Source organism: Mus musculus, chromosome 14 (assembly GCF_000001635.26).
Source record: "Mus musculus strain C57BL/6J chromosome 14, GRCm38.p6 C57BL/6J".
In the NCBI taxonomy this organism is placed as follows: domain Eukaryota; kingdom Metazoa; phylum Chordata; class Mammalia; order Rodentia; family Muridae; genus Mus; species Mus musculus.
The window spans coordinates 44538222-44682400 of NC_000080.6; the positions used below are offsets into that span (position 1 = coordinate 44538222).

The 144179-nt window shown below is 40.8% G+C and overlaps 1 protein-coding gene, 1 long non-coding RNA gene and 3 pseudogenes across 2 annotated transcripts; 3 read left to right on the forward strand and 2 right to left on the reverse strand.

Annotated features, from left to right (window-relative positions):
- Window positions 1–18924: 18924 nt before the first annotated feature.
- Window positions 18925–89703, reverse strand: Gm5624 (annotated as a pseudogene).
- Window positions 45061–47337, forward strand: Gm8247. Its single transcript, XR_874573.2, has 3 exons — window positions 45061–45092; window positions 45883–46045; window positions 47301–47337. It is a non-coding gene; the product is annotated as a predicted gene 8247 (long non-coding RNA).
- Gm16439 (predicted pseudogene 16439) lies at window positions 58433–60049 on the forward strand (annotated as a pseudogene).
- Window positions 75347–80675, forward strand: Gm8256 (predicted gene 8256). Its single transcript, XM_011245285.1, has 5 exons — window positions 75347–75362; window positions 76488–76650; window positions 77929–78060; window positions 78715–78898; window positions 80040–80675. Exons 1-5 carry the CDS (start codon window positions 75347–75349, stop codon window positions 80043–80045), a joined length of 501 nt encoding a protein of 166 aa, XP_011243587.1. The 3' UTR covers window positions 80046–80675.
- Gm8257 (predicted pseudogene 8257) lies at window positions 111311–119136 on the reverse strand (annotated as a pseudogene).

The following is a 144179-nucleotide window of genomic DNA, read 5'->3' on the forward strand; positions in this document are numbered from 1 at the left end:
ATTCAGTACTTAGTGAAAGGCTTGGTCCTGGGTAACCCCCTAGGCTGCCCCTACCATTTCTCATTGCATGTCATCTGCTCCTCACTGTCATGGTGACTTTCTTCTACTCTGTACAGCATTAGTCCTGTTGTCTCCTCATACTTGGAAGACCTTCTGAGATTTGTTGAAAGTTTTGTCTTTTTTTTTTTTGTGTTAATAATCAAAGGGAAGTAGACTAGAATAAAACCTGTGTTGCTGTAAATCTCTCCAACCCAAATATATCCCGGTAAGTAACATTACAATATGATTACATGCAGTGCACCTATATTGGGCAGATATACCACTACATTACCATCTTTCTGAGCTTGTGAGAACATTTCGAACTTGCAGTTTTTCCAGACCATGTGCTTCTGCTCCACTTTTCTCCTTCTTCCTCTTGTGTGTCCTCTCCCTCTTCCATTTTCGCCTTCACCCCCCACCCCCTTCTGCTCCACCTTCCCTTTTACCAGCCCGGTCATCAGCTCTCCTTTATTTTACAAATTAAAATGGGAATCAGGTTTACAGGAAATCACCTGAGTGCTGACTCATTCCTCTTTCACAAACACTCCCAGGAGAACAGAATTAACATCTTACATAATTAGCCCCAGGGCTTCCACAGGAACCCTGTGATGGGATCATCTCCAGTTTCCTCTCTATTATTCCTGCTAGGAAAAACCAGGGGCAATGCCCTTGAGCTTCAGTGAATGTCAACCCTGGTGATGCATGCTGACCTCTTGAGGGGTCTTTCTACTAAAGGCTCACCCCTATACTCTACAGTGTTTGACTCTAAACAGCAGGAATGGGATCAGGCATAGGTGTTTTCCAGGAAGCTCTAAAGGTTATTCTTTTTTTTTTTTTTTAGGTATTTTCCTTGTTTACATTTTCAATGCTATCCCAAAGGTACCCCATACCTACCCCCCCAATCCCCTACCCACCCACTCCCCCTTTTTGGCCCTGGCATTCCCCTATACTGGGGCATATAAAGTTGGCAAGTCCATTGGGCCTCTCTTTGCAGTCATGGCCGACTAGGCCATCTTTTGATACACATGTAGCTAGAGTCAAGAGCTCCGGGGTACTGGTTAGTTCATATTGTTGTTCCACCTTTAGGGTTGCAGTTCCCTATAGCTGCTTGGGTAATTTCTCTAGCTCCTCCATTAGGGGCCGTGTGACCCATCCAATAGCTGACTGTGATCATCCACTTCTGTGTTTGCTAGGCCCCGGCATAGTCTCACAAGAGAGAGCTATAACTGGGTCCTTTCAGCGAAATCTTGCTAGTGTATGCAATGGTGTCAGCATTTGGAAGCTGATTATGGGATGGATCACTGCATATGGCAGTCACTAGATGTTCCATCCTTTCGTCACAGCTCCAAATTTTGTCTCTGTAACTCCTTCTATGAGTGTTTTGTTCCCATTTCTAAGAAAGGGTAAAGTGTCCACACTTTGGTCTTCGTTCTTCTTGAATTTCATGCGTTTGGCAAGTTGTATCTTATATCTTGGGTATCCTAAGTTTCTGGGCTAATATCCACTTATCAGTGAGTACATATTGTGTGAGTTCCTTTGTGATTGGGTTACCTAACTCAGGATGATACCCTCCAGGTCCATCCATTTGCCTAGGAATTTCATAAATTCATTTTTTTAATAGCTGAGTAGTATTCCATTGTGTAAATGTACCACATTTTCTGTATCCATTCCTCTGTTGAGGGGCATCTGTGTTCTTTCCAGCTTCTGGCTATTATAAACAAGGCTGCTATGAACATAGTGGAGCATGTGTTCTTCTTACCAGTTGGGACATCTTCTGGATATATGCCCAGGAGAGGTATTGTGGGATCCTCCGGTAGTACTATGTCCAATTTTCTGAGGAACCGCCAGACTGATTTCCAGAGTGGTTGTCTAATGGTTATTCTAATACTCAGGCACTGCCCTAAGCCACAATGTTACCTTCTCCCTTATTAGAGCAGGATTCTCTAATCCCAAGAAATAGAGATTTGGTGCAAACTAGTAAGAGGCCATCAGGACTTTGAGACAGTTGGTCTGGGGAGGAAAAGGGCAAGATTAGAAATTTTGCAACTGAGGCCCCTTCAGGAGGTTTTCATGTTTTTAAAATGCCCTTGCACAAACACCAAAGATGCAAGTCTGGTACATTCTACAGGAAACAAACAGATCCCATGTGAGTGGAGGCTGACATCATTTCCCCTGAAATAAACTTCAGCAAATGTTTGAAGAATAGCCATTTGAAAAGTCCCATGTTAGCTGTCCAACCGGCCTGAGAGGCTTCTGCCTCAGCTTCCTAGGGAGCCACCTTGGTTCCGGGAATCCGAGGAGGGCAGGCTGCACAGGTGAGGGTGTGGAATCCAGAGGCCAGCAGTTTCTGGGAAAGGTGAGAGCCACAGACCTTCTGAGGCGGCGCCATTTTCGGCTCCAGACAACCGGCCACCTTCCAGGTCAGAGCACAGTTGTCCGCCCGGCCTGAGAGGCTTCTGCCTCAGATTCCGAGGGTGCCACCTTGGTTCCGGGACTCCGTGGAAAGTAATCTTCACGGGTGAGAGTGTGGACTACTGAAACAACAGCTTCTGTGACAGGCCAAAGCAACACAGCTTCTGGGAAAGATCCTGTTTTGGGCCTTCATCTTCGGCCAGGAGGAGGTCCAAACTCCAGATAACTGTGCACCTTCCCTGAAAGAGGAAAGCTTGCCTGCAGAGACTGCTCTGACCACTGAAACTCAGAGGAGAGAGCTAGTCTCCCACGTCTGCTGATAGAGGGTAGCAAAATCACCAGAGGAACAATCTCTAAACAGAGACAACTATAACAACTAACTCCAGAGATTGCCAGATGGCGAAATGTAAACATAAGAATCCTACAAACAGAAACCAGGACCACTCACCATCATCAGAACCCAGCACACCCACTTCGCCCAGTACAGGTCACCCCAACACACCTGAAAAGATAGACCTAGATTTAAAAGCATATCTCATGATGATGGTAGAGGACATCAAGAAGGACTTTAATAACTCTCTTAAAGAAATACAGAAGAACACTGCTAAAGAGTTACAAGTCCTTATAGAAAAACAGGAAAACACATCCAAACAGGTGATGGAAATGAACAAAACCATACTAGACCTAAAAAGGGAAGTAGACACAATAAAGAAAACCCAAAGTGAGGCAATGCTGGAGATAGAAACCCTAGGAAAGAAATCTGGAACCATAGATGCCAGCATCAGCAACAGAATACAAGAGATGGAAGAGAGAATCTCAGGTGCAGAAGATTCCATAGAGAACATCGGCACAACAATCAAAGAAAATGGAAAATGCAAAAAGATCCTAACTCAAAACATCCAGGAAATCCAGGACACAATGAGAAGACCAAACCTACGGATAATAGGAGTGGATGAGAATGAAGATTTTCAACTCAAAGGATCAGCAAACATTTTCAACAAAATTATTGAAGAAAACTTCCCAAATCTAAAGAAAGAGATGCCCATGAACATACAAGAAGCCTACAGAACTCCAAATAGACTGGACCAGAAAAGAAATTCCTCCCGACACATAATAATCAGAACATCAAATGCACTAAATAAAGATAGAATACTAAAAGCAGTAAGGGAAAAAGGTCAAGTAACATATAAAGGCAAGCCTATCAGAATTACACCAGATTTTTTCACCAGAGACTATGAAAGCCAGAAGAGCCTGGACAGATGTTATACAGACACTAAGAGAACACAAATTCCAGCCCAGTCTACTATACTCAGCCAAACTCTCAATTACCATAGATGGAGAAACCAAAGTATTCCACGACAAAACTAAATTCACCCATTATCTCTCCACAAATCCAGCCCTTCAAAGGATAATAACAGAGAAAAACCAATACAAGGACGGGAACCACACCCTAGAAAAAACAAGAAGATAATCCCTCAACAAAACTAAAAGAAGACAGCCACAAGAACAGAATGCCAACTTTAACAACAAAAATAACAGGAAGCAACAATTACTTTTTCTTAATATCTCTTAATATCAATGGACTCAACTCCCCAATAAAAAGACATAGACTAACAAACTGGCTACACAAACAAGACCCAACATTTTGCTGCTTACAGGAAACTCATCTCAGAGAAAAAGATAGACACTACCTCAGAATGAAAGGCTGGAAAACAATTTTCCAAGCAAATGGTATGAAGAAACAAGCTGGAGCAGCCATTCTAATATCTAACAAAATCGACTTCCAACCCAAAATAATCAAAAAAGACAAGGAGGGGCACTTCATACTCGTCAAAGGTAAAATTCTCTAAGAGGAACTCTCAATACTGAATATCTATGCTCCAAATACAAGGGCAGCCACATTCATTAAAGAAACTTTAGTAAAACTCAAAGCACACATTGCACCTCACACAATAATAGTGGGAGACTTCAACACACCACTTTCACCAATGGATAGATCATGGAAACAGAACTAAACAGGGGCACAGTGAAACTAACAGAAGTGATGAAACAAATGGACTTAACAGATATCTACAGAACATTTTATCTGAAAACAAAGGATATACCTTCTTCTCAGAACCTCATGGTACCTTCTCCAAAATTGACCACATAATTGGTCACAATACAAGCCTCAGCAGATATAAAAATATTGAAATTATTCCATGCATCCTATCAGATCACCATGGACTAAAGCTGATCTTCAATAACAAAATAAATAATAGAAAGCCAAAATTCATGTGGAAATTGAACAACACTCTTCTCAAAGATACCTTGGTCAAGGAAGGAATAAAGAAAGAAATTAAGGACTTTTTGGAGTTTAATGAAAATGAAGCCACAACATACCCAAACTTATGGGACACAATGAAAGCATTTCTAAGAGGAAAACTCGTAGCTCTGAGTGCCCCCAAAAAGAAACTAGAGAGAGCACACATTAGCAGCTTGACAACACACCTAAAAGCTCTAGAACAAAAGGAAGCAAATTCACCCAAGAGGAGTAGAAGGCAGGAAATAATCAAACTCAGGGGTGAAATCAACCAAGTGGAAACAAGAAGAACTATTCAAAGAATCAACCAATCAATGGAGCTGGTTCTTTGAGAAAATCAACAAGATAGATAAACCCTTAGCCAGACTCACTAAAGGGCACAGGGAAAGCATCCTAATTAAAAAACTCAGAAATGAAAAGGGAAACATAACAACAGATCCTGAAGAAATCCAAAACACCATCAGATCCTTCTACAAAAGGCTATACTCAACAAAACTGGAAAATCTCCATGAAATGGACAAGTTTCTAGACAGATACCACGTACCAAAGCTAAATCAAGATCAGGTTAATGATCTAAACAGTTCTATATCCCCTAAAGAAATAGAAGCAGTCATTAATAGTCTCCCAACCAAAAACAGCTCAGGACCAGATGGGTTTAGTGCAGAGTTCTATCAGACCTTCAAAGAAGACCTAATTCCCATTCTTCACGAACTATTCCACAAAATAGAAACGGAAGGTAGAATGAAGCCACAATTACTCTGATAACTAAACCACAAAAAGACCCAACAAATATACAGAACTTCAGACCAATTTCCCTTATGAATATCGATGCAAAAATCCTCAATAAAGTTCTTGCTAACCGAATCCAAGAACACATCAAAACAATCATCCATCCTGACCAAGTAGGTTCCATCCCAGGGATGCACGGATGGTTCAATATACGGAAATCCATCAACGTAATCCACTATATAAACAAACTCAAAGACAAAAACCACATGATCATCTCGTTAGATGCTGATAAAGCATTTGACAAAATCCAACACCCATTCATGATAAAAGTCTTGGAAAGATCAGGAATTCTATGCCCATACCTGAACATGATAAAAACAATCTACAGCAAACCAGTAGCCAACATCAAAGTAAATGGTGAGAAGCTAGAAGCAATCCCATTAAAATCAGGGACTAGACAAGGCTGTCCACTCTCGCCCTACCTATTCAACATTGTACTTGAAGTCCTAGCCAGAGCAATTAGACAACAAAAGGAGATCAAGGGGATACAAATTGGAAAGGAAGAAGTCAAAATATCACTTTTTGCAAATGATATGATAGTATATATAAGTGACCCTAAAAATTCCACCAGAGAACTCCTAAGCCTGATAAACAGCGTCAATGAAGTAGCCGGATATAAAATTAACTCAAACAAGTCAATGGCCTTTCTGTACACAAAGGATAAACAGGCTGAGAAAGAAATTAGGGAAACAACACCCTTCTCAATAGTCACAAATAATATAAAATACCTTGGCGTGACTCTAACTAAATAAGTGAAAGATCTGTATGATAAGAACTTCAAGTCTCTAAAGAAAGAAATTAAAGAAGATCTCAGAAGATGGAAAGGTCTCCCATGCTCATCGATTGGCAGGATCAACATTGTAAAAATGGCTATCTTGCCAAAAGCAATCTACAGATTCAATGCAATCCCCATCAAAATTCCAACTCAATCCTTCAACGAATTAGAAAGGGCAATCGGCAGATTCATCTGGAATAACAAAAAACCGAGGATAGCAAAAACTCTTCTCAAGGATAAAAGAACCTCTGGTGGAATCACCATGCCAGACCTAAAACTGTACTACAGAGCAATTGTGATAAAAACTGCATGGTACTGGTACAGTGACAGACAAGTAGACCAATGGAAGAGAATTGAAGACCCAGAGATGAATCCACACACCTATGGTCACTTGATCTTTGACAAGGGAGCTAAAACCATCCAGTGGAAAAAAGACAGCATTTTCAACAAATGGTGCTGGCACAACTGGCGATTATCATGTAGAAGAATGCGAATTGATCCATTTCTATCTCCTTGTACTAAGGTTAAATCTAAGTGGATTAAGGAACTCCACATAAAACCAGAGACACTAAAACTTATAGAGGAGAAAGTAGGGAAAAGCCTCGAAGACATGGGTACAGGGGGAAAATTCCTGAATAGAACAGCAATGGCTTGTGCTGTAAGATTGAGAATCAATAAATGGGACCTCATAAAATTGCAAAGCTTCTGCAAAGCATAAGACACTGTCAATAAGACAAAAAGGCCACCAACAGATTGGGAAAGGATCTTACCTATCCCAAATCAGATAGGGGACTAATATCCAATATATATAAAGAACGCAAGAAGGTGGACTCCAGAAAATCAAATGACCCCATTAAAAAATGGGGCTCAGAGCTGAACAAAGAATTCTCACTTGAGGAATACCGAATGGCTGAGAAGCATCTGAAAAAATGTTCAACATCCTTAATCATCAGGGAAATGCAAATCAAAACAACCCTGAGATTCCACTTCACTCCAGTCAGAATGGCTAAGATCACAAACTCAGGTAACAGCAGATGCTGGCGAGGATGTGGAGAAAGGGGAACACTCCTCCATTGTTGGTGGGATTGCAAGCTTGTACAACCACTCTGGAAATCAGTCTGGCAGTTCCTCAGAAAATTGGACATAGTACTACCGGAGGATCCAGCAATACCTCTCCTGGGCATATATCCAGAAGATGTCCCAACCGGTATGAAGGACACATGCTCCACTATTTTCATAGCAGCCTTATTTATAATAGCCAGAAGCTGGAAAGAACCCAGATGCCCCTCAACAGAGGAATGGATACAGAAAATGTGGTGCATTTACAGAATGGAATACTACTCAGCTATTAAAAAATGAATTTATGAAATTCCTAGGCAAATATATGGACCTGGAGGGCATCATCCTGAGTGAGGTAACCCAATCACAAAGGAACTCACACAATATGTACTCACTGATAAGTGGATATTAGCCCAGAAACTTAGGAAACCCAAGATATAAGATACAACTTGCTAAACGCATGAAATTCAAGAAGAAGGAAGACCAAAGTGTGGACACTTTACCCCTTCCTAGTGTAAGACCCCCTTTCGTGGACCCCCACTCTAGTCTCGGGAGTGTTAGAGCACCCAAAGAAACACGAGGACCCATTCGCTGTAATTACATGAGGACGTTTAATTACGGAGCTCCGGGCCGACATGCATCCCACACAGGAGATAACAGATGTCGGCCACGAGGCTCGAAAGCCAGGGGCTTTTATGGGGTAAGGGGCTTAGGGGTGTGGAATTCAGCATAGCGACACACTATTGGCTTATTCAAACATTAACAGAAAGAACACAGTGCATCAGGACTTTGTTCCTGTGGGCTGGGTGCTTATCTTTGTTCACATAGCAACCAGTTGATGTATGACTTTACCTGGCTCCAAGGGGCAATAGACAGAGGGGAGATTCTGGCCAGATGGTGTTGACTTAGATAATATAACCCTGCTATGTCTTCACAGTCCCCTTTATCTTATGGTCAAGATGTTCCCAGGAATGTTTTAACTACAAGGCATACCCAGGTTTGTTTTTCTCTTTTCTCAGCCCCAGGCAGCCTCTAGGCTCACAAACAACCAGCAATTTCTGAGTACTTTATATGACTTACAGGTCTTGAAATTTCATCTTTCTTTCATTCCCCTCTTCTTCTACTAAGTAATTCTAATCTTAGAATTTCAGAAGTCTATATCTCTATGTGGAGAATACTGCATTTACTCTATCTTTAACATGGGAACAAAAACAGAATAAGACGGATTAGTAAACAGAACTAGGCAGGGACCCTTCTAGTGAGGCTTGAGGGTCTCAGCATGACACAGGTGTACGTAGATCAGATCTCTGGCTGGAACTGGTAAGATGTCCTTGGGGTACCCGGCTCATTCACTGTAGACAGTTGTGACCAAACTTCTTTCTGCACCACCTGCAAGCCTTTTAACTTAGCATACAGATCATTATTATAACAACATAGGTTTAAACACATCATTTAAGACAGTGATGGGCATAGGAGCCCCATAAAGGATCTCAAAAAGAGTAAAACTGAATCAAGAGGGAGTATTCTCAGTTCTAAATAGGGCAAGGGGAAGGAGCACCAAGTAAGTCTGTGCCAGTCTCTAGGATTAATTTTGTCAAGGTCTGTTTAGAGTTTTATTCATTATTTCTATCTGTCCTGAGTTCTGAGGTCTGTACACATAATACAATTTTCATTTGACCTCTAAATACTTGGCCACAACCTGACTTACCTGGGCAACAAAGGCAGGGCCATTATCTGACACTATTGCTTTTGGCACTCTGAACCTTGGAAAAAAATTTTTTTTAATAATCTTCTTGATGACTATCTGAGCAGTCTCAGTTTTACAAGGAAAAGCTTTTATCTATCTTGAGAATGTTCACAAAAACCAGAAGGTATTCATACACATATTTTTTCAGTAAAGTCTATTTTTCAGTAGATGTCAGGTCTGTCTTCTCATGAGAGGACTAGTTTTCTTACTTCAGTTTCTACTATTTTATACAGGGTTTCTTTTACCAGTCTTAATTTGTCTATAACTTGATAGTCTTCAGACTGTCAGGATCATTGCTCTTTAGGATGCCTGTTTGGTGGTTAGATTTGCCATCTGATTTCTTTTAGCCACAGCATCTTAGGTCTTTCTCTGCAGATGTCAACAGCTCTCTTTGTCTGTATATATAGAGCTTGTATTAAAGCCACAAGATTAGCTTTCTGGGCTGAAGTCCCTTTAGGGAGGCTGCTGGCCTAGATCACTTGCTTTCTGTCCACCACTGCACTGCTGTCCCCGCCTTCCGCTTACCTTCAACCTCGAGGCTACTGCCATCCGTGTACCAGCTCAAACTCTCAGGCCAAGGCTGATCTGATCCTTCAGATCATTTCGAGTATGAGTTCCTTCTGCCAGAATGTCAGCACAATGATGAGTAGGTGAAGTCTCAGGCAGTAGTGAGATTGAGGACAGCAGGGGGAGCGAAGGTCACTCGTTCAGTCAACAAAAAGCTCTGACAATGTGTCCATCGGTCAGGGGAACAGTTGGATAATGTTTTTAAGAGCATTAGTCAGCCATCAGTCGGGGGGGCTGAACCACACTTTTTAGGGCATGTGCCAAATTTTGTCTCAGAGTCAATTTATCTGCGTCCTTGACCAGAAGCCACTATGTGCAGACAAGCAGGCCATCCTACAGCCACCAAGTCTAATTTCTTACAAGTATGCCACAGGTCTTTTCCTGGGTCCCAATCTCTGAGTAAGAACCTCTTTGGCAAAACTTTTGTTCTCAGTCACATCTAGGAGTCCCAAAGTTGGGGACAACATTAGGGCAGTCTCAATAGCATCCAAGGCCATCCAAGATTGTTCTTTATTTTTTATATACGAAGGGCTGTTTATCTCTTTAATTTAGTAAAACCTGGAATCCACAATCTGCAAAAGCCCGCAGTGCCCAGGAACTTTTTTAGCTTGTTTTGCACTGGTCGGTGGAGGAGTATGAAACACAGTCTCTTTTCTAGCTGCTTCAACAGGTAGGCCACCGGCCTCTTCTAAGGACTCAGCTTCTGTATTAGCACCCCTTTTGCGATCTCTTAAACACATTGATCTTTAGCCAAAAGCTTTCTTTTGTTGCCAGGTACTTATCTAAGTTTTTTAGTTTCCCTGACTTTTGTGGCAAGCATTTCATTTCTCTTATCTTTTTTTAATTTTCTGGCTTCTTATTTCTTACAGATCATTTCTAAGTGCTAGCATGTGCCACTTTGCTAGGTTTTAGTCTTTGTCATTTACCTCTCTTTACTCCTGTTTCCTAACTGTAATGGAGATCTCATAATAATCTTCTCTCTATATATATATATATATATATCTTTTTGTCTCACAGCACAGCTCTGATTCTGACTCTGGTCTCTGTCTTTGTCAGCCTCATGTTTCCTTAACTCTTCTTCTTGTCTGACTCTTATTTACTGGTTCTTCCTCTAAATATTTCTCATTTAGAGTATCTCTCTCATCTCAGACCTCTCTAATCTCCTTCATCTCTATTTCTACCTCTCCTCACTGTTAACCTATCTCTCCTGAGTCTGCTGAAGCTTTGCTCTTAGCTCACTTCTTTGCAGACCTCTATCTTTCCTTTGTTTCTCTTCCTCTGCACTTTCTTACCGACTTACCCTGTCCTTCTCTTAACTTCTGTAACTTCCCATTACCTCGGTCAGATTGTTGGGGCACTTTCTAGTCCCACAGAGACGAGACACCCATCAGAGCCTGACAGTTAGACTCGCAGGTGCTCCTTACCTTGGACAGAAGCCCCAAGTGGGTGGATGCCTCCCTCACTGGAACTTGGAACAGACTCACTGCCAGCAACTCAGGGTGGTCCTGCCTTCTGAGAAGAGGGAACTTCAGAGCAGAAAAGGGAGCAGCTCTCACAGCTGGCTGTATCAGCACTTATCTTAAAGTGAAAGCAGTTTTTCTGTTAACAAGAGAGGGAATGCAAGGGACAGGGGAATGAGAAGCAATCAGGGAAACCTGTGGAGCTCTTGGCTGGCTACTCCCACAGCCTCCTCCTCTTTTTCTCTTTAGCAGCCACGACATCCATCCAGGGCCACTGACTTTTCAGGGACCACTCCTCATTTGCTCCGGATTTTCCGAGCTCATTTCCCCCTAGGCTCCAGGTCCATGGGCGGGACCACTGTGACCCTCTGGCTACTCCCTGGAGTTGGAGTGGGAGGCAGGGCAGCTGAGGACCTGAAAGGAAGTGGTCAGCATAGGGATCTGACAGGATTCTTAGGCTTATTCCAGAGGGCATAACTCAAAAACAGTCATCAGTCATTAGTCCAAGTCTGAACACAAAGAGACACAAAAGACACACACACAGAAACCGTTTTTCAGGCAACCACTATAGAATCACAGTACCACAGAAATGACAAACACAAGCAAGACCAATACAGGGAATCTTACACGCGATTTCCAGAGAAGCTTACTGTCACTATGACCAACCCAAATGGACCTCTCTCCATGGGAAGGACCCAGAACCTGAGACCGGCTACACATTTGATGCCTTTTTGGTTTTTGTTTATTTGTTTGAATTTTGATCATTGCTATTTTTTTTTATTTATATATATGTTTTGCCTGCTGCAACCCGTACATGGTACCAGCAAAACCTGCAAAAAGCAAGTCAGCCAGGTGCGAGGAGCAGGCCCCCATAGGCGCCCAAAGGGGGCTGTAGAAATCCCCCCAAGACCACATCTGTGCACTAAATGCATGCAATTTCTCCAGAGGCCAGAAGAGGGCATGGTGTTCAACCCAGAGACTCATTAATAGGATTGTTAGATGCACTCTGGGTCCTCTGGTGGGTAGAGAAATGTTCTTAATGGAAGAGCCTTCTTTCCTGTCCCTACTCTACATTTCCTCTATGTCCTTCCAGATTGTGTGGTTTTTAATTGAACAAGATCATCCACATCAAATATAGAAGTTTCTCGAGACCTATAGGTTCAGATGCTTGAAATTGGAATTCTAATTTTCGTAGGTTACCTGGCACCCATGCAGAGCTCTTGTGGGTTCAAGATAATGCAATAGAATTGTCAAGGCTGAAGCAAATCTGTTACCTCTCATGTAGGATAACCATGCAGACTAGGCATGAAATGCCTAATTGATGAAATGCAGAATTGAGAAGTTCCTCAGTAGGTAGGGTTAGAGGAAGGAATAACCATTTAAGGCCAGCTAACCAGTGTTGGGATGAAACTTCAAACTCTCCTGCAGGGATGGATCCTGAAATAGAGGTCACATGCCTATGGTGGGGAGCATGTCTGTGCAAGGCTAGGAAGGGAGAGCGATGGATGATATTGATCTTAACCATACTAGATCTCAGAGTTTAATGAAGAAGTACTACTTCCAGTGGATGCTTCATTCTTGTGAAGGTCTCCTGGAACAGATCTAATTTCTGAGACTAAATGTGAGTCTGAGACTTAATGTGTGAAAGAATTAATCCCCTGAATCCCAAAACTGGTGCTGTCAAACCATGACTTTTAAGAAGAAGCCTGAGAAGGATTGGGGAAAGAGTTAAGTTGCCTACTGTCTTTTGTCTCCTCTTTCTTTTTTCACAGAAAGGGAGAGTTTTAAACACATAGGAAAACAATCATCATCAAGTGATATGGGTCTTCTTGTCCATCTTTCAATTCTCTGGTGGATCCTGAGCCTTATTTACTTGTAGGTCTTCAGAGTAGTGCTTGGCTGTTTTGGTAAATGCTACCTGTTGGGTAGCTTAACCTGATATTTAGTAATGCTATTTGAGCAGGTAGATAACAGCTTGATATCAGTCTTTAAACAACTAAACTGTCCTGACTATGCAGTGTGGACTGAGACACTTCCTTTACTCTTTCAGATAGATATTCCTAGGCTTGAAAGCATTCTGTCAGCCACTCTCAAGGACCAATCTTGTAGCAGCCAAACTGACTATGGAGTCCCAAATTGCCACTTGCCTTGTAGTTGTTGTAGCAGATGACTGAAGTTAAAGGCCTGGAATATAACTCAGGGAGCATGGCCTTTTATTAGGTTCAATCATAGCACTGGGAGGTCAATGAGAAGGAAAAATTATCCCATCTCATCCAGACTGGTTGGAGAAAAAAACTGAGGCTCCATGGAGGCTTTTAAAGTCTGCCACCCTCCTCATAGATTCCTCCCAGACTCCATTTATTGCCCTTAATTGAGTAGATATATTCTCAGGGGAAAGTTTTCAGAGTTGGGGTATAACCCAGAATATAAATACTAATACATAGATCATTAAATTCTGTGTCTGTGTTGACTGGCTGATGAGATGGCTCAGTGGAAAAGGTAATTCGACCAAGCATAGAGACCTGAGTTCCTTCCCTGTGACCCACATCATAGGCAAGAAAAAATTCCATCAGTTGTCCTCAGACTTTCATGTAGGTGGGGGTGCCAGGTCTTAACAGCTCAAGTTTCCCACTGCTCACTTACACTGAGAACTCTCAATCTGATACACACATGTAATTATATGACTCTGTGCACCATTTGAGAGGTTCAGTACTTTTTATTTTCACTTTTGTTGCCCAGAAGCTAGAGAAACCAAGGAGGCCAGCATCAGACCAAAACCTGAAAGATTGGTTAGGGATTTTGGATATAGGGAACTTGTAACTGAGGTGTGAATATCATGCGTTCCAAACTGCTCTAAATGGTTTTCAATACATGCATGGTCAACTGTAGTAGATGCTGTTATTTCATTGCTGTTTCTTTGTTGCTATAGTTTTGTTTTACTGTCTACCTCTGATTACATCAAAGAGATACAAAAACTGTGATGAAATTTGTACTAATCCCTGTGGCCTGTTGAAGCCTCATCAGCTGTCAGAGTCTGCTTTAGTGAGGATGCTGGCCTGGATGATGTACAGCTGCTTTGGGTCACCTGTACTGCCATATGCTAATATCTTCCTCTGACAAAATAGCAGTTATCAGTGACACAGAGTGAAACGATTTACAGTGCTAGCACTCCTAGGTTTAAGCAGACACCAGTTGCAAAGTACAAAGGACCCTAAGAGGGAGGCATATGCCCAGGCTGACAACAGTAGGCTATGAAACGATTAAATTGACCTGGGAGTTGACAGTGGAATGTGAGGTGAAGGCAGAGGCCTAGCACAGAGTGTCTGACAGTTTTCCAGGTAGAAGGTATTCCCACCACTAGAAGGTCTTTGGATCTGTGCTCTAGGCAGCATAAGGAGAGTAATGAAAGTCACTGTCTTGTGAAATTGCTGCTGAGACAATTGCTTCCTCTTCTCAATATACACAGTGGAGTTGGCTCAAGGTCAAGAAGAAACAGCCATAGCTGTAGTTCATTCCTCTGTAGAACATTCTCCTTCTCTTTTCAGCCCACATGGATTAATCATGTACCACCTTGTCTGGACACTCACATGACAGGGATATGGTCCTACTTTCCTGTTATGTGTACCAGAAGATCACTTTAAAATGGCCCAGATGATCTAGTTCATTCTTGCAAGACACAATGATCTAGCCTAGTATGATGGCACTTGCCTTTAATACCAGGAGAGGCACAGGCATAGAGAATGCTATGAAATAAATGCAGTCTAAACAGTGGGTGGAGATTATGTTTTTGTTTGTTTGTTTGTTTTTTTGTTTATTTTTTATTCAGGATGAAGTCAAATAAGGTCCTGAGGTTGGGAGGTTTTAGGTTTACCTGTTAAGGGGACTTTGTACTTGTAGGAAGGGATAATGCAAATATTCACAGATAAATTGTGGAACCCAGGCCTTCATTCAGCTCCAAGGCAAGTGCATCCAGGGGACTAATGAATAATCTGCTTTGGGGATTCTGACCAGCCTAACAGAAGAGTATTAAACATAGTAATTATAAGGAAATAGTCCCACTAGTTCATATACAGTAAGATGCATACCCCACATTTGGAAGGGTTTTTGGCACCATGTATTTCCATGCATGATGTGGGTACATGGTGTCAGGAGACACAGAAGAAGGCCTCATATCCCTTGAAACTGGAGTTACTGACATCTCACACCATTGCTTGAAATCCCAGCACTTGGGAGAGGAGGTCCCAATCAGGAGTTCAGGAGCATCCTTGACTACATAAGGAATTTTAAGTCACCTTCATTACTCTAAGAACTTCATTGAGTTAACATCTGTTGCTATGTATTGTAATGCTAAATTCTGTTCCTAGGAAGGTCTGGAACTAGGAGAGAATTCTATCAAAAGATTTTGTTGTGCAAATATTGTTGCTTAATTTAAAACCATTAGTAAAATAAAATTGGCTACTGGTGTGTACTGGAAGGATTAGACATATGTGAGTTTTTAGTTATCTGGTTGTGGGTGGAGAAGTGAAAGAAAAGAGGAGAAACTAGAAAAAAGGGAGAATGCACCATGGAGAAGCTGCACCATGAGGGCATATGGAGGAGAAACAGCAAGCATTTGGGGTGCACCACTGGAAAGGTACCCAGGTGAGTTGTTAGAAAAGCAGATTAGGGGTCACCCCACCCACAGTAATTGTCTCTATTTTTGATTTTTTAAGACAGGGTTCCCTGTATATCCCTGGCTGTCCTGGAACTCACTTTGTAGATCAGGCTGGCCTCAAACTCAGAAATCCTCCTGCCTCTGCCTCACAAGTGCTGGGAGTAAAAGTGTGCACCACCTCACAGTAATCATCAAAGCCAAATGATATAAGCATAGTCAGAGTCATTTGTTTGGAAGCAAGTCAGGATGAGTTTACATTGGTTCTACTAAAACTTTGTCTTAAACCTGAAGGTGATGGGGAAGGAGAAGAAGAGCATTGCCTGGAGGGGAGGGGAGGGGGAGGGAAGACCATGGAGAAAATGGTCAAAGACATACTTGAACAGAAAGTCTTCAAGAAACAAAGGATGTGCATATTTTTTCATTGAATTATTTATTTATTTCCACCTGATCACAGCCCCTCCCTCTCTTCCCAGTCAGACTCAATGTCCCACTCCCCCCCAATTCCCTATCCCCTTCTCCCCAGAGAAAGGGACCCTCTTTTTTCTTCTAGTACCAACCCATCCTGGCATATCAAGTTGCATCAGGAATAAGTGCATCCTCTCTCACTGAGCCCAGACAGGGCAGCCCAGCTAGGGAAAAGATATCTAAAGGCAGGTAACAGAGTCTAAATCCGAGGCAGCACCCACTCCAATTCATAGTCACCCACATGAAGACCAAGATGCACATCTATTTCATTTATGTAAGGGTCCTAGTTCAAGCCCCTACATGGTGTTGGCTCATTGTTCAGTCTCTGTGAACCCCAAGAGCCCAGATTAGTTGACTGTAGGTCCTCTTGTGGCTTCCTAACCCTTCTGGCTAATACAACCCTTCCACCAATACTTCCACAAGACTCTGACCACAGCCTACTGTTTGGCAGTGGGTCTCTGCATTTTTACACTTAAAGGCTGATGGAAAGAGCATGCAATTAGAGGGACTGCCCACTACAGGTCACAATGGAAACCTCTCAGCAGCCTGCAGCAGCTCCTTGTAAAAAAGTTTGGTGTCTGTGGTCTTGAGAAGCAGGAGACACATTCCTCCTGGGTACTTGCCATTTGAAATTAGGGATTGCCTGATGTAGGCTGTGATAGAAACATCTCAATAGCCTGTGGAAGCTCTTCATACTAAAATGTAATTCCCCTTTATCTTACCCTTAGCCCTGTACAATCACTCTATAGAATTCATTGTGCATGACAGCTTTTCAGCTGGCCTTGATATGTATAATTATTCTATTATATCTGAATTTCCTATTTCTTTCTTCTTCTGCTCTGGTGGAGTCTGTGAACCTCAATGTTTCTTGATGTAATGATTCTTAAACTACGAAAAATTGAGATATAAGGGCTCAGTACAGCACAGCTTAAAATGTTCCAGGTGTATGCTGTGTGTTCTCATCTTGGAAACAATGTAATGATAACTGTGTAATTGTAGTCCCAGATTAATGCATAACTTTCAAGGAAAGTTTGAAGAAATTATTAGAAAATGAAAGAGAGATAACATTGGGAACCGAGAAATGTAAAAGTTATTGAAGTTCTAAAATTAGTTTCACACAACATTTGAGAATAGTCCTGAATAGTAAAGTCTAGAATATGTCATACCGTATGCCATTCAAACTAAGTCAAAACGCTGGGTCTCTTACAAGGGTTATTGTGTGCAATGTACAGAATCAGAAAGCTAGCAGAAGTACTGAGTTAAGGGTTAAGTACCTCTGACCCATTCAGTGCTTTTGTAGAGGTTTTCCCAACAGAGCCCTACCCTGCAAAGGAGGGGGTTGCATCTCTAGTACACACCAGCTACTCAAATGGATACCATGTTTCCTTTTGTAAAGAAATGGAAGAGTCCATTCAGCCACCATCTGGGAAGGCTCTATCTCATTTTCAGAGCCACTTCAATTGCAGGATTTTAACTTAGCACCAGCTCCATTGTCTTATGCCAGGATTCTCTGCATTGCCCACTTTCCTGTGGTAGTGTCAGTGCTGAGCTCTGCACTATGATTTGTCCCTGTTACCTGGTGTTGCTTCTCCCAAAACATGCTTCTCTGATCCAAAGAGAAACTTCAAATCACATTCTTAACTGCTTTGGCTCTGAAAGGAAATGGGTGCTTCTACTTTTTTACAACAAACTAAAAATACCTCAAGAAACACTTCCTATAGGTATGATCCATTCCACTAATATAGCACACAAAGAAGGACAAAAGTCCATATTAGGGGATGGAGAAATAGCTCTTCATTTGAGAATATTTTTCTCAAAGATCCACATGGCATCTAACAGTCCTCTGTCATTTTAGTTCCAGGTGAAACCCAATAACTTCTTCTGGCCTTTGGGGAATGGCATGCAAGTGTTGCACAGACCTACAGAAGGCAAATCATGCATAAATATAAAATAAATCCAAATAACAAACAGAATCGCCACTGGGTGGGGGGGAAATGAGGGCGAAAACTCATAGAACATAATGGGCCTGGATTTTGTCTCTGCTTTTAAAATCATCTGGATACTGAATACTGAACTACACACTGTGCTTGTGTTCAAACCCCAAAAAGGAACCAAATGTATTGTCAAGCACAAAATTCACTCTCAGAATAAAGAAAAACAACAAAACAACAAAAAAAATAATACATCCCTATCTCAAAAGGTCCTAAAATTGAATATCTGTAGTAGTATTTACCACTGATAGAACATTTGAAGGAAAGCAATAGCATACATGTCTGTGTTTTCTACCAGCTTTTATATTCCTTTAGAATTTGTTTTTATTTCCTGAAAGACATTTCAGAAATACTGATATATTTCCCATTAATTTGTTCAACACTATAATTCACAGTATTTTAGCAGCAGCTAAATATTTGACGTGCAAGGATACAGCATGGATAACTTTTCCATCATGAAGTCGTTATCCACATAGTTGGACACACTATCCACACTGAATGTACAATCAATTGCTTTCGAAGCTCAGGCTGGCTGGGAAGTAATTATGGAACCCAAGCCCCATACAGAGATCCATCTTTCTCTGATAGGTTTGGGATTTCAATAGAGTGATACCACAGCTGAATAAAGAAGTTTCTTAGAGTGAAGAGTTGGAGATCACTGTTTTATTCTTAGAATACATCCAGTTTACTCAATAGTTACTAAAAGTGGGCAGTCCATATGTACAGTGTATAGCCTTATCAAAACATTAAATCAATTACAAAACCAAACAACAGCAAAGAAACAAACAAAAAACTTCTAATGAAACTAAAGAAAACCAAATAACAAAAGTAATCCAAGTTCAAACCAAAATCTAAAAGCAAGAATTGTGCTAAAGAGCCTTCTTTGGCTGTCATTTAGCAGCACAGACTTACAGCCCATTACTGTCCTTAGCAACACAGTAGAAAATAAGTTACTTCTGGTAACAATCTTTACAAGAGAAATTAAAGTAGGTCTCCTTTTTTAGAGTATGGGTTTGAAGAATATGGACACCCAAGACTAAGCAGAAAACATGTTACAGACTTTGGCTCAAAGCCTTTGCAATTTTGTAGAATGATTTTGTAATTTTCCTTGATGACCTATCAGGACAAGAAAAATTTACTCTCAGAATCTTCCTGTTTCCCCAGTAGCTCTTGATGTGCCTCAGCCCATGTCTGAATTCCTCTACATGTTCACTCTTGCTGAGCCAGAGCACAGATGAAATTAAGGGCTATTCATTGCAAGAAAAAAAAAAGTAAAGGAAGAAAATGCAACAGATGATAGCCATGAGTACTGGGGATGAGATGAAATATTTGCTTTGCACATGCAGGGATCCCACTATAGAAGTTCTCTTCAAAGGAGACCTTGTCCTGGTCTCTTCCATGTTCCAGTTTCTGCTGGAGTATTTCATACCTAGGGAAGGAAAGAAGAAAGGCCTGATTAGGATTTGTCAATTCAGCTCTCCGTCCCACATGAGATTTATTCAGCTGGATAATCTATTATGACCTATCATAGCCTGAGGTCATTCCCTGCATACCCAAGTGTCATAGAGCACCTGGGCTTGGAATTTTTTTCTCAGCTTTTAAAAAGTGCTAGAAACTTAACTGTGAACTACACACTGTACTAGAGTTTAAAAGAAAAACACTATATTACTCCAATAGTCCAGGTATAATATATTGAATAATAACATTGTAGCGATGTCTGAATCTGAGTTCAAGAGAGATGTGAACAACCTAGAAAACCATGTGGATGCCTTATGGGGAACCTGCCTAGAATTGAAGTGAAGGCTATGATTATTTCTCTAGTGCATGAACCTGACAGGGTTCCACTCTTCAACCCCTATATCTTGAAATAATCAGAGAAAACATATCACATGAAATCCACAGGCTTCTGCATGGTTCCTAAAATCAGAAAAAAATGTGCTAACTGAAAATATTCCCAAGGCTAGGAACTGAATTTTAAAAGCGATGGTCATGAAGGAACATAACAACACACCTGTAAATCTAAGACTGTTGTATAGCACTCTGTCATTTATGCAAATTACTTGTGTTCACACAACAGAAGGACAGTATACCTCAGTAACATGTTTAGTTTAGTATCCTAGTTAATGCTATTATAAAAATTTCCCAGGATATTTTGGAGTAATAAAAATCAAATCTTGAATGTGATAGGTAGGTAATGGGCTAAGCATGTACACAGCTCACTCAGTGATAAGCTTTCCTCTCATAAACCAGACTCAGAATCAGGGTTCTTGGCATATTATCCAATCCGTCATAGCAAGTTCCAAAAGCTGTTTAGAGTAGGCTTTTCTGCCAGCAAAGGATCACATGGTGGTGGTGGACTAGCCTCACCTTCACTGTTTCAGTTTTGTTCCAAAGTAAACAGTTCTTCCATTAGAGGCTCCTTTTGCCTGACTTACTTGGTGTCCAAAGGTATAATCCCAGAAAAATAGGAAGTCACTATAAATAAGATCCAATGGAACAATTTTGTCCCAATAATGTGACTTTGTTAGGAATATTTTGAGTAAGATGAAGCTAACTAGTTGAAGGTCAAATGCTTGCATGGACTATCTAACACTGAGCAATATTTCATGAAAGGGCTGTATCACACAGTATATTTTCACTCTTTAGCAGATGGACATCAGGATATCATCATCTTCTGGACTACTCTGAGGACCACTACAGCCCTCATGTTCCCTAGAGATTCTGTAGATATCTACTCATTGTTCTGGAATCTCTGGATCAAAGGGGATTTCTTTTCTACTTTCTGAACCTTGCTTCTCAAACACCTACCTGATTTTATACTACCAGACCTGTCTGAAAGTCCTCATTTCTCCCAACCCCCATTTAGGCCAATCTAACTCTGAGAAAATGATTTTGAATAACAGCAATTGCAGAATGCTACACAGATAACATAGTGTGAGTTCTTTAGTTTATCATGACCCTCAAGGGGCTCCTGAAACAGCCCTCTTTTGCACCACAGCTACCGAAATTTTGCTGGATGCAGGTACAGCTACATGCAACTCAATCTCTCAATAATTAGAATCCAAGACAAACTATAAGGCAAAATTTTCCCGAGTAGAGGTAGGTGGAAAATCAATGGTAGCAGGCAATGAGGAAAAGAATCTGGGATGCTGAGAAGACACAGTAAGCCACCTGATATGCAGTTTCTTGTAAAAGGCTACCTCCACAGAAACCCTTGTAGATGATCACCTAAATAAACACTTGGAGGAGACAGAGGTGAGTGCCTGCATAAGTTGGTGGACTGTTACATTGGATTGTCTATGTTTATGGTTAGGCATGAGGGCAATCTGCCTCTGATACACATCATCCTACCTGCTACTGCTTAGCACTTGGGATGTATGTTCTTGCTGGTCTCATCACAGAACCTCTTTTCTTCACCAAAGGATGCTTCCTGGTCAGCCTGCTCTACCAGCAGCTTTCTGTTCTCATTCAGCAACATCCTTACTTTTTCCTTCAATTGATTGCATTCTTTCAGGAGGTGGGTGTGCCTGATGCTGAACCACAAACATACAAAACATAAATGTTGATCCCCAGCTAGCTTTGATTTGCCTGCCACTCTTCCAAATATTATGATGCCTGCAAGGGCTCTGATCCCCAGACAGCCTGAGACTAGAGACCACTGTATGTCCATCAGTACCAAATAGAGGCAGGTCAAATCCAGAGACCAGCCACATGCAATAAGACTCAAAATATTTCTGAAAACCGTGACACCAAGAGTGTTCCATATACATCACAGAAGAGGAAAACTTCCTCATGGTTGCTTATATGTGTGTAGTACCAGAAAACCATTAGTAGGGAGAGGGCAATGCCCTCTTAGGGAGGAGAGAAGACCCAAAAGGTATGAACTCTTTCCATTTTATTGTCATGGATCCCAGATCTTGTAATCTGCTGTCAGAACCCTAGAAATTCAGGGTTGCTTGAGATTCCCAGCATGGTGGAAATGGTTTTGATGCAGAAGATCCTGAATTTGGAAGAATAAAGACTGAAGGGTCTTGGACAATATTCACACTTCGGTAACCTGAGTCTAAGAGGTACAAATCCAAGACCCATGCCTCAAGGGAGGGCTCCTATTAAGAAACAGAGAGTATAGAACTAGAGCTCTTACTTTTGTACAAAGTCCTAGAAGGCCACAAGCATTCCCTGCCTAGTGCTGGGTCTCAGCTGTGTCTGGGACTCACCTGTAGGAATCATTATCTTCTATGAATTCCTTGTACATGTCAATGGAATCACTTATTGACTGCTTCATTTTTTCCAGATCCAACATTGTCTTCTCATGTTGTGATTTAATGATGGAGAATTGAGTGTTCATCCTGTGGTAGAGCATGGCTCAAAGAGCAAACATCCTCTGAACTAAGCAATCAAGTATCATGCAAAAAGGCTGTATCTGGAATTCCCAAGAAAATTGTATGCCACATCCTTGCTCCTTCCAACTCGTCCTATTGGTACTGATTAAACTTATTATCTTGGGCAGAGAACAGAGAGCCAGGAGACCAAATGGAGATAGCTGACCCTCATGAACTCTTAGGTGAGCCTGAAGGAATACACTAGTTCTGTGAAATGTTTCTACTAGACTGTCCCACAGGCTTTGGTCCTTAGTTTTAAGGCTTTTTTCCCTCTTAGTTTTAAGGCAGGGATAATCCTTTGTTCTTATTGCTACATGAATTCTCAGAGGGCATAACTAGTATATAACGGAAAAGGCTTTATAACACTTCCTACTCCAGGAGAATCCTATGTGACACCAAGGAAAACACAGGGAATAAAGAACCCTGATGATCAATTTGGGCCTCTAAGGGCTCAGCACTATCATGCCCTACAAACTGTGCATCACACACATCCTAAGACCCCATCAAAGGTCCCACAACCCCAGATCCTGAACAAAACACACACAACTAACTTCACACACAGAAAAAAAATTAAAATGCCAAATAAATCCAGGTAGGCTCCATAGTCTCAGAGTACAATGAATAAAACAAGAGTAAAGCAGTAATGGCCTGCAGACATTGGATTCTTACACAGTAAGGCAGCTATTGTGACCAGGTCCTTCCAGCTGTTGACAAAACCAATCAGACTCTAAGCACCTCAAGGCCAAGTACAAAGGAGGATGACCATAGAACCCACAGCACTTATCTCATCCAACAATTTAACAACTGTCAAGACTTCTTATAATGAATGTGAGAGATGACACACTCCATTCATAGGAGAAAATGTGGGTCAACAGAGAGGGCACAATACAGTCAACAAGAAACTGGGCATAATTTTACCTGTAGTTCAAATCAGTATTCATGTCAATGTCCAAGATTCGAAAAAGTTCTTCCTTCTCAGCATTTATCTTCCTGATATAAAATTTCATATCGTCTAGTTTATTCATATTCTTCATATGATTAGTGATGTTGCAACTTTGGGATGATGTTCTCCCAGCAGACACTGAAGATAGATAAACACAAATGCATTTGCATAGTTGATGGCCCAGGGCAGGGGAGACCATTCTGAGTCCCAAAGAGAAGGTTGAGGAAGAGAAAAGCTAGAGACAGGATTAATCACTGAAAAAGCAGAAAGGCTATATTTGAGCTGGTCTGCTAATCTATATTCCTCTTCCCAACCACCACTGTTGGTCACAACTACCACTACACTCCTTATAGCATTCCCCCTTGCCCTGAAATCCAAAAGCTGCCTCAGACATAATGATTTGGGGAACATTTTCAGCTCATGTCATATGTTATGCCAAGAAAACCTGAAGTTCATAGTGCTTAGCACCATCAATACCTAATCATGTGTGTTCAAACTCAAAGTGTCTGAGACCTCAACACATGACCAGGTTAGAATCCTTCTCTGTTCTCTGCATCAGAGACTCATGTATCCTACAATAATCTAGAAGGTGAAGTGCTTCAACTCCCTACCAATAAGGGACACATTCTTATTCTCATAGTGCCTTCTCAGGGCATTCTTTGACACGCTAAATGAAATTAAATAGCTCCCAGAAAAGTAGCTGCAGGCTTGTCAATTCCTGGGTCTGTCAAATCAATTATCAGAAATTCTAGACTCTTGGTCTGTAATTAAGAAAGTCTAAGGCTCCAGCTTGTTAGATCTTATCAGCAAAGGCCCAGCTCAAGCCTACCTGTTCCAGAATTTCCCCAACTCTGCCAAGGACTCACTGTGTCTTCCCCAGAATGATTTCATTCTTCCTTTTTTACAAGAAAGGATGCCAGATTCCTTCTGCCTTGGTCTGGCCTCCCTTGATTGCCATTCTCCCTGTGAAATAGCCTGAGCAGCCGGGAAAACATGCCTGATAGAGAATAAAAAAGGCACTGAAGGAATATCCCACAAGCAGCTTTTGTAACCACAACACAGGTGAAGTCACAGAAGATTCTAGTTCTCTCATAGATACAACAGATGGTCCAAGGAAGGCATTACTTATGATGTCACTGGGAAAGGCTAAGGCCTATTTGATAACTAGTTCTCCCCAAATTGACCAGTTTCTGTTGTGCATTTCCTGGAGCCTCTCCTGTGACTTGGGAAATACCCTTTGGCCACCTCTCCTTCCAAATTTAAGAGATTTCTCATCTGCTTCATTAGAAGAGAAGTGCTTTCTATGAAAAACATTGATTAGGACACTGAAATGCATAAGAGGTTTTTGTTAGCACCCAAATCTCTAGGGACAGTGAATATAATAGCTATTTCTCAATAAGAAATATACCACCTGAGTAAATTCATTTGACATACAGTCTACTTCCCCTGGTTTTCCCTGTTTCACAAAGGTCAATATCTTTCTCCTATACCTTTAATTGTATAAAACCTGGATAATATTTTCTTACTGTGCTTATCTTGATAGTGGGCATTGTTCCCACATACATATCCATGTGTTTCACAAAATCTCATGTTTACAATCCCATCTTTTGCAAGGAAAACTCCCCTTTCTTTGGAACATAGGGGCTCAATGATAGGACAAATATAAAATGGTAATCGTTCTGTCCCATCTTCAAAATATTAACTTGCACATCCTCCCTTTCTCAAATACAACCAGACTATTAAAGTGGGCATCAGTGAGCAAAGGTCAACCTGGACTGTACAAATTACTGCATTGTAGCCTCCTAGCCATCACTTCTCTAATATCTGTCTTCCTGAATTCCCAAGTGCAGGCATGAGGATGCTGAGGGTTGTACCATAATACTTTACTCATAGCAAACATGAGTTACTCCCTACTCAGGAGGTAGGGCAGGGAAGGGAATGGCCTGAGATCAGGTTAAATCTCAATTTTAATGGGTCCATAAGTTCAGGCTCTGTCATCTGAGGCTTCTGTGTTCTTATGCTGGGTGTGCTGAATCTGTGCTATAATGCAACCTGTCCTCACAGATGTAAGATGAAAAACCATATATGTCTTTTACGGTAAGACATCTGCCTTTGACTACCATCTGTGGAGCCACACAATACCAATATGCAGAGCTCAAAATTGGGGGGGGGGAATTATTGATGCCTTAGAATTTGAGGGCATTTTCTTCCAAAATGGGGCCCATATTGTGCCAATGTGATTTTTCCTTTGGTTTTTCACTAACGGTGGCTTGGTTGTTTCCTGCCCTAAAGATTCTGGATCCACCAACAAGAGGCCTACTCCATACATGCTCTTTTTTATCAAGAAAAGGATTGTTACAGAATCATGCCAGGCAGAAGGAAGGTCAACTAGGCTGCTCTTAGGTCCAGCTCACCTGGTACAGGACTGAAGTCCTGAGGTATCTGGGGAAAGGAAGCAGCACACAGAATCACACAGCTCCCTCTACTGCAACTGCTAGAACTGTAATAGGGTATTTTGTTGTTTTTTTTATTATAAATACATATAAATCTAGCCAGAGTTGGTACATGCCTTTAATTCCAGCACTCATAAAGTATTTTTAAAAATGTTGTTGCTAGTATTACTATTGTTTCCTTTGGTTTTGTTGTTAACTGCCCCAGTTATTTTCACTGTACCAAGAACGTTAATCCCATGCTCTGTACAGTCCTTTCATTCATGTTAGTCAGGAGTGGTTACTCCTCAGATAATCTCATTACTCACTTTCAAATAAGGAAAACAGTCACAGAGACATTAGTTACCTTGTATGGTCTCATGTAACAAACTCATCATGAGAAGTGAATTGCATAATTTTGCACTGGTAATCATAAGTGAAATTCAGAAGTTCTTTCTTTGGTGGGTCTTTGTGTGGCTTTGGTATCAGTGTAACTGTGGCTACATAGAGCACATTGGGTATTATTCCTTTTGTTTCTATTCTGTGGAATTGTTTGAAGGGAATAGGTATTAGGTCTTCTTTGAAGGTTTGAAAGAATTCTGCACTAAACCCATCTGGTCCCGAGCTTTTGTTGGTTAGGAGATTTTACCCATTGCTTCTAATTCTTTAGGGGTTATGAGACAGTTCACATGGTTTATCTGATCCTGATTTTATTATTGTACCTGGAATCTGTCAAGAAAATTGTCTGTTGCATCCAGATTTTCCAGTTTTGAGTACAGTTTTGTAGTAGGATTTGAGGATCTTTCTTTCTTTCTTTCTTTCTTTCTTTCTTTCTTTCTTTCTTTCTTTCTTTCTTTCTTTCTTTCTTTCCTTTCTTTCTTCTTTCTTTCTTTCTTTCTTTCTTTCTTCCTTCCTTCATTTCTTCCTTTCTTTCTTCCTTTTTTTTTTATTAACTTGATTTCTGTCATTATGTCTCCCTTTTCATTTCTGATTTTGTTAATTTGGATACTGTCTCTGTGCCATTAGGTTAGTCTGGCTAAGGGATTTTCTATCTTGTAGATTTTCTCAAAGAATCATCTCTTGGTTTTGTTGATTCATTGTATAGTTCTTTTTTTTTCTTTGGTTGATTTCAGCCCCGAGTTTGATTACTTCCTGCCATCTACTCTTCTTGGGTATATTTGCTTCTTTTTGTTCTAGAATTTTCAGATGTTCTGTCAAGCTGCTAGTGTATACTCTCTCCAGTTTCTTTTAGGAGGTACTCAGAGCTATGAGTTTTCCACTTAACATGGTTTTCATTGTGTCCCATAAGTTTGGGTGTGTTGTAACTTTGTTTTCACTGAATTTTAAAAAGTCTTTAATTTCTTTCTTTAATTCTTCCTTGGCCTAGTTATAATTGAGGAGAGAATTGTTCAGCTTCCATGTGTATGTGGGCTTTCTGTTGTTTTGGTTGTTATTAAAGACCAGCCTTAGTCTGTGGTAACCTAATAGGTTGCATGAGATTACTTCAATTTTTTGTATCTGTTGTGGCCTGTTTTGTGAATGATTATATGGTCAATTTTGTAAAAGGTGCCATGAAGTGTTGAGAAGACGGTATATTCTTTGCATTTAGGATGAAATGTTCTATAGATATCTGTTAAATCGATTTTGATCATAACTTCTGCTAGTTTCACTGTGTCTCTGTTTAGATTCTGTATCCATGATCTGACCATTGATAAGAGTGGGGTACTTGAAGTCTCCCTCCAGTATTGTGTGAGTTACAATATATGATTAGAACTTTAGTTAAATTTCTTTTATGACTTTGATTTCCTTTGAAATTGGAGCATAGATGTTCAGAATTGAGAGTTTATCTTGGAAGATTTTTCCTTTGATGAATATGAGGTGTCCTTCCTTATTTTTTTGAAAACTTTAGGCTGAAAGTCGATTTTATCTGATATTAGAATGCCTACTTCAGCTTATTTCTTGGGAAATTTTGTTTGGAAAATTGTTTTCCAGATTTTAATTCTGAGGTAGTATCTGTCTTTGTCAGTGAGCTGCATATCCTGTATGCAGTAAAATGTTGGGTCCTGTTTATTTTTCCACTCTTTTACTCTATGTCACTTTATTTGGGAACTGAGTCCACTGATGATTGAAAAACACTCTGGAAATCAGTTTGGTGGTTCCTTAGAAGAGTGAACATAGTACTACCTGAGGACCCAGCAATACCACTCCTGGGCATGTACTGAGAAGCTGCTTCAACATATAATAATGACACATGCACCACTATGTTCATAGCAGCCTTATTATAATAGCCAGTAGCTGGAAAGAACCCAAATGTCCCTCAACTAAAGAATGGATGCAAAAAATGTGATGCAATTACACAATGGAGTACTGGTCAGCTATTAAAAACAATGGATTAAAAAACTTGTTAGGCAAATGGATAGAACTAGAAAATATCATCCTGAGTGAGGTAACTCAATCACAAAAGAACACACCTGGTATGCACTCACTTATAAGTGGATATTAGCCCTGAAGTTTGGAACACCTAAGATACAATTAGCAGATCACATGAAACTCAAAAACCAGGAAAACCAAAGTGGGGATACATTGGTCCTTCTTAGAAGGGGGAACAAAATACCCATGGGTGGAGTCTAAGAGACAAAGTGTGGAGCAGAGACTGAATGAAAGGTCATTGAGAGGCTGCCCCATCTGACTAACCATCCCCTATAGTGTCACTACACCCAGGTGCTATTGTGGATGCCAACAAGAGCTTGCTGACCAGAGCCTGGTACAGCTATCTCCTGAGACACTCTGTCAGTGCTTGTCAAATACTGAGGAGGATGCTCTCAGCCAACCATTGGACTGATCACAGGGACCACAATGGAGGAGATAGAGAAAGGACCCAAGGTACTGAAGGGTTTTGAAGCCCCATATGAGGAACAATATGAACCAACCAGTACCCCAGTGATCCTAGAGACTAAAGCACTAGCCCAAGAGTACACATGGAGGGAACCATTTCTCTAGCTGTATATTTAGCAGAGGATGGCTTTGTTGGTCATCAATGAGAGAAGATGACCTTAATCCTGTGAAGGCTCAATACCCTAATGTAGGGGAATGCCAGGACCAGGGAGCTGGAGTAGATTGGTCAGTGAGCAGGGGAAGTGGGTAGGGGATAGGGATTTTTCATATGAGAAACCAGGAAATGGGAAAACATTTGAAATGTAAATAAAGAAAATAATTTAATAAAAATATTTTAAAAATAATAAATAAACTGAACTTCTAAATTATCCAGAGATTATGAGACTTGAGAAGATCTTGGCTAATCTTCCTAACCTGTGTGTCATTGTATAAATCAAGATAGGTTTCTTTGTGTGCTGGGAAGGTAGTTGAAGGAAACAATTTTAATTTTCATCTAGAGGTGGCTTATTCCCTAAGGATGAGGATGAATTCTGACCTGGTCTGTCAGGAATGGCACCGAACCATACATTGTTGTCCCATTTCCAGACTGCAGAGCCCCACTGGTTTCTGAGCCTTATTGGCTATTTGCTGTTCTCTACAAACTCTGCTCTCTCTTTTGGAGTAAATTGTCCCCCATTATATGTACTTAATTTTGTGTTTTTTCTTCCTACAGGATGTTGAGCAACAACTTAAGTATATTTAGGACCACTAATCTTAGTGCTTTTATATAAGATTGAGTGGGATTATCATTTCAAAATCTGCACATGATTTCCAGAAAACAAAGAAACAGAGTCTATTTGATAATCCAGAAATAAAATAACATGGGAAAAGCTTAAAAACCAGTGAATGAATTCTTTGCAAACTTCTATGATAGTGAAAGACTGTGGAAATCCCTAGGAATTGGATTATGAAGTGAGACTTAGTACAAGGTCTATGGACACATAAATCAAATATTGAAAAAGCTTAGAAGACAGATAGGACAAAATATATTGAGTCCAACTGATGCTGGGGAGTCAATTAACAATTCAGAGAACATTGGCTCTGAACAATGGCCTCCCTGCTCCTTTCCTACTTGAAAGGAAAGGAGCAGGGAGGAGAGGTACTTGGACAGGTCTTGAAGTTAGACTTTGCTAAAAATGAGTAAAAAAATCAATTTTTCACAGTCGGTGCATTCATACAGGAAAGGAGATGACTCAGCCACTAAAGGTCCTGAGAGGCCACACTGAGCTGGCATTCATGAACTCTCCATTGTTCAGTAAGAACAACTGCACTTGATTAAGATGCTTACATGACCTTTACACCCAGCGCTTCCCTCTCTGCTACTATCTGTCATGGTGGAGGGTTTTCTCAGGGTTTTCTCTTCTGAGCTGTCAGGACACTGGCAGGCTTTTCCTCTCACCTGTTATGGTCTCAACAAAGTCTCCCCTCACCAGCCAGAAAATCTCTTCTTGAAATTTGAGCCTCATTGTGAGGTAGCAAGAGAGTGGAAACAATCTATGCCAGTACAGATGAGACCTTTGAAGGGAATGTGGGTTAGATAATGTCATCAGAGTAAATTCTTGCCTTTTGCAAAACCCTTCTAAACAAATGGTTCCCTAGGATAGTTTCCCAACCAGAGAGCAAGACAGCATGCTGCTTATGTAATTGCAATATGGTGTGGGAGACTGGCTGCTGATTTTAGATAGTCTTAAGTAGCCAGGGCTGGTCTTGTACAAAACCCACTAATGTGGTCAAGGTTGACTTTGGATCCCAAAAGCCACGCTAAATATTTGAGTATCAATATTTAAGAACCACTTCTTCATTTCTAAAATTAGAGTTTCAAGTCTAAAATAGTTTACCTTTACCTTCTCTTAATTTAGTATGTAAATAATGGTATCGTTGTGTAACAATGATTTAATTTTTCACACCAAGAAATATAATGTTGCTTTCTTTTTCTTGGACCTAAATGGTTAAATGGAACCAATGATGGAAATCTTCTGTCAAAGTTCCCTCTCTAAAGAAAATTCTTTTGATTCCTGACTAAGGAACAGAGTGTGGTGTGTGTTTCTGGTTGAGGCCTCTTATCAAGTTAAGGAACTAAACTAGACTTCCCTTTTAGAAACCCATAAATGGGTGCCATCTTGTATCAAAAGTTTCTTCTGAGTGTGAGGAGAACAACGTTTTTTTTTTCACAGTGATATAGTCAAGACTGAAGCTTCTGTGTGCAAAGCAGATATCTGCTGTGCCTTTCCCAACTCAGTCCATGACTCAGTTTATGTTCAAATAATTTATGATCTTATTAGTAATGCAAGGTAGGTGAATACCTCCTGTGTTCTCCTCATGGGAATAGTCTAGACCAGAGTGAGATTATGTCTCTCTTTTGTCTCTCTCTCTGTCCCTTAATTATGTTTCTGTTTGAGTCTGTCTCTCTGTTTCTGTCTATCTCTGTCTCTCTGTCTCTGTCACTCTCTCTCTCATGGTGGTTTTGAGACAGTGTTTCTGTGTTTATTCCTAGCTGTTATTTTTTTAATTAGGTATTTTCCTTGTTTACATTTACAATGCTATCCCAAAGGTCCCCCAAACCCCTCCCAATCCTCTCCCCCTTTTTGGCCCTGGTGTTCCCCTGTACTGGGGATATATAAAGTTTGCCAGTCAAATGGGCCTCTCTTTGCAGTGATGGCCGACTAGGCCATCTTTTGATACATATGCAGCTAGAGACAAGACATGTCTCTGTCTCTCTCTCATGGTGTTTTTGAGACAGTGTTTCTGTGTTTATTCCTAGCTGGTCTGTACCTCACTCCATACACCAGGCTGTCCTTGGGAGATTCAGGTAAAATCATGCACCACAAATGCCTACTGCCTGACTCTAAGAAATCATATATACCTTAAAGTATAGTGGAAGTTCATTGTAACAGTGACTGGAGCCTTTGTTCATTTAATCTAGATAGTGAGATTAGAATTTAAGCTCTTTGGAATCTCCAGAGTTAAAAGAGATTATCCTGTCCCTCCTCCTTTTCTGAGTTTCTTCTTTCTTTTAATTATCCCTCCCATGTTCCCTCTCTCCTGCCATACTTTCTTCCTTCTTTCGTACCTACCTTCCTTACATCCTTCCTTCCTTTCATCCACGTTTATTAATTTCCTTCTTCATTTGCTCTTGTTTCTTTTTATATCTCTGTTTATTTCATTATTTCCTCCTCTAATTAAATTTGTGAAAAATTTTGAGACTGCTTCTAACACTATGGCTCAAGTTGGCATAAATCTCATAATAAAATTATGCCTAAGATTTCCAATTGGTAGAATTATAGATAAGGGACAAAATGCCTCGTAAGATTTTTCTCTTTGGATCACTACTTGGCTTTCATTTTCATAGTATTAGTTTATGTATCCAGGCTTACAAATTATTGAAAAAAATTACTTTTCTTTGTCTGCTCCCCACTTCTGTCTAATTTGTGGTTGAAGTTATTTATTACTTTCTCAATCTTCTTCAAAAGTTAAGGTCAGAAAGATGAAGAAGTCTAGAGCATTCACAGATGGGAGGAAAACAGGAGGAAGCAACATGATGTAAGACAGGGCTTAGATGCAGACACAGGACAAAAGAGAAGGTGAGTGGAACAATGAATCGGGTGAGAAGAGGTTGACTAAAAGTGTCATGCCAGTCTGTACTTCCTGGCGTGGACCACTTTGCTATGACTGTAAGCAGTTGACCTCTGGAGAAAGTGAGTTGAAGCATGTACACATATATGTCTACTTTTATATTTTTCCTGCTTTTCTTTTACATCCATAATAATTTTGAAAGAAGAAAAAAGAAAATCCTGACAAGGGTGAACAAAATGAAAAAGCATTACTATAGAAATCATTCAAAGTCCTTAGTGATCAGAGAAGTGCAAATCAAAATGACCCTGAGATTCCAGATTACATCCATCTGACATGCTAAGATCTAAACCTAAACTGACAGTACATGTTGGCAAGGATGTGGAGAAAAAGGAACATTCCTCCATTGCTGGTGGGATTGGAAACTTGTAAAAACCACTCAGGAAATCAATTTGGAGATTCCTCAGAAAATTGAAAATATATCTGCCTGAAGATCCAGCTTTACCACTCTTGGGTATAAACCCAAAAGATGCCCCACCATACCAAGGGGCTACATATTCCACTATGTTCATAGAAGCCTTGTTTGTGATACCAAGATGCTGGAGAAAACCCAGATGTCCCACATATAGAATGGATATAGCAAATATGGTTCATTTACCCAATGGAATACTACTAATCTAAGAAGTAAAAGGATATCCTGAGATTTGCATGTACATGGGTGAAACTACTCGGGCCATGAGGTAACTCGGACCAAAAAGAACATGTATGCTGAGGGGCAGGGCTACCCTGTAGCAGGACCAGCAGACACAATTAACCTGGATCCCAGAGACCTCTCAGACCCTGAACCACCAACCAGGCAGCATACATGAGCGTTTATGAGGCCCAAAACACATATACAGCAAAGGACTACCAGGTCTAAGTTCAGTCAGAGAAGATGCACCTAACCCTTAAAAGACTGGAGGCCCAAGGGAGGGTAGGGCTAGTGTGGTGACAGTTGTGGATGGCGTGGGAACATCCAGGTGGAGACGGGGTCTGGATGCAGGTATGGGGTGGGGAAGAGTCAGATAGTAGACCTGGAGGAGGATAAAACCTGGAGTGTAAGAAGATGATTTAAAAAATAGAAATAATTCAATTTACTCTGCAGAAACCAACTTTTGGAGAGAAGACACCAAGCAGTGAAATGTCAAAAAGTTGTTTGAACAGAGTGGAAGCCAAAGACATAATGAAGCATACTAAGTTTACAAGGGATGACATCAATACATTAGTCAGTAGTGCTTCATGACAATGTTCTTTTAGGGGGGTTGGGATTGTGCATACAAGTTGAGGTCAGAGGTCGCTACTGGGAATCTGCCTCAAACACAGTAACATTGTAATTTTGAAGAATAGATCTCTCACTGATAAGGGACCTCAGCAATTGGCTACACTCCCCAGTGTACTCAGGGATTTGCCTAGGTGTCCCCCCACTGCTGTTATTACAGGTGCATGACTCCATGAGAAGCTTTAGATAGGGGTGATAGGAGTCTGAACTCAGGCCTCAAGCTTTTGTATAATATTATGTACTGCCATGTAATATTACATAGGCTGTTATAGCATCTATTATGTGCACATTGCAACATTGTCACAAATGCAAACAATACATTTCATAGAATTCTCTCTGTTCATCATCTCCTGTCACACTATATCCTTTATACTGACCATTTCTCAGAATATTCCCAGTAAACCTTTGATATCATCTTAATTTAAGTTTAGATTCAGCATGATGATAGAAAATGTGCGGCATTTGTCCTTTTGATTTTGGTTCATTTCATCTCTTTGACTGTCTTCCATTCCCTCCATCTTCACCAGATGACATACGTGCATTCTGAATAACATTTCCCATTTTCCAATATTTAGGTCTAGTAATGTGGTTCCAGGCAGAGTCTATAATGTGTTTTTTTATTAGGTATTTTCCTCATTTACATTTCCAATGCTATACCAATAGTCCCCCATACCAACCCACCCACAATCTCCTACCCACCTACTCCCCCTTTTAGGCCCAGGCGTTCCCCTGTACTGGGGCATATAAAGTTTGCAAGTCAAAGGGCCTCTCTTTCCAATGATGGCTGACTAGCCCATCTTTTGATACATATGCAGGTAGAGACAAGAGCTCTGGGATACTGGTTAGTTCATATTGTTGTTCCACATATAGGGTTGCAGTTCCCTTTAGCTCTTTGGGTACTTTCTCTAGCTCCTCCATTGGGGACTATGTGACCCATCCAATAGCTGACTGTGAGCATCCACTTCTGTGTTTTCTAGGCCCCGCCATAGTCTCACAAGAGACAGCTATATCTGGGTCCTTTCAGCAACATCTTGCTAGTGTATGCAATGGTGTCAGCGTTTGGAAGCTGATTATGGGATGGATCCCTGCATATGGCAATCACTAGATGGTCCATCCTTTTGTCACAGCTCCAAATTTTGTCTCTGTAACACCTTCCATGAGTGTTTTGTTCCCAATTCTGGAAGGGGCAAAGTGTCCACACTTTGGTCTTCATTCTTCTTGAGTTTCACGCTTTTAGCAAATTGTTTCTTATATCTGGTGTATCCTAAGTTTCTGGGCTAATATCCACTTATCAGTGAGTACATATTGAGTTAGTTCCTTTGTGATTGGGTTACCTCACTCAGGATGATGCCCTCCAGTTCCATCCATTTGCCTAGGAATTTCATAGATTCATTCTTTTTAATAGCTGAGTAGTACAGCATAGTATGGCAGTTCTATTTTAGGACTTTGAGCATCCTCTAAACCAAGGTTTTCTCCAGCGGCTTTGCTAGTTTCCAGTCTTAGTGAACAGTGCTCCTTTCCTCACATCCTCCACACCATTTGTTGTTTGGTCCCTTAATTGTGCACATGCTGTCTGGAATGAGATTGCATGTTGGTGTGGTTTTCTTTAAATTTTCATTCCATTTATGCCTGAAAATTTTTAATGGGGTTCATTATTTATTCACCATTTCACTCCTTTTTGGAATCATCTGTTTATCTCATTTACTGTGAACCCCTGTATTACTAGAATTCTACCCAGAAACCCCTGGTCCTTACCTACATCTTGGTGTGGCTTCTCTTAGGAATTTCTACCTATTATAATAAGATCTTTAATTAATAGTGATATGGCGTTAGTTCAGTGTCACATCTTGGAATCTGATTTCTGTTCACACATACGAGGACCCACATGGCCAGGCACCATTTGGTAAGGGTATCCTTTCTTCAATGTAAGTTTGACTTCCTTAATAGAACTCACATGCCTTTTCTCTGTCAGGACAACTCATTCTTGGTGAAAAGGTCATGGGTGCTTGGTTGAAGTCACATACTGTGAAGAGGAGTTCTAGCCTAGTCATGCCTAAAGTTTTCTTGTAGTACCTGTCAACAGGAAACATTTTCCAAAGTTTTACTGAGTTCAGATTTGTAAAAATTCATCCACTAGGCATCAAGCTCCAGAAGTTTGAACCAGCCTTGCTGACTAATTTGAACTGACCTTACTTTTCTTCTTACCTCACCAAGAGCACTTCCCTAATGAAAGTAGAGTTTGCAGGGATCCACACGTTTATTTTCTCTTTCCACCTTGTTTCTTTATACTTGCTCACTGCTTCAAAGTCTCGGGTATTATGTTGAATAAGGTAGAGAGAATGTATACCCTGGTCTTGTTTCTTATTTTATACAGACTTTTTCTCTCTCCCATTACTATAATGTTGATTATGTCTGTTGAATAGAAGATTTATTCGGGTGAGGCATGTTTCTCCTATTCCTAGTTTCTTCAGGAATTTTATCATGAGGTGATGATGGATATTTCCAATGTATTTTCTGTAGGTACTGAGATGACAATTCAACTATTAATTTTTGAGACTATTTTTGTGCTGAGATACATTTATTTGATTTACATCCTTTGTGTTATCCTTGCATAACTATATCACATTTTCATTGTGTGTATAGAATTTTATTTTTAAATTTATTCATTCTTTGAGATAGGGTCTCTCTATGAAGCCTGCCAGTTTTGGGACTCATGGGACCATAATGACCTCAAACTCACAGATATCTGCCCGTAAGTGCTGCCATTCAAGTGCAGAGATTAAAGTATTCTTATGCTACTACACCAGGCATTTCTTTGTTTGTTTGTTTTTTGAGATAGGGTTTCTCTGTATAGCTCTGGCTGTCCTGGAGGTCACTTTTTAGACCAGGATTACCTTGATCTGAATGCAGAAATCCACCTGCCTCTGCCTCCTGAGTGCTGAGATTTCAGGCATACACCACCATACCCAGCACAACATCATGCTTTTAAATTTGTTCTGGAATTCAATTTTCAACTGCTTGTTAAGCTTATATAACTTTCAGGTATATAGGTATTGCAGTTGTTGCGAACTGTGGTGATGGTGTTGTACTGTTATCCAGTTTATAAGAGGGGGAGGCAACCATGATTTTGTGGAATCTGATAGTGTTTCTTCCATTTCTGACTCATACAAACATTTGCTCTCCTTGAAAGATCTGTGGCAAAATATGATTGTGTAACTGTTTTGTTTTGGGCTTTTATTGCTCGGAAGACATCATCATGGCTTATCATTCTGTTTGTATCTGAGATTTGTGAGTATTAAATGGTATGGGAAGGACTTGAACTGATGTAGGGCAAAGGGACATTGCAAAGAATCTCCATAAATACTACCCAAAATTAGCACTTGCCAGCATGTCTCTCTTCAAGGAGCATCAGGTGGTCCAAAAATAGACTCAAAAATAGAACGGTAGAAGGCTGGGGATATTGTGAATTCTTTTTATAGTGAGTAATTGTTCTGTAATCTGAAGAGTCCCATTACCTTTTACAGAGAAGAAAGGTAACAGAAGTAATTGAAGCACGTGGGTATTTGAAATCTATACTCAATTAGGTTAGGGATGGGAGCTGGCAAACTGATGGGATAACAATCAATAAAGCTAGGGTCAGGAGGCCATTCAGGTGTGAATTTATATTTCAGAGTGACTTTTCTACTCTTAACAGAATACTGGCTGACACTTGACTAAATACTTCCACCAACTGATATTCCTCAACCACAGGGCATTTAAGCTGATTTCTCTGCAGAGTTGGATTTGAATTGTAGAGCATGCACCTATGTACCTGCTGCCCCTGGCAGCCGTGGTTCTTATAATGTGAGGGGGAGGTCACTTCATTAGACTGACAGCAAAATGAAGATCTTTGAGCTCTGGAGATATAAAAACCTATGGACCTTTAAATGACCTGAAAGAGCAGAATGGTAGCAATGGTAACCTAGGATGGTATTTGCAGAGGCACCTTTCATGAAGGTAAGCTTTCCAACTATTTACTGATAAATGGGCTTTAACATATCTTAAATCTGAAGATTTTTAGACAGTTTTAGGCAATATTTTTTACATGAAGCATCCGTTGCAATGTTAAATGTCATGTAATTCATTTTGGAAGATTTAACAAGTAAGCTGTGTTTATTGTAGTCAGCACAGTAATAACTAGTAAATTAAGTGTACTGGTTCATGTTTTTATAAATGATTTTAACAGGGTGAGGAGCCGAGCGCATACATAGATATTTAACTGAAAAATAGAAAGTGGTTGCTCCTGTTTCTTCATTCATACACTGTAATACATAAACACAGAGTTATTTTGACAACAAGCCCCCCCCCCTCCAAATAAAACATTCTACCTGCACATCTTCAGCAACTGTCTAAACAGCAAAACTAAACAGAAATACGACAGCAGGTCCCTACTCTTAGATCAACCTGCTGCCACGGCTTCGAAGGAGATTCAGCATGAGCCTAGTGAATCACAGTTGGTGCATCTTAAGGACATCATTGTAAAAGATTTCAAAGTAAAAGTTAAGTGCTTAAAACATGGAAATATTGTTTCCCCAAGGAAGAAAACCAACCTCATTTCTCTAAGGAAAAAACAAGATTAAAGGTAATTCTAATTTTAATAACAGTGTATGTCATTTGAGTGCAAAGATGCATCTCTGAACCCACATCTGCAGTGCTTAAGAATGTTTAGACAACAGGATCTCAGCTCTGTACATGTCCTGCATCTTCTTCACACCCTCAGTTCCTTCTATATCCTTCTCATTGATCATTAAAGCTCTAAGGTATATAAATTAGACTATGAATACAATAAACCAGAAATTAGCAAGCTGTTTACACAAATGACAATTCTTAAAGTAATAATAATAATAATAGGAATGATGTTAAAAGTTTTTTTAAAAGATACAGTGAAATGAAACAAACTAGTATGTGTAATATGCAAATAAGACATTTTAAATCAAAACTTAATTAGCTAGAAATGCTATATTACACGAGTGCCTCAGTCTAATAAACTGGAAGAGCAGTGGTTCCCATAATTCCAATAAGTAAATCATGTGATTATAAAACAGCATGTGGTTATATTGAAAAGCCTTACATTATGGGATAACTTGATCCACTGACTTTTCTTCTGCCTCTGGTGTTGTCAATGAAATATTTCATAATTCTGTGTAGGATTACATTTTAAAGTGTTCTTTATAAATGTTCACTTTCTTGAATCCATATACTTTTTCCAATTAGTCAACCTCAACTTATTCCATTAAGTTAGTTGTTTCTTCTGATACTACCTGGAGCCTCACATTCCACATGACAAGCTGAAGACAATTCCCTGATACTTATCTGGCTACTATTCTATTCTGTCAGCTGCTGTTTGCATCATAGTTAATATCAGCTGAAAAACCATATAGAAATACTGATGGGTAGTTGCATGTCAACATTTACTCTTCATAGCACAGTCATAAAACTCTGTGTTTGTACCCTGACTCTATTGATAGGGAGAACATATTTATTTTTAATTTATTTATTTTACTGTTTGAAAATATTACACACACACATATATGTTGATCAGATTTCTTCCCTAGGCCTGGGATTTATGGTTGATATATAGCCGTGTCATGGAGCTCTGAACACTCAACTCTCTCTTATTCCATGTACAATTACGAACTGGTGCTATGGGTCTCTAATAATCATTGTCTACTGTAAAGAGAATTTTCTCTGATGATGTGAAAGGTGTACTCCTCTTTATATCTAAAGGTAAAACTAAGAGGCAGTTTTATGCTATTTCCATATAGCAGGATATTACTAGTAAGAACTCCTTTAGGTCCTGTGCTCTGAGCATTCATGGGTATTTGGTTTAATCAATAGTGCCAGTCATGAGTCTTGTCAGACTTTATATCCAGTGAGAAAGTGGTTGGTTGTGCTCACACCATCATACCACTGTCTCAGCTGGGAGCATGTCTTGCCAGGCTGACAATCATTGTATATCTCAGGGTTCAGAGTTGGGTAAGAATGTTGATGACTTTCTCCCATGTTAGCATGTAAGCCATATTCTAATAACAGGAATACTAACAGGAAGGGATTACAGATTAGCACAAAATTGATTTCTCCATGTCCTAAGACACAAGCATACAATGTCTTGAGTGAAAGGAATTTACCATTAAGTTTTATGTGGTAACCAGCTCCAGAGCAATAAACTATTCTGGTGGTACGGAAAAAATATGTATAAATATATAAATATTGACTCAAAAGAAGGATAACATATGCCTAGCACTGCACTTTTTAGTAGACTGTTTTGTGTGGCATAGAACCTGCACTCTGTTATCGAGTAACAATATTGAAGTACACACACACGGACAGACACACACACACACATACATAGACACACACACATGTGTGTGTGTATATATATATATATGTATAATTAATTTTAAATATTACTTATACATTGTATTATAAATATATTTTAAGCATATAATTTATATTATATTACATAAATATTTAATTTATTATATGATGATTATAAATATATAAAATATATGTTTAATACATATAAATATACATAAATATGTTACCATTTACATACACCTGAGTGTGAACCATCTACTATAGTATGGTTCTGTTTTGAAGTAGAGGTATAGAATATAATCTGATGGTTCACAGACTTCTTGGTTAGGTAAGACTGTTGATCACCTTTTTCCCAGCAGATTTCATAGTATGTAGTCTGCAGGGTTTTGGTATTTCATTAACATGAATATAATATAAAAAAGAAAGCTAAGTAAAAGATACCAGCCTCTAAAGATTAAATAGAGCATGACATTAAGTAGGGCATGCACATAGTTATGCTAAAATATTTATGTACAAACCCTCTCCAATCTCTGACACAATTAGATATGATTCACTAATCAGTATAGTATGAGAACTCCCAGATCTCAGCTACTTCAGGCATCTCTAGAAAATGCCTCAAAATAGATGCCTCTCCAATTCTACATAATTCCCCCTTCATCTGCATTTTCTTTTCCACATTTATAAAGCTAACACACTATTATATTTCACTGATGTATGCTTAGAGTATAATACTACTTCCCTTATAAATATTGGTCATTGCTAATATGTATTGGTGTTGTTAAATTTTTTCTGTAGAATAAGATTCAGGACATGAACCAAATCCTTGCTCCAGTTTTTGTTTTCCTGCAATATCAAGCTGGGCTGCAATTCTCACGTAAAATCTTCCAGAACACCTGGCCAACATAACCATACTTTGGTCATTAGTGGAAACATTTTCCATTCTGTCCAGTTCAGTCGTCACAGCATAGAAACTGGCTGGACGTGTATTAACCTCTTCTGGATAGTTTCAGTACTGCAAGGGGATCTATCACACTTTATCTAGATGTGTTGTGTATTGCCTAGTGTCTTATTCTGGAGGCTGGGTATTTCATGTGTATTTGCATGGGGATCCAAAGGATCTCTTCTGGATACATTTGTCATTGGAAGGTGATTGATAGCCACCTTTTAATATTTTGAGTACCAAAAGGCAACCTATCCCACTCTCTGGAAAAGGCACTTTGACTTCAGGTCAATTTGGGTGAGGTACTGAGCAGGAAGGTAAGAGCTGTCCTGTGAGACATCAGAAGTCCCTTCCCTAGATGTTGTGTTGTAACCTGGAGAGCCCTGGCATTTTCTGTGATGTTACTAATGTTGTGGTGACTCCAACTGCTCTTGGAGCATCCATTAACTACCTTTATGGTTCACTCTTAGTCATGCTGACAAAACTGAGCAGGCCTCTTGGAGGAGAGAACAATGAACATACAGAGACCAGAAAGAGGCAGCCACAAGATGGCCTTTGGTCTTAGTGTTAAAGAGCAAGAATTAATGGTCCAGGGGAAGTCACTGTGAATCCTGGGCATGAAAGAGGGAGCTTCCTAGAGAAGGTGGGCTTGAACTTGGACTTCCAGTAATGGGAATCAGGAGCTTGGAGCTTCTGGGAAGCATTTGTGTGACAGAGAGCAGGAATTGTCAAGGCTGCAGCTGCTCTGCAAGACTTCCTCAATTTCATTCTGACTGTCAGAAGAAGGCATCAGGATGCAGACTCCTCCTCCTTGCTCCTAGGGCTACACCACAAGCTGACTTTGATCTTAAGATGCTCTCTGAATGACTTTGTACTGGATGGCAATCTGTCTTATCCCATCTTCTGGATACTTTGGGTACTGAGGATCTACCACCCTCTTCTTGATATATTTGATATTACATGGAGGACTTTCATCCTTTTCTGCCTGCTTTGAGTATAGGAAATAAATCTAACACATTCTTCTAGTCACTGAAGCTATTCCATGACACAGGCCTAAAGGATCATGTGAATTCAGACTATGTCCTGGACACCCACATGCAGTGGCTGCCACATTCTGCCTCCTATATACTGAGACCTTCTTGTGCTTATTAAACTCAGTATCCTGATGCCATGACAACACAGGTTGGGGTTCCTTAGTAAGGGATCAAGGGCTTCAAGACCTCCCTCATGGGCCTGGAGGAAACCCTTCTAAAAAGTTCCCAGGAAGTCTGTGCCACAGGGTCTGGCCCACCTCAACACTGTTACCACTTTTTTAAAAAATATATCTTCAGAACTCAGATTATCAGTTGTAGGTTCCTATTGCTACACAGCTACCCAGAGCAAAAAAATCAGTATGTGCTGGGAGAAGACTCAATATCAGGATGGCTATATATAATCCTCACGGGATTTCAATGTGCCACCAAGGTGAACATATAGACAAAGAGCAGTGCTGACTAAGGTGGGGCTCCCTGCGCATGGAGACAGCATCACCTTGCAACAGGCCCCACTGTAGACTCCAGATTCCAAGGATGCATAGACCCATGGGGGACACAAGCACATACACACACACACAGACATACACACACACACAGACATATACACACACACAGACACACACACTGCCACAAACACACAATTGGTCCTCTATGAGGAGTCCATGTCTATAGGCTTTTGCTACACTGCATCCTTGGTGTATTTCTTTAAGTTCCATGGATGTCTGATAGCAAAAATCAAGAAAAGAATATACCCCTGGATATATTTCAAGTTCTCAGACATTTACTACTTTCATCTTAGACACAGGCAATCACAGCTTGGTGGTGCTAAGCTCTAGGGAATCCAGGACCTACTTGCATCACATCAGATACTGGCTGACATTACCCTCCAAGCACAGCATGGCTGGCTAGCTTATGCCATCCAGAGCCAGTAGGACTGCAGTATGTGCTGAGGTACCTGATGAGTCACAGTGGTTGGGAACGATATCCTATCTTGAGAACAGCTGCCCTGATTTTAGGCCAAGAAGTAGGAGGGAGTGGGTAGGGGAGCAGGGCGGCGGGGGGGTGGGGGGTATAGGGAACTTTAGGGATAGAATTTTAAATGTAAATGAAGAAAATATCTAAAAAAACCAAAATGAAATAAAATAAAATAAAATAAAGAAGAGGAAACTTCTCAAAGAATAGCTAAAAAGCTCTTGAAGGTACTGGACCAACAGTTTTACCAGTCCCTTTGAATTGTGTCAAACCATAGCAAAGAATTCATAGCCAAACCTTGTCAATAAACAGTGAATGATTTATGAATAGATGGGACAGTTCATGGTGCATGCAGACTTCAGAGTTCTGGTCTCAGGAAGTAAAGAATTTTTCTTGAATGGAAACACTACAAAAACTCTCAGTAGAGTGCAGGGAAAGGTGGATGGGCCTCCTTCTTACTTTGGGCCTATTGTATCCAGGGAGGGATTCATGCCTATACTATTTGATTGGAATGCCTGCTACATTGCTTTCCAGGCTCAGAGATAATCAATTACCCAAACTATAACTATTAATTTTCATTACCTATTTTCTCCAGTTCTCCATAAAGGTTATTCATCTGACTACCTGAGAGACAGAGTGGGCTTCTGACTACCCCACCATTCCCCCAGACACCTTGGACCTTTGTCATAGTGATATTGCATAGCTCAAGATGGTAAACAAAGACAACACAATCAATTTGGAAAGGCTTTACATGATTTTTCCACTATTTTACTGGAGAGTTTAGGTAGCATTTTAGCATGCATTCAGCACACCCAGGTCAAGAAGGCAGAAGGAACAGATGTCAATGCCAGAGCCTCTCCTGAAATTATGGATCCATTAAAATTGAGGTTTCACTGGACCCGAGGCCTGTTCATCCTCTATCCATCCAATTGAGTCTTAGGTATCTTATGAATACAGGATCATATTCCAATCTCCAACAGACTCAGGCCTAGAACTGGGAACTCAAAAAGGTAGAAACTGGAGAAGTGAGAGCTAATGGGACTACGAAGAAGCAATCCAATGTCCCTGTTGGCCTTTGTTCACAGATGCCTATTTTGTCTGGTTGTTTTGGAGATAGAGAGAATGTGGGATTTTAGCTTTTGAAGAAGGGACATAAACTTTACAATTTGATGTTGCCCCTGTCCCTGACTTCTTCTATTGCCAAGTACAAGGGAGTTTTCATTGCAAAGAAATGGGGTTGTAAATCAGAGATTTCATGAAAACCCATTGCTCACTTTATTGAAACAATGTCTCCTCTCAAGGCAGTTGCACACTAACACATATACTCCAACTTGTGTAAAGGTAAAGGTGCAGGAGTAGGTTTCTGTCCTCTGGGAAACAGAGACACCTGGGTAAATCGACTGTTACATGAATGGGCCCCAGTAGTAGATTTATATTGGAGAAGAATCTCCCTCATATAAGGATCCTAATGAAGATGAGCTAGCCATGCCACGGCACTAACAAACTCTCCCCATTCAAAGCACTGGACTTGTAGTGAAGCAGAGAGAAATCTCTAGCTTAGGAAGGAGAAGTTGCCAAGAGGTATCCCCAGGGGCAAAAGAGAGACTCCAGGAAAGGGCATCTCAGAAACTGGTCAGATGGGGCAAGCTGGTAAGCCGGTAGGCCATGGAAGTTCCAGGTGACATCATCAGAAGTCACTTCCCTGGACAATCTCTTGTATCCAAGAGAACCCTAGAATCTGCTGTGATGTCGCCAGTGTTGTGGTAACCAGAGCGGCTTGTAGGGTATTCCTTCAGATCCTCATGGGTTCCCAAGCAGGCATGTTGTCCATGCTCCTCAGGGTATTTCGGAGAGAGAATAGAATACACACAGACACCAGACCAAGGCAGAAGGAGGTCGGCCGCCCATCATGGTGGGAAAGGGCAAGAAACAACTGGTCATGGAGAAGGCACAGTGAGTCCTGGGCAAGGTTTGGGGAGCTACCTGGAGGATGTGGGCTTCAGCTGGTCCTTCCAGGAATAGGGGTTATGATCCTAATCCTTCAGATTCCTCAATGGTAGAACCAGAGTCAAGAGTGTCTGATGATTAGTTTTACACAAAGCCTGGTATTGACAAGCCTGCAGGGGCTCTGTTGAGAGATCTTAATTTCCCCCTGAATGGCAAATTATGCAAAGACCAAGCTCTGTGAGAATAGAAAAGTGTTGTTCTCAGGATAGAGTGTTCATGCACTTCATCTTAATATAGTTTCCTCTAGGTTACATGAGCATGTGATGCCAAGAACAGAGAGGGCTATTCCCCTGCCTATGAATCAAGGTCTCAGACAGTTTGGTATTGAACGCACATGATGTGGACTGATACACAGTCTGGGTTCCTATAGCAGTGTATGAGCTCTCATTATGCATTTGAAGAAGACTAGAAAAGTGTTGCCTAGTATGCTGAGAGGTACGGATTTGGTTGTCACATATGAGCTGACAATGCCCTCCATTTACTCTTGCCTGACCCAGCTTATGCATTTCAGGGCTAGGGCAATTACAATAGGAAGTCAGGCATATGTTTAGTGATGGTGGTTGCAAACAGGGACCTAGCTGAGGAGCCCAGCTTGAAGACAGCTATGATGCACTATCAGGGATTCTCAGTGTCTCTAGATTTTCCTCTTCCTCAGGCTTCTGTGTGGAACAAAGCATGTTTTCCCTTTCCCTGCCCTATTATCTCTACAAGGTTACTAGTGTTTTTCTACCTACAGGGTCTGCTGGGGAGGCATCACCCCAAGCCCCCACCATCAATGAGCAGGAGAAGAGACACGAGAGGTTGGAGAAGCTCAAAAGAGAGCTCCAGAACATAAAAAATGCCAGAGACGAACTTCAGGGAATCCTGGCCAACTACACTAACAAGGATTTAAATGACAGGTAGTCATTATGCCCAGTTCTTTGCTGACTATCTTGGGCCATCCCTCTTAAGCCCAGATTCCCTCATACCACAGGTGGCTACAACTCCAGGCTGTCTGTATACCCAAATCAATTTTGCTGATTGGAATTTCAATGCAGAACTTCAAGTTCAGATACGAGTGAGATGGGGTCACAGGCACTTTTGATTCCTCCAAAAGTATTTCAGAGCCTGTGGCATGAATCACAGTCTGAGGATGAAGGTAGTAATGTGTGAACTCCCCTCCTGTCATTTAAGAAGTTTACACAGGTGTTGGCTGGTGGGAGTTGCTAGGTAATGTTTGTTTATAGCCAATCCTTTCCATAATTGACCAGGCGGTAATTTGGTTCCAATTGGTCCTGTCAACAGCTAGAGGGGCCTATCACACATACTGCCTCTCAGTATGACTGGATTGGCTGCAGTTCATAACGGCTTTTCTCAAATTTTTTTCATTATACTCTCAGATAAAGCCAAATCAATTTATTTATTTGGCATTCTGATTGAGTGTAAGTGTGTGTGTGTGTGTGTGTGTGTGTGTGTGTGTGTGTGTGTGTCTGTGTGTGTATAAAAGAGAGATAGACAGAGACAGACAATGGGAGAGATACTGGGTGCATTTGAGCTTGTGTGTGCATTTGTGGATATGTGTATTCCTGTGTGTTCCTGTGTGTGCAGCTTAAGATCTAGAGAGTCTGTGTCATGTGATATATTCTTAGGTTGTGCCTGACTCCATTTCCAGGCAATAACAGTGAGGAAGCCAGGGAGGTCATTTTGAGTAGCACAGGAATTGACCTCTCTGCTCACTGTGTATGCACATTGGAATCTCCTGGTGTGTTATAAAGGCTTTTCCCTGTAGATATGATTATGTCCTTTGGGAATTGATTTAGCAATAGAGCAAAGGATTGGCAATTACGTGTCTAAAACCAGGAGGAGAATCATACAGATTTAACGTGGACCCAGGCCTGTGACACAGATTACTGGAAAGTTCTGAGAGAACTAGTCTATTCTTTCAAACCCTTTCAGGGAGCTGAAGCAGATCAGCACCCTGCCTTTACTTCCCTGGGCTTACTGGCCCAAGCTGAAGAGTAATAAGTTTAATAAGCACCAAGTGGAACCAGTAACAAGGAGCTAGGTCGAGTGACATATATGGGGTGGGGTAGTGCATGATTCGGCTTGAATAGAAATGATCCTTGTATCCTTAGTTCACGGGACAATTTGTTCCTTGTCCATGGCCTCCCACAGGATCAACTTTGAGACATTCATGCTTGAGATGCAACATGACCAGGTGATGACTGACCTGAAGAGAATGCCCCAGGACATGAGTGAGGCCTTGTCCAAGTGCAAGCAGTTGACTAAAGAAAATCAGTTCTACTGGTGAGTGACTAACAGGGTCATGACCCAAGACCTAGGCACAGGATATGTCTGCCAATCCTTGCCTTTGAACGAAAGTGGGGACTCAGGTTCTATACTGTTAGTCTCTAAACAGGAAGCCTGCCTCCTTCAAACAAGGCACTAAGATTTTAACATCTTGGATCATTTTGACCAAGTGTGAAGAGACTGGGAGCCTCTCAAGCCACTGTCATTTCCAACTAAGTATCCTCAAGATCGAAAAGGTGTCCACCATGATGGAGATATCAATCAGCCTTGGGCCTCTTGGGCTCTGAAAGTAGATTTATAGATGGGGTTTGCAGGAGAAACATAGAAAGATTCTGTGATGCTTGGGTCTCTTGACTCCTAGAGAATTTTGCCCCAGGTGGGTTTTTTTTATACCACAGACTTATAAGCCCATATAGACCCCATGTTCTTTTCTGAGAGATACATGAGTCCCTGTTGGTGTCAGGGTTTTCAAAAGTACCTTGGGTTTTCTGGAAAGTGGCAGTCCTCTGGATGTGATCTCCCTCTTTGGCCAATCTGGATACTTGTTTGGGGCTGCCTGGGGATCAGGGCCAATGATGAAGGAATGGTCTTTGGAGGGATGGGAGGAAGATGGATGCTTCCTGGATTCACCATGTTTTGTTTGTGGCTCAGCTTCAGGAACTGCCACCACCTGATTGAATCTAACCTCATCCAGCACAAAGTCAGGATGTTGAGGAAGGAGAACAGACAGCTGCTAAGGGAGCAGATTGCATTGGAAGAATGCAACATAGATACAAAAATACTATGTAATGAAGGCAGCCAGAAGATCAAAGACCACTATACTAAGCAGCAGCAGGTAGGATGAATGAAGCATCAGGGGCAGAATGCCCTAATGTGTGATCATAAACACAGTCAAGCCTATGTAACCATCCTGCACCTTATCCAGGCTCTCTCCTATGTCTCATCCAGTTTTACACTTCTGTGATCATTTCCAAGACTTTCTGTGGACTTACCCTCTTTTGAAGAAATTGGATTTCTGCCATGCCCTCTCCTCCCCATCCTAGTCGGCCACCTCTAGCTTGCCACTCTAGGCAGAGGAGATACTGGACCCCTGAAGGCAATTCCTTGAGGCTCTATGGTATGAAGAGGTGCCTCAGGATGCCACTTCCTGAATTATCTAGGAACCAGGTCCTCTGTTCTGCTCTATGGCAACTCATCCTGAGGAGCTTGGGCCTGCCCCTCAGAAGGAGAGAAGGGCAGGCTCCAATTTTATTTTGTACGTGTAGGTGTGTGTGTGTGTGTGTGTGTGTGTGTGTGTGTGTGTGTCATGGCTTGGCTGAAAAGATGCAGTATCCTTTCACTGTCTCCAAGATGAGGTATTAGCACAGGATTGCAGTACCTAAGGAGCCATAAGCATAGCAGGGCTATTGGTTTTTGCTTTTATTTTTGTTTTTGTTTTCCTTCATGAATATCCACTTTAGAGTTCAATGCTTACCCTTGGGAAGATTTGCATGAAGCACACTCTTGCTGATTACAGTATCCTTTCAGTGTGCATGAATTTCCTCTGAGATGGTTTCTCTGAGGATTCCCAGATGTAGGGGTTCCCAAGGAGAGCCAAGGAAGGATTCAGCACTCCAGAAATAATAAGAGCCTTCACTTCAAAGTTTGCTAGGCTCCCTAGAAGGCCTCTGTTTAATGTTAGATTCAGACACTGATACACACTTATTTTTCAATATCAAGTATTTAGACTACTGGAGAAATGTGGTGTTTTACTATAAGTCCAGCACAGTGTGTAGTTCACAATCCATTGTCAAGCAATTTTTTACATTTGAGAAAAACATCCAGGCCCAGGTGCTCTCTTCCCCTTCTCCTATGGGGATACAGGAAAGATCTCAGATGAAAGGTCATACTGGATTGTCCTGTTGAGTAAAGCTGGTATTTGCTGGATCGCTGACATGGCAAGATCTCACCGGGCTTTTTTTCTCTTCCTCCCGTAGGTCTGAAATATTCTGCAGAAGCTAAAACAGATCAGAGACCAGGTCAAGATCTTGCTCAGACACAACTGTTCACCAGGACCACTGGGTGTGCAAAGCAAATTAACCACCATTGCATCTGATCCTTGTAACCATGGCAATCTTGGGCTGCATTTTCTTCTTTTTTTGGTTTGCTATGGGTAATGAGGCCTTTATTTTGTCTAGTCTCTGGTCCAGCAAGACTGCCTGTTTGGAAGGCTTCAGAGAAGTGCTGAGATACATCAAGATCTGCTCGGCATCCAGGAGGGCTCTGAGAATGCCAATTTTGGCTGGTCCTGTTGGGTCATCTAGAATTATATCATGGTGATCATTCAAGTGAATTTGAAAAACTTTGAGGTATCATCTGTAACATCTCTCATGCTTATACTTGGAAGACCTAGTCCATCAGCAGAACACCCACCCCAATGAGGCATGCCTATATTCATCCTGAACAGATTATTACCATCAGTGACTGCCTTTGCACTATTTCACCAAGGCCAGCAACAGGCTGTAGGTCTGTGCTGAACATCTGCAGCAAGAGAATGATGCTTAGCTTAATTATTTTGTTTGGTTTTGGTTAGAGTTTTGATTTCTTTGTGTCTTTGGTTTTCCTGTGTTTTCATTTGAAGTTTCATTATATATTCACTATCTTTTTGTTACTGTAATTAATTTGCTTTTTTTGCTAAGTCTATATACTGTATAAACTGACTCCCCACTTTAAGTTGTTATTGAATAAAATTAGTGTATTGTTATGGATAAAACATCATCTCTAATTATTTCTATCATAAGGACAATCTGCATTTATGTGTGGTTCATACATAGTCCTGTAACACTAGAAGTTTCAGGCAAGAATGGGACTCTTCAATTATCATGTTGTTTAGGCTTCATAAGTCGTACCCAGCCAGCCAGAGCTCCACAGAAAATTGAGATTTTGATGTGGATAATGTGTCAAACTATGTGGATCCCAAAGTCAGGATGAAAAAAGTATCCATGCTCTATCTCTATAGTCATAAATTTAGCTACAGTTATGATGTACTCTCCTGTGCATGACCACGTCGGACAAAACAAATAAGATACACAACAGTATTTCTCTAATACGTCCCAGGAAATAAAAATATTCACATTGAGTAATTAAAATCTTCTGAATTATAAAGTAATTTGTAAAAAAATGACCTTCAAAAGTCATTTCATAATTGAATGTTTGATACCTACCTCATAAAAATGTTTTAGGAAAAACTAGTAGATATGGCCTTGCTGGAGTAATTTTGGCACTGGAGGTTGGCATTGAGGTTTAAAAGTTCATGCCAGTCCCTGCCTCTGTCTTTGTCCCTGTCTTTGTTACTATCTCTCTGTCTCTGTTGATCTCACAATGTTTCACTCTCTTTCTCTATATCTCAGTCTACACTCTCACTGTCTCTGGCTCTGCTTCTGTCTGTTTGTCTGTCTTCTGTCTGTCTGTCTGTCTGTCTGTCTGTCTGTCTGTCTTTATCTATGTCTTTCCTCTGCCTCCTCTATATGTATCCAATGTAAGTTCACCTACTCCTCTAGTGCCATGATGTCTGTATGCATGCCTGCCTACATCCTGACATGTTCCCCACCTTGACAATCCTGGATCACTCTTTTATATTGTTGGCCAAGCCCAATTGAATATTTTCTTTACACGTTATCCTGGTCAAGGTGTGTCCTAGCAATAAAACAGTAAATAAGAAAGCAAAACAAACTCTTAATCAATGGAAAGATCAGCTACGAGACGGGAGAGGAACTTCACTAAGTGTACATATGACAGAGAGTTCATTTCTAGACAATCGGATGGTGTTAAAAACTAAACACCAGGAAACCTGCCTGTTAAACATTAAAACATTTTAAATTTAAACATTTCAAAACGTTCTATGGCTGTCCATGGTAGAGCACACCTGTAATCCCAGCAGTCAAATGGCAGAAGCAAGAAGAACTGCATGAGCCTCTGGACATCCTGGTCTATGTACTAGATTCTGGGACAGCAGGGATAAGTAGAGAGTCCCAGTCTCAAACACACTCCCTTCTTATGTTCAGTCAAACTGAACAGAATCTTCAAAAGAAGAGAAAGAAATGGATCATAGATATGTATTTAAATGTTTAATGTACTTCTTCATCAGAAAAATGCAAATTAAAATAGTTTTAACCCTGTATCTTACTGCAGTCAGAATGGCTATTACAAGTAGACTAAATGACCACAACACTTGGCGTGAGTGTGGGGTAAGAGAGTATATATTCACATGTACACTCATTATGAAAAACAGGAGAAATGTTCTGGAAAACATTGCTAGAGATAGATCTTCCATAAGAACCAGCTGTACTATTTGTGGTGGTTTGAATGAGAATATATTTGAATACTTGGTCAACAGGGTATAGAACTCTTTGATGGTATTCAGAGCTATGGCCTTGTTGTGGGGGTGGGCTCTAAAGTTTCAAAAGCCCAGCTCAGGGCCAGCATCCCTGCTTCCTGCAGATCCAGATCTAGAACTCTCAGCTACTTCTCCAACACCATGTCTGCCTCTGCATGATTCTGTCAAGATAAAAATGTACTAAAGTTCTGAAATGGTAAGCAGGCCCCCATTTAAATGCTCTCATTAAAAGGTCCATCATGGTCCTGATGTCTCTTTCTAGCAAGAGAACACAGACTCAGACACTATTCCAGGGCATATAGCCAAAGGCATTATCCTAAGACAGAGACCTGGGTGTGTTCATGTTCCCTCCTGCTTTATTCACAATAGTCAAGACATCAAAACAACCCAGACATAAATATAACTGATGAAAGGATAATGAGTACATGGTTCATATACACAATGGTAATGAACTATGACAATATAAATGAAATTTACAGGTTAATGGATGGACACATGAATAATCTTTCTGAGTGATATAACCCAGAACCAAAAAGACAAAACCACATGATGTGTCTTATGTGGATGGTAACATTGAATGTCTAGAGATGTGCATTTAAACTGCAGTATCCATAGAAGGTAATGCACTAGTGTTGGGTTATAGAAGGATATTTCAAGAAAATAATAGAACACAATTTGTGAAGAAGAAAAAGGAAAACAGTAGGACAGAGTGAGGTAAATGTCTTGGGAGATTGCAGAGGAGTGTGGTGGCTTGAATATGGGAGTGGTACTTTTAGGAGTTGTGGCCTTGTTAGAAACAGTGTGTCAGTGTGGAGGGTAGGCATTGAGACCCGCATACTAAACATATGTCCTGGTGTCTCCTCACATCAATAAATCTCAGACTAACACCTGGGACAGTAGACTACCATGTCCAGAATTTGGTAAAGTTGAGTGGGTTGGAAGTCCCAGACCCACAGTAGATGGCAAAAGTGTCACCTGCTTCCTACCAGGCCTCTTTCATAGGACCAAAATCTCTACATAGGAACATGGCCTGTGGTTATTTAGAAGAGAATAGGGTTCTCCCTGCTAATGAGGTAATAGAAGATGGTAGGGTTCAGTCAATAAGCTTCCCTTCCTGGACATTCCTTCCTCAGAAGTTACTTAACTTCTAGTCTAACCTTAAGACATGTTATGCTTTCATTTCTATGAAAAACAATCAATAAACAGTTTACAACCAAGGACTGTCTCTCTCATCAAACCAACTGTGGGTTACATGGAGAAAAAGCCTTTGCCTACAGAGCATTGCCATCTAAGTCTCCAACAGAAGGCCCCTCAATACTCCAGGGCTAGTCACCTCTGAGTTAATCCAGAATTCCCCATTCCCTGATTTCAGGGCTAGTTCTTAGCCTGCTGGCCTCCTCCATGCTCAGCTCCTCTGAGACTTCTAGCAGTGCCTACATGTCCAAGATTCTGAGAACCCCTTGCCCAGTTATCCTTGCAGGCCAGTAGGGTCAAACCTGCTGTGAACTCTCTGCAACCCAGCACTGTCTGGATGTCCAGGTTTTTGTGGGTCCCTGTCCCCAGATTCCTAAACATAGGTCCGTGGAGTTCAGAACAATATACTACCCAATGAAAAGCCCAGGGCCAAGTTTGGATTATCTTGTTTTCGGTTGCCCATCATTGAGTCTCAAACACTCTCCCCAATCATTAAAGACTACTGCCATTTCCTTCCTTCTTTTCTGGAAGATAATGATAAGAACATATTGCTGAAGAAGATGGTATCTGGCACAGGCATCAATTCAGGCATCTATCTCATTCTTTTCTGTGTGTTGAGAACATATTTATCACTCTTGTGCAGTTACTTGGAGATATTTGGCCCATTACAACCCACCAAATTTCTATAGACGTGGTAATCCCTTGGTAGCCGAGATTGCAACTCCCTGTCCCCCATCACCCTCCCAACATCTGTCTTAAGATCTGGCAACTGTTATTCTAATTTCAGCTTCTCTAAGTGGGCTAAACTGAAGAGGGAGCCCAGGGCCTCATGTATACCAAGCAGCAAACAGTACAGGAGAATACACTGTACTTCACCACAACACACTGCACCACACCACACTACAGTATACTACACTAGAGAAGCCCCAGTCCTCCTGTTTCTCTGAGATCAATTTTCTTTCTTAGCCATTTCTCAGCCTTCCTGCATGGATTATCTGCCCAAACAAGGTGAATGTAATAAAAGAAAGTGAACATTTTCTACTTTCATAATCCACATTGAAATTTACTGTGAACTCTGTGCAGAGTTCATGATGACCAGGAACACCTGGCCTCCCTTCTCCCCATTGTCACTTACTGGGTTCCCTCTCCATTTTTTCTGTTGTCTTTCTAATCTGAGGATACAGCCTTGGATACTCAGATTTTGGGTACTTTGTCCTTTCCTTCAGACCTCTGTATTTGCTGTGATTCCCCTTAGGACTCTGTGCATCAGGCTGAGTTCTTAGTAGACCTGCTTCTAACTCTGCATCAGCAGATACTCACAAGAGCTTCTGGCCCTCAGACAGGTGGTTCTTCGAAGCTTTAGATAAGAGATGTGACTCTGAAGAACACCCTAACTGCTGCAGATGGATGGATGCTGAACAAACTCCATGACTAGTTGTCCCAGGAGGGTTTTGGGACTCCTCCAAATCTGGCTGCACTGCAGCTTCTCCTACAATTCCATGTGGATGCCTTACAGGTTAAGAGGATCAGTCAAGTGCCAACAAGGTGGCCACATGGACGCATCCAGAAAGGCATGGTACAGGAGAAGCTGAGAGTCCTACATGTTCATGTGAAGGCTGCTAATAGAACTTTAATGTCCAGGCAGCTATGGCGTGGGTTTTGACCACACACACAGTGTCCCATATACTCTAACTTGGCCTCTCCTTCTTATCTTGCCACTCAGTGGGTTGAGCATATAAAAACCATAACAAATATTGATGCAAAAATACTCAATAACGTCTTGGAAACTGTTTCTAATAACACATGCAAATGATCACTCACCATGATCCAATATGCATCATGTATAGGATGTAAGAACGATTCAATGTTTTGGAATTCATCAAAGTAATATACTATGTAATAAATTTAAGAAATTATTATTTGATCATCTCATTAGATACTGTATCATCCCAGGGATGCAGGAATGATTCAATATATGAACATCCATCAATGTAATCCACTATATAAAATAACTTAAAATATATTGTATAATCTCATCAGATGCTGAAACAGTGTTTGACAAAATACAATATAACTTCAAGATAAATGCATTGGAGGAATCAGAAAGTCACGTTTCAGGAATCTTGAATGGCTGAGATGTACTTAAGAAATGTTCAACATCTTTAGTCATCAGGGAAATGCAAATCAAAATGACACTAAGTTTCCACTTCACAGCACTCAGATGGGCCAAGAACAAAACTCAGCTTACAGGTGATTCTGTCAAGAATGTGAAGAAAGAAGAACATTCCTCCATTCCTGCTGGGACTGCAAGTTGGAAAAACCACTTTGGAGATCAATCTGGCAATTCCTGAGTAAGTTGGAAATGGTTCTACCTCAAATACAGGTATACCACCATGGTTCATATACCCAAAAGATTCTCCAATATATTAAAAGGACACATGCACTTCTTTGTTCATAGAAGCCTTATTTTAATGACCAGACTCTGAAAACAACCCAGATGTCCCTCAACAGAAGAATGGATACAGAAAATATTATACAGTGTACAGAAGTACTACTCAGCTTTTAAAAACATTACTTCATGAAATTCAAAGGCCAATGTTTGGAAGTTGAAATATCATCCTGAGTGTGGTATCCTAGTCACAAAAGGATACACATGGTATGTAGTTATTGATAAGTGGAAATTGGTCAAAAAATGCATGGAATGCCCACAATACTGGAATCTGATTTCTGTTCACACATATGAGGACCCACATGGCCAGGCACCATTTGGTAAGGGTATCCTTTCTTCAATGTAAGTTTGACTTCCTTACTAGAACTCACATGCCTTTTCTCTGTCAGGACAACTCATTCTGGGTGAAAAGGTCATGGGTGCTTGGTTGAAGTCACATACTGTGAAGAGGAGTTCTGGCCTAGTCATGCCTAAAGTTTTCTTGTAGTACCTGTCAACAGGAAACATTTTCCAAAGTTTTACTGAGTTCAGATTTGTAAAAATTCATCCACTAGGCATCAAGCTCCAGAAGTTTGAACCAGCCTTGCTGACTAATTTGAACTGACCTTACTTTTCTTCTTACCTCACCAAGAGCACTTCCCTAATGAAAGTAGAGTTTGCAGGGATATACACGTTCATTTTCTCTTTCCATCTCGTTTCTTTATACTTGCTCATTGCTTCTAAGTCTCAGGTATTATATTGCATAAGGTAGAGAGAATGTATACCCTGGTCTTGTTTCTTATTTTATACAGACTTTTTCTCTCTCCCATTACTATAATGTTGACAATGTTTGTTGAATAGAAGATTTAATCGGGTGAGGCATGTTTCTCCTATTCCTAGTATTTTCAGGAATTTTAACATGAGGTGATGATGGACATGTCCAATGCATTTTCTGTAGGTACTGAGATGACAATTCAACTATTAATTTTTGAGACTATTTTTGTGCTGAGATACATTTATTTGATTTACATCCTTTGTGTTATCCTTGCATAACTATATCACATTTTCATTGTGTGTATAGAATTTTATTTTTAAATTTATTCATTCTTTGAGATAGGGTCTCTCTATGAAGCCCTGCCAGTTTTGGGACTCATGGGACCATAGTGGCCTCAAACTCACAGATATCTGCCAGCAAGTGCTGCCATTCAAGTGCAGAGATTAAAGTATTCTTATGCTACTACACCAGGCATTTCTTTGTTTGTTTTTTTTTGAGATAGGGTTTCTCTGTATAGTTCTGGCTGTCCTGGAGGTCACTTTGTAGACCAGGATTACCTTGAACTGAATGCAAAAATTCACCTGCCTCTGCCTCCTGAGTGCTGAGATCACAGGCATATACCACCATGCCCAGCACAACACCATGCATTTAAATTTGTTCTGGAATTCAATTTTCAACTGCTTGTTAAGCTTATATAACTTTCAGGGATATAGGTATTGCAGTTGTTGTGAACTGCGGTGATGGTGTCGTACTGTTATCCAGTTTATAAGAGTGGGAGGCAACTATGATTTTGTGGAGTCTGATAGTTTTTCTTCCATTTCTGACTCATACAAACATTTGCTCTCCTTGAAAGATCTGTGGCAAAATATGATTGTGTAACTGTTTTTTTTTTGGTTTTTTATTGCTTAGAAGACATTATCATGGGTTATCATTCTGTTTGTATCTGAGATTTGTGAGTATTAAATGGTATGGGAAGGACTTGAACTGGTGTAGCGCAAAGGGACATTGCAAAGAATCTCCATAAATACTACCCTAAATTAGCACTTGCCAGCATGTATCTCTTCAAGGGTCATCAGGTGGTCCAAAAATAGACTCAAAAATAGGAAGGTAGAAGGCTGGGGATATTGTGAATTCTTTTTATAGTGAGTAATTGTTCTGTAATCTGAAGAGTCCCATTACCTTTTACAGAGAAGAAAGGTAACAGAAGTAATTGAAGCACGTGGGTATTTGAAATCTATACTCAATTAGGTTAGGGAGGGGAGCTGGCAAACTGATGGGATAACAATCAATAAAGCTAGGTTCAGGAGGCCATTCAGGTGTGAATTTATATTTCTGAGTGACTTTTCTACTCTTAACAGAATACTGGCTGACACTTGCCTAAATACTTCCACAACCTGATATTCCTCAGCCACAGGGCATTTACGCTGATTTCTCTGCAGAGTTGGATTTGAATTGGAGATCATGCACCTATGTACCTGCTGCCCCTGGCAGCTGTGGTTCTAATAATGTGAGTGGGAGGTCACTTTCTTAGCCTGACAGCAAAATGAAGATCTTTGAGCTCCGGAGATATAAAAATTATGGACCTTTAAATTACCTGAAAGAGCAGAATGGTAGCACTTGTAATCTAGGATGGTGTTTGCAGAGGTGCCTTTTATGAAGGTAAGCTTTCCAACTATTTACTGATAAATGGGCTTTAACGTATCTTAAATCTGAAGATTTTTAGACAGGGTAAGGCAATATTTTTTACATGAAGCATCCGTTGCGATGTTAAATGTCATGTAATTCATTTTGGAAGATTTAACAAGTAAGCTGTGTTTATTGTAGTCAGCACAGTAATCAGTAGTAAATTAAGTGTACTGGTTCATGTTTTTATAAATGATTTTAACAGGGTGAGGAGCCGAGCACATACATAGATATTTAACTGAAAAATAGAAAGTGGTTGCTCCTGTTTCTTCATTTATACACTGTAATACATAAACACAGAGTTATTTTGACAACAAGCACCTCCCCCAAAATAAAACATTCTACCTGCACATCTTCAGCAACTGTCTAAACAGCAAAACTAAACAGGAATATGACAGCAGGTCCCTACTCTTAGATCAACCTGATGCCAAGGCTTCGAAGGAGATTCAGCATGAGCCTAGTGAATCACAGTTGGTGCATCTTAAGGACATCATTTTAAAAGATTTCAAAGTAAAAGTGAAGTGCTTAAAACATGGAAATAGGCCGAACCACCATGTCACAGAGCGGGGAGGAGAACCTGCAGGGCTCCTGGGTAGAACTGCACTTCAGCAATGGCAATGGGAGCAGCGTTCCAGCCTCCATCTTTATTTATAATGGTGACATGGAAAAAATACTGTTGGATGCCCAGCATGAATCTGGACGAAGTAGCTCCAAGAGTTCTCACTGTGACAGCCCACCTCGCTCCCAGACACCACAAGATACCAACAGAGCTGAAAGAGACAGCCACAGCTTTGGCGAGAAAAACAGCACTCTGTCTGAGGAAGATTATATTGAGAGAAGAAGAGAAGTTGAAAGTATCCTGAAGAAAAACTCAGATTGGATATGGGATTGGTCAAGTCGGCCAGAAAATATTCCCCCCAAGGAGTTCCTTTTTAAACACCCGAAGCGCACAGCTACTTTCAGCATGAGAAACACAAGCGTTATGAAGAAAGGGGGAATTTTCTCAGCAGACTTTCTGAAGGTTTTCCTTCCATCTCTGTTACTGTCTCATCTGCTGGCCATTGGCTTGGGGATCTACATTGGAAGGCGTCTGACAACTTCCACTAGCACCTTCTGATGAAGATTTGGATCTGACTTCTGTTCACACAGTGAGGATTCATGTCTGAGCTGTGACAGCTAATTGAAGAGCTAGCATGGTCCTTGGGCGTTTGCACTATGTGTGTTAATTTGTTCTGTAAATGCGGTGTTCCTGATTTAGTGAGACAGAATAGACTCTTGTCATGACCTATAATTTAACTATGGGATCAATTAATAAGCATGTCAGACTGATGCCTATTGTAGCATTTACTAGTAAATTTCTTTGAATATTAGATATAAATAGTATAAATAATTTTAATATAGTAGCAATGGTGTATTTAAAACTGATCTGTAATCATAATCCAGTTAAGACACTTTACACTTCAAAAGAACAAGTAAGTGATATTTAAATCATTAAAGGGTTTTCCCCAAAGGAATATTGTGGCCTTATAATCCTATTATATAGCAGAAAATTAAAGGGTGCGTGCGGGTTATCTGTAAAGGCCTCTAACTTTGTGAACTGAGTAGCAAGTAGAAGCTAAGGTTACCCACGAACCCCACTTTGCAGTTCCCCCTCGTCCTGCTTTGCAGGGTGAGGATTCTCGCCTTGCTGTCCACCATTACCTTGGGTGGTCAGTTTTGTTGCAGGCACCTTTATCACTCTGCTGAATTCTCCTGTTTGTATTTAAATCTTATGTGCTCTGAAAATCAGCTGTCTACTTTAAAAGACTGGAAATGAAAAACAAAATCTTTGCCAAATCCATTGGAGAATACTATATTTGCATATCCATTAATCACTATCCAAAGCTTCTTAAATCGGGTGTCCTCCCAGTCTTCTCTTTTCTATAGCATGGTTTTAAAGCCTGCCTCCTTGACATGCTGTATATATCCTGTTGTATTTGTTTCAGTCCCACACTTAACTCAGGTGTGCTAAAATAAAAGTGACATTTTAACAGTCTTTTGTTTATATTTACTTAATTACTAGACATAGCCTATATCCCTTTCATTTGGATCAAGATCCTACAGGATGTAATAGTCAATAGGTGTTTTCTTGCTTCAGTAAAGTATTTTTGTAAGAAATTAGATCGCTGTACTGGCTAGTTTTATGTTAACTTGACACAGGCTGGAGTTATCACAGAGAAAGGAGCTTCAGTTGAGAAAATGCCTCCATGAGATTCAGCTGAAAGGCATTTTCTCAATTAGTGATCAAGGGGGGACGCCCCCTTGTAGGTGGTACCATCTGTGGGCTGGAAGTCTTGGATTCTATAAGAGAGCAGGCTGAGGAAGCCAGGGGAAGCAAGCCAGTAAAGAACATCCCTCCATGGCCTCTGCATCAGCTCCTGCTTCCTGACCTGCTTGAGTTCCAGTCCTGACTTCCTTTAGTGATGAACAGCAGTATGGAAGTGTAAGCTGAATAAACCCTTTCCTCCCCAACTTGCTTCTTGGTTATGATGTTTGTGCAGGAATAGAAACCCTAAGACAATTGGTACGAGGAGTGGGGTATTCCTGTGACAGCCTGATCATGTTTTGGGGAGGACTGTGGAAGGACTTTGGAACTTTGGGCTAGAAGATCTATTCGGTGTTAAGAGCTCTGTGGGATGTTGTGAAGGAGCTTGGAAGATAATGATGAGAACAGTGCAGGAGATGGAGTCCTGGCTTGTGAAATTTTAGAGGGAAGATTAAAGACTCTTTTCAGGCCTGGCATGGTGGCACACGCTTTAATCCCAGCACTTGGGAGGCAGAGGCAGGCAGATTTCTGAGTCGAGGCCAGCCTGGTCTACAAAGTGAGTTCCAGGACAGCCAGGGCAACACAGAGAAACCCTTTCTCGAAAAACCAAAAAAAAAAAAAAAAAAAAAGAGAGAGAGACCAGCATCATTGAGGTGACATCTTCTGGGAAGTGTTTTCTGAGAGCACAGAGGCTGTGTTCCAGAGATAGCCAGGGTTGTACCTTGGGCTGTGGCTGGACTTGGTAATGTGTAAGTTACCCAGATGGTGCTGGTTTTGAAGGCATAAAGGGGTCACACAGAGCAGCTGAGGCTCGGCACTGTGAGAGGCCAGGGAAGGCCTCAGTTGCAATTGATGGCCCAGGACTGAAGGGGTCATGCAAAGGAGTTGAGGCTTGGCACTATGAAGAGAGCCTATGAGAGGCTATTGGTGAAGCCAAGTTACAGTGGAAGACAGCAGCTTTTTGGAGATGCCAGTACCATGAGATGACCACCAAGAACAGCAGGAGCAGTGGAGTACAGGCAGCTGAAGCCTAGAAGACAACCTGTGTGCCACAAAGGACAGGGCTGGAGAAGTGACCCAAGCCCTTGGAGGAGCCCAGAAGATCATGAGTTGGATCCCAGACAATGAATGGATAGAGATTGATTTTTGCTTTTGATTGTGACTGTGTCCTGATACTTTTCCCTCTTGAAGGAAGAAAGTTTTTAGTGGATCCCACAGTTAAGAGACTTTTAATTGTAAAGACTTTGGATTTTAAGAGAGATTGAAATTTTAAGAATTTGCAAGGACTCTGGGACTTTTAAAGTTATTAAGATCTTGGGGATGAATAAGAAACTAAGGGTTGAGGATTAATAAGTGATGTGTTTGTGTGTCAAGTTGACAAGGGGTCAATTGTACTGGCTAGTTTTGTGTCAACTTGACACAGGCTGAAGTTATCACAGAGAAAGGAGCTTCAAGTGAGGAAATGCCTCCATGAGATTCAGCTGCAAGGCATTTTCTTAATTAGTGATCAAGGGGGGAGGGCCCCTTGTGGGTGGTGCCATCTGTGGGCTGGAAGTCTTGGATTCTATAAGAGAGCAGGCTGAGCAAGCCAGGGGAAGCAAGCCAGTAAAGAACACTCCTCCATGGCCTCTGCTGCATCAGCTCCTGCTTCCTGACCTGCTTGAGTTCCAGTCCTGACTTCCTTTAGTGATGAACAGCAGTATGGAAGTATAAGCTGAATAAACCCTTTCCTCCCCCCCGCAAAAAAAAAACAACAAAAAAAAAAAACCAAAAAAAACATGGAAATATTGTTTCCCCAAGGAAGAAAACCAACGTCATTTCTCTAAGGAAAAAGCAAGATTAAAGGTAATTCTAATTTTAATAACAGTATATGTCATTTGAGTGCAAAGATGCATCTGTGAGCTCACATCTGCATTGCTTAAGAATGTCTAGACTACAGGATCTCGGCTCTGTACATGTCCTGCATCTTCTTCACACCCTCAGTTCCATCTATATCCTTCTCATTGATCATTAAAGCTCTAAGGTATATAAATTAGACTATGAATACAATAAACCAGAAATTAGCAAGCTGTTTACACAAATGACAATTCTTAAAGTAATACTACTACTACTAATAATAATGGGGATGATGTTAAGTTTTTTAAAAGATACATTGAAATGAAACAAACTACTATGTTTAATATGCAAATCAGACATTTTAAACCAAAACTAAATTAACCAGAAAAGCTATATTTCATGTGTACCTCAGTCTAATAAACTGGAAGAGCAGTGGTTCCCATAATTCAAATAAGTAAATCATGTGATTATAAAACAGCATGTGGTTATATTGAAAAGCCTTACATTATGGGATAACTTGATCCACTGACTCTTCTTCTGCCTCTGGTGTTGTCAATGAAATATTTCATAATTCTGTGTAGGATTACATTTTGAAGTGTTCTTTGTAAATGTTCACTTTCTTGAATCCATATATTTTTCCCAATTAGGCAACCTCAACTTATTCTGTTAAGTTAGTTGTTTCTTCTGATACTACCTGGAGCCTCACATTCCACATGACAAGCTGAAGATAATTCCCTGATACTTGTCTGGCTACTATTCTATTCTGTCAGCTGCTGTTTGCATCATAGTTAATATCAGCTGGTAAACTGTATAGAAATACTGATGGGTGGTTGCATGTCAACATTTACTCTTCATAGCCCAGTCATAAATCTCTGTATTTGTACCCTGTCTCTATTGATAGGGAGAACATATTTATTTTTAATTTATTTATTTTACTGTTTGAAAATATTACTCACACATATATGTTGATCAGATTGACACTTTACTCCCCTCCCAATCATCCATATCTGCCCACACCACTCTTTCTGACCAAATTCATGTGCTGTTGAAAAATAAAACAGAGCCTATTTGTTCATCCCTGAAGAAAACAGACTCTCCTCTCCTCAGCAGCAGTCAGTAACCACTAGCACCTCACTTAAGAATAGGACTTCATGAGTCCCTCTCTCATTAATGCCTGTGTTACTTGGAAAAAATCTTGTGTATGTCTTATGCATACAGTTACAGTTACTGTGCTTTCATGTGTGCAACATCCCTTTCATAGCCAGGAAAAAAAGTTTTATTATACCTACCCACTATGTGTAGATCTTACAATATTTTCTTCTTTTTCTTCTGATGCGTTTCCTAGGCCTGGGATTTATGGTTGATGCATAGCCGTGTCATGGAGAGCTGAGCACTCAACTGTCTCTTATTCCATGTACAATTACAAACTGGTGCTATGGGTCTCTAATAATCATTGTCTACTGTAAAGGGAATTTTCTCTGATGATGTGAAAGGTGTACTCCTCTTTATATCTAAAGGTAAAACTAAGAGACAGTTTTATGCCATTTCCATATAGCAGGATATTACTAGTAAGAACTCCTTTAGGTCCTGTGCTCTGAGCATTCATGGGTATTTGGTTCAATCAATAGTGCCAGTCATGAGTCTTGTCAGACTTTATATCCAGTGAGAAAGTGGTTGGTTGTGCTCACACCATCATACCACTGTTTCCCCTGGGAGCATGTCTTGCCAGGCTGACAATCATTGTATATCTCAGGGTTCAGAGTTGGGTAAGAATGTTGATTATTTTCTCCCATGTTAGCATGTAAGCCATATTCTAATAACAGGAATACTAACAGAAAGGGATTACAGATAAGCACGAAATTGATTTCACCATGTCCTAAGACTCAAGCATACAATGTCTTGAGTGAAAGGAATTTACCATTAAGTTTTATGTGGTAACCAGCTCCAGAGCAATAAACCATTCTGGTGGTATGGAAAAATATGTATAAATATATAAATATTGACTCAAAAGAAGGATAACATATGCCTAGCATTGCACTTTTTAGTAGACTGTTTTGTGTGGCATAGAACCTGCACTCTGTTATAGAGTAACAACATTGAAGTACACACACACAGACACACACAGACACACATAGACACACACACATGTATACATATATATACATATACACACACACACACACACACATATATATATATAATTTTAAATATTATGCTTGGTTCCGGGACTCTGCAGAACTTAGGAATTTAGTCTGCACAGGTGAGAAGGTGCGCCAGAAAACCGGACAGCTTCAGGGACCGGCGTTGGCACAGAGCCGCTGAGGCATCACCCTTTGCGGGCCGCAGACAGCCAGCCACCGTCCGGACCAGAGGACAGGTGTCCGCCTGGCTCAGGAGACAGCCTCAGCCTCAGCAGCAGCGGTCGCTATCTTGGTTCCGGGACTCTGCAGAACTTAGGAAATTAGTCTGAACAGGTGAGAGGGTGCGCCAGAGAACCGGACAGCTTCTGGGACAGGTGTTGGCACAGAGCCAATGAGGCAGCACCCTTTGCGGGCCACAGACAGCTGGCCACAGTCCGGACCAGAGGACAGGTGTCTGCCTGGCTCAAGAGGCGGCTTCAGCCTCAGCAGCAGCGGTCGCCATCTTGGTTCTGGGACTCCAAGGAACTTAGGAATTTAGTCTGCACAGGTGAGAGTCTGCACCACAGAAGCTGACAGCTTCTGGGAACTGCCAAAGCAACACAGCTTCTGAGAAAGGTCCTGTTTTGGGCCTTCTTCTTCGGCCAGGAGGAGGTCCAAATACAAGATATCTGTGCACCTTCCCTGTAAGAGAGCTTGCCAGCAGAGAGTGCTCTGAGCACTGAAACTCAGAGGAGAGAATCTGTCTCCCAGGTCTGCTGATAGACGGTAACAGAATCACCAGAAGAACAATCTCTAAACAGAGTCAACTATAACTACTAACTCCAGAGATTACCAGATGGCGAAAGGTAAACGTAGGAATCTTACTAACAGGAACCAAGACCACTCACCATCATCAGAACCCAGCACTCCTAGTTTGCCCAGTCCAGGGCACGCCAACACACCTGAAAACCTAGACCCAGATTTAAAAGCATATCTCATGATGATGGTAGAGGACATCAAGAAGGACTTTAATAACTCACTTAAAGAAATACAGGAGAACACTGCTAAAGAGTTACAAGTCCTTAAAGAAAAACAGGAAAACACAATCAAACAGGTAGAAGTCCTTATAGAAAAAGAGGAAAAAACATACAAACGGGTGATGGAAATGAACAAAACCATACTAGACCTAAAAAGGGAAGTAGACACAATAAAGAAAACTCAAAGTGTGGCAACACTGGAGATAGAAACCCTAGGAAAGAAATCTGGAACCATAGATTTGAGCATCAGCAACAGAATACAAGAGATGGAAGAGAGAATCTCAGGGGCAGAAGATTCTATAGAAAACATTGGCACAACAATCAAAGAAAATGGAAAATGCAAAAGATCCTAACTCAAAATATCCAGGAAATCCAGGACACAATAAGAAGACTAAACCTACCGATAATAGGAGTGGATGAGAATAAAGATTTTCAACTCAAAGGACCAGCAAACATCTTCAACAAAATTATTGAAGAAAACTTCCAAAGTCTAAAGAATGAGATGCCTATGAACATACAAGAAGCCTACAGAACTCCAAATAGACTGGACCAGAAAAGAAATTCCTCCCAACACATAATAATCAGAACAACAAATGCACTAAATAAAGATAGAATACTAAAAGCAGTAAGGGAAAAAGGTCAAGTAACATATAAAGGCAAGCCTATCAGAATTACACCAGATTTTTCACCAGAGACTATGAAAGCCAGAAGAGCCTGGAAAGATGTTATACAGACACTAAGAGAACACAAATTCCAGCACAGGCTACTATACCCAGCCAAACTCTCAATTACCATAGATGGAGAAACCAAAGTATTCCAGGACAAAACCAAATTCACCCATTATCTCTCCACAAATCCAGCCCTTCAAAGGATAACAGAAAAAAAAAACAATACAAGAATGGGAACAACGCCCTAGAAAAAATAAGAAGGTAATCCCTCAACAAACCTAAAAGAAGACAGCCACAAGAACAGAATGCCAACTTTAACAACAAAAATAACAGGAAGCATCAATTACTTTTCCTTAATATCTCTTAACATCAATGGTCACAACTCCCCAATAAAAAGACATAGACTAACAAACTGGCTACACAAACAAGACCCAACATTTTGCTGCTTACAGGAAACTCATCTCAGAGAAAAAGATAGACACTACCTCAGAATGAAAGGCTGGAAAACAATTTTCCAAGCAAATGGTATGAAGAAACAAGCTGGAGTAGCCATCCTAATATCTGATAAGATTGACTTCCAACACAAAGTCATCAAAAAAGACAAGGAGGGGCACTTCATTCTCATCAAAGGTAAAATCCTCCAAGAGGAACACTCAATTCTGAATATCTATGCTCCAAATACAAGGGCAGCCACATTCATTAAAGACACTTTAGTAAAGCTCAAAGCACATATTGCACCTCACACAATAATAGTGGGAGACTTCAACACACCACTTTCACCAATGGACAGATCATGGAAACAGAAACTAAACAGGGACACACTTAAACTAACAGAAGTGATGAAACAAATGGATCTGACAGATATCTACAGAACATTTTATCCTAAAACAAAAGGATATAACTTCTTCTCAGGACCTCATGGTACCTTCTCCAAAATTGACCACATAATTGGTCACAAAACAGGCCTCAACAGATTCAAAAATATTGAAATTGTCCCATGTATCCTATCAGATCACCATGCACTAAGGCTGATCTTCAATAACAAAATAAATAACAGAAAGCCAACATTCACGTGGAAACTGAACAACACTCTTCTCAATGATACCTTGGTCAAGGAATGAATAAAGAAAGAAATTAAGGACTTCTTAGAGTTCAATGAAAATGAAGCCACTTCATATCCAAACTTATGGGACACAATGAAAGCATTTATAAGAGGAACACTCTTAGCTCTGAGTGCCTCCAAAAAGAAACTAGAGAGAGCATACATTAGCAGCTTGACAACACACCTAAAAGCTCTAGAAGAAAAGGAAGCATATTCACCCAAGAGGAGTAGACGGCAGGAAATAATCAAACTCAGGGGCGAAATCAACCAAGTGGAAACAAGAAGAACTATTCAGAGAATCAACCAATTGAGGAGCTGGTTCTTTGAGAAAATCAACAAGATAGACAAACCATTAGCCAGACTCACTAGAGGGCACAGGGAAAGCATTCTAATTAACAAAATCAGAAATGAAAAGGGAGACATAACAACAGATCCTGAAGAAATCCAAAACACCATCAGATCCTTCTACAAAAGGCTATACTCAACAAAATTGGAGAACCTGGATTAAATGGAGAAGTTTCTAGACAGATACCAGGTACCAAAGTTGAATCAAGATCAGGGTAATGATCTAAATAGCCCGATATCCCCCAAAGAAATAGAAGCAGTCATTAATAGTCTCCCAACCAAAAAAAGCCCAGGACCAGATGGGTTTAGTGCAGAGTTCTATCAGACCTTCAAAGAAGATCTAATCCCAGTTCTTCAAAAACTATTCCACAAACTAGAAACAGAAGGTACTCTACCCAACTCATTCTATGAAGCCACAATTACTCTGATACCTAAACCAAAAAAAGACCCCACAAAGATAGAGAACTTCAGACCAATATCCCTTATGAATATTGATGCAAAAATCCTCAATAAATTTCTTGCTAACCGAATCCAAGAACACATCAAAACAATCATCCATCCTGACCAAGTAGTTTTCATCCCAGGGATGCAGGGATGGTTCAATGTATGGAAATCCATCAACGTAATCCAGTATATAAACAAACTCAAAGACAAAAACCACATGATCATCTGGTTAGATGCTGAGAAAGCATTTGACAAAATCCAACACCCATTCATGATAAAAGTCTTGGAAAGATCAGGAATTCAAGGCCAATACCTAAACATGATAAAAGCAATCTACAGCAAACCAGTAGCCAGCATCAAAGTAAATGGTGAGAAGCTTGAAGCAATCCCACTAAAATCAGGGACCAGACAAGGCTGTCCACTCTCTCCCTACCTATTCAACACTGTACTTGAAGTCCTAGCCAGAGCAATTAGACAACAAAAAGAGATCAAGGGGATACAAATTGGAAAGGAAGAAGTCAAATTATCACTTTTTGCAGATGATATGATAGTATATATAAGTGACCCTAAAAATTCCACCAGAGAACACCTAAGCCTGATAAACAGCTTCAGTGAAGTAGCTGGATATAAAATTAACTCAACCAAGTCAATGGCCTTTCTATACACAAAGGACAAACAGGCTGAGAAAGAAATTAGGGAAACAACACCCTTCTCAATAGAGACAAATAATATAAAATACCTAGGCGTGACTCTAACTAAGGAAGTGAAAGATCTCTATGATAAGAACTTCAAGTCTCTGAAGAAAGAAATTAAAGAAGATCTCAGAAGATGGAAAGATCTCCCATGCTCATGGATCGGCAGGATCAATATAGTAAAAATGGCTATCTTGCCAAAAGCAATCTACAAATTCAATGCAATCCCCATCAAAATTCCAACTCAATTCTTCAACGAATTAGAAAGGCCAATCGGCAGATTCATCTGGAATAACAAAAAACCTAGGATAGCAAAAACTCTTCTCAAGGATAAAAGAACCTCTGGTGGAATCACCATGCCCGACCTAAAGATGTACTACAGAGCAATTGTGATAAAAACTGCATGGTACTGGTATAATGACAGACAAGTAGACCAATGGAACAGAATTGAAGACCTAGAGATGAACCCACACACCTATGGTCACTTGATCTTTGACAAGGGAGCTAAAACCATCCAGTGGAAAAAAGACAGCATTTTCAACAAATGGTGCTGGCACAACTGGCTGTTATCATGTAGAAGATTTCAAATTGATCCAGTACTATCTCCTTGTACTAAGGTCAAATCTAAGTGGATTAAGGATCTCCACATAAAACCAGAGACACTGAAACTTATAGAGGAGAAAGTAGGGAAAAGCCTCGAAGATATGGGTACAGGGGAAAAATTCCTGAATAGAACAGCAATGGCTTGTGCTGTAAGATCGAGAATCCATAAGTGGGACCTCATAAAATTGCAAAGCTTCTGCAAGGCAAAAGACACCGTCAATAAGACAAAAAGACCACCAAAAGATTGGGAAAGGATCTTTACCTATCCCAAAACGGACAGGGGACTAATATCAAATATATATAAAGAACTCAAGAAGGTAGACTCCATAAAATCAAATAACCCCATTAAAAAATGGGGCTCAGAACTGAACAAAGATTTCTCACCCGAGGAATACCGAATGGCAGAGAAGCACCTTAAAAAATGTTCAACATCTTTAATCATCAGGGAAATGCAAATCAAAACAACCCTGAGATTCCACCTCACACCAGTCAGAATGGCTAAGATGAAAAATTCAGCTGACAGCAGATGCTGGTGAGGATGTGGAGAAAGGGGAACACTCCTCATTGTTGGTGGGATTGCAAGCTTGTAAAACCACTCTGGAAATCAGTCTGGCGGTTCCTCAGAAAATTGACATAGTCCTACCGGAAGATCCAGCAATACCTCTTCTGGGCATATATCCAGGAGATGCCCCACCTATAAGAAGAACACATGTTCCACTATGTTCATAGCAGCCTTATTTATAATAGCCAGAAGCTGGAAAGAACCCAGATGCCCCTCAACAGAGGAATGGATACAGAAAATGTGGTACATTTACACAATGGAGTACTACTCAGCTATTAAAAAGAATGAATTTTTGAAATTCCTAGCCAAATGGATGGACCTGGAGGGCATCATCCTGAGTGAGGTAACCCAATCACAAAGGAACTCTCACAATATGTACTCACTGATAAGTGGATATTAGCCCAGAAACTTAGGATACCCAAGATATAAGATATAATTTGCTAAAAACATTAAACTCAAGAGAACGAAGACGAAAGTGTGGACACTTTGCCCCTTCTTAGAATAGGAAACAAAACACCCATGGAAGGAATTACAGAGACAAAATCTGGAAGTGTGACGAAAGGATGGACCATCTAGTGATTGCCATATCCAGAGATCCATCCCATGATCAGCTTCCAAACGCTGACACCATTGTATACACTAGCAAGATTTTGCTGAAAGGACCCAGATATAGCTGTCTCTTGTGAGACTATGCCAGGGCCTAGCAAACACAGAAGTGGATGCTCACAGTCAGCTATTGAATGGACCACAGGGCCCAGAATGGAGGAACTAGAGAAAGCACCCAAGGAACTAAAGGGAACTGCAACCCTATAGGTGGAACAACAATATGAACTAAGCAGTACCCCGGAGCTCTTATCTCTAGCTGCATATGTATCAAAAGATGGCCTAGTCGGCCATCACTGCAAAGAGAGGCCTATTGGACTTGCAAAAATTATATGCCCCAGTACAGGGGAATGCCAGTGCCAAAAAGGGGGAGTAGGTGTGTAGGGGAGTGGGGGGGGATATGGGGGACTTTTGGTATAGCACTGGAAATGTAAATGAGCTAAATACCTAACAAAAAATTAAAAAATAAATAAATAAATACTACTTATACATTATATTATAAATATATTTAATTATATACTTTATATTATATTACATAAATATTTATTTCATTATATGATGATTATAAATATATAAAATTTCTGTTTAATACATATAAATATACATAAATATGTTACCATTTACATATACCTGAGTGTGAAATCCATCTACATCTACTATAGTATGGTTCTATTTTGAAGTAGAGGTACAGAATATAATCTGAGGGTTCACAGGCTTCTTGGTTAGGTAAGAGTGTTGATCACTTTTTCACAGCAGATTTCATACTACGTAGTCTGCAGGGTTTTGATATTTCACTAACATGAATATTATTTTAAAAATGAATGCTAAGTAAAAGATATCAGACTCGAAAGATTACATAGAGCATGACATTCAGTAGGGCATGTACAGAGTTATGTTAAAATATTTATGTAAAAAACCCTCTCCAATCTCTTTCACAATTAGATATGATGCACTAATCAGTGTAGTATGAGAACTCCCAATCTCAGCTACTTCAGGCTTCTCTAGAAAACGCCTCAAAATAGATGCCTTATTTTCATCTCTTCAATTCTACACAATTCCCCCTTCATCTGCATTTTCTTTTCCATATTTAAAAAGCTAACACCCTATTATATTTCACTGATGTATGCTTAGAGTATAATATTACATCCCTTTTAGCTATTGGTCATTGCTAATATGTATTAGTGTTGTTAATTTTTTTCTGTAGAATAAGATTCAGGACATGAACCAAATCCTTGCTCCAGTTTTTGTTTTCCTGCAATAACAAGCTGGGCTGCAATTCTCACATAAAATCTTCCAGAACACCTGGCCAACATAACCATACTTTGGACATTAGTGGTGACATTTTCCATTCTGTCCAGGTCAGTCCTCACAGCATAGAAACTGGATGGACGTGTATTAACCTCTTTTGGATAGTTTCAGTACTGCAAGGGGATCTATCACACTTTATCTAGATGTGTTGTGTATTGTCTAGTGTCTTATTCTGGAGTCTGGGTATTTCATGTGGATTTGCATGGGGATCCAAAGGATCTCTTCTGGATACGTTTGTCATTGGAAGGTGATTGATAGCCACCTTTTAATATTTTGAGTACCAAAAGGCAATCTATCCCACACTCTGGAAAAGGCACTTTGACTTCAGGTCAATTTGGGTGAGGTACTTAGGAGGAAGGTAAGAGCTGTCCTGTGAGACATCAGAAGTCCCTTCCCTAGATGTTGTGTTGTAACCTGGAGAGCCCTGGCATTTTCTGTGATGTTACTAATGTTGTGGTGACTCCAACTGCTCTTGGAGCATTCATTAACTACCTTTATGGTTCCCCCTTAGTCATGCTGACAAAACTGAGCAGGCCTCTTGGAGGAGAGAACAATGAACATACAGAGACCAGAAAGAGGCAGCCACAAGATGGCCATTGGTCTTAGTGTTAAAGAGCAAGAATTAATGGTCCAGGGGAAGTCACTGTGAATCCTGGGCATGAAAGAGGGAGCTTCCTAGAGAAGGTGGGCTTGAGCTTGGACTTCCAGTAATGGGAATCAGGAGCTTGGAGCTTCTGGGAAGCATTTGTGTGACAGAGAGCAGGACTTGGCAAGGCTGCAGCTGCTCTGCAAGAGTTCCTCAATTTAATTCTGACTGTCAGAAGAAGGCATCAGGAGGCAGATTCCTCCTCCTTGCTCCTAGGGCTACACCACAAGCTGACTTTGATCTTAAGATGCTCTCTGGATGACTTTGGTACTGGATGGCAATCTGTCTTATCCCATCTTCTGAATACTTTGGGTACTGAGGATCTACCACCCTTGTCTGGATATATTTGATATTACATGGAGGACTTTCATCCTTTTCTGCCTGCTTTGAGTATAGGAAATAAATCTAACACATTCTTCCAGTCACTGAAGCTACTCCATGACACAGGCCTCAAGGATCATGTGAATTCAGGCTATGTCCTGGACACCCTCATGCAGTGGCTGCCACAGTCTGCCTCCTATATACTGAGACATTCTGGTGCTTATTAAACTCAGTATCCTGATTCCAGGACAACACAGGTTGGGGTTCCTTAGTAAGTGATCAAGGACTTCAAGACCTCCCTCATGGGCCTGGAAGGAAACCCTTCTAAAAAGTTCCGAGGAAGTCTGTGCCACAGGATCTCGCCCACCTCAACCCTGTTACCACTTTTTAAAAAATATATATATCTTCAGAACACAGATTCTCAGTTGTAGGTTCTTATTTCTACACAGCTACCCAGAGCAAAAAAATCAGTATTTGCTGGGAGGAGACTCAATATCAGGATAGCTATATATAATCCTCACGGGATTTCAATGTGTCATCAAGGTGAACATATAGACAAAGAGCAGTGCTGACTGAGGTGGGGCTCCCTGCACATGGAGACAGCATCACCTTGCAACAGGCCCCACTGTAGTCGCCAGATTCCAAGGATGCATAGACCCATGGGGGTCACAAGTACATACACACACACAGACACAAACACACACAGACACACACACAGGCACACACACACAATTGGTCCTCTATGAGGAGTCCATGTCTGTAGGCTTTTGCTACACTGCATCCTTGGTGTATTTCTTTAAGTTCCATGGATGTCTGATAGCAAAAATCAAGAAAAGAATATACCCCTGGACATATTTCAAGTTCTGAGACATTTACTACTTTCATCTTAGACACAGGCAATCACAGCTTGGAGGTGCTAAGCACTAGGGAATCCAGGACCTACTTGCATCACATCAGATACTAGCTGACATTGCCCTCCAAGCACAGCATGGCTGGCTAGCTTATGCCATCCAGAGCCAGTAGGACTGCAGTATGTGCTGAGGTACCTGACTAGCCACAGGGGTTGGGAACAATATCCTATCTTGAGAACAGCTGCCCTGATTTAAGGCCAAGAAGTGGGAGGGAGTGGGTAGGGGTGCAGGGCAGACAGTGGGAGGGTATAGGGAACTTTAGGGATAGCATTTTAAATGTAAATGAAGAAAATATTTAATAAAATAAAATAATAAAATAAAATAAAGAAGAGGAAACTTCTCTAGGAGTAGCTAAAAAGCTCTTGAAGGTACTGGACCAACAGTTTTACCAGTCCCTTTGAATTGTGTCAAACCATAGCAAATATTTCATAGCCAAACCTTGTCAATAAACAGTGAATGATTTATGAATAGATCGGAAACTTCATGGTGTATGCAGAATTTAGAGTTCTGGTCTCAGGAAGTAAAGAATTTTTCTTGAATGGAAACACTACAAAACTCTCAGTAGAGGGCAGGAAAAGGTGGATGTGCCTCCTCCTTACTTTGGGCCTATTGTACCCAAATACAGGGAGGGATTCATGCCTATACTATTTGATTGGAATGCCTGATGCATTGCTTTCCCGGCTCAGAGATAATCAGCTACCCAAACTATAACTATTACTTTTTCATTACCTATTTTCTCCAGTTCTCCATAAAGGTTATTCATCTGACTACCTGAGAGACAGAGTGGGCTTCTGACTACCCCACCATCCCCCCAGACACCTTGGACCTTTGTCATAGTGATATTGCATAGCTCAAGATGGTAGACAAAGACAACACAATCAATTTGGTAAGGCTTTACATGATTTTTCCACTATTTTACTGGAGAGTTTAGGTAGCATTTTAGCATGCATTCAGCACACCCAGGTCAAGAAGGCAGAAGGAACAGATGTCAATGCCAGAGCCCCTCCTGAAATTATGGATCCATTATAATTGAGGTTTCACTGGACCCGAGGCCTGTTCATCCTCTATCCATCCAATTGAGTCTTAGGTATCTTATGAATACAGGATCATATTCCAATCTCCAACAGACTCAGGCCTAGAACTGGGAACTCAAAAATGTAGAAACTGGAGAAGTGAGAGCTAATGGGACTACGAAGAAGCAATCCAATGTCCCTGTTGGCCTTTGTTCACAGATGCCTATTTTGTCTGGTTGTTTTGGAGATAGAGAGAATGTGGGATTTTAGCTTTTGAAGAAGGGACATAAACTTTACAATTTGATGTTGCCCCTGTCCCTGACTTCTTCTATTGCCAAGTACAAGGCAGTTTTCATTGCAAAGAAAGGGGGTTGTAAATCAGAGATTTCATGAAAACCCATTGCTCACTTTATTGAAACAATGTCTCCTCTCAAGGCAGTTGCACACTAACACATATACTCCAACTTGTGTAAAGGTAAAGGTGCAGGAGTAGGTTTCTGTCCTCTGGGAAACAGAGACACATGGGTAAATCGACTGTTTGTTACATGAATGGACCCCAGTAGTAGATTTATATTGGAGAAGAATCTCCCTCATATAAGGATCCTAATGAAGATGAGCTAGCCATGCCATGGCACTAACAAACTCTCCCCATTCAAAGCACTGAACTTGTAGTGAAGCAGAGAGAAATCTCTAGCTTTGGAAGGAGAAGTTGCCAAGAGGTATCCCCAGGGGCAAAAGAGAGACTCCAGGAAAGGGCTCCTCAGAAACTGGTCAGATGGGGCAAGCTGGTAAGCTGGTAGGCCATGGAAGTTCCAGGTGACATCATCAGTAGTCACTTCCCTGGACAATCTCTTGTATCCAAGAGAACACTAGAATCTTCTGTGATGTCGCCAGTGTTGTGGTAACCAGTGCAGCTTGTGGGGTATTCCTTCAGATCCTCATGGGTTCCCAAGCAGGCATGTTGTCCATGCTCCTCAGGGTATTTCAGAGAGATAATAGAATACACACAGACACCAGACCAAGGCAGAAGGAGGCCGGCCGCCCATCATGGTGGGAAAGGGCAAGAAACAACTGGTCATGGAGAATGCACAGTGAGTCCTGGGCAAGGTTTGGGGAGCTACCTGGAGGATGTGGGCTTCAGCTGGTCCTTCCAGGAATAGGGATTATGATCTCGATCCTTCACATTCCTCAATGGTAGAACCAGAGTCAACAGTGTTTGATGATTAGTTTTACAAACAGCCTGGTATTGACAAGCCTGCAGGGGCTTTGCTGAGAGATCTTAATTTCCCACTGAATGGCAAATCATGCAGAGACCAAGCTCTGTGAGAATAGAAAAGTGTTGTCCTCAGGATAGAGTGTTCATGTACTTCATCTTTTTTTTTCAAGCTCTATTCATTTATTATATATAAGTACACTGTAGCTGTCTTCAGACACTCCAGAAGAGGGAGTCAGATCTTGTTCCAGATGGTTGTGAGCCACCATGTGGTTGCTGGGATTTGAACTCCGGACCTTCGGAAGAGCAGTCGGGTGCTCTTACCCACTGAGCCATCTCACCAGCCCCATGTACTTCATCTTAATATAGTTTCCTCTAGGTTACATGAGCATGTGATGCCAAGAACAGAGAGGGCTATTCCCCTGCCTATGAATCAAGGTCTCAGACAGTTTGGTATTGAACACACATGATGTGGACTGATACACAGTCTGGGTTCCTGTAGCAGTGTACGAGCTCTCATCATGCATTTGAAGAAGACTAGAAAAGTGTTGGCTAGTATGCTGAGAGGTACGGATTTGGTTGTCAGATATGAGCCGACACTGCCCTCCATTTATTCTTGCCTGGCCCAGCATATGCATTTCAGGGCTAGGGCGATTACAATAGGAAGTCAGGCATAGGTTTAGTGATGGTGGTTGTGAACAGGGACCTAGCTGAGGAGCCCAGCTTGAAGACAGCTATGATGCACTATCAGGGATTCTCAGTGTCTCTAGATTTTCCTCTTCCTCAGGCTTCTTTGTGGAACAAAGCATGTTTTCCCTTTCCCTGCCCTATTATCTCTACAAGGTTACTAGTGTTTTTCTACCTACAGGGTCTGCTGGGGAGGCATCACCCCAAGCCCCCACCATCAATGAGCAGGAGAAGAGACACGAGAGGTTGGAGAAGCTCAAAAGAGAGCTCCAGAACATAAAAAATGCCAGAGACGAACTTCAGGGAATCCTGGCCAACTACACTAACAAGGATTTAAATGACAGGTAGTCATTATGCCCAGTTCTTTGCTGACTATCTTGGGCCATCCCTCTTAAGCCCAGATTCCCTCATACCACAGGTGGCTACAACTCCAGGCTGTCTGTATACCCAAATCAATTTTGCTGATTGGAATTTCAATACAGAACTTCAAGTTCAGATAGGAGTGAGATGGGGTCACAGGCACTTTTGATTCCTCCAAAAGTAATTCAGAGCCTGTGGCATGAATCACAGTCTGAGGATGAAGGTAGTAATGTGTGAGCTCCCCTCCTGCCATTTAAGAAGCTTACACAGGTGTTGGTTGGTGGGAGTTGCTAGGTAATGTTTGTTTATAGCCAATCCTTTCCATAATTGACCAGGTGGTAATTTGGGTCCAAGTGGTCCTGTCAACAGCTGGAAGGGCCTGTCACACATACTGCCTTTCAGCATGACTGGATTGGCTGCAGTTCATAATTGCTTTTCTCAAATTTTGTTCATTATACTCTCAGATAAACCGAAATCAATGTATTTATTTGGCATTCTGATTGACTGTGTGTGTGTGTGTGTGTGTGTGTGTGTGTGTGTGTGTATCTGTGTCTCTGTGTGTGTTTGGTTGTGTGTGTATAAAAGAGAGAGCTAGACAGAGACAGAGAATGAGAGAGATACTAGGTGCATGTGAGCTTCTGTGGGCATTTGTGGATGTGTGTGTTCCTGTGTGTGTGTGTTCCTGTGTGTGCAGCTTACGATCTAGAGAGTCTGTGTCATGTGATATATCCTGAGGTTGTGCCTGACTCCATTTCCAGGCAATAATAGTGAAGAAGCCAGGGAGGTTCATTTTTAGTAGCACAGCACTTAACCTCTGTGCTCAGTGTGGATGCACATTGGAACCTCCTGGTAGGTTATAGAGGCTTTTCCCTGTGGATATGATTATGTCCTTTGGGAATTGATGTAGCAATAGAGCCAAGCATTGTCAATTCCGTGTCTAAAACCAGGAGGAGAATCATACAGATTTAACGTGGACCCAGGCCTGTGACACAGATTCCTGGAAAGTTCTGGGAGAACTAGTCTATTCTTTAAAACCCCTACAGGGAGCTGAGGAAGATCAGCACCCTGCCTTTACTTCCCTGGGCTTACTGGCCCAAGCTGAAGAGTAATAAGTTTAATAAGCACCAAGTGGAACCGGTAACAAGGAGCTAGGTCAAGTGGCATATATGGGGTGGGGTAGTGCATGATTCAGCTTGAATTGAAATGATCCTTGTATCCTTAGTTCACGGGACAATTTGTTCTTTGTCCATGCCCTCCCACAGGATCAACTTTGAGACATTCATGCTTGAGATGCAACATGACCAGGTGATGACTGACCTGAAGAGAATGCCCCAGGACATCAGTGAGGCCTTGTCCAAGTGCAAGCAGTTGACTAAAGAAAATCAGTTCTACTGGTGAGTGACTAACAGGGTCATGACCCAAGACCTAGGCACAGGATATTTCTGCCAATCCTTGTCTTTGAACTAAAGTGGGGACTCAGGTTCTATACTGTTAGTCTCTAAACAGGAAGCAAGACTCCTTCAAACAAGTCACTAAGATTTTAACATGTTGGATCATTCTGACCAAGTGTGAAGAGACTAGGAGCCCCTCAAGCCACTGTCCTTTCCAACTAAGTATCCTCAAGATCGAATAGGTTTCCACCATGATGGAGATATCAATCATCCTTGGGCCTCTTGGGCTCTGAAAGTTGATTTATAGATGTGGTTTCCAGGAGAAACATAGAAAGATTCTGTGATGCTTGGGTCTCTTGACTCCTAGAGAATTTTGCCCCAGGTGGGTTTTTTTTATACCACAGACTTATAAGCCCATATAGACCCCATGTTCTTTTCTGAGAGATACATGAGTCCCTGTTGGTGTCAGGGTTTTCAAAAGTACCTTGGGTTTTCTGGAAAGTGGCAGTCCTCTGGATGTGATCTCCCTCTTTGGCCAATCTGTATACTTGTTTGGGGCTGCCTGGGGATCAGGGCCAATGATGAAGGAATGGTCCTTGGAGGAATGGGAGGAAGATGGATGCTTCCTGGATTCACCATGTTTTGTTTGTGGCTCAGCTTCAGGAACTGCCACCTCCTGATTGAAACTAACCTCATCCAGCACAAAGTCAGGATGTTGAGGAAGGAGAACAGACAGCTGCTAAGGGAGCAGATTGCATTGGAAGAATGCAACATAGAAACAAAAATACTATGTAAGGAAGGCAGTCAGAAGATCAAAGACCACTATACTAAGCAGCAGCAGGTAGGATGAATGAAGCATCAGGGGCAGAATGCCCTAATGTGTGATCATAAACACAGTCAAGCCTATGTAACCATCCTGCACCTTATCCAGGCTCTCTCCTATGTCTCATCCAGTTTTACACTTCTGTGATCATTTCCAAGACTTTCTGTGGACTTACCCTCTTTTGAAGAAATTGGATTTCTGCCATGCCCTCTCCTCCCCATCCTAGTCGGCCACCTCTAGCTTGCCACTCTAGGCAGAGGAGATACTGGACCCCTGAAGGCAATTCCTTGAGGCTCTATGGTATGGAGAGGTGCCTCAGGATGCCACTTCCTGAATTATCTAGGAACCAGGTCCTCTGTTCTGCTCTATGGCAACTCATCCTGAGGAGCTTGGGCCTGCCCCTCAGAAGGAGAGAAGGGCAGGCTCCAATTTTATTTTGTACGTGTGTGTGTGTGTGTGTGTATGTGTGTGTGTGTGTGTGTGTGTGTCATGGCTTGGCTGAAAAGATGCAGCATCCTTTCACTGTCTCCAAGATGAGGTATTAGCACAGGATTGCAGTACCTAAGGAGCCATAAGCATAGCAGGGCTATTGGTTTTTGCTTTTATTTTTGTTTTTGTTTTCCTTCATGAATATCCACTTTAGAGTTCAATGCTTACCCTTGGGAAGATTTGCATGAAGCACACTCTTGCTGATTACAGTATCCTTTCAGTGTGCATGAATTTCCTCTGAGATGGTTTCTCTGAGGATTCCCAGATGTAGGGGTTCCCAAGGAGAGCCAAGGAAGGATTCAGCACTCCAGAAATAATAAGAGCCTTCACTTCAAAGTTTGCTAGGCTCCCTAGAAGGCCTCTGTTTAATGTTAGATTCAGACACTGATACACACTTATTTTTCAATATCAAGTATTTAGACTATTGGAGAAATGTGGTGTTTTACTATAAGTCCAGCACAGTGTGTAGTTCACAATCCATTGTCAAGCAATTTTTTACATTTGAGAAAAACATCCAGGCCCAGGTGCTCTCTTCCCCTTCTCCTATGGGGATACAGGAAAGATCTCAGATGAAAAGTGATACTGGATTGTCCTGCTGAGTAAAGCTGGTATTTGCTGGATCACTGACATGGCAAGATCTCACTGGGCTTTTTTTCACTTCCTCCTGTAGGTCTGAAATATTCTGCAGAAGCTCAAACTGATCAGAGACCAGGTCAAGATCTTGCTCAGACACAGCTGTTCACCAGGAGCACTGGGTGTGCAAAGCAAATTAACCACCATTGCATTTGACCCTTGTAACCATGGCAACCTTGGGCTGCATTTTCTTCTTTTTTGGTTTGCTATGGGTAATGAGGCCTTTATTTTGTCTAGCCTCTGGTCCAGCAAGACTGCCTGTTTGGAAGGCTTCAGAGAAGTGCTGAGATACATCAAGATCTGCTCGGCATCCAGGAGGGCTCTGAGAATGCCAATTTTGGCTGGTCCTGTTGGGTCATCTAGAATTATATCATGGTGATCAGTCAAGTGAATTTGAAAAACTTTGAGGTACCATCTGTAACATCTCTCATGTTAGCCTTCGAAGGACTAGTCCATCAACAAAACACCCACTCCAATGAAGCATGCCTATATTCATCTTGAACAGATTATTACCATCAGTGACTGCCTTTGCACTATTTCACCAAGGCCAGCAACAGGCTGTGGGTCTGTGCTGAACATCTGCAGCAAGAGAATGATGCTTAGCTTAATTATTTTGTTTGGTTTTGGTTAGAGTTTTGATTTCTTTGTGTTTTTGGTTTTCCTGTGTTTTCATTTGAAGTTTCATTATATATTCACTATCTTTTTGTTACTGTAATTAATTTGCTTTTTTTGCTAAGTCTATATACTGTATAAACTGACTCCCCACTTTAAGTTGTTATTGAATAAAATTAGTGTATTGTTATGGATAAAACATCATCTCTAATTATTTCTATCATAAGGACAATTTGCATTTATGTGTGGTTCATACATAGTCTTGTAACACTAGAAGTTTCAGGCAAGAATGGGACTCTTCAAGTATCATGTTGTTTAGGCTTCATAAGTAGTACCCAGCCAGCCATAGCTCCATAGAAAATTGAGATTTTCATGTGGATAATGTGTCAAACTATGTGGATCCCAAAGTCAGGATGAAAAAAGTATCCATGCTCTATCTCTATAGTCATGAATTTAGCTACAGTTATGATGTACTCTCCTGTGCATGACCACGTCGGACAAACAAATAAGATACACAACAGTATTTCTCTAATACATCCCAGGAAATAAAAATATTCACATTGAGTAATTAAAATCTTCTGAATTATAAATTTGGATAAAAATGACCTTCAAAAGTCATTTCATAATTGAATGTTTGATACCTACCTCATAAAAATGTGTTAGGAAGGACTAGTAGATATGGCCTTGCTGGAGGAATTTTGGCACTGGAGGTTGGCATTGCGGTTTTAAAAGCTCATGCCAGTCCCTACCTCTGTCTTTGTCCCTGTCTTTGTCACTATCTCTCTGTCTCTGTTGATCTCACAATGTTTCTCTCTTTTTCTCTATATCTCAGTCTACACTCTCAGTTGTCTGTCTCTGTTTCTGTCTGTCTGTCTGTCTGTCTGTCTGTATCTATCTCTTTCCTCTGCCTCCTCTATATGTATCCAATGTAAGTTCACATACTCCTCTAGTGCCATGATGTCTGTATGCATGCCTGCCTGCCTCCTGACATGTTCCCCACCTTGACAATCCTGGATCACCTTTTTATATTGTTGACCTAACCCAATTGAATATTTTCTTTATAAGTTATCCTGGTCAAGGTGTGTCCTAGCAATAAAACAGTGAATAAGAAAGCAAAACAAACTCTTAATCAATGGAAAGATCAGCTATGAGATGGGAGAGGAACTTAACTAAGTGTACATATGACAGAGAGTTCATTTCTAGACAATCGGATGGTGTGAAAAACTAAACACCAGGAAACCTGCCTGTTAAACATTAAAACATTTTAAATTTAAACATTTCAGAATGTTCTATGGCTGTCCATGGTAGAGCACACCTGTAATCCCAGCAGTCAGATGGCAGAGGCAAGAAGAACTGCATGAGCCTCCGGACAGCCTGGTCTATGTACTAGATTCTGGGACAGCAGGGATAAGTAGAGAGTCCCAGTCTCAAACACACTTCCTTCTTATGTTCTGTCAAACTGAACAGAATCTTCAAAAGAAGAGAAAGAAATGGATCATAGATATGTATTTAAATGTTTAATATCCTTCTTCATCAGAAAAATGCAAATTAAAATAGTTTTAACCTTGTATCTTACTGCAGTCAGAATGGCTATTACAAGTAGACTAAATGACCACAACTCTTGGCATGACTGTGGGGTAAGAGAGTTTATATTCACATGTACAGTCATTATGAAAAACAGGAGAAATGTTCTGGAAAACATTGCTAGAGATAGATCTTCCATAAGAACCAGCTGTACTATTTGTGGTGGTTTGAATGAGAATATATTTGAATACTTAGTCAACAGGATATAGCACTCTTTGATGGTATTCAGAGCTATGGCCTTGTTGTGGGGGTGGGCTTTAAAGTTTCAAAAGCCCAGCTCAGGGCCAGCATCCCTGCTTCCTGCAGATCCAGATCTAGAACTCTCAGCTACTTCTCCAACACCATGTCTGCCTCTGTATGATTCTGTCAAGACAAAAATGTACTAAAGTTCTGAAATGGTAAGCAGGCCCCCATTTAAATGCTCTCATTAAAAGGTCCATCATGGTCCTGATGTCTCTTTCTAGCAAGAGAACACAGACTCAGACACTATTCCAGGGCATATAGCCAAAGGCATTATCCTAAGACAGAGACCTGGGTGTGCTCATGTTCCCTCCTGCTTTATTCACAATAGTCAGGACATCAAAACAACCCAGACATAAATATAACTGATGAAAGGATAAATGAGTACATGGTTCATATACACAATGTTAATGAACTATGACAATATAAATGAAATTTACAGGTTAATGGATGGACACATGAATAATATTTTTGAATGATATAACCCAGACCCAAAAAGACAAATACCACATCATGTGTCTTATGTGGATGGTAACATTGAATGTCTAGAGATGTGCATTTAAACTGCAGTATCCATAGAAGGCAATGCACTAGTGTTGGGTTATAGGAGGATATTTCAAGAAAATAATAGAAAACATAATTTGTGAAGGAGAAAAAGAAAAACAGTAGGACAGAGTGAGGTAAATGTCTTGGGAGATTGCAGAGGAGTGTGGTGGCTTGAATATGGGAGTGGTACTTTTAGGAGTTGTAGCCTTGTTAGAAACAGTGTGTCAGTGTGGAGGGTAGGCATTGAGACCCGCATACTAAACATATGTCCTGGTGTCTCCTCACATCTATAAATCTCAGACTAACACCTGGGACAGTAGACTACCATGTCCAGAATTTGGTAAAGTTGAGTGGGTTGGAAGTCCCAGACCCACAGTAGATGGCAAAAGTGTCACCTGCTTCCTACCAGGCCTTTTCATGGGACCAAAATCTCTACATAGGAAAATGGCCTGTGGTTATTTAGAAGAGAATAGGGTTCTCCCTGCTAATGAGGTAATAGAAGATGGTAGGCTTCAGTCAATAAGCTTCCCTTCCTAGACATTCCTTCCTCACAAGGTACCTAACTTCTAGTCTAACCTTAAAACATGTTATGCTTTCATTTCCATGAAAAACAATCAATAAACATTTTAGAACCAAGGACTGTCTCTCTCGTCAAACCAACTGTGGGTTACATGGAGAAAAAGCCTTTGTCTACAGAGCCTTGCCATCTAAGTCTCCAACATGTAATTATTGCAATGCTACTTCATAAATGTAACTGTTGGTATTTGGTGTCTCTTGAAATGCTATGCATGCAGCCAAACATGAGACCGAACAAGTGGACCTAGATTGTGAAGTTAGGACAAGGACCGAAGGAACAGAGGTTCTTGCAACCCCATAAGGAGAACAACAAAATCAAATAAACAGAGCCTTGCAAAACTCACATGCACTAAACCACCAAGCACATAGTACATGATGGGGATATCCAGAGTTCCAGCTGGATACCTAGCAGAGGAATGCCTTATCTGGCATCAATAGGAGGGAGTGCCCTTGGTCCGGTACAGGCATGATGATCCAGGCTTGGGCAATGCTAGGGCACAGAGGCAGGAGGGTTTTGACGAGGGGGTATAGGAGCACCCTCATACATAGAGGCAACGCTAGAAGTAGAGGGGATGAGGTTTTTGGAGGGGGAACTGAGAAGGAGGATAACATTTGGGATGGAAATACATAAGAAAATCAATAAAGAAAAAGTAAAAATAAAGGTATAAAAATCACAAATGGGGCAACCGTGGAGAAGGACAACTTACAAAAAACATCAGGGTCTACAGATTCAAGCCTCACCAACAGAACATAGAAAAGAGAATCACAGGCAAAGGAAATACTATAGATGATATTAATAGATGATATTAAAAAGTCACTCAAAGAATATACACAGTAAAAAATTCCTAACTCAAATCATCTAGCAAATGCAGGAAACAATAAAAAGAACAAAACTAAGAATAATGGAAAAAGAAGTGGGTGAGGGATAACAGTTCAAAGACCCAGAAAACATCTTCAACAATATGATTTTTAAAAGTCCTTAACCTAAAGACAGAGATGGCCTTAAATTTACAAGAAACCTACAACACACCAAATCATTTGGACCAATACAGAAAATCATCCTATCACATATTAAACAAAAGTATAAATGTATAGAATAAAGAAAGAAAATATTACAAGCTCTAAGGAAAGAAAGTCAAGTAACATACAAAGAAAGACCTATGAGAATTTCATCAGACTTGTCACCAGAAATGGTAATATCTAAAAGATCTTGGACAAAGGTCTTTCAGACTCTAAGAGAACACAAAAGTTAGCCTTGGCTACTATACTCAGAAAACTCTTTATGACCATAGTTGGAGAAACTAAGATATTCTGCGACAAAAGCAAATTCAAACAATATCTTTCCACTAATTCAGCACTACAGAGGATACTAGAAGCAAAATTCCAACAGATTGAGTGTAATTATACCCAAGAAAACACAACAAATGAATAATCTCACAAGACCCCAAAGAAAGGGAAAAGCATGTTGTCTCCATTCCCTGCCCGATTACCTCTACGAGTTTACTAGTGTTGGTCAACCTACATGGTCTGTTGGAAAGGCATCACCCCAAGCCTCCACCACCAATAAGCAGGATCAGAGAAAGAAGAGCATGGAGACACTCAAAAGGGATCTCCAGAAGATCAAAAATGGGAGAGACAACTCCAGGGAATCCTAGCCAATTACACTAACAAGGATTTGAACAACTGGGAGTCATTATGCCCAGTTCTTTGCTGACTGTCTTGGGCCCTCTCTGTTAACCTCAGATTCCCTCATATCACAGGAGGCTACAACACCAGCCTGTCCACACATCCAAATTCATTTTGCTGAATGGATTTTCGACACAGAACTTCAAGTTCAGATAGTCGTGAAATGGGACTCAGGAAATTTGATTTCTCAAAAGGTAAATCAGAGCCTGTGGTACGAATTACACTCTGGGCATAAAGGTTGTAGTGTGTGAGCCCTAATCCTGCATTGTAAGAATCCTATACAGGTATAAGTTTTGGGGAGATGCAAAGTACACTGTGTTTATTGCCAATCATGTTTGCAGTTGACCTGGAAGTAACTTGGGTTCAACTGTTCCTGTCAACAGCTGGAGGGGCCTGGTCCCACATACTGTCTCTCAGTATAACTTGATTGGCCATAGTTCATCACTGCTTTTATCAAATCTTATTCACTATACTATCAGATAATGTGTGTTCATTTGGCATTCTCTTGTGTTTGATTATGAGGGGGGTGTCAGTGTGTGTGTGTGTATGTGTGTTCCACTTAAGAGCTGGAGTGTCTGTATAGTATGCTGGGGCCTGGGATTTTGCTTGACACAGTTTCCAGTCAAAAATAGTGAAGACAGAGGGAGCCTCACTTTGAGGAGCACAGCATATGAGCTCTGAGCTCACCTTAGGTGCACACTGGAAATGTAGTATCCTGTAGATACTGATTATGTCCTTTGGGAGTTTATGTAGCAACAAAAGCAAAGATTGACAATTCCTTGTCTACAAACAGATGTGTCATCACAGGCTTTAGGTGGATCCAGGACTACGGCACAGGTTCCTGGAAATTTCTTGGAGAGCTAGTCTATTTTTCATGCCCCTTTTGGGAGATAAAGTAGGTCAAATCCCTGCCTTTACTTCCCTGCCCCTACTGACCCCAGGCAAAGAGTAATAAGTTTGATAAGCTCCAAGTGGAACTGGTAACATGGAGCAATGTCGTGGCATCTATGTGTTGGGGTAGTCCACGATTCAGCTTGAATTAACATGATCCTTGTATCCTTAGTTCATGGGATTATTTGTTCCTTGGGGCATGTCCTCCCACAGAATCAAAATTAGGACATTCATGCTAAAGATGCAACATGACCAGGTGATGACTGACCTGAAAAGAATGCCTCAGGACATCAGTGAGGCCTTGTACAAGTACAAGGAGTTGACTAAAGAAAATCAATTCTACTGGTAAGTGACTAACAGGGTCGTGATCCAAACACTAGGCACAGGATATGTCTGCCCATCCTTGTCTTTGAACCAAAGTAGGGGCTAAGTTTATATACTGTTTGCCTCTAAACCAGAAGCCTGGCTCCTTCAAAGCAAGGCTCTAAGATTTTTACCTCTTAAAGTCATTCTGGCCAAGTGTGAAGAGTCTGTGAGCAACTCAAATCATTGTCCTTTCCAAGAAAGTATATTTGAATGTAGATACATAGATAAGGTTTCCATGGGACACCTAGAAAGACTGTATGTTGGTTGGGTCTCTTCTCTTCTCCTAGAGATGGTCTGCCTTCTACCTACAGGTGATTTTTAAATAACATGGACATAGAAGCACACGTGTGTTCCAGGTCCTCTTGAGAGATACTTAAGTCCCTGTTAGTGTCACAGTTTACAGATGTACCTCGACTTCTGAAATATGGCTGTCCTCTGGATTTGACCTCTCTCAATGTGATGTTCCGTTGCCAGTCTGGACAGTTGTCTGGGCTGACTGGGCACCAGGGCACATTGTGGCAGGGATGGTCCTTGGAGGAGTGGGAGGAAGATAGATGCTGACTTGTGTAATCATTTGTTTGTTTGTGACTCGGAATCCGGCACTGCCACCTCCAGAGCGAATCTAACCATCTCCAGCACAAAGTCAGGATGTTGTGGAAGGAGAACACAGTTGCTAGTGGAGCAGATTGCACTAGAAAATGCTCCAACGAATCAAAGAGGCTGTGTAAAGAAGGCAGCCTGAAAACCAATGACCTATGTACCAAGCAGCAGCAGGTAAGGTGCATAAATCATGAGGAGAAGGTTGCAGTCATGTCTAACCTGAAACACAGTCAAGCCTAAGCAACCATCCTGTACCTTATCCATGCTCTCTCCTATGTCTCATCCAGTTGTTCATTTCTGTGATCATTTCCAAGACTTTATGTGCAGTTATCCTCCTTCAAGAAACTACATATTTGGGAAGTAAACAAACCTGCTCAACTAAAAGTTGCATTTCCTTAGGATAGATAGGTTGAACACATAGTATACAAATACATGCCAGGATGCTAAATGAGTTCCATGTGCTTGCCTCCATTGTAGTAGCACTGAATGTTGATTGATGAAGTCAGAGCTTTAGCTCATTTGCTTCTGAGGGGTCATGTGAGATCACAGGCAGTACAAAATTTGCAATATTAGATCCCAGTGTAATTGCCATATGAGAGGAAATCATTGCCTTTTGTGTGTTTGTGTATTGGTGGTGCTTGTATGCTTTCTCTCCCCTTTCCCTGCATTGCAAGATGGTCTCATCACTCTGCCTAGATCCTAGCTCACACTGAAAGAGCCTGAGCACGTACTTGTCAGGACTTATTTCTGTCATTGTTGCTAGAGTTCTTTCCTAGAGCTTATATTCTGGAGCTGACTGGATCAACAGGGATGTGAGAAAGGCTTCTCTCAGCCTGAGTGTTGGTGTGAGAGATGTGAGGCTTCAAGAATGAAATTTCACTAACCCTCTCAACCTAGTCTAAGAAATGTGCCCCATAAGTAGTGTTAGTGCCCAAGGGATGGATAGCAGAGTCCAGTGTCTCACATTAAACAAAGCCTTCCATAGTCCCCATTCAACTGTTTGTCTACCATCCATTGTTATCTCCTCATAATTTTCTACTCACTTATGATTTTTGGACAGAGAGAGTGATAGGTACATATATATATACAGACAGACAGAGAGAGAGAGAGAAAGAGAGAGAGAGAGAGAGAGAGAGAGAGAGAGAGAGAGAGAGAGAGAGAGAGAGAATGTGTTTGTGTGGCATAAGCATGTGTGTACCAATATGTATATTGGTGGGTGTGTTGAAAGTCCAGTTATTTATGTAAGGTTTTGTTCAGTTTTTCTTTTTTTGTTTTATTTGTTTGTTTGTTTGTTTGTTTATTGGGACAGCATCATTTGTTTGTTTGTTTTTTATTCAGCCTTTCTGTAACATATTTCCTAGAAACCCGGTCTGTCACTGAACCTGAGACTTCCTGTTTTGTTTAAGCTGTCTGACCAGCATCTTTGAATCTTCTGTCACCTCCCAGGCAGAGATCTTTGTATGGTTTGGTCTCAATTAATTGTTATGAGGTTCAGTTGCTCATAGCTAGGAAGATCATGGTGTTATTTTCTATAATTTTATACAGGCATTTTAGTGTTTTGGGGTTTTTTTATTTGTTTGTTTTTTTTAATGCCAATTCATTAACAAGGAGGAAGACAATGCTGTCTGCTTCAGGTGCCAGACACACAACTTGACTCACTGTGCCTTCTCATGAGTTTTATCTCATCATGATGAAAACTTCAGAAAGTGGTAGTAGGGAGGGGGTAGACCAGAGGTGGTCTTACCCAAGAAACCTGGGCTACATGTTATTCACAGTGGAGTGTTTCAACAATTAATACCTTTCTAAACCAAGAGAAACCATGTTGCCAACACTTAAAAGTGAATGAAAACATAGATAGTCCAACCCACCTTTTCCAAATCTTACCATGTGACCTCAGATTTCCCTTTCCAGTCCTTCCCTCATTCATTACCACTTTCTGACCCTGGGTTTGGAGGCCCACACATGTGAGAAAAAATCGCAAAGAAGGCATGGTACCTTTAGAATCCGAGTATGATATTGGGGCACAAAAGGAGCGCTCAAAAACAGCTAGCTGAAGATATGAGAGAAAACGGGGCTCCAAGGATTTCGATGTTCTTATTGAAAGAACACTTAGGAACCTAAAACAACAGCCTATCCTTCTAAGATGGGAGTGTGGGGCTCTTGGAGGTCAGGGGGCAGGATTCCAGGCACCCCGGAGTCACAAAAGATGGTTCCCTGGCCTGGTGGGAAAGCATTGGTGTTGGTTGAGGGACCACAGAAGCCAACTTACCTGGAGTATCATGGCTCTCCATCCACTGGTCCTCAGACTCTAGTGGCCCTGGGATCAAGCTTCTTCTTGAAGTTCCACTTCTGTGTCTGTCTTCTGCTGCAGGGCCTTCACAAAGCACTCTTTCTCTTGCCTGTCTCTTGGATGCTGGAAGGGATCACAGGTGATACTCAGACCCCTGTGTCAGGAGGTGAGGACACCAAGCCAGATGTGACCTTCGTGGCCACTTCCAATCCAGCCACATGCTCTTGTCCCCCTCCCAGTTGGTCACTGCTAGCTTTGCTTTCGAGGCAGAGGAGTTCCTGGACCCTGACAGCAACTCCTTCCAGCTCTATGGTATGGAGAAGTGACTCAGGATGTCACTTCCGGAATTATCTAGGAACCAGGTCCTCCAATCTTCTCTATGGCAGCTATCTCCGAGCAGAGCTTCTCAGGCCCAATACACTCCTAGGACAGAAGGACAGTCTCCAGCTTTATTGTTTTCTAATTGAACTCTTTAGTAATAAAAAGTTAAATATGTTAAGCATTTTAAAAATAAAACTTAGACTCCTTTGCCTTCGTTGCACAAAGATAAACCCCTGGAATCTAATGAGTGTCTTACTGGCTTCACCGAGTGGATTCATGGAATCCTACAATGCATCCCTTTGCTGACGTTGTTTTGCTGAGTGTATCATAGACATGACTTTGCTTCTGTACAGATTCCCTCTCATTGTTTTGCAGAGTGCTTCATTTAAGAAAAATCAAGGCATGTTAAGTCACTAACCTCTTTTTGGCTAACATTATTAACTTGTGTGTGTGTGTGTGTGTGTGTGTGTGTGTGTATGTGTGTGTGTGTGTGTGTGTGTGTGTGTGTGTGTGTGTGTGTGTGTATGTGTTTTTACCCAGGTGTTTGTGTGCATGTTTATGTGTCATATTTGTGTAATGGTAGCTGCTTCCTTTAGGTGCAAGTATATAGTACTGTTCATTCATGTATTCTTTTCTTTTATGTATGTGTGTATGTATATGTGAAGGCACTTATTCATGTGTCTCTGTACACATATGTATGAATTTGTTTGTATATATTCATATAGTCACTTGGTGAGCAAACACCTTAAATGATATAATAGAGGACAACTTAAAAGAGAAAAGTACTCTGTCAGTTCATTTTGCATTGGGGAAACAGTTCTTCATCATGCCTGCCCACCAAGCTCACTAGAACAAATGGAGACAAACATGGTATAAAGTCAGATTTTGAAGGCTTTGTAGAGGGAAAGGTGCTTATCTGTATTGAAATCATTTGTAAGAAAAGAAAGGAAGGTGGAACCTGGAATTAGCAATGAGCCTGCTGTGTTAAACCCATTTGGCTGAGAGTCAAAAAGGCTGGCTAAGTCTTTGTGTTCCCTCTCTGCACATCATGAATAGTGACTGCACAGTGGAAGACCAGGGGGCTTCTTGCATCTTCTTGGCATCCTAGTTTGTTTTTCTGTTTGCCTGCTACCAGTTTCTTTCCAACTTTGCCTATGCTTCACTCAGTCTCCCTTCCTTGGAGTTTGTTCAGGGCGTTATGATTTGAAAGATTGAGTTCTTTGGAGTTGAGACTGTCCCAAGCCGAAGGGCCATAAGTATGGTGAAGTGTAAGAACAGGGCTGCTTCAGACAGCCCCTTAGGCTCATGATAGTCAGAAGAGCAAACACTCTGTTCTGTCTGTAGCCCTCTGTAATTCCTGTTATTTTAAACAGCTTTAAAGTTTCACCAGCTCAGGACAGGTATTCTTGCTTCCTGGAATTCCAGATACAGAACTCCCAGCACCATGTCTGCCCATATGATGCCATGCTTTGGCCAAGACACAAATGTAATAAAATTAAAATTAAATTAAATTAAAATTAAAATTACTTGAAAATATAAGCCCAGTTTCAACCTCCCACATCCAAGGCTACATTTTCCTACCATCTAAGTAGTGTAGCTGCATTTCCATCCAGGTCAATACCAGACAGTGGGCTTGTGGCAAATATAGTCTAACATCTCTACATTTGGTCTGCCCAGTGGCTTTTCCACACCTTTACTGCATGGCAAAAAAGCAAAACCACACTAAGACAAGGAGGTAGTATGGAGGTGGGATAACTGACTGAAGACTTTTGAAAGGCTACATGGAAACCAACAATTGTAGAACCATTAAAATATATAAATCTATATAAATGATGATTAAATAGAATTAATCTCTTATGCTCTGACAATGCCTCCCCTAAATCGCATAAACTATCAAATGAAAACCCCAGGGGCAGTTTTAGGTTATTTTGTTTTGGGTTGTTCATCATTGAAGTCTAATACCCACTCAGGAAACATTAAACATTAAGCATTACATTATACTACACTTCACTACACTACTCTAGCCAACCCCATATAATGTTTGTATCTCTCCATGTTAAAATGTTCATGTGTACTACATATATCAGACACACACACGCATTTTTATAAAAAATTTTTATCTAACTACCACTGAAGAATGTCATGCCTTGTCCCTGACTTTCCATTCTTCAGAGAATGATGATCTGTAAGCAGAGCCAAAAGTTAGAAATGCATAAGGCATTCAGTACTTAGTGAAAGAAATGCATAAGGCATTCAGTACTTAGTGAAAGGCTTGGTTCTGGGTAACCCTCTAGGCTGCCCCTACCATTTCTCATTGCATGTCATCTGCTCCTCACTGTCATGGTGACTTTCTTCTACTCTGTACAGCATTAGTCCTGTTGTCTCCTCATACTTGGAAGACCTTCTGAGATTTGTTGAAAGTTTTGTCTTTTTTTTTGTGTTAATAATCAAAGGGAAGTAGACTAGAATAAAACCTGTGTTGCTGTAAATCTCTCCAACCCAAATATATCCCGGTAAGCAACATTACAATATGATTACATGCAGTGCACCTATATTGGGCAGATATACCACTACATTACCATCTTTCTGAGCTTGTGAGAACCTTTCGAACTTGCAGTTTTTCCAGACCATGTGCTTCTGCTCCACTTTTCTCCTTCTTCCTCCTGTGTGTTCTCTCCCTCTTCAATTTTCGCCTTCACCCCCCACCCCCTTCTGCTCCACCTTCCCTTTTAACAGCCGGGACATCAGCTCTCCTTTATTTTACAAATTAAAATGGGAATCAGGTTTACAGGAAATCACCTGAGTGCTGATTCATTCCTCTTTCACAAACACTCCCAGGAGAACACAATTAACATCTTACATAATTAGCCCCAGGGCTTCCACAGGAACCCTGTGATGGGATCATCTCCAGTTTCCTCTCTATTATTCCTGCTAGGAAAAACCAGGGGCAATGCCCTTGAGCTTCAGTGAATGTCAACCCTGGTGATGCATGCTGACCTCTGGAGGTGTCTTTCTACTAATGGCTCACCCCTATACTCTACAGTCTTTGACTCTAAAAAGCAGGAATGGGATCAGGCATAGGTGTCTTCCAGGAAGCTCTAACAGTTATTCTTTTTTTTTTTTAATTAGGTATTTTCCTTGTTTACATTTTCAATGCTATCCCAAAGGTCCCCCATACCCACCCCCCCAATCCCCTACCCACCCACTCCCCCTTTTTGGCCCTGGCATTCCCCTGTACTGGGGCATATAAACTTGGCAAGTCCAATGGGCCTCTCTTTGCAGTGATGGCCGACTAGGCCATCTTTTGATACATATGCAGCTAAAGACAAGAGCTCCCGGGTACTGGTTACTTCATATTGTTGTTCCACCTATAGGGTTGCAGTTCCCTTTAGCTCCTTGGGTAATTTCTCTAGCTCCTCCATTACGGGCCGTGTGACCCATCCAATAGCTGACTGTGATCATCTACTTCTGTGTTTGCTAGGCCCCGGCATAGTCTCACAAGAGACAGCTATATCTGGGTCCTTTGAGCGAAATCTTGCTAGTGTATGCAATGGTGTCAGCATTTGGAAGCTGATTATGGGATGGATCCCTGCATATGGCAATCACTAGATGGTCCATCCTTTCGTCACAGCTCCAAATTTTGTCTCTGTAACTTTTTCTATGATTGTTTTGTTCCCATTTCTAAGAAAGGGTAAAGTGTCCACACTTTGGTCTTCCTTCTTCTTGAATTTCATGCGTTTGGCAAGTTGTATCTTATATCTTGGGTATCCTAAGTTTCTGGGCTAATATCCACTTATCAGTGAGTACATATTGTGCGAGTTCCTTTGTGATTGGGTTACTTCACTCAGGATGATACCCTCCAGGTCCATCCATTTGCCTAGGAATTTCATAAATTCATTCTTTTTAATAGCTGAGTAGTATTCCATTGTGTAAATGTACCACATTATCTGTATCCATTCCTCTGTTGAGGGGCATCTGGGTTCTTTCCAGCTTCTGGCTATTATAAACAAGGCTGCTATGAACATAGTGGAGCATGTGTTCTTCTTCCCTGTTGGGACATCTTCTGGAAATATGCCCAGGAGAGGTATTTCGGGATCCTCCAGTAGTACTATGTCCAATTTTTTAGGAACCGCCAGACTGATTTCCAGAGTGGTTGTCTAATGGTTATTCTAATACTCAGGCACTGCCCTAAGTCACAATGTTACCTTCTCCCTTATTAGAGCAGGATTCTCTAATCCCAAGAAATAGAGATTTGGAGCAAACTAGTAAGAGGCCATCAGGACTTTGAGACAGTTGGTCTGGGGAGGAAAAGGGCAAGATTAGAAATTTTGCATCTGAGGCCCCTTCAGGAGGTTTTCATGTTTTTAAAATGCCCTTGCACAAACACCAAAGATGGAAGTCTGGTACATTCTACAGGAAACAAACAGATCACATGTAAGTGGAGGCTGACATCATTTCCCCTGAAATAAACTTCAGCAAATGTTTGAAGAATAGCCATTTGAAAAGTCCAATGTTAGCTGTCCAACCGGCCGGAGAGGCTTCTGCCTCAGCTTCCGAGGGTGCCACCTTGGTTCCGGGACTCCGTGGAAAGTAATCTACACAGGTGAGAGTGTGGACTACTGAAACAACAGCTTCTGTGAGAGGCCAAAGCAACACAGCTTCTGGGAAAGATCCTATTTTGGGCCTTCATCTTCAGCCAGGAGGAGGTCCGAACACCAGATAACTGTTCACCTTCCCTGAAAGAGGAAAGCTTGCCTACAGAGACTGCTCTGACCACTGAAACTCAGAGGAGAGAGCTAGTCTCCCACGTCTGCTGATAGAGGGTAACAAAATCACCAGAGGAACAATCTCTAAACAGAGACAACTATAACAACTAACTCCAGAGATTGCCAGATGGCGAAATGTAAACATAAGAATCCTACTAACAGAAACCAGGACCACTCACCATCATCAGAACCCAGCACTCCCACTTTGCCCAGTCCAGGGCACCCCAAAACACTGAAAAGATAGACCTAGATTTAAAAGCATATCTCATGATGATGGTAGAGGACATCAAGAAGGACTTTAATAACTCTCTTAAAGAAATACAGGAGAACACTGCTAAAGAGTTACAAGTCCTTATAGAAAAACAGGAAAACACATCCAAACAGGTGATGGAAATGAACAAAACCATACTAGACCTAAAAAGGGAAGTAGACACAATAAAGAAAACCCAAAGTGAGGCAATGCTGGAGATAGAAACCCTAGGAAAGAAATCTGGAACCATAGATGCCAGCATCAGCAACAGAATACAAGAGATGGAAGAGAGAATCTCAGGTGCAGAAGACTCCATAGAGAACATCGGCACAACAATCAGAAAATGGAAAATGCAAAAAGATCCTAACTCAAAACATCCAGGAAATTGAGGACACAATGAGAAGACCAAACCTACGGATAATAGGAGTGGATGAGAATGAAGATTTTCAACTCAAAGGACCAGCAAACATCTTCAACAAAATTATTGAAGAAAACTTCCCAAATCTAAAGAAAGAGATACCCATGAACATACAAGAAGCCTACAGAACTCCAAATAGACTGGACCAGAAAAGAAATTCCTCCCGACACATAATAATCAGAACATCAAATGCACTAAATAAAGATAGAATATTAAAAGCAGTAAGGGAAAAAGGTCAAGTAACATATAAAGGCAAGCCTATCAGAATTACACCAGATTTTTCACCAATGACTATGAAAGCCAGAAGAGCCTGGACAGATGTTATATAGACACTAAGAGAACACAAATTCCAGCCCAGGCTACTATACCCAGCCAAACTCTCAATTACCATAGATGGAGAAACCAAAGTATTCCACGACAAAACTAAATTCACCCATTATCTCTCCACAAATCCAGCCCTTCAAAGGATAATAACAGAGAAAAACCAAAACAAGGACGGGAACCACGCCCTAGAAAAAAGAAGAAGATAATCCCTCAACAAACCTAAAAGAAGACAGCCACAAGAACAGAATGCCAAATTTAACAATAAAAATAACAGGAAGCAACAATTACTTTTCCTTAATATCTCTTAATATCAATGGACTCACATCCCCAATAAAAAGACATAGACTAACAAACTGGCTACACAAACAAGACCCAACATTTTGCTGCTTACAGGAAACTCATCTCAGAGAAAAAGATAGACACTACCTCAGAATGAAAGGCTGGAAAACAATTTTCCAAGCAAATGGTATGAAGAAACAAGCTGGAGTAGCCATTCTAATATCTAACAAAATCGACTTCCAACCCAAAATAATCAAAAAAGACAAGGAGGGGCACTTCATACTCATCAAAGGTAAAATCCTCCAAGAGGAACTCTCAATTCTGAATATCTATGCTCCAAATACAAGGGTAGCCACATTCATTAAAGAAACTTTAGTAAAGCCCCACGCACACATTGCATCTCACACAATAATAGTGGGAGACTTCAACACACCACTTTCACCAATGGATAGATCATGGAAACAGAAACTAAACAGGGACACAGTGAAACTAACAGAAGAGATGAAACAAATGGACTTAACAGATATCTACAGAACATTTTATCCTAAAACAAAGGATATACCTTCTTCTCAGCACCTCATGGTACCTTCTCCAAAATTGACCACATAATTGGTCACAATACAAGCCTCAACAGATATAAAAATATTGAAATTGTCCCATGCATCCTATCAGATCACCATGGACTAAAGCTGATCTTCAATAACAAAATAAATAATAGAAAGCCAACATTCATGTGGAAACTGAACAACACTCTTCTCAATGATACCTTGGTCAAGGAAGGAATAAAGAAAGAAATTAAGGACTTTTTGGAGTTTAATGAAAATGAAGCCACAACATACCCAAACTTATGGGACACAATGAAAGCATTTCTAAGAGGAAATCTCATAGCTCTGAGTGCCTCCAAAAAGAAACTAGAGAGAGCACACATTAGCAGCTTGACAACACACCTAAAAGCTCTAGAACAAAAGGAAGCAAATTCACCCAAGAGGAGTAGAAGGCAGGAAATAATCAAACTCAGGGGTGAAATCAACCAAGTGGAAACAAGAAGAACTATTCAAAGAATCAACCAATCAATGGAGCTGGTTCTTTGAGAAAATCAACAAGATAGATAAACCCTTAGCCAGACTCACTAAAGGGCACAGGGAAAGCATCCTAATTAACAAAATCAGAAATGAAAAGGGAAACATAACAACAGATCCTGAAGAAATCCAAAACACCATCAGATCCTTCTACAAAAGGCTATACTCAACAAAACTGGAAAACCTGGATGAAATGGACAAGTGTCTAGACAGATACCAGGTACCAAAGCTAAATCAAGATCAGGTTAATTATCTAAACAGTCCTATATCCCCTAAAGAAATAGAAGCAGTCATTAATAGTATCCCAACCAAAAAAAAGCCCAGGACCAGATGGGTTTAGTGCAGAGTTCTATCAGACCTTCAAAGAAGACCTAATTCCCATTCTTCACAAACTATTCCAAAAAATAGAAATGGAAGGTACTCTACCCAACTCATTCTATGAAGCCACAATTACTCTGATACCTAAACCACAAAAAGAGACAACAAAGATAGAGAACTTCAGACCAATTTCCCTTATGAATATCGATGCAAAAATCCTCAATAAAGTTCTTGCTAACCGAATCCAAGAACACATCAAAACAATCATCCATCCTGACCAAGTAGGTTCCATCCCAGGGATGCAGGGATGGTTCAATGTATGGAAATCCATCAATGTAATCCAGTATATAAACAAACTCAAAGACAAAAACCACATGATCATCTTGTTAGATGCTGAGAAAGCATTTGACAAAATCCAACACCCATTCATGATAAAAGTCTTGGAAAGATCAGGAATTCAAGGCCCATACCTGAACATGATAAAAACAATCTACAGCAAAACAATAGCCAACATCAAAGTAAATGATGAGAAGCTGGATGCAATCCCACTAAAATCAGGGACTATACAATGCTGTCCACTCTCGCCCTACCTATTCAACATTGTACTTGAAGTCCTAGCCAGAGCACTTCGACAACAAAAGGAGATCAAGGGGATACAAATTGGAAAGGAAGAAGTCAAAATATCACTTTTTGCAGATGATATGATAGTATATATAAGTGACCCTAAAAATTCCAACAGAGAACTCCTAAGCCTAATAAACAGCGTCAATGAAGTAGCCGGATATAAAATTAACTCAAACAAGTCAATGGCCTTTCTGTACACAAAGGATAAACAGGCTGAGAAAGAAATTAGGGAAACAACACCCTTCTCAATAGTCACAAATAATATAAAATACCTTGGCGTGACTCTAACTAAATAAGTGAAAGATCTGTATGATAAGAACTTCAAGTCTCTAAAGAAAGAAATTAAAGAAGATCTCAGAAGATGGAAAGATCTCCCACGCTCATGGATTGGCAGGATCAACATTGTAAAAATGGCTATCTTGCCAAAAGCAATCTACAGATTCAATGCAATCCCCATCAAAATTCCAACTCAATCCTTCAATGAATTAGAAAGGGCAATCGGCAGATTCATCTGGAATAACAAAAAACCGAGGATAGCAAAAACTCTTCTCAAGGATAAAAGAACCTCTGGTGGAATCACCATGCCGGACCTAAAACTGTACTACAGAGCAATTGTGATCACAACTGCATGGTACTGGTATAGTGACAGACAAGTAGACCAATGGAACAGAATTGAAGACCCAGAGATGAATCCACACACCTATGGTCACTTGATCTTTGACAAGGGAGCTAAAACCATCCAGTGGAAGAAAGACAGCATTTTTAACAAATGGTGCTGGCACAACTGGCGGTTATCGTGTAGAAGAATGCGAATTTATCCATTTCTATCTCCTTGTACTAAGGTTAAATCTAAGTGGATTAAGGAACTCCACATAAAACCACAGACACTAAAACTTATAGAGGAGAAAGTAGGGAAAAGCCTCGAAGACATGGGTACAGGGGGAAAATTCCTGAATAGAACAGCAATGGCTTGTGCTGTAAGATCAAGAATCGATAAATGGGACCTCTTAAAATTGCAAAGCTTCTGCAAAGCAAAAGACACCGTCAAAAAGACAAAAAGGCCACCAACAGATTGGGAAAGGATCTTTACCTATCCCAAATCACATAGGGGACTAATATCCCATATATATAAAGAACTCAAGAAGGTGGACTCCAGAAAATCAAATAACCCCATTAAAAAATGGGGCTCAGAGCTGAACAAAGAATTCTCACCTGAGAAATACCGAATGGCTGAGAAGCACCTGAAAAAATGTTCAACATCCTTAATCATCAGGGAAGTGCAAATCCAAAAAACCCTGAGATTCCACATCACTCTAGTCAGAATGGCTAAGATCAAAAACTCAGGTGACATCAGATGCTGGTGAGGATGTGGAGAAAGGGGAACACTCCTCCATTGTTGGTGGGATTGCAAGCTTGTACAACCACTCTGGAAATCAGTCTGGCGGTTCCTCAGAAAATTGGACATAGTACTACCAGAGGTTCCAGCAATACCTCTCCTGGGCATATATCCAGAAGATGTCCCAACCGGTAAGAAGGACACATGCTCCACTATGTTCATAGCAGCCTTATTTATAATAGGCAGAAGCTGGAAAGAACCCAGATGCCCCTCAACAGAGGAATGGATACAGAAAATGTGGTACATTTACACAATGGAATACTACTCAGCTATTAAAAAAAATGAATTTATGAAATTACTAGGCAAATGTATGGACCTGGAGGGCATCATCCTGAGTGAGGTAACCCATTCACATAGGAACTCACACAATATGTACTCACTGATAAGTGGATATTAGCCCAGAACTTAGGATACCCAAGATATAAGATACAACTTGCTAAACGCATGAAATTCAAAGAAGAAGGAAGACCAAAGTGTGGACACTTTACCCCTTCCTAGAAATGAGAACAAAACACCCATTAAAGGAGTAACAGAGACAAAATTTGGAGCTGTGACAAAAAGATGGACCATCAAGTGATTGCCATATGTAGTGATCCATCCCATAATCAGCTTCCAAACGGCTAACACCATTGCACACACTAGCAAAATTTTGTTGAAAGGACCCAGATATAGCTGTCTCTTGTGAGATTATGCCGGGGCCTAGCAAACACAGAAGTGGATGATCACAGTCACCTATTGGATGGATCACACGGCCCCCAATGCAGGAGCTAGAGATATTACCCAAGGAGATAACGGGAACTGCAACCCTATAGGTGGAACAACAATATGAACTAACCAGCACCCCAGAGCTCTTGTCTCTAGCTGCATATGCATCAAAAGATGGCCTAGTCGGCCATCACTGCAAAGAGAGGCCCATTGGACTTGCCAACTTTAGATGCCCCAGTACAGGGGAACGCCAGGGCCAAAAAGGGGGAGTGGGTGGGTAGGGGATTTGGGGGGGTGGATAAGGGGGACCTTTGGGATAGCATTGAAAATGTAAACAAGGAAAATACCTAATAAAAAAAAAAAAAAAAGAAAAGTCCCATGTTGATTGTCTGGAGCTATCATTACAAAGTACCACAAAGTAGATGCCTTAATCAATAGAGGATTTTTATCCTCTATTCTGAAATTCAGGAGTTCAAAACTATGGTGACTTAATTTCTTCTCCTGTTGCTGTGATATAATATCCTTAGACAAGGGCTAGCTTTCTTTGCTGCCCAGGCAATTTGCAGGGCCTGCTCTCCTGAGTGCTTCAGCTTATGAGGAGCAGGGACAGCTGTGACACTTGTATGGCCCTAAGTCCTGCTCCCCTACCTGGCACAGGGTTGGGAAATTGGGGACAACATCTCTACCATGCCCACACCACAGCTCAGCTGACAGGTGGCAGAATCATCTCTGCCGTACTCACATTATTGGGGCTGATATGCTGGGTGTGCTGCTCTAACAGCTATAGTTTGAGAGGGGTGGTTAAGCTGTCCCTCTCTCTTGTCCCTCAGGCTTCATTCCTGTCTACCTAAGGTGGCAAAGTGTAAGGGCAGGAAAGTCATATCCCCTGCATTATGGCTAAGTCACTGCATATGAATGGCAGGACCAGCTCTTCTGTGGTGAAACTGGGGAAGATTAAGAGATGTGGCATGTGTGTGTGTTTGTGTGTTTGTGTGTGTGTGCGCGCGTGCACACGCGCATGTGTTCACTTGCCTCATGGCATTCCTAGTGTCCCTCTCATTCTCAGGTTAAGGATAAAGTTGTAATCTCTCAGCTACTGCTCTAGCACAAGGACTGACTGCCTGACTGCCTGATGCCATACTCTCTAGCCATGATGGCCACAGACACATTTTCTGAAAATTTAAGTTCCAAATATTCATTTAATGGTGAATTTTAATTGCAAATTTACTGAATTAAGAACTACCTAGTGGGCTAGGTATGGTGGCACATGCCTTTAATCCCAGCACTCGGGGTGTGGAGGGGTGGGAAGAGGCAGTCAGATTTCTGAGTTCAAAGCTAGCCTGGTCTACAAAGTGAGTTCCAGGACAGCCAGGGCTATACAGAGAAACCCTGTCTCAAAAAACAAACAAACAAACAAACAAACAAGAACTGCCTAGTATCTGAATGAAGTAAAACCTACAGATATATGTATGAGGATATTTCCAAAGAAGATTAACTGGGTACAAAAGACCCACCCTGCAGTTTGGTGGCTCAGTTTTATGACCTTAAATCCCAGACATATAATTGAAGAAATATTGTTAAAGTGGAAGAACTTAGAGATATTAATTTTCCTTGTAGAAGAGATTTTGACATGTGCTGGAGATACTATTCTGTTGTTCTTTCCTGGAAATTTTCTACTTTTTTTTTATTTCATCTTTAATATATCATTATCCAGCACTGAGTTGTTTAATCACAATGAGTTTTGTTCTTATTAGAGATTTGTTTGCTGTTGGTTTTAAATGTTACTCTACTGTGTTGCAATAGGGTATATGGACTTATTTCCGTTTTGCTCAAATTTGTTTTGTGGCCCACAAACTTCTCTATTTTAGAGAAGAGTCCCTGGATTGTTGAGTAGAATGTTTATTCTTTGGTACTTGAGTAGAATATTCTGCACGTATCCGTCCATTTGATGTGTAATATCATTTAATTCTCATGTTTCTCTATCTTTTCTCTTTATGACCTGTGTTCTGGAGAGAGCAGCATACTGCAAAATAGCTCACTATTATTCAATTGGTATTAATCTGCAGTAACCATAGAAAACAAAAATATAAATGGAGACTATGGGAGTAGAATAGGCTAGCAGGATCCAGGTGATAAGGTGATATGAAAAGGAAAATGGATAAAACAGAGAGAGGCTTATTTGAGATGGATGAAGGGGATAATACAGAAGGAGAGGGAATTCGTAGGAATAACTAACACTAAATTGTTTGAAATAGACTTAAGAGGCCATATTAATTTACATATATAAGAAAATTGTATAACACACACATACACAGTCACACACAGCCACACGCGGAGAGAGAGAGACAGAGACAGACAGACAGACAGACAGAGAGAAAGAGAGACAGAGATAGAGAGAAAGAGAGTTATGCTAAATGGATAAAAATTCTTCCGCAAGAGCTGTAGGCTATCGAATAAAAAATCACAATATAAGGCATGGAAGTCATCCTTTGGCTGTGTTTGTCAGGAGACTCCAAGAGTCTCTTAATGAATAATAGACTATTGATTTTTGTGAGGCCAGAGAGCTAGGGGCTGAGGGAAGCAGGCCTGGAACAAGAGGCAGTTGAGGCATGTCCAAACCCTGGAAATTTCATCCTCAGTGTAGCAGCAATAGAATACCTTTTAGAGATTCAGATGGATTATCTGAAAAGGTGTAACTGTAAATCATGTAGCAAAAGAGCTTTTCAGAGAATTCTACTGGTTGTAGTGTATAACTGCAGTCATTCATTTCTCAAAGTTGTAGGGCTGGACAAAGTCACTATAAGAAATAACTGTTTATGGACAATAAGAGCTTCTACCATGCTCCAAGCTGAGAACCTAAGAAACTTTACTATTTGCAGCTAATGAAAAATGTGTGGACTTGGGAATGAACAAAGCTTTGAGTTCATTAGGCTCAACAGCCATTTCAGAGAGAAGGGAGCAATACCATACTCAGGTCTGTGCTGCTGTGTGTAGTACATGTCAGAAAAAGGGAGAGGAGAGCTATGTGCTTCCAGGACAAAGCATCAAGAACACTTAGGTTGCTAGAATTTGTATTCCATACTATATTGTTTATGTATATTATATTATATTATATTATATTATATTATATTATATTATATTATATTTATGCTATAAAATTATTGTTGTACATCAAGAAGACATTCATCTTCTTAGGAGTTGAAAGACATGAGCAGAGATTAGATGATGTTCCGGGTATGCAGGGGCAGTGTATTTCCACACAGAGGTGTATGGGATTCCCCTCTTGCTGAGGTTGCACCAGGCAGGGTTTCAGAGAAGGCAGAAGCACATCCAGAGCTGCTCAGCATTCAGGAGAAAATGTCTAAGACTGTAAATTAATACTTGTCCTCACCCACCACCAAGAATATTTAATGGAGGGTTGTTAAGTAAAGTTAAAAGACTTTGAGCAAAACCCTGTAACATGTGTCATCCTTGTTCTTACGAAGACTTAAACTACAAAGGCCCCAAAGAAACATGGCAACGCTTGCCTTGATAGGATATTACATCTGAAACTGCCTTTCGACCTTGTCTTCATGATTGACCACATGTTGTAATTCAGTGCCACTAAACTGCCCCTGTTGGTTTGGGTTTTGTTTGCTTAGGGGCTTAGCGTTTTTGGTTGCATTAGTTTGAGGATTTGATAATTATTTTCTCTTTCTTTTTTCTGGTCACTATTTTGATATTTTACTAAAGCTGTATACACTGCATATACTGATCCAGCTTAGTAGAGAGAGGTTATTTTTAAACCCGTAGTGAGTGTAATGTCTGTATTTTTAATATTTAAAAAACAAACAAACAAAAAGGAAACAAGTTCAAAGCCTACACACTCAAGCCCAGCGTTTTTAGCCAGGTATGGTGTCACACTCCTGGATCTCCAGAATTCACAGGCCGAGATGGTTTTCTGTAACCTCCAGGCATCATGGTCTAAATCGAGAATTCCCAGTGCTTCACAAGGGTACATTTTGGGGTGGCGTGGATGTCATGGCCTACTCTGTGGATAAGCACTTCATGATAGAAAATGGATCTATATTGTATCCTGTAGGTCACATATTTAGATATCCCTAAAATATGGTATATGGCATTCACATGTTCCTGTAATAGTCATGCTGACGAAATTAATGAGAGTCACAACTCTATTGCTCTAAAGCTTCTTAGGAAATGAATATTCATTTGGGGCTCATAAAAAATCAGGAAACCCAGAGCTATCTGCCTCTCATTTCCTCGAAATACAGCATTGGTGATAACTGTAAAGCAGAAATACTGACTTTCCAGAGAAAGACCTCCCAACTAAACATGTGGAGATTTCCCAGACATGTTGAGATATGGCTTTCGTTTTAGGTAATATTAGTGTGACTACACATTTGATGCCTTTTTGGTTTTTGTTTATTTGTTTGAATTTTGATCATTGCTATTTTTTTTATTTATATATATGTTTTGCCTGCTGTAACCCGCACACGGTACCAGCAAAACCTGCAAAAAGCAAGTCAGCCAGGTGTGAGGAGCAGGCCCCCATGGGCGCCCAAAGGGGGCTCTAGAAATCCCCCCAAGACCACATCTGTGCACTAAATGCATGCAATTTCTCCAGAGGCCAGAAGAGGGCATGGTGTTCAACCCAGAGACTCATTAATAGGATTGTTAGATGCACTCTGGGTCCTCTGGTGGGTAGAGAAATGTTCTTAATGGAAGAGCCGTCTTTCCTGTCCCTACTCTACATTTCTTCTATGTCCTTCCAGATTGTGTGGTTTTTAATTGAACAAGATCATCCACATCAAAGATAGAAGTTTCTCGAGACCTATAGGTTCAGATGCTTGAAATTGGAATTCTAATTTTCCTAGGTTACCTGGCACCCATGCAGAGCTCTTGTGGGTTCAAGATAATGCCATAGAATTGTCAAGGCTGAAGCAAATCTGTTACCTCTCATGTAGGATAACCATGCAGACTAGGCATGAAATGCCTAATTGATGAAATGCAGAATTGAGAAGTTCCTCAGTAGGTAGGGTTAGAGGAAGGAATAACCATTTAAGGCCAGCTAACCAGTGTTGGGATGAAACTTCAAACTCTCCTGCAGGGATGGATCCTGAAATAGAGGTCACATGCCTATGGTGGGGAGCATGTCTGTGCAAGGCTAGGAAGGGAGAGCAATGGATGATATTGATCTTAACCATACTAGATCTCAGAGTTTAATGAAGAAGTACTACTTCCAGTGGATGCTTCATTCTTGTGAAGGTCTCCTGGAACAGATCTAATTTCTGAGACTAAATGTGAGTCTGAGACTTAATGTGTGAAAGAATTAATCCCCTGAATCCCAAAACTGGTGCTGTCAAACCATGACTTTTAAGTAGAAGCCTGAGAAGGATTGGGGAAAGAGTTAAGTTGCCTACTGTCTTTTGTCTCCTCTTTCTTTTTTCACAGAAAGGGACAGTTTTAAACACATAGGAAATCAATCATCATTAAGTGATATGGGTCTTCTTGTCCATCTTTCAATTCTCTGGTGAATCCTGAGCCTTATTTACTTGTAGGTCTTCAGTGTAGTGCTTGGCTGTTTTGGTAAATGCTACCTGTTGGGTAGCTTAACCTGATATTTAGTAATGCTATTTGAGCAGGTAGATAACAGCTTGATATCAGTCTTTAAATGACTAAACTGTCCTGAGTATGCAGTGTGGACTGAGAAACTTCCTTTACTCTTTCAGATAGATATTCCTAGGCTTGAAAGCATTCTGTCAGCCACTCTCAAGGACCAATCTTGTAGCAGCCAAACTGACTATGGAGTCCCAAATTGCCACTTGCCTTGTAGTTGTTGTAGCAGATGACTGAAGTTACAGGCCTGGAATATAACTCAGGGAGCATGGCCTTTTATTAGGTTCAATCATAGCACTGGGAGGTCAAAGAGAAGGAAAAATTATCCCATCTCATCCAGACTGGTTGGAGAAAAAAACTGAGGCTCCATGGAGGCTTTTAAAGTCTGCCACCCTCCTCATAGATTCCTCCAGACTCCATTTATTGCCCTTAATTGAGTAGATATATTCTCAGGGGAAAGTTTTCAGAGTTGGGGTATAGCCCAGAATATAAATACTAATACATAGATCATTAAATTCTGTGTCTGTGTTGACTGGCTGATGAGATGGCTCAGTGGAAAAGGTAATTCAACCAAGCATAGAGACCTGAGTTCCTTCCCTGTGACCCACATCATAGGCAAGAAAAAACTCCATCAGTTGTCCTCTGACTTTCATGTAGGTGGGGGTGCCAGGTCTTAACAGCTCAAGTTTCCCACTGCTCACTTACACTGAGAACTCTCCATCTGATACACACATGTAATTATATGACTCTGTGCACCATTTGAGAGGTTCAGTACTTTTTATTTTCACTTTTGTTGCCCAGAAGCTAGAGAAACCAAGGAGGCCAGCATCAGACCAAAACCTGAAAGATTGGTTAGGGATTATGGATATAGGGAACTTGTAACTGAGGTGTGAATATCATGCATTCCAAACTGCTCTAAATGGTTTTCAATACATGCATGGTCAACTGTAGTAGATGCTATTATTTCATTGCTGTTTCTTTGTTGCTATAGTTTTGTTTTACTGTTTACCTCTGATTATATCAAAGAGATACAAAAACTGTGATGAAATTTGTACTAATCCCTGTGGCCTATTGAAGCCTCATCAGCTGTCATAGTCTGCTTTAGTGAGGATGCTGGCCTGGATGATGTACAGCTACTTTGGGTCACCTGTACTGCCATATGCTAATATCTTCCTCTGACAAAATAGCAGTTATCAGTGACACAGAGTGAAATGATTTACAGTTCTAGCACTCCTAGGTTTAAGCAGACACCAGTTGCAAAGTACAAAGGACCCTAAGAGGGAGGCATATGCCCAGGCTGACAACAGTAGGCTATGAAACGATTAAATTGACCTGGGAGTTGACAGTGGAATGTGAGGTGAAGGCAGAGGCCTAGTACAGAGTTTCTGACAGTTTTCCAGGTAGAAGGTATTCCCACCAGTAGAAGATCTTTGGATCTGTGCTCTAGGCAGCATAAGGAGTGTAATGAAAGTCACTTTGTTGTGAATTTGCTGCTGAGACAATTGCTTTCTATTCTGAATATACACAATGGAGTTGGCTCAAGGTCAAGAAGAAAGAGCCATATCTGTAGTTCATTCCTCTGTAGAACATTCTCCTTCTCTTTTCAGCCCACATGGATTAATCATGTACCACCTTGTTGTCTGGACATTCACATGACAGGGATATGGTCCTACTTTCCACTTATGTGTACCAGAAGATCACTTTAAAATGGCCCAGATGATCTAGTTCAATCTTGCAAGACACAATGATCTAGCCTAGTATGATGGCACTTGCCTTTAATACCAGGAGAGGCACAGGCAGAGAGAATGCTATGAAATCAATGCAGTCTAAACAGTGGGTGGAGATTATGTTTTGTTTGTTTGTTTGTTTGTTTGTTTGTTTATTTTTTATTCAGAATGAAGTCAAATAAGGTCCTGAGGTTGGGAGGTTTTAGGTTTACCTGTTAAGGGGACTTTGTACTTGTAGGAAGGGATAATGCAAATATTCGCAGATAAATTGTGGAACGCAGAACTTCATTCAGCTCCAAGGCAAGTGCATCCAGGGAACTAATGAATTATCTGCTTTGGGGATTCTGACCAGCCTAACAGAAGAGTATTAAACATAGTAATTATAAGGAAATAGTCCCACTAGTTCATATACAGTAAGATGCATACCCCACATTTGGAAGGGTTTTTGGCACCATGTATTTCCATGCATGAGGTGGGTACATGGTGTCAGGAGACACAGAAGAAGGCCTCATATCACTTGAAACTGGAGTTACTGACATCTCCCACCATTGCTTGAAATCCCAGCACTTGGGAGAGGAGGTCTGAATCAGGAGTTCAGGAGCATCCTTGACTACATAAGGAATTTAAGTCACCTTCATTACTCTAAGAACTTCATTGAGTTAACATCTGTTGCTATGTATTGTAATGCTAAATTCTGTTCCTAGGAAGTTCTGGAACTAGGAGAGAATTCTATCAAAAGATTTTGTTGTGCAAATATTGTTGCTTAATTTAAAACCATTAGTAAAATAAAATTGGCTACTGGTGTTTACTGGAGAGATTAGACATATGTGAGGTTTTAGTTATCTGGTTGTGGGTGGAGAAGTGAAAGAAAAGAGGATAAAGTAGAAAAAAGGGAGAATGCACCATGGAGAAGCTGCACCATGAGGGCATATGGAGGAGAAACAGCAAGGATTTGGGGTGCACCACTGGAAAGGTACCCAGGTGAGCTGTTAGAAAAGCAGATTAGGGGTCACCCCACCCACAGTAATTGTCTCTATTTTTGTTTTTTTAAGACAGGTTTCCCTGTATATCCCTGGCTGTCCTGGAACTCACTTTGTAGATCAGGCTGGCCTCAAACTCACAAATCCTCCTGCCTCTGCCTCACAAGTGCTGGGAGTAAAAGTGTGCACCACCTCACAGTAATCATCAAAGCCAAATGACATAAGCATAGTCAGAGTCATTTGTTTGGAAGCAAGTCAGGATGAGTTTACATTGGTTCTACTAAAACTTTGTCTCAAAACTGAAGGTGATGGGGAAGGAGAAGAAGAGCATTGCCTGGAGGGGAGGGGAGGGGGAGGGAAGACCATGGAGAAAATGGTCAAAGACATACTTGAACAGAAAGTCTTCAAGAAACAAAGGATGTGCATTTTTTTCATCGAATTATTTATTTCCACCTGATAACAGCCCCTCCCTCTCTTCCCAATCAGACTCAATGTCTCACTCCCCCCCAATTCCCTATTCCCTTCTCCCCAGAGAAAGGGACCCTCCTTTTTTTTTTTTCTAGTACCAACCCACCCTGGCATATCAAGTTGCATCAGGAATAAGTACATCCTCTCTCACTGAGCCCAGACAGGGCAGCCCAGCTAGGGAAAAGAGATCTAAAGGCAGGTAACAGAGTCTAAATCCGAGGCAGCATCCACTCCAATTGTTAGTCACCCACATGAAGACCAAGATGTACATCTATTTCATTTATGTAAGGGTCCTAGTTCAAGCCCTTACATGGTGTTGGCTCATTGTTCAGTCTCTGTGAACCCCAAGAACCCAGATTAGTTGACTGTAGGTCCTCTTGTGGCTTCCTAACCCTTCTGGCTAATACAACCTTTCCACCAACACTTCCACAAGACTCTCTGAACACAGCCTACTGTTTGGCAGTGGGTCTCTGCATTTTTACACTTAAAGGCTGATGGAAAGAACATGCAATTAGAGGGACTGCCCACTACAGGTCACAATGGAAACCTCTCAGCAGCCTGCAGCAGCTACTTGTAAAAAAGGATGGTGTCTGTGGTCTTGAGAAGCAGGAGACACATTCCTCCTGGGTACTTGCCATTTGAAATTAGGGATTGCCTGATGTAGGCTGTGATAGAAACATCTCAATAGCCTGTGGAAGCTCTGCATACTAAAACGTAATTCCCCTTTATCTTACCCTTAGCCCTGTACAATCACTCTATAGAATTCATTGTGCATGACAGCTTTTCAGCTGGCCTTGATATGTATAATTATTCTAGTATATCTGAATTTCCTATTTCTTCCTTCTTCTGCTCTGGTGGAGTCTGTGAACCTCAATGTTTCTTGATGTAATGATTCTTAAACTACGAAAAATTGAGATATAAGGGCTCAGTACAGCACAGATTAAAATGTTCCAGGTGTATGCTGTGTGTTCTCATCTTGGAAACAATGTAATGATAACTGTGTAATTGTAGTCCCAGATTAATGCATAACTTTCAAGGAAAGTTTGAAGAAATTATTAGAAAATGAAAGAGAGATAACATTGGGAACCGAGAAATGTAAAAGTTATTGAAGTTCTAAAATTAGTTTCACACAACATTTGAGAATAGTCCTGAATAGTAAAGTCTAGAATATGTCATACCGTATGCCATTCAAACTAAGTCAAAACGCTGGGACTCTTACAAGGGTTATTGTGTGCAATGTACAGACTCAGAAAGCTAGCAGAAGTACTGAGTTAAGGGTTAAGTACCTCTGACCCATTCAGTGCTTTGGTAGAGGCTTTCCCAGCAGAGCCCTACCCTGCAAAGGAGGGGGGTGCATCTCCAGTACATACCAGCTACTCAAATGCATACCATGTTTCCTTTTGTAAAGAAATGGAAGAGTCCATTCAGCCACCATCTGTGAAGGCTCTATCTCATTTTCAGAGTCACTTCAATTGCAGGATTTTAACTTAGCACCAGCTCCATTGTCTTATGCCAGTATTCTCTGCATTACCCACTTTCCTGTGGTAGTGTCAGTGCTGAGCTCTGCACTATGATTTGTCCCTGTTACCTGGTGTTGCTGCTCCCAAAACCTCCTTCTCTGATCCAAAGAGAAACTTCAAATCACATTCTAAACTGCTTTGGCTTTGAAAGGGAATGGGTGCTTCTACTTTTTTACAACAAAGTAAAAATATCTCAAGAAACACTTCCTATAGGTATGATTCATTCCACTAATATAGCACACAAAGAAGGACAAAAGTGCATATTAGGGGATGGAGAAATAGCTCTTCATTTGAGAATATTTTTCTCAAAGATCCACATGGCATCTAACAGTCCTCTGTCATTTTAGTTCCAGGTGAAACCCAATAACTTCTTCTGGCCTTTGGGGAATGGCATGCAAGTGTTGCACAGACCTACAGAAGGCAAATCATGCATAAATATAAAATAAATCCAAATAACAAACAGAATCGCCACTTGGTGGGGGCGGGGGAAACGAGGGCGAAAACTCATAGAGCATATGGGCCTGGATTTTGTCTCTGCTTTTTAAAACATCTGGATACTGAATACTGAACTACACACTGTGCTTGTGTTAAAACCCCAAAAAGGAACCAAATGTATTGTCAAGCACAAAATTCACTCTCAGAATAAAGAAAAACAACAAAATAACCAAAAAAATAATACATCCCTATCTCAAAAGGTCCTAAAATTGAATATCTGTAGTAGTATTTACCACTGATAGAACATTTGAAGGAAAGCAGAAGCATACATGTCTGTGTTTTCTCCCAGCTTTATATTCCCTTAGAATTTGTTTTTATTTCCTGAAAGACATTTCAGAAATACTGATATATTTCCCATTAATTTGTTCAACACTGTCATTCACAGTATTTTAGCAGCAGCTAAATATTTGACGTGCAAGGATACAGCATGGATAACTTTTCCATCATGAAGTCGTTATCCACATAGTTGGACACACTATCCACACTGAATGTACAATCAATTGCTTTTGAAGCTCAGTCTGGCTGGGAAGTCATTATGGAACCCAGCCCCATACAGAGATCCATCTTTGTCTGATAGGTTTGGGATTTCAATAGGGTGATACCACAGCTGAATAAAGAAGTTTCTTAGAGTGAAGAGTTGGAGATCACTGTTTTATTCTTAGAATACATCCAATTTACTCAATAGTAACTAAAAGTGGGCAGTGAATATGTATACTGTATAGCCTTATCAAAACATTAAATCAATTACAAAACAAAACAACAGCAAAGAAAGAAACAAAAAACTTCTAATGAAACTAAAGAAAACCAAATAACAAAAGTAATCCAAGCTCAAACCAAAATCTAAAAGCAAGAATTGTGCTAAAGAGCATTCTTTGGCTGTCATTTAGCAGCACAGACTTACAGCCTATTACTGTCCTTAGCAACACAGTAGAAAATAAGTTACTTCTGGTAAAAATCTTTACAAGAGAAATTTAAGTAGGTCTTATTTTTTGGAGTATGGGTTTGAAAAATATGGACACCCAAGACTAAGCAGAAAACATGTTACAAACTTTGGCTCAAAGTCTTTGCAATTTTGTAGAATGATTTTGTAATTTTCCTTGATGACCTATCAGGACAAGAAAAATTTATACTCTCAGAATCTTCCTGTTTCCCCAGTAGCTCTTGATGTGCCTCAGCACATGTCTGAATTCCTCTACATGTTTACTCTTGCTGAGCCAGAGCACAGATGAAATTAAGGGCTATTCATTGCAAGAAAATAAAAGTAAAGGAAGAAAATGCAGCAGATGATAGCCATGAGTACTGGGGATGAGATGAAATATTTGCTTCGCACATGCAGGGATCCCACTATAGAAGTTCTCTTCAAAGGAGACCTTGTCCTGGTCTCTTCCATGTTCCAGTTTCTGCTGGAGTAGTTCACACCTAGGAAAGGAAGGAAGAAGGGCCTGATTAGGATTTATCAATTCAGCTCTCCGTCCCACATGAGATTTATTCAGCTGGATAATCTATTTTGACTTATCATTGGCTGAGGTCATTCCCTGCATCCCCAAGTGTCATAGAGCACCTGGGCTTGGAATTTTTTCTCAGCTTTTAAAAAGTGCTAGAAATTTAACTGTGAACTACACACTGTACTAGAGTTTAAAAGAAAAACACTATATTACTCCAATAGTCCAGGTATAATATATTGAATAATAACATTGCAGCAATGTCTGAATCTGAGTTCAAGAGAGATGTGAACAACCTAGAAAACCATGTGGATGCCTTATGGGGAACCTGCCTAGAATTGAAGTGAAGGCTATGATTATTTCTCTAGTGCATGAACCTGACAGGGTTCCACTCTTCAACCCCTATATCTTGAAATAAGCAGAGAAAACATATCACATGAAATCCACAGGCACTGCATGGGTCCTAAAATCAGAAAAAAAAATGTGCTAACTGAAAATATTCCCAAGGCTAGGAACTGAATTTTAAAAGCGATGGTCATGAAGGAACATAACAACACACCTGTAAATCTAAGACTGTTGTATAGCACTCTGTCAATTATGCAAATTACTTGTGTTCACACAACACAAGCACAGTATACCTCAGTAACATGTTTAGTTTAGTATCCTAGTTAATGCTATTATAAAAATTTCCCAGGATATTTTGGAGTCATAAAAAACAAATCTTGAATGTGATAGGTAGGTAATGGGCTAAGCATATACACAGCTCACTCAGTGATAAGCTTTCCTCTCATAAACCAGACTCAGAATCAGGGTTCTTGGCATATTATCCAATCCGTCTTAGCAAGTTCCAAAAGCTGTTTAGAGTAGGCTTTTCTGCCAGCAAAGGATCACATGGTGGTGGTGGACTAGCCTCACCTTCACTGTTTCAGTTTTGTTCCAAAGTAAACAGTTCTTCCATTAGAGGCTCCTTTTGCCTGACTTACTTGGTGTCCAAAGGTATAATCCCAGAAAAATAGGAAGTCACTATAAATAAAATCCAATGGAACAATTTTCTCCCAATAATGTACTTTGTTAGGAATATTTTGAGTAAGATGAAGCTAACTAGTTGAAGGTCAAATACTTGCATGGACTATCTAACACTGAGCAATATTTCATGAAAGGGCTGTATCACACAGTATATTTTCACTCTTTAGCAGATGGACGTCAGGATATCATCATCTTCTGGACTACTCTGAGGACCACTACAGCCCTCATGTTCCCTAGAGATTCTGTAGATATCTATTCATTGTTCTGGAATCTCTGGGTCAAAGGGAACTTCTTTTCTACTTTCTGAACCTTGCTTCTCAAACACCTACCTGATTTTATACTACCAGACCTGTCTGAAAGTCCTCATGTCCCCCAACCCCCATTTAGGCCGATTCTAACTCTGAGAAAATGATTTTTAATAACAGCAATTGCAGAATGCTACACAAATAACATAGTGTGAGTTATTTAGTTTATCATTACCCTCAAGGGGCTCCTGAAACAGCCCTCTTTTGCACCACAGCTACCGAAATTCTGCTGGATGCAGGTACAGCTACATCCAACTCAATCTCTCAATAATTAGAATCCAAGACAAACTATAAGGCAAAGTTTTCCTGAGTAGAGGTAGGTGGAAAAGCAATGGTAGCAGGCAATGAGGAAAAGAATCTGGGATGCTGAGAAGACACAGTAAGCCACCTGATATTCCAGAGGGCCTTCATAATTCTTCCAGAGGAGAAAAGGGACATAACACATGGATTTTATACACCAACCTCCTCCTCAACACTATGTACCATATTCCATTGATTTTCTCCAAAGGATTTCAACGAGGATCAGTAGTATTGCCCCTAGCCAGTAGAAAGTCTGACTTTATAGGAGTTTTGCATCCTTTTTTTCCCCCCTTGGGAGCTAGGTAGAGTTGCATACTAATTGTTCTGCTGTATTTGATGTTTCATGGGTGCAATCTGAAATCTCAGGGGCTTTACTCATCATGCTTGGCCTCTAGAGACAGACATGGTTGCATGTCTATACAAATACACACACAAACACATATACACACACAAACACTGTTGTATATTCAAGCATCCATACCACAAATACTTGCAAAGGCATTTTGCATTACCCCAAGCACACAATTTAGAATAAACAGACTGAGTCACAGCTGGTACACACACACACACACAGACACACATAGATACAACAACACACACAACACATACCACACAAAGACTGACACAAAAACATATACATCAATGAAATTCTTGCTCTTATCTAGCATATTTTCTGTTGCATGACCATGTAGTGGAACCTATGATGTGTACAAGGCTCTTAGACTCAAGGCAGCTTTGCAGCCCTGACCTTACTTATCTCCTCTTCAGGAACTTTTTCTATGCAAATACTTGCTGGTCCTATAAGGACATTACAAGCTCTACACAGATATCCTTGACAACACAGCACTAAATTGCCAAGAAAGAGATTTCTACCTATAGCCTCCAGTAAGCCACGTTTTGACTTAGCCGGGCCCCTCATTAAACCTACACTGAGTCCTTTTTAGCATCAGAGAAAGACTGTGACTTTTGATCATTACTCAGGAACTGTTCAATACATTACTTATTATGTGATATTAAATTATCTTCAATATCAGTCAGGGAAAATCTAGATAAATGACCTGCTGTGACATTTCTGAAATGCAGCACTCTGCACAACTCTGATTGAGAATCTATCCTGAAACAAAGCCATGCCCAAAATATATTTAGCAAAACAATGTCAGCAGAGTGATGTAGTGTAGGCTTCTAAGTATGCCCATGGTTAAGCCAATAAGACAAGCCAGAATCTCCCAAGCAATACCTCTAAGCAGGTAAAATTAAAAAATCTAATATTTATTTTTAAAATAGTAGTATTGTTTAACGATTTGTTGATATAAATAAGAGACAGATCTCCACCTGGTAGTGGACAAGAGATGAAAAGTCTACTGTACATTGAACAACAGGAAGTATCAGGTTTATTGAGAGACCTAGGCCCAAAGAAATAAGTTAGAGAATGACTACACAAAATCAGATGTCATTAACATGCCTTACAACATACCCACAAAGGTACAGATTGGCATAAGCATCCATAAACACACATACACAAACACTTACATACACACACAAAATCATAAGGGAGCAAAAAACAATGAAGAATCAGTCATGCTAGAGGACCAAATAATTTTGAATATGCAAAGCAGATCTTTCAACAGAGAAATTCAACTCTAGTATTCTTACTAGAGAAATAGAAAGCCCTAGAGAACATTCTTCTTGGTCACAATGAGGGGTATGTATGGAGAAGTTTTTTCATGATGCCTCAAAACTCTCAAACCAAACCTGAGATTGTGAGAAGCCTTTCCTACATCCCTGCTCATTTAGCCACCTCCAGACCACAAGGCCCAGGAACTCCAACTCCAACAGCACTCAAAGAAAATAGGAGTGGCAAAGAAAGTAGGACTTCCTACTCAGTCAGGGTGAAACAAAATCTACAGGGGAAACGGTGGGGGTGGGGGACAAAAACTTCCAAAAGGCAACAATGAAATCCACTTATTTGTCAATTCCACTAAGCTATCATCACTGCAAATTACTTCCTTCCTGGAATCTCACATGATCCCCATAAAGCAAATGAGCTACAGGCCTTTACTTCTTTCTTCAAAGCTCTCTACTATTCTAAAGAAGGGCTCCAGCCCAGCACCTTTCAAACTTTATGTCATGTAGAGTTGTGATGTGTAATCACCTTATCTCCCCTAGTGAACTGCAGATTCTAGCAGGGCAGAAAAATTGGCTTCCTAAACATGCAGTTTCTTGTAAAAGGCTACCTCCAGAGAAAGCCTTGTAGATGATCACCTAAATAAACACTTTGAGGAGAAACAGGTGAGTGCCTGGATAAGTTGGTGGACTGTTACATTGGATTGTCTATGTTTATGGTTAGCCATGAGGGCAATCTGCCTCTGATACACATCATCCTACCTGCTGCTGCTTTGCACTTGGGATGTATGTTCTTGCTGGTCTCATCACAGAACCTCTTTTCTTCACCAAAAGATGCCTCCTGGTCAGCCTGCTCTACCAGCAGCTTTCTGTTCTCATTCAGCAACATCCTTACTTTTTCCTTCAATTGATTGCATTCTTTCAGGAGGTGGGTGTGCCTGATGCTGAACCACAAACAAACAAAACATAAATGTTGATCCCCAGCTAGCTTTGATTTGCCTGCCACTCTTCCAAATATTATGATGCCTGCAAGGGCTCTGATCCCCAGACAGCCCGAGACTAGAGACCACTGTATACCCATCAGTACCAAATAGAGGCAAATCAAATCCAGGGACCAGCCACATGCAACAAGACTCAAAATATTTCTGAAAACCCTGACACCAAGAGTGTTCCATATACATCACAGAAGAGGAAAACTTCCTCATGGTTGCTTATATGTGTGTAGTACCAGAAAACCATCAGTATGGAGAGGGCAATGCCCTCTTAGGGAGGAGAGAAGACCCAAAAGGTATAAACTCTTTCCATTTTATTGTCATGGATCCCAGATCTTGTAATCTGCTGTCAGAACCCTAGAAGTTCAGGGTTGCTTGAGATTCCCAGCATGGTGGAAATGGTTTTGATGCAGAAGATCCTGAATTTGGAAGAATAAAGAGTGGAGGGTCTTGGACAATATTCACACTTAGGAAACCTGAGTCTAAGAGGTACAAATCCAAGACCCCTGCCTCAAGGGAGGGCTCCTATTAAGAAACAGAGAGTATAGAACTAGAGCTCTTACTTTTGTACAAAGTCCTAGAAGGCCACAAGCATTCCCTGCCTAGTGCTGGGTCTCAGCTGTGTCTGGGACTCACCTGTAGGAATCATTATCTTCTAGGAATTCCTTGTACTTGTCAATGGAATCACTTATTGACTGCTTCATTTTTTCCATATCCAACATTGTCTTCTCATGTTGTGATTTAATGATGGTGAATTCAGTGTTCATCCTGTGGTAGAGAATGGCTCAAAGAACAAATATCCTCTGAACTAAGCAATCAAGTATCATGTGCAAAAAGGCTGTATCTGGAATTCCCAAGAAAATTGTATGCCACATCCTTGCTCCTTCCAACTTGTCCTATTGGTACTGATTAAACTTATTATCTTGGGCAGAGGACAGAGAGCCAGGGGACTAAATGGAGATCGCTGACCCTCAAGAACTCTTAGGTGAGCCTAAAGGAATACACTAGTTCTGTGAAATGTTTCTACTAGACTGTCCCACAGGCTTTGGTCCTTAGTTTTAAGGCTTTTTTTCCCTCTTAGTTTTAAGGCAGGGATAATCCTTTGTTCTTATTGCTACATGAATTCTCAGAGGGCATAACTAGTATATAACGGAAAAGGCTTTATAACACTTCCTACTCCAGGAGAATCCTATGTGACACCAAGGAAAACACAGGGAATAAAGAACCCTGATGATCAATTTGGGCCTCTAAGGGCTCAGCACTATCATGTCCTACAAACTGTGCATCACACACATCCTAAGACCCCATCAAAGGACCTACAACCCCAGATCCTGAAAAAAACACACACAACTAACTTCACACACAGAAAAAAAAAATTAAAATGCCAAATAAATCCAGGTAGGCTCCATAGTCTCAGAGTACAATGAATAAAACAAGAGTAAAGCAGTAATGGCCTGCAGACATTGGATTCTTACACAGTACGGCAGCTATTGTGACCAGGTCCTTCCAGCTGTTGACAAAACCAATCAGACTCCTAGCACCTCAAGGCCAAGTACAAAGGAGGATGACCATAGAACCCACAGAACTTATCTCATCCAACAATTTAACAACTGTCAAGACTTCTTATAATGAATGTGAGAGATGACACACTCCATCCATGGGAGAAAATGTGGGTTTACAGAGAGGACACAATATAGTCAACAGGATACAGGGCATAATTTTACCTGTAGTTCAAATCAGTATTCATGTCAATTTCCAAGATTTGAAAAAGTTCTTCCCGCTCAGCATTTATCTTCCTAATATAAAATTTCATATCGTCTAGTTTATTCATATTATTCATATGATTAGTGATGTTGCAACTTTGGGATGATGTTCTCCCAGCAGACACTGAAGATAGATAAACACAAATGCATTTGCATAGTTGATGGCCCAGGGCAGGGAGACCATTCTGAGTCCCAAAGAAAAGGTTGAGGAAGAGAAAAGCTAGAGACAGGATTAATCACTGAAAAAGCAGAAAGGCTATATTTGAGCTGGTCTGCTAATCTATATTCCTCTTCCCAACCACCACTGTTGGTCACAACTAACAGTACACTCCTTATAGCATTCCCCCTTACCCTGAAATCCAAAAGCTGCCTCAGACATAAAGATTTGGGGAACATTTTCAGCTCATGTCATATGTTATGCCATGAAAACCTGAAGTTCATAGTGCTTAGCACCATCAATACCTAATCATGTGTGTTCAAACTCAAAGTGTCTGAGACCTCAACACATGACCAGGTTAGAATCCTTCTCTGTTCTCTGCATCAGAGACTCGTGTATCCTACAATAATCTAGAAGATGAAGTGCTTCAACTCCCTACCAATAAGGAACACATTCTTATTCTCATAGTGCCTTCTAGGGCAGTCTTTGACACTCTAAATGAAATTAAATAGCTCCCAGAAAAGTAGCTGCAGGCTTGTCAATTCCTGGGTCTGTCAAATCAATTATCAGAAATTCTAGACTCTAGGTCTGTCATTAAGAAAGTCTAAGGCTCCAGCTTGTAAGATCTTCTCAGCAAAGGCCCAGCTCAACCCTACCTGTTCCAGAATTTCCCCAACTCTGCCAAGGACTCACTGTGTCTTCCCCAGAATGATTTCATTCTTCCTTTTTTACAAGAAAGGATGCCAGATTCCTTCTGCCTTGGTCTGGTCTCTCCTTGATCGCCATTCTCCCTGTGAAATAGCCTGAGCAGCCGGGAAAACATGCCTGATAGAGAATAAAAAAGGCACTGAAGGAATATCCCACAAGCAGCTTTTGTAACCATAACACAGGTGAAGTCACAGAAGATTCTAGTTCTCTCATAGATACAACAGATTGTCCAAGGAAGGCATTACTTATGATGTCACTGGGAAAGGCTAAGGCCTATTTGATAACTAGTTCTCCCCAAATTGACCAGTTTCTGTTGTGCATTTCCTGGAGCCTCTCCTGTGACTTGGGAAATACCCTTTGGCAACCTCTCCTTCCAAATTTAAGAGATTTCTCATCTGCTTCATTAGAAGACAAGTGCTTTTGATGAAAAACATTGATTAGGACACTGAAATGCATAAGAGGTTTTTGTTAGCACCCAAATCTCTAGGGACAGTGAATATAAGAGCTATTTCTCAATAAGAAATATACCACGTGAGTAAATTCATTTGACATACAGTCTACTTCCCCAGGTTTTCCCTGTTTCACAAAGGTCAATATCTTTCTCCTATACCTTTAATTGTATAAAACCTGGATAATATTTTCTTACTGTGCTTATCTTGATAGTGGGCATTGTTCCCACATACATATCCATGTGTTTCACAAAATCTCCTGTTTACAATCCCATCTTTTGCAAGGAAAACTCCCCTTTCTTTGGAACATAGGGGCTCAACGACAGGACAAATATAAAATGGTAATCGTTCTGTCCCATCTTCAAAATATTAACTTGCACACCCTCCCTTTCTCAAATACAACCAGACTATTAAAGTGGGCATCAGTGAGCAAAGGTCAACCTGGACTGTACAAATTACTGCATTGTAGCCTCCTAGCCATCACTTCTCTAATATCTGTCTTCCTGAATTCCCAAGTGCAGTCATGAGGATGCTGGGGGTTGTACCATAATACTTTACTCATAGCAAACATGAGTTACTCCCTACTCAGGAGGTAGGGCAGGGAAGGGAATGGCCTGAGATCAGGTTAAATCTCAATTTTAATGGGTCCATAAGTTCAGGCTCTGTCATCTGAGGCTTCTGTGTTCTTATGCTGGGTGTGCTGAATCTGTGCTATAATGCAACCTGTCCTCACAGATGTAAGATGAAAAACCATATATGTCCTTTACGATAAGACATCTGCCTTTGACTACCATCTGGAGCCACACAATACCAATATGCAGAGCTCAAAATTGCGGGGGGGGGGAATTATTGATGCCTTAGAATTTGAGGGCATTTTCTTCCAAAATGGGGCCCATATTGTGACAATGTGATTTTTCCTTTGGTTTTTCACTAACGGTGGCTTGGTTGTTTCCTGCCCTAAAGATTCTGGATCCACCAACAAGAGGCCTACTCCATACATGCTCTTTTTTTATCAAGAAAAGGATTGTTGCAGAATCATGCCAGGAAGAAGGAAGGTTAACTAGGCTGCTCTTAGGTCCAGCTCACCTGGTACAGGACTGAAGACCTGAGGTATCTGGGGAAAGGAAGCAGCACACAGAATCACACAGCTCCCTCTACTGCAACTGCTAGAACTGTAATAGGGTATTTTGTTGTTTTTTTTATTATAAATAGATATAAATCTAGCCAGAGTTGGTACATGCCTTTAATTCCAGCACTCATAAGGTATTTTTAAAAATGTTGTTGCTAGTATTCCTATTGTTTCCTTTGGTTTTTGTTGTTAACTGCCCCAGTTATTTGCACTGTACCTAGAACGTTAAGCCCATGCTCTGTTCAGTCCTATCATTCATGTTAGTCAGGAGTGGTTACTCCTCAGATAATCTCATTACTCACTTTCAAATAAGGAAAACAGTCACAGAGACATTAGTTACCTTGTATGGTCTCATGTAACAAACTCATCATGAGAAGTGAATTGCATAATTTTGCACTGGTAATCATAAGTGAAATTCAGAAGTTCTTTCTTTGGTGGGTCTTTGTGTGGCTTTGGTATCAGTGTAACTGTGGCTCCATAGAGCACATTGGGTATTATTCCTTTTGTTTCTATTCTGTGGAAAAGTTTGAAGGGAATAGGTATTAGGTCTTCTTTGAAGGTTTGAAAGAAATCGGCACTAAACCCATCTGGTCCCGAGCTTTTGTTGGTTGGGAGATTTTACCCATTGCTTCTAATTCTTTAGGGGTTATGAGACAGTTCACATGGTTTATCTGATCCTGATTTAATTATGGTACCTGGAATCTGTCAAAAAAAAATTGTCTGTTGCATCCAGATTTTCCAGTTTTGAGTACAGTTTTGTAGTAGGATTTGAGGATCTTTCTTTTTTTCTTTCTTTCTTTCTTTCTTTCTTTCTTTCTTTCTTTCTTTCTTTCTTTCTTTCTTCCTTCCTTCCTTCCTTCCTTCCTTCCTTCCTTCCTTTCTTTCTTTCTTTTTTTATTAGCTTGATTTCTGTCATTATGTCTCCCTTTTCATTTCTGATTTTGTTAATTTGGATACTGTCTCTGTGCCATTAGGTTAGTCTGGCTAAGGGATTTTCTATCTTGTAGATTTTCTCAAAGAATCATCTCTTGGTTTTGTTGATTCATTGTATAGTTCTTTTTGTTTCTTTGGTTGATTTCAGCCCCGAGTTTGATTACTTCCTGCCATCTACTCTTCTTGGGTATATTTGCTTTTTTTTGTTCTAGAATTTTCAGAAGTTCGGTCAAGCTGCTAGTGTATACTCTCTCCAGTTTTCATTTAGGAGGTACTCAGAGCTATAAGTTTTCCACTTAACATGATTTTCATTGTGTCCCATAAGTTTTGGTGTGTTGTAACTTTGTTTTCACTGAATTTTAAAAAGTCTTTAATTTCTTTCTTTAATTCTTCCTTGGCATAGTTATAATTGAGGAGAGCATTGTTCAGCTTCCATGTGTATGTGGGTTTTCTGTTGTTTTGGTTGTTATTAAAGACCAGCCTTAGTCTGTGGTGACCTAATAGGTTGCATGAGATTACTTCAATTTTTTGTATCTGTTGTGGCCTGTTTTGTGAATGATTATATGGTCAATTTTGTACAAGTGTGCCATGAAGTGTTGAGAAGACGGTATATTCTTTGCATTTAGGATGAAATGTTCTATAGATATCTGTTAAGTCGATTTTGATCATAACTTTTGCTAGTTTTACTGTGTCTCTGTTTAGATTCTGTATCCATGATCTGACCATTGATGAGAGTAGGAGACTTGAAGTCTCCCTCCAGTATTGTGTGAGTTACAATATGTGCGTAGAACTGTAGTTAAATTTCTTTTATGACTTTGATTTCCTTTGCAATTGTAGCATAGATGTTCAGAATTGAGAGTTTATCTTGATAGATTTTTTCCTTTGATGATTATGAAGTGTCCTTCCTTATTTTTTTGAAAACTTTACAATGAAAGTCGATTTTATCTGATATTAGAATGCCTACTTCAGCTTATTTCTTGGGAAATTTTGTTTGGAAAATTGTTTTACAGATTTTAATTCTGAGGTAGTATCTGTCTTTGTCAGTGAGCTGCATATCCTGTATGCAGTAAAATGTTGGGTCCTGTTTACTTTTCAACTCTTTTACTCTATGTCACTTTATTTGGGAACTGAGTCCACTGATGATTGAAAAACACTCTGGAAATCAGTTTCGTGGTTCCTCAGAAGAGTGAACATAGTACTACCTGAGGACCCAGCAATACCACTCCTGGGCATGTACTGAGAAGCTGCTCCAACATATAATAATGACACATGCTCCACTATGTTCATAGCAGCCTTATTATAATAGCCAGTAGCTGGAAAGAACCCAAATGTCCCTCAACTGAAGAATGGATGCAAAAATGTGATGTTATTACACAATGGAGTACTGTTCAGCTATTAAAAACAATGGATTAACAAACTTGTTAGGCAAATGGATAGAACTAGAAAATATCATCCTGAGTGAGGTAACTCAATCATAAAAGAACACACCTGGTATGCACTCACTTATAAGTGGATATTAGCCCCGAAGATTGGAACACCCTAGATACAATTAGCAGATCATATGAAACTCAAAAACCAGGAAAACCAAAGTGGGGATACATTGGTCCTTCTTAGAAGGGGGAACAAAATACCAATGGGTGGAGTCTAAGAGACAAAGTGTGGAGCATAGACTGAATGAAAGGTCATTGAGAGGCTGCCCCATCTGACTAACCATCCCCTATAGTGTCACTACACCCAGGTGCTATTGTGGATGCCAACAAGAGCTTGCTGACCAGAGCCTGGTATAGCTATCTCCTGAGAGACTCTGTCAGTGCTTGTCAAATACTGAGGAGGATGCTCTCGGCCAACCATTGGACTGATCACAGGGACCACAAATGTAGGAGATAGAGAAAGGACCCAAGGTACTGAAGGGTTTTGAAGCCCCATAGGAGGAACAATATGAACCAACCAGTACCCCAGTGATCTTAGGGACTAAAGCACTAGCCCAAGAGTACATATGGAGGGAACTATTTCTCTAGCTGCATTTTTAGCAGAGGATGGATTTGTTGGTCATCAATGAGAGAAGATGACCTTAATCCTGTGAAGGTTCAATGTCCTAATGTAGGGGAATGCCAGGACCAGGGAGCTGGAGTAGATTGGTCAGTGAGCAGGGGAAGTGGGTAGGGGATAGGGGGTTTTCATATGAGAAACCAGGAAATGGGAAAACATTTGAAATGTAAATAAAGAAAATAATTTATTAAAAATATTTTAAAAATAATAAATAAACTGAACTTCTAAATTATCCAGAGATTATGAGACTTGAGAAGATCTTGGCTAATCTTCCTAACCTGTGTGTCATTGTATAAATCAAGATAGGTTTCTTTGTGTGCTGGGAAGGTAGTTGAAGGAAACAATTTTAATTTTCATCTGGGGGTGGCTTATTCCCTAAGAATGAGGATGAATTCTGACCTGGTCTGTCAGGAATGGCACCGAACCATACATTGTTGTCCCATTTCCAGACTGCAGAGCCCCACTGGTTTCTGAGCCTTATTGGCTATTTGCTCTTCTCTACAAACCCTGCTCTCTCTTTTGGAGTAAATTGTCCCCCATGATATGTACTTAATTTTGTGTTTTTTCTTCCTACAGGATGTTGAGCAACAACTTAAGTATATTTAGGACCACTAATCTTAGTGCTTTTATATAAGACTGAGTGGGATTATCATTTCAAAATCTGTACATGATCTCCAGAAAACAAAGAAAAGGAGTCAATTTGATAATCCAGAAATAAAATAACATGGGAAAAGCTTAAAAACCAGTGAATGAATTCTTTGCAAACTTTTATGATAGTGAAAGACTGTGGAAATCCCAAGGAATTGGATTATGAAGTGAGACTTAGTACAAGGTCTATGGACACATAAATCAAATGTTGAAAAAGCTTAGAAGACAGATAGGACAAAATATATTGAGTCCAACTGATGCTGGGGAGTCAATTAACAATTCAGAGAACATTGGCTCTGAACAATGGCCTCCCTGCTCCTTTCCTACTTGAAAGGAAAGGAGCAGGGAGGAGAGGTACTTGGACAGGTCTTGAAGTTAGCCTTTGCTAAAAATGAGTAAAAAATCAATTTTTCACAGTCGGTGCATTCATACAGGAAAGGAGGAGATGACTCAGCCACTAAAGGTCCTGAGAGGCCACACTGAGCTGGCATTCATGAACTCTCCATTGTTCAGAAAGAACAACTGCACTTGATTAAGATGCTTACATGACCTTTACACCCAGCGCTTCCCTCTCTGCTACTATCTGTCATGGTGGAGGGTTTTCTCAGGGTTTTCTCTTCTGAGCTGTCAGGACACTGGCAGGCTTTTCCTCTCACCTGTTATGGTCTCAAAAGTCTCCCCTCAACAGCCAGAAAATCTCTTCTTGAAATTTGAGCCTCATTGTGAGGTAGCAAGAGAGTAGAAACAATCTATGCCAGTACAGATGAGACCTTTGGAAGGGAATGTGGGTTAGATAATGTCATCAGAGTAAATTCTTGCCTTTTGCAAAAGCCTTCTAAACAAATGGTTCCCTAGGATAGTTTCCCAACCAGAGAGCAAGACAGCATGCTGCTTATGTAATTGCAATATGGTGTGTGGGAGACAGGCAGCTGATTTTAGATAGTCTTAAGTAGCCAGGGCTGGTCTTGTACAAAACCCACTAATGTGGTCAAGGTTGACTTTGGATCCCAAAAGCCACCCTAAATATTTGAGTATCAATATTTAAGAACCACTTCTTCATTTCTAAAATTAGTGTTTCAAGTCTAAAATAGTTTACCTTTACCTTCTCTTAAGTTAGTATGTAAATAATGGTATCGTTGTGTAACAATGATTTAATTTTTCACACCAAAAAATATAATGTTGCTTTCTTTTTCTTGGACCTAAATGGTTAAATGGAACCAATGATGGAAATCTTCTGTCAAAGTTCCCTCTCTAAAGAAAATTCTTTTGATTCCTGACTAAGGAAAAGAGTGTGGTGTGTGTTTCTGGATGAGGCCTCTTATCAAGTTAAGGAACTAAACTAGACTTCCCTTTTAGAAACCTATAAATGGGTGCCATCTTGTATCAAAAGTTTCTTCTGAGTGTGATGAGCACAACGTTTTTTTTTTCACAGTGATATAGTCAATACTGAAGCTTCTGTGTGCAAAGCAGAGAACTGCTGTGCCTTTCCCAACTCAGTCCATGACTCAGTTTATGTTCAAATAATTTATGATCTTATTAGTAATGCAAGGTAGGTGAATACCTCCTGTGTTCTCCTCATGGGAATAGTCTAGACCAGAGTGAGATTATGTCTCTCTTTTTGTCTCTGTGTCCCTTAATTATGTTTCTGTTTGAGTCTGTCTCTCTGTTTCTGTCTATCTCTGTCTCTCTGTCTCTGTCACTCTCTCATGGTGGTTTTGAGACAGTGTTTCTGTGTTTATTCCTAGCTGTTTTTTTTAATTAGGTATTTTCCTCGTTTACATTTACAATGCTATCCCAAAGGTCCCCCATACAACCCCCAATCACCTCTCCCTTTTGGGCCCTGGCGTTCCCCTGTACTGGGGATATATAAAGTTTGCCAGTCAAATGGGCCTCTCTTTGCAGTGATGGCCGACTAGGCCATCTTTTGATACATATGCAGCTAGAGACAAGACATGTCTCTGTCTCTCTCTCATGGTGTTTTTGAGACAGTGTTTCTGTGTTTATACCTAGCTGTTCTGTACCTCACTCCATACACCAGGCTGTCCTTGGGAGATTCAGGTAAAATCATGCACCACAAATGCCTACTGCCTGATTTTAAGAAATCATATATACCTGAAAGTATAGTGGAAGTTCATTGTAACAGTGACTGGAGCCTTTGTTCGTTTAATCTAGATAGGGAGATTAGAATTTAAGCTCTTTGGGATCTCCAGAGTTAAAAGAGATTATCCTGTCCCTCCTCCTTTTCTGAGTTCCTTCTTTCTTTTCTTTATCCCTCCCATGTTCCCTCTCTCCTGCCATACTTTCTTCCTTCTTTCGTACCTACCTTCCTTACATCCTTCCTTCCTTTCATCCACGTTTATTAATTTCCTTCTTCATTTGCTCTTGTTTCTTATTATATCTATGTTTATTTCATTATTTCCTCCTATAATTAAATTTGTGAAAAGTTTTGAGACTGCTTCTAACACTATGGCTCAAGTTGGCATAAGTCTCATAATAAAATTATGCCTAAGATTTCCAATTGGTAGAATTATAGATAAGTGACAAAATGCCTCGTAAGATTTTTCTCTTTGGATCACTACTTGGCTTTCATTTTCATAGTATTAGTTTATGTATCCAGGCTTACAAATTATTGAAAAAAATTACTTTTCTTTGTCTGCTCCCCACTTCTGTCTAATTTGTGTTTGAAGTTATTTATTACTTTCTCAATCTTCTTCAAAAGTTAAGGTCAGAAAGATGAAGAAGTCTAAAGCATTCACAGATGGGAGGAAAACAGGAGGAAGCAACATGATGTAAGACAGGGCTTAAATGCAGACTCAGGACAAAAGAGAAGGTGAGTGGAACAATGAGTCGGGTGAGAAGAGGTTGACTAAAAGTGTCATGCCAGTCTGTACTTCCTGGCGTGGACCACTTTGCTATGACTGTAAGCAGTTGACCTCTGGAGAAAGTGAGTGAAGCATGTACACACATATGTCTACTTTTATATTTTTCCTGCTTTTCTTTTACATCCATAATAATATTGAAAGAAGAAAATCCTGACAAGGGTGAACAAAATGAAAAAGCATTACTATAGAAATCATTCAAAGTCCTTAGTGATCAGAGAAGTGCAAATCAAAATGACCCTGAGATTCCAGATTACATCCATCTGACATGCTAAGATCTAAACCTAAATTGACAGTACATGTTGGCAAGGATGTGGAGAAAAAGGAACATTCCTCCATTGCTGGTGGGATTGGAAATTTGTAAAAACCACTCAGGAAATCAATTTGGAGATTCCTCAGAAAATTTCAAATATATCTGCCTGAAGATCCAGCTTTACCACTCTTGGGTATAAACCCAAAAGATGCCCCACCATACCAAGGAGCTACATATTCCACTATGTTCATAGAAGCCTTGTTTGTGATACCCAGATGCTGGAGAAAACCCAGATGTCCCACATATAGAATGGATATAGCAAATATGGTTCATTTACCCAATGGAATAGTACTAATCTAAGAAGCAAAAGGACATCCTGAGATTTGCATGTACATGGGTCAAACTACTCGGACCATGAGGTAACTCGGACCCAAAAGAACAGGTATGCTGAGGGGCAGGACTACCCTGTAGCAGGACCAGCAGACACAATTAACCTGGATCCCAGAGACCTCTCAGACCCTGGACCACCAACCAGGCAGCATTCATCAGTGTTTATGACACAAACACATATACAGCAAAGGACTACCAGGTCTAAGTTCAGTCAGAGAAGATGCACCTAACCCTTAAAAGACTGGAGGCCCAAGGGAGGGTAGGGCTAGTGTGGTGACAGTTGTGGATGTCGTGGGAACATCCAGGTGGAGACGGGGTCTGGATGGAGGTATGGGGTGGGGAAGAGTCAGATAGTAGACCTGGAGGAGGATAAAACCTGGAGTGTAAGAAGATGATTAAAAAAATAGAAATAATTCAATTTACTCTGCAGAAACCAACTTTTGGAGAGAAGACACCAGGCAATGAACTGTCAGAAAGTTGTTTGAACAGAGTGGAAGCCGAAGACATAATGAAGCATACTAAGTTTACAAGGGATGACATCTATACATTAGTCAGTAGTGCTTCATGACAATGTTCTTTTAGGGGGGTTGGGATTGTGCATACAAGTTGAGGTCAGAGGTCGCTACTGGGAATCTGCCTCAAACACAGTAACATTGTAATTTTGAAGAATAGATCTCTTACTGATCAGGGACCTCAGCAATTGGCTACACTCCCCAGTGTACTCAGGGATTTGCCTAGGTGTCCCCCCCCCACTGCTGTTATTACAGGTGCATGACTCCATGAGAAGCTTTAGATAGGGGTGATAGGAGTCTGAACTCAGGCCTCAAGCTTTTGTATAATATTATGTACTGCCATGTAATATTACATAGGCTGTTATAGCATCTATTATGTGCACCTTGCAACATTGTCACAAATGCAAACAATGCATTTCATAGAATTCTCTCTGTTCATCATCTCCTGTCACACTACATCCTTTATACTGACCATTTCTCAGAATATTCCCAGTAAACCTTTGATATCATCTTAATTTAAGTTTAGATTCAGCATGATGAGAGAAAATGTGTGGCATTTGTCCTTTTGATTTTGGTTCATTTCATCTCTTTGACTGTCTTCCATTCCCTCCATCTTCACCAGATGACATACATGCATTCTGAATAACATTTCCCATTTCCCAATGTTTAGGTCTAGTAATGTGTTTCCAGGCAGAGTCTATATTGTGTTTTTTTTTTAATTAGGTATTTTCCTCCTTTACATTTCCAATGCTATACCAAAAGTCCCCCATACCCACCCCCCAATCTCCTACCCACCTACTCCCCCTTTTAGGCCCAGGCGTTCCCCTGTACTGGGGCATATAAAGTTTGCAAGTCAAAGGGCCTCTCTTTCCAGTGATGGCTGACTAGCCCATCTTTTGATACATATGCAGGTAGAGACAATAGCTCTGGGATACTGGTTAGTTCATATTGTTGTTCCACATATAGGGTTGCAGTTCCCTTTAGCTCTTTGGGTACTTTCTATTGCTCCTCCATTGGGGACTATGTGACCCATCCAATAGCTGACTGTGAGCATCCACTTCTGTGTTTTCTAGGCCCCGCCATAGTCTCACAAGAGACAGCTATATCTGGGTCCTTTCAGCAACATCTTGCTAGTGTATGCAATGGTGTCAGCGTTTGGAAGCTGATTATGGGATGGATCCCCTGACATAGCAATCACTAGATGGTCCATCCTTTGTCACAGCTCCAAATTTTGTCTCTGTAACACCTTCCATGGGTGTTTTTCTTGCAATTCTAGGAAGGGGCAAAGTGTCCACACTTTGGTCTTCGTTCTTCTTGAGTTTCACGCTTTTAGCATATTGTTTCTTATATCTGGTGTATCCTAAGTGTTTGGGCTAATATCCACTTATCAGTGAGTACATATTGAGTGAGTTCCTTTGTGATTGGGTTACCTCACTCAGCATGATGCCCTCCAGTTCCATCCATTTGCCTAGGAATTTCATAAATTCATTCTTTTTAATAGCTGAGTAGTACAGCATAGTATGGCAGTTCTATTTTAGGACTTTGAGCATCCTCCAAACCAAGGTTTTCTCCAGCGGCTTTGCTAGTTTCCAGTCTTAGTGAACAGTGCTCCTTTCCTCACATCCTCTACACCATTTGTTGTTTGTTCCCTTAATTGTGCACATGCTGTCTGGAATGAGATTGCATGTTGGTGTGGTTTTCTTTAAATTTTCATTCCTCTTATGCCTGAAAATATTTAATGTGGTTCATTATTTATTCACCATTTCACTCCTTTTTGGAATCATCTGTTTATCTCATTTACTATGAACCCCTGTATTACTAGAATTCTACCCAGAAACCCCTGGTCCTTACCTACATCTTGGTGTGGCTTCTCTTAGGAATTTCTACCCATTATAATAAGATCTTACTTAATAGTGATATGGCATTAGTTCAGTGTCACATCTTGGAATCTGATTTCTGTTCACACATATGAGGACCCACATGGCCAGGCACCATTTGTAAGGGTATCCTTTCTTCAATGTAAGTTTAACTTTCTTACTAGAACTCACATGCCTTTTCTCTGTCAGGACAACTCATTCTGGGTGAAAAGGTCATGGGTGCTTGGTTGAAGTCACATACTGTGAAGAGGAGTTCTGGCCTAGTCATGCCTAAAGTTTTCTTATAGTACCTGTCAACAGGAAACATTTTCCAAAGTTTTACTGAGTTCAGATTTGTAAAAATTCATCCACTAGGCATCAAGCTCCAGAAGTTTGAACCAGCCTTGCTGACTAATTTGAACTGACCTTACTTTTCTTCTTACCTCACCAAGAGCACTTCCCTAATGAAAGTAGAGTTTGCAGGGATCCACATGTGGAAAGCCAGTACGTGCTGGGAGCAATCGCATGTGTGCAGCCAGTAATCTCTGAGGAGAGCCGTGTGTGCCGCGAGCAATCGCCATTATAAGATGGCGTGGGCCTCCGCTGTGCCTAACTAGTAAACAAGCCTTGTACGCAGGTGCAAGAGTGAATTCACTCCTAGTCACTCCCATTCTCGGGGTGTAATAGTGGGGTGATGGGCAAGCAACAAATCGGGAGCTGTCACGCCATATCAGGTGCTGAAATGTCACGCTGCGGGTTATAAAAGCAGCGCCATTTTCCTGGTTTGGAGTCTTCCTGAGAAGCAAGCAATAAAGCTTTTGCCGCGGAAGATTCTGGTTTGTTGCGTCTTTCTTGCCGGTCGAGCGGGACTCAATAAGTGGCGCCGAAGAACCCGGATACTGTCATCACACCGGCGCAAGGAAGATCCCTCGTTCGCGGGGCAGAATCAGAACCGTGGGACAAAAGGCTCTACAAGGTACGTACAATCTTGAAATTTCTTCAGAGTTAGAAGCCCTTTTGATTGTTTGCACGGCGATTACACTTTTCCTTTCGGTTTCATTTTGTTTCCACCACTGGAACTGCTGACTGGTTCTTAGTCGCGGTCAGGCCTGGACAGCGCCTGGACAGCGACCAATTTCAGTTGCGGTCAGGCCTGGACAGCGGCAGTATGGGAATCTCCCATTCTATAGTAGTGGCCTCACGCTCGGTCTTGAAGCAGTGTGGCCTAAAAATCGCCACTAAGACCTTAGAGGGATTTGTCAGAGAGATAGACCGTGTCGCACCATGGTATGCTTGCTCAGGGTCATTAACTGTCGCCTCTTGGGACAAACTGAAAGGAGATCTAGTTAGGGAACAGCAGAAAGGCAAACTTAAAGCAGGGGTTATGCCACTATGGAAATTGGTGAAATCGTGTTTAACAGATGAGGATTGTCAGCAAATGGTAGAAGCAGGGCAGAAAGTTCTGGACGAAATTCAAGAAAGTCTATCAGAGGTAGAGTGGGGAGAGAGAGTAAAAGTAGAGAGGAAACAAAGTGCACTGAAGAATTTAGGCCTTTCCACGGGCCTTGAGCCCGAGGAAAAGAGAATGTCAGGGAAAAATACCTGGGGAGAGATAAGAAAAAGGGATGGAAAGGGAGAGAAGAAGGGAGATCGAGCTGGAGAGGCACATAAGGAAAGGAGCCTCTACCCGCCACTAGATGAGTTTAAGCAGCTAGCTGTCAGTAGCTCAGAATCAGATAAGGAACTTAGCTCCTATGAGGAAACAGACTTAGAGAAGAAAGCGACAGGCTGTGAGGGAGAAAGATACCAGTCAGATGAAAGACGAGTTAATCAGTTACAGAATAACATGAAAGCAGCTAAAGACAAATGTCAAATCGTTGCGCAGTCTTCGGATCTGCAACTTCAGGGTTCTAGTGCACCTCCGCCTTATGTGCAGAGGCACCATTCGGAGCCTTATGTGCAGAGGTATCATTCGGACTTATTTATTCCAAAAGAGGAACAGAGGAAGATGCAACAGGCATTTCCAGTTTTTGAAAGAGCTGAGGGAGGGCGTGTTCACGCTCCAGTAGAATATATACAGATTAAGGAACTTGCAGAAGCAGTCTGTAATTATGGAATCAGCGCTAATTTCACTGTAGCACAAGTTGAAAGGCTTGCAAATCATGCTATGACTCCTGGTGATTGGCAGATTGTAGTAAAAGCTGCAGCCCCCAGTATGGGGATGTATCTTGAATGGAAAGCTTTGTGGCAGGACTCTTGTCAGACGCAGGCAAGGGCCAATGCCACCATGGAAGGAGACCAAAGGACATGGACGTTTGAATTGCTTACAGGTCAGGGACAGCATGCTGCTAACCAAACAGATTATCATTGGGGAGCGTACACCCAGATCTCAGCTGCCGCTGTTAAGGCATGGAAGGCACTCTCTAAGAAGGGAGAGGCAAGTGGGCATTTGACCAAGATCACTCAGGGCTCCCAGGAGTCGTTCTCAGATTTTGTGGCTAGAATGACAGAGGCAGCAGGGAGAATATTTGGAGATACAGGAGCAGCTATGCCTTTAATTGAACAGTTGATATATGAACAGGCTACCCAGGAATGCAGGGCGGCTATTACACCTAGAAAAAGCAAGGGACTGCAGGACTGGTTGAAGGTTTGCCGTGAACTTGGAGGGCCACTCACTAATGCCGGTTTAGCAGCTGCCATTCTACAAGGGCAAAAACGCCCTGACATGGCTGAGCTCAAACTCTGCTATAATTGTGGCAAACCGGGACACTTAAAAAAGGACTGTAGAGCCCTTGTCAAAAGGAGAGCGCCAGGATTGTGCACTAAGTGTGGAAAAGGATATCATTGGACTAGTGCTTGTCGTTCAGTCAGGGACATTCGAGGCAGGCCCCTACAGCCAGGATTCCCTCAAGCAGTAGATAATGACACCATTTCAAAAAACCAGTACAGGGCCCTCAGGTCTCAGGGCCTGAAAACATACGGGACCTCGACAGGCGAAAGGTGGACCCCACAGTCCGCAGGGCAACAGAAGGCTCAGCTGGATTGGACCTCCGTACCACCACCCAATTCATGCTGATCCCTCAAATGGGAGTGCAGCCTATTCCTACTGACTATAAAGGACCTCTGCCATCCGGGAGTGTCGGCCTAATATTGGGCAGGGCTTCCCTTACACTACAAGGTCTTATTGTTCACCCTGGAGTTGTAGATCAAGATTATGAAGGGGAACTTCAAGTTCTCTGTTCCTGTCCTCAGGGTGTCTTTTTTATTTCACAAGGAGATAGAATAGCTCAGTTAGTAATTCTGCCAAGCCTACATGGCTGTTTTCCCTCTTCTGGTGTCCCTCGAGCTACCAGAGGGATTGGTTCTACTGGAAATGATTCGTCTTATTTAATAATGCCTTTAGATTCCAGGCCTTCTTTAGAGTTAGTTATAGAAGGGAAACAATTTAAGGGGATTTTAGACACAGGAGCAGACAAAAGTATTATTTCTTCTCACTGGTGGCCAAAAACTTGGCCAGTTATTCAGTCATCACATTCTTTGCAAGGTTTAGGTTATCAGTCCTGTCCCACTATTAGTTCCCGTTCTTTGAGCTGGACAGCGCCTGAAGGTCAAATGGGACGATTCACTCCTTATGTCTTACCACTCCCAGTAAATCTCTGGGGGAGAGACATCTTACAGGCACTAGGACTGACCTTAACTAATGAATGCTCGCCACAAGCTGTTCGAATAATGAAGAAAATGGGCTATAAAGAAGGAAGGGGATTAGGAAAAGGAGAGCAGGGTAAACTTGAACCTATCCCTCAAAAAGGTAATAATGGGAGACAAGGTTTGGGTTTTTTCTAGAGACGGCTGTTGAGGGTTCCATGCCCATACCATGGCTTACAGAGGAAGTTGTATGGGTTCCTCAATGGCCTCTCTCCTCTGAAAAATTAGAAGCAGCCACAAAACTAATTTCTGAACAGCTACACTTGGGTCATTTAGAGCCTTCTACCTCACCCTGGAATACACCTATTTTCGTAATTAAGAAAAAATCTGGCAAATGGCGCTTATTACATGATCTTAGAGCAATTAATGCACAAATGCGTCTGTTTGGACCAGTTCAGCGAGGGCTACCATTACTTTCTTCCTTACCCAAAAATTGGGAAATTATAATCATAGACATTAAAGATTGCTTTTTCTCTATACCTTTATGCCCTCAAGATAGGCAAAGATTTGCGTTTACCATCCCAGCCATTAATCACTTAGAGCCGGATCAAAGATACCAATGGAAGGTCCTACCTCAGGGGATGGCGAATAGCCCCACCATGTGTCAACTGTATGTACAATTGGCACTTAAGTCAGTTAGAGAACATTTTCCATCATTACAGGTGATAATTTATATGGATGACATTTTGATTTGCCATAAAAATTCACAGTTATTGCAAGATGCATACCCTATATTAATAAAAACATTAGGGCAATGGGGATTGCAGGTGGCCACCGAAAAGGTGCAAGTTGCTCGAATGGGAGCCTTCCTAGGGTCACTCATTTATCCTGACAAAATTGTTCCTCAAAAATTAGAGATTCGCAAAGATCAACTACATACCTTAAATGATTTTCAAAAATTGTTAGGAGATATTAATTGGCTGAGACCATTTTTGAAAATTCCATCAGCAGAATTAAAGCCCTTATTTGACATATTAGAGGGAGATACCCATATCTCCTCCCACAGAACACTTACCCCAGCTGCATGTCAAGCTTTACAAACTGTTGAAAAGGCCCTACAAGATGCTCAATTACAACGCATTGACGAGTCAAAGTCATTTGAATTGTGCATATTAAAAACTGCACAGTTACCAACAGCGGTCTTATGGCAAAATGGGCCCTTGTTGTGGGTCCATCCTAATGCTTCCCCTGCAAAAATCATTGAGTGGTATCCTAATGCAGTTGCTCAACTTGCACTTAGGGGGATAAAAGCAGCCATTACTTATTTCGGGAAAGAACCTTATATACTAACTGTACCTTATACTTCTGCTCAAGTTCAAACCCTGGCAGCAACGACCAACGATTGGGCAGTCTTGGTTGCCTCCTATTTAGGACAAATTGATAACCATTATCCAAAACATCCAATTTTACAATTTGCCTTAAGCCAAGCTATAGTGTTTCCAATAATAACAGTCAAACACCCACTTCCGGATGGGGTAGTAGTGTATACAGATGGATCCAAATCTGGTATAGGTGCATATGTAGTAAATGGCCAAGTAACATCTAAACAATATAATGAGACATCACCCCAGGTTGTAGAGTGTTTGGTAGTTCTAGAAGTCCTTAAAACTTTCCTGGGACCGCTTAATATTGTATCTGATTCCTTATATGTGGTCAATGCAGTTAATATGCTTGAAGTTGCAGGCTTAATTAAACCATCTAGTAAGCTTGCTCACATTTTTCAAAAAATTCAGTCAGCCTTGTTATACAGAAGACATCGTGTCTATATTACTCATGTTAGAGCTCATTCTGGCCTTCCTGGCCCCATGTCTCATGGAAATGACTTAGCAGACAAAGCCACTAGAATCGTGGCTGCTGCTCTGTCCTCACAGGCAGAGGCTGCAAGAGAATTTCATAAACGCTTTCATGTGACGGCTGAGACATTACACCGCCGTTTCACTTTTACCAGGAAAGAAGCTCGTGACATTGTCACCCAATGTCAAAACTGTTGTCAATTTTTACCTACTCCTCATGTAGGGGTAAACCCTCGTGGCGTCAGGCCATTACAGGTCTGGCAAATGGATGTCACTCATATTTCCTCCTTTGGGAGAAGTCAATATTTACATGTTTCTATTGACACCTGCTCTGGTGTAATGTTTGCCACACCTTTAACAGGTGAAAAAGCCTCTCATGTTATACAGCACTGCCTAGAAGCGTGGAGTGCTTGGGGCAAGCCCACAATTCTTAAAACGGATAATGGGCCAGCATATACTTCTACTAAATTTCAACAATTTTGTCATCAAATGGATGTCACTCACTTGACTGGCCTTCCTTATAATCCTCAAGGACAAGGCATTGTGGAACGTGCCCACCGCACACTCAAATCTTATCTTATAAAACAGAAAGGGGGAGTTGATGAGACTCTGCCCTCAGTGCCAAGAGTAGCGGTATCTATGGCACTCTTTACACTTAATTTTTTGAATTTCGACGAGCAGGGACACTCTGCAGCTGAGCGACATAGCTCAGACCCTGATAGATCAAAAGAAATGGTCAAATGGAAGGATGTTTTAACTCTTCAGTGGAAAGGCCCGGATCCTATCTTAATCAGATCCCAGGGAGCTGTTTGTGTTTTTCCACAGAGTGAAGACAACCCATTTTGGCTGCCGGAACGACTCACCCACAGGATATTCATCAAGGATGGTGCAGAAGATGCTGACCTCCCGAGGACTGTTCCTGATCCTGACAATGCTGAACTTGTCTCAGGTTCCTAGTATAATGGGCGAGCAGAGATGGGCTATTCTCTCGACTTTCCCTAAACCAATGCCAGTTCGCCATGATGCTATAGTTTTTCCAAAATTCTTTACTACTAATAAAACAGTGGATTTGCCATATTTACCCTATGATCCCACCCGAGCACCATTAGGAGAAAATCGCTCTTTACTAGAACAGGGTTCTTTATGTTTTCAAATTAATGGACCAGGAAATTGTATCAACCTCACAGCCTGAGCTTTGGGGAAGTTTAATGAGCATCGAGGAGGCTGGGTGAGCACAACCCAAGATACTTCCAATGTAGATATAACCTTTACAAATCGGACCTTTTGGCAGGAGGTAAATTGGGTTAATGGTACATTTCTACCACCTAACTTTTCAGACAAAGAACGTCCACACCAACCAAAAATAGCCCCTCATTGTAGTTTGGAAGATGAAGGGCTGATCCTGCCTTGGTCTGATTGTCAATCCTCCATCACTCGTTGGGCAGATCAGAGTAAAACCTTTTCCTTTTCTCCCAACATGATAGATGACCCAGAGAAGGAATTTGTTATGAAAAAGGGACTTTTTATACAGGACTTTAGAATGCATCCCTTTCACAAGTGGGTGCTTTGTGGAGTCAATGGCAGTTGTACAGAACTCAATCCTTTGATTTTTATCCAGGGAGGAGCAGTTGGAAAGGCTTCTTTTACTGGCATCTCGAGATTTGCTCACTATTGGGGAATACATGATGCCTCCCAGGACTCTTATGGATATACTAATACCAGTGTAGAGATCACTGGGTTCAATAAAACTTTGGTAAACCAGATTAATTATCCATCTACCCCAGTCTGTGTTTACCCCCCTTTCTTGTTTATTCTTTCAAATGATTCATTTGAAGTCTGTTCCAATGATTCTTGTTGGGTTTCTCAATGTTGGGATGTAACAAAGGACACCCGTGCCATGGTGGCACGGATCCCACGTTGGATCCCTGTTCCGGTGGAAACACCCTCCACCTTATCTATGTTTCGACAAAAGAGAGATTTTGGCATTACTGCTGCCGTGATCATAGCAATTTCAGCCAGTGCAGCTGCTGCTACAGCTGCAGGGTACGCTATGGTTAGTGCGGTTCAATCAGGCACAAAATTAAATCAGCTTTCAGCAGATCTGGCTGATGCCATCACTGTCCAAACTTCTGCTAGTACCAAGTTAAAGGGAGGGCTGATGATTTTGAATCAGCGCCTTGACCTGGCGGAGGAACAGATAGGTGTTCTATACCAGATGGCCCAGTTGGGTTGTGAAAGAAAACTGGAAGCTCTGTGCATTACCAGTGTCCAATATGAAAATTTTACTTATGCAGCTAATCTGTCTAGACAGCTTTCTTTATATCTTGCAGGAAACTGGTCTGAAAGATTCGATGAGACCCTTGAGGCCCTGAGAGCGGCCGTTCTAAAGATCAACTCGACATGAGTGGACCTGTCATTGACAGAGGGCCTCTCCTCCTGGATTTCATCTGCCTTTTCTTATTTTGAGGAATGGGTGGGGGTAGGTTTATTTGGCGTTGCCACCTGCTGTGGACTTGTGGTCATGCTCTGGTTGGTTTGCAAGCTCAGAACCCAACAAACACGTGACAAGGTTGTGATAACTCAAGCACTTGCTGCCATCGAGCAAGGGGCCTCCCCTGAAATCTGGCTATCTATGCTAAAAAATTAATTGACATTGGTGGCTGGCCTCTTTTATAGAGTTCGCCCTAGGTCATTTAGTAGTTAATGTCACATAGCACTGCGGTATCCAGGGACGGGCAACTTTCCTCATGCACAGATCAACCTAAGACACGGGGCCCGGTGGCAATAGGGTTACCCTATGACAGGAAAGGCTGTGACATTGGAGGAACGACCTAAGACAGGAGCCACAGCGGATGGGCATAATTACACAGGCCTAGACCAGCCTTAAATTTTAATAAAATCAAAAGGGGGAGATGTGGAAAGCCGGTACGTGCTGCGAGCAATCGCATGTGTGCCGCCAGTAATCTCTGAGGAGAGCCGTGTGTGCCGCGAGCAATCGCCATTATAAGATGGCGCGGGCCTCCGCTGTGCCTAACTAGTAAACAAGCCTTGTACGCAGGTGCAAGAGTGAATTCACTCCTAGTCACTCCCATTCTCGGGGTGTAATAGTGGGGTGATGGGCAAGCAACGAATCGGGAGCTGTCACGCCATATCAGGAGCTGAAACGTCATGCTGCGGGTTATAAAAGCAGCGCCATTTTCCTGGTTTGGAGTCTTCCTGAGAAGCAAGCAATAAAGCTTTTGCCGCGGAAGATTCTGGTTTGTTGCGTCTTTCTTGCCGGTCGAGCGGGACGCAATATCCACACATTCATTTTCTCTTTCCATCTTGTTTCTTTATACTTGCTCATTGCTTCTAAGACTCAGGTATTATGTTGAATAAGGTAGAGAGAATGTATACCCTGGTCTTGTTTCTTATTTTATACAGACTTTTTCTCTCTCCCATTACTACAATGTTGACTATGTCTGTTGAATAGAAGATTTATTCGGGTGAGGCATGTTTCTCCTATTCCTAGTTTCTTCAGGAATTTTATCATGAGGTGATGATGGACATGTCCAATGCATTTTCTGTAGGTACTGAGATGACAATTCAACTATTAATTTTTGAGACTATTTTTTGTGCTGAGATACATTTATTTGATTTACATCCTTTGTGTTATCCTTGCATAACTATATCACATTTTCATTGTGTGTATAGAATTTTATTTTTAAATTTATTCATTCTTTGAGATAGGGTCTCTCTATGAAGCCCTGCCAGTTTTGGGACTCATGGGACCATAATGGCCTCAAACTCACAGATATCTGCCAGCAAGTGCTGCCATTCAAGTGCAGAGATTAAAGTATTCTTATGCTACTACACCAGGCATTTCTTTGTTTGTTTGTTTTTTGAGATAGGGTTTCTCTGTATAGCTCTGGCTGTCCTGGAGGTCACTTTGTAGACCAGGATTACCTTGAACTGAATGCAGAAATTCACCTGCCTCTGCCTCCTGAGTGCTGAGATCACAGGCATATACCACCATGCCCAGCACAACACCATGCGTTTAAATTTGTTCTGGAATTCAATTTTCAACTGCTTGTTAAGCTTATATAACTTTCAGGGATATAGGTATTGCAGTTGTTGTGAATGCAGTGATGGTGTTGTACTGTTATCCAGTTTATAAGAGGGGGAGGCAACCATGATTTTGTGGAATCTGATAGTGTTTCTTCCATTTCTGACTCATACAAACATTTGCTCTCCTTGAAAGATCTGTGGCAAAATATGATTGTGTAACTGTTTTGTTTTGGACTTTTATTGCTTGGAAGACATCATCATGGCTTATCATTCTGTTTGTATCCGAGATTTGTGAGTATTAAATGGTATGGGAAGGACTTGAACTGGTGTAGCGCAAAGGGACATTGCAAAGAATCTCCATAAATACTACCCAAAATTAGCACTTGCCAGCATGTCTCTCTTCAAGGAGAATCAGGTGGTCCAAAAAATAGACTCAAAAATGGAAATGTAGAAGGCTGGGGATATTGTGAATTCTTTTTTATAGTGAGTAATTGTTCTGTAATCTGAAGAGTCCCATTACCTTTTACAGAGAAGAAAGGTAACAGAAGTAATTGAAGCACGTGGGTATTTGAAATCTATACTCAATTAGGTTAGGGATGGGAGCTGGCAAACTGATGGGATAACAATCAATAAAGCTAGGGTCAGGAGGCCATTCAGGTGTGAATTTATATTTCTGAGTGACTTTTCTACTCTTAACAGAATACTGGCTGACACTTGCCTAAATACTTCCACCAACTGATATTCCTCAACCACAGGGCATTTAAGCTGATTTCTCTGCAGAGTTGGATTTGAATTGGAGAGCATGCACCTATGTACCTGCTGCCCATGGCAGCACTGGTTCTAATAATGTGAGTGGGAGGTCACTTTCTTAGCCTGACACAAAATGAAGATCTTTGAGCTCCAGAGATATAAAAACCTATGGACCTTTAAATGACCTGAAAGAGCAGAATGGTAGCACTTGTAATCTAGGATGGTGTTTGCAGAGGTGCCTTTTATGAAGGTAAGCTTTCCAACTAGCTATTCACTGATAAATGGGCTTGAACATATCTTAAATCTGAAGATGTTTAGACAGTTTAAGGCAATATTTTTTACATGAAGCATCCGTTGCGATGTTAAATGTCATGTAATTCATTTTGGAAGATTTAACAAGTAAGCTGTGTTTATTGTAGTCAGCACAGTAATCATTAGTAAATTAAGTGCACTGGTTCATGTTTTTATAAATGATTTTAACAGTGTGAGGAGCCGAGCACATACATAGATATTTAACTGAAAAATAGAAAGTGGTTGCTCCTGTTTCTTCATTCATACACTGTATTACATAAACACAGAGTTATTTTGACAACAAGCCCCGCCCCAAAATAAAACATTCTACCTGCACATTTCAGCAACTGTCTAAACAGCAAAACTAAACAGAAATACGACAGCAGGTCCCTACTCGTAGATCAACCTGCTGCCAAGGCTTCGAAGGAGATTCAGCATGAGCCTAGTAAATCACAGTTGGTGCATCTTAAGGACGTCATTGTAAAAGATTTCAAAGTAAAAGTGAAGTGCTTAAAACATGGAAATATTGTTTCCCCAAGGAAGAAAACCAACCTCATTTCTCTAAGGAAAAAACAAGATTAAAGGTAATTCTAATTTTAATAGCAGTATATGTCATTTGAGTGCAAAGATGCATCTGTGAGCCCACATCTGCAGTGCTTAAGAATGTCTAGACAACAGGATCTCAGCTCTGTACATGTCCTGCATCTTCTTCACACCCTCAGTTCCTTCTATATCCTTCTCATTGACCATTAAAGCTCTAAGGTATATAACTTATACTATGAATAAAATAAACCAGAAATTAGCAAGCTGTTTACACAAATGACAATTCTTAAAGTAATAATAATAGTAATAATAATAATAATAATAATAATGATGATGATGATGATGATAATATAATAATGGGAATGATGTTAAGTTTTTTTTAAAGATACAGTAAAATGAAACAAACTAGTATGTTTAATATGCAAATCAGACATTTTAAACCAAAACTAAATTAACTAGAAAGGCTATATTACACGTGTCCCTCAGTCTAATAAACTGGAAGAGCAGTGGTTCCCATAATTAAAATAAGTAAATCATGTGATTATAAAACAGCATGTGGTTATATTGAAAAGCCTAACATTATGGGATAATTTGATCTACTGACTCTTCTTCTGCCTCTGGTATCGTAAATGAAATATTTCAGAATTCTGTGTAGGATTATATTTTGAAGTGTTCTTTGTAAATGTTCACTTTCTTGAATCCATATACTTTTCCCAATTAGTCAACCTCAACTTATTCTGTTAAGTTAGCTGTTTCTTCTGATACTACCTGGAGCCTCACATTCCACATGACAAGCTGAAGACAATTCCCTGATACTTGTCTGGCTACTATTCTATTCTGTCAGCTGCTGTTTGCATCATAGTTAATATCAGCTGATAAACTGTATAGAAATACTGATGGATGGTTGCATGTCAACATTTACTTTTCATAGCCCAGTCATAAATCTCTGTATTTGTACCCTGTCTCTATTGATAGGGAGAACATATTTATTTTTAATTTATTTATTTTACTGTTTGAAAATATTACACACACATATATGTTGATCAGATTGACACTTTACTCCCCTCCCAATCATCCATATCTGCCCACACCACTCTTTCTGACCAAATTCATGTGCTGTTGAAAAATAAACAGAGCCTATTTATTCATCCCTGAAGAAAACGGACTCTCCTCTCCTCAGCAGCAGTCAGTAACCAATAGCACCTCACTTAAGAATAGGACTTCATGAGTCCCTCTCTCATTAATGCCTGTGTTACTTGGAAAAAATCTTGTGTATGTCTTGTGCATACAGTTACAGTTACTGTGCTTTCATGTGTGCAACATCCTTGTCATAGCCAGGAAAAACTGTTTTATTATACCTACCCACTATGTGAAGATCTTACAATATTTTCTTCTTTTTCTTCTGATGTATTCCCTAGGCCTGGGATTTATGGTTGATGTATAGCCATGTCATGGAGCTCTGAGCACTCAACTGTCTCTTATTCCATGTACAATTACAAACTGGTGCTATGGGTCTCTAATAATCATTGTCTACTGTAAAGGGAATTTTCTCTGATGATGTGAAAGGTGTACTCCTCTTTATATCTAAAGGTAAAACTAAGAGACAGTTTTATGCTACTTCCATATAGCAGGATATTACTAGTAAGAACTCCTTTAGGTCCTGTGCTCTGACCATTCATGGGTATTTGGTTCAATCAATAGTGTCAGTCATGAGTCTTGTCAGACTTTATATCCAGTGAGAAAGTGGATGGTTGTGCTCACACCATCATACCACTGTTTTCCCTGGGAGCATGTCTTGCCAGGCTGACAATCATTGTATATCTCAGGGTTCAGAGTTGGGTAAGAATGTTGATGACTTTCTCCCATGTTAGCATGTAAGCCATATTCTAATAACAGGAATACTAACAGGAAGGGATTACAGATAGCACGAAATTGATTTCACCATGTCCTAAGACACAAGCATACAATATCTTGAGTGAAAGGAATTTACCATTAAGTTTTATGTGGTAACCAGCTCCAGAGCAATAAACCAATCTGGTGGTATGAAAAAATATGTATAAATATATAAATATTGACTCAAAAGAAGGATAACATATGCCTAGCGCTGCACTTTTTAATAGACTGTTTTGTGTGGCATAGAACCTGTACTCTGTTATAGAGTAACAACATTGAAGTACACACACACAGACACACACACACACACAGACACACACACACAGATGTGTGTATATGTATATATATCTAATTTTAAATATTACTTATACATAATATTATAAATATATTTTAATTATATTATTTATATTACATAAATATTTATTTCATTATATGATGATTATAAATATATAAAATTTATGTTTAATACATATAAATATACATAAATATGTTACCATTTACATACACCTGAGTGTGAAATCCATCTACATCTACTATATTATGGTTCTATTTTGAAGTAGAGGTACAGAATATAATCTGAGGGTTCACAGGCTTCTTGGTTAGGTAAGACTGTTGATCACTTTTTCACAGCAGATTTCATACTACGTAGTCTGCAGGGTTTTGATATTTCACTAACATGAATATTATTTAAAAAAAGAAAGCTAAGTAAAAGATACCAGACTCGAAAGATTACATAGAGCATGACATTCAGTAGGGCATGTACAGAGTTATGTTAAAATATTTATGTAAAAAACCCTCTCCAATCTCTGGCACAATTAGATATGATGCACTAATCAGTGTAGTATGAGAACTCCCAATCTCAGCTACTTCAGGCTTCTCTAGAAAACGCCTCAAAATAGATGCCTTATTTTCATCTCTCCAATTCTATGTAATTCCCCCTTCATCTGCTTTTCCTTTTCCATATTTAAAAAGCTAACACACCATTATATTTCACTGATATATGCTTAGAGTATAATAGGACTTCCCTTATAGCTATTGGTCATTGCTAATATGTATTAGTGTTG

Excerpts from the sequence above, each read along its gene's own strand:
- Gm8256 (XM_011245285.1), top strand. Across the intron at positions 76,651-77,928 it reads AACAAGGATTTAAATGACAG|GATCAACTTTGAGACATTCA; the intron begins GTAGTCATTATG and ends GCCCTCCCACAG. Across the intron at positions 78,061-78,714 it reads AAAGAAAATCAGTTCTACTG|CTTCAGGAACTGCCACCTCC; the intron begins GTGAGTGACTAA and ends TTTGTGGCTCAG.